At 30.1% G+C, this 126,846-nt stretch overlaps 5 protein-coding genes and 1 long non-coding RNA gene across 12 annotated transcripts; 3 read left to right on the top strand and 3 right to left on the bottom strand.

Annotated features, from left to right (window-relative positions):
• Positions 1–3,204: 3,204 nt before the first annotated feature.
• LOC135123260 (uncharacterized) lies at positions 3,205–5,670 on the top strand. Its single transcript, XM_064047756.1, has 7 exons — positions 3,205–3,550; positions 3,601–3,749; positions 3,796–3,964; positions 4,021–4,359; positions 4,409–4,642; positions 4,694–4,950; positions 4,999–5,670. Exons 1-7 carry the CDS (start codon positions 3,271–3,273, stop codon positions 5,413–5,415), a joined length of 1,845 nt encoding a protein of 614 aa, XP_063903826.1. The 5' UTR covers positions 3,205–3,270; the 3' UTR covers positions 5,416–5,670.
• Positions 5,671–9,865: 4,195 nt separating this feature from the next.
• Positions 9,866–12,679, top strand: LOC135123245 (uncharacterized). Of its 2 annotated transcripts, XR_010279578.1 has the most exons (8): positions 9,866–10,212; positions 10,263–10,402; positions 10,448–10,616; positions 10,673–11,011; positions 11,061–11,291; positions 11,343–11,599; positions 11,648–12,368; positions 12,417–12,679. XR_010279578.1 is itself a non-coding variant. In XM_064047739.1 (7 exons), exons 1-7 carry the CDS (start codon positions 9,930–9,932, stop codon positions 12,047–12,049), a joined length of 1,821 nt encoding a protein of 606 aa, XP_063903809.1. In that variant the 5' UTR covers positions 9,866–9,929; the 3' UTR covers positions 12,050–12,679. The 2 variants fall into 2 exon arrangements, 1 of the variants encoding a protein (XP_063903809.1); XM_064047739.1 differs by having other exon boundaries at positions 11,648–12,679.
• A 4,571-nt stretch (positions 12,680–17,250) lies between these two features.
• LOC135123244 (receptor-type tyrosine-protein phosphatase alpha-like) lies at positions 17,251–75,905 on the top strand. Of its 3 annotated transcripts, none has more exons than XM_064047737.1 (16): positions 17,251–17,545; positions 17,596–17,744; positions 55,864–56,026; positions 56,083–56,421; positions 56,471–56,704; positions 56,756–57,012; positions 57,061–57,513; positions 57,566–57,752; positions 61,959–62,035; positions 62,092–62,223; positions 62,274–62,871; positions 62,927–63,060; positions 63,109–63,237; positions 63,288–63,439; positions 75,641–75,776; positions 75,828–75,905. In XM_064047737.1, the coding sequence occupies exons 1-16, from the start codon at positions 17,266–17,268 to the stop codon at positions 75,882–75,884; spliced, it is 3,477 nt and encodes a 1,158-aa protein (XP_063903807.1). In that variant the 5' UTR covers positions 17,251–17,265; the 3' UTR covers positions 75,885–75,905. The 3 variants fall into 3 exon arrangements, with proteins under 3 accessions (XP_063903807.1, XP_063903808.1, XP_063903805.1); XM_064047738.1 differs by lacking the exons at positions 17,251–17,545; positions 17,596–17,744 and adding exons at positions 55,079–55,627; positions 55,678–55,817 and having other exon boundaries at positions 57,566–57,653; XM_064047735.1 differs by lacking the exons at positions 17,251–17,545; positions 17,596–17,744 and adding exons at positions 55,079–55,627; positions 55,678–55,817.
• Positions 75,893–86,884, bottom strand: LOC135123246 (2-hydroxyacyl-CoA lyase 1). Its single transcript, XM_064047740.1, has 4 exons — positions 86,724–86,884; positions 86,166–86,465; positions 76,238–77,373; positions 75,893–76,189 (listed from the first exon to the last, which is right to left on the bottom strand). The coding sequence occupies exons 1-4, from the start codon at positions 86,772–86,774 to the stop codon at positions 75,970–75,972; spliced, it is 1,707 nt and encodes a 568-aa protein (XP_063903810.1). The 5' UTR covers positions 86,775–86,884; the 3' UTR covers positions 75,893–75,969.
• A 12,382-nt stretch (positions 86,885–99,266) lies between these two features.
• Positions 99,267–120,232, bottom strand: LOC135122941 (sialin-like). Of its 2 annotated transcripts, XM_064047447.1 has the most exons (7): positions 110,493–110,582; positions 110,255–110,436; positions 109,968–110,210; positions 109,609–109,917; positions 99,747–100,026; positions 99,456–99,697; positions 99,267–99,407 (listed from the first exon to the last, which is right to left on the bottom strand). In XM_064047447.1, the coding sequence occupies exons 1-7, from the start codon at positions 110,494–110,496 to the stop codon at positions 99,282–99,284; spliced, it is 1,386 nt and encodes a 461-aa protein (XP_063903517.1). In that variant the 5' UTR covers positions 110,497–110,582; the 3' UTR covers positions 99,267–99,281. The 2 variants fall into 2 exon arrangements, with proteins under 2 accessions (XP_063903517.1, XP_063903518.1); XM_064047448.1 differs by lacking the exons at positions 109,609–109,917; positions 109,968–110,210; positions 110,255–110,436; positions 110,493–110,582 and adding exons at positions 119,374–119,682; positions 119,733–119,975; positions 120,020–120,232.
• Positions 103,317–105,450, bottom strand: LOC135123243 (uncharacterized). Of its 3 annotated transcripts, none has more exons than XR_010279577.1 (4): positions 104,819–105,450; positions 104,560–104,761; positions 103,763–104,503; positions 103,317–103,675 (listed from the first exon to the last, which is right to left on the bottom strand). It is a non-coding gene; the product is annotated as an uncharacterized LOC135123243 (long non-coding RNA). The 3 variants fall into 3 exon arrangements; XR_010279576.1 differs by having other exon boundaries at positions 103,763–104,761; positions 104,819–105,102; positions 105,154–105,450; XR_010279575.1 differs by having other exon boundaries at positions 103,763–104,761.
• Positions 120,233–126,846: the final 6,614 nt, after the last annotated feature.

Here is a 126,846-nt window from a genome sequence, read left to right as displayed (position 1 = left end):
GTTGTCACATCAAGAGGCGGAGCATAATTGCAAAATCCATATTTCACTGCAAAAATTTACCATTTTTAAACATGTTGTAAATTTCTTGTTGTGAAAAAACTGTTTATATTAAGAAACAAAAACAAATATATGCCCCGCCCACCCACCCTATCTCAATTGTGATGATTTTTTTTATTCCTCGTGAGCCAGGAGGCGGGGCTTAATTTCAAAACTTCTCTGCTTTTGTTCTGAATTAAAAATAATCCAGAACTGATTGCTGGTTAGAATTATATAATACCCCTCTATCCCATGAAAAAGTTTAGAAAGGGGGATGGATGAGGGCGAAACTAAAAAAATTCGATTTGGGGAGATTTTGAAAAATATCTAAGCTTCTGGTTGGGGATATTGCACCGACTTAAGTTACTTAGCTGTTAAGTTGACATAATTTTTTAGGTTAAATTTATTAACATAACCTCAAAATGTCAACATTTCTGAAGTCGGTTACGTTGTTTACTTATTGACTCTTGACTTATTTTTACAATCTCGAAGTTGTCGGACCTTGAATATCTTATTATCATAAAAATTACGCCAAAATAGGTTATTTTTGGAAGTTAACTCAAAACGTTCTTTAGGTAATTTCACGACTACCAAGTATATGGGCCGACACAATCATAAGTAGTAGTAAGCGAAGAAAGATAAGCGTCCTCGTGGTATAGTGGTCAGGATAGCTGCCCGGCAAGCGGGGGGCGTCTGGTTCGATTCCCACCGAGACAACAACATTTTTCTTCGCTTACCTACATACATAGTATAAGGAAGTTTAAGCACCTCACTATTCATTGGTGCTTGTTCAAATAGGGTGCTTATATTTATTAATGAAAATTAAAAAATTAAAATCGTTTCAATACGTGTTGTAGCAAAAAGATTGCAGCTCACAATGCAAGAGTTTAAAAATGGCACAACTTCACAATTTGGTGTTTTCATACAGAACCACCCGTTGGAAAAGCCGCCACAAAATCCGCCCTCCACTTACACCCCAGCGACGACATTACTACAAGTAGGCTCGGTCCGCCCCTGCTTTCGCCGCAAGGTTCGGTCGCTCTCGTACGATTTTTTCTCGACGGCGTTTGGGCGAGTCCGGACCATCGTCCGCGATTCCGGCCCCCGCCCCGCCCCCGGATTCGATAGTTCACGAGCTAGACTAAGAGTTAGGTTGAATAAGTTTGCGTGTCGATGAAAATGTAAATTTCTGTGTTTCATGCGTCCATTCCATGTTTTCGTTCGGTATTGATCACAGAGTTGCGTTCTGTAAATAATTGTTGTTGTGGGAAGTCACCTTACCTGATTGTTTGTTCCCCTTTGTGCACGCCGTTCAGTTCCGACGCTTTTTCGCGGAGGCGCCGCCCCCGAACTTGGAGGTTACGTGCGGCGCCGCCTCCGGCCCGTGATCGACTTTTTGTATTTTGTACAGTGCAGGGGCGTCCCTGATATTAGTTTCTTACTGTTATTCTAGGTGAATCGGTCGGGAGCGTGCAATGTGTAAAAACTCACTCAGAAGAGGTCGCTGCGACGACTCCACGAAACCGGTTTGGAGTTTTTAGGTTAGGTACGACCGAAAAGAGAACTAACAATTTAGCATGAAATGCGTCTAAAAACAACCGGTTTGTGGGTTTGAGCGGTCGATCCGAGAGGTGAATTCACTTGAAATTTGCCATTTAGGAAATAAGTCTTAGAGAAATCGAAACGTATTTACTTTTAACCGTTGTTGTTACAATGTAACAATTGTAGATTTCATGAGGTGCGGGCGCTCGAGTGGGCTCACCTGCCCAACTCGTGACGTCCCGTTCGGGTATAACGTAATATTACCTACATATAAGTAAGGGATATCCGATAGATATAACGTAATTTACAAATTTTTCTTACATGAAACTACTAGGGAGAATGTTACGTTGGGCCGTGCGTTATTTAGTTGTTACATGAGGCATTGTTCGTTTTTGGTTCTTTGCTTGTATTTGTTAAGAGATGGATGTTAATTTGTATTTTTGGAAACTATTTTTGTAATGGTCCATCGCGGAATACCGAGTTCTCGCGAGGCGACGGACGACAGTCCGACGACGAACGAGAATTAAATAAGTGATATTTATGATAAATTACAAAATTAGTTCGATAAGACTCGAAATATGATATTAATGAAATTTGTTTTTGTATGGAAATTCATTAGGGGTGATGTGAGTGATACTATGTCAAGTGAAGTTGAGGGGTTATCGTTGGATAAATAAATGTAGGAAATATTGGAGTGTTTTTTCACCTTTCCAACGCGTATTGGAAGAATTGGCACCAAAAAGCCCATTTTAAATAAAATTGTAAATAGTCTAGAGAAGGTTAGATGCTTTTAAAGCTGAGTGAATTTTGTTCTTGAGACAAATTTGTATAATAAGAATCCAATTTTTTAAATTCCGAATGTTTTTAATTCTCTGTAGACAAAAACACTAAAATTTTGTGTAGGACACTCTGTATTTAAAAATTTTTTTTGAGTGTATATTATGTTTAAAAAATCTTGTTGAAATGATATTCGAGAAGCAGAATGTGAATAAAATCTGAGGAAACTTAGTTCAATATAATCTTAAGATACTTAAAAAACAAACTAGCAAATATTGAATTTGGCTACTTTTTTCCCCATTCACCAAGCCAACGATAAGATTAGGCTACATAAATAATAATTATGAAAGATTTACGAATCTAGTGGTTATTTTAGCTGTAAAATGCGCAAATTCTGTCTAAATATATTTTATTTGGGGATGTCATTAGAAGATATATAGAGATCCTACATTATTTTTTCCATGACCAAGAGCTAAAAGACATGAACCCGAACTACAGATTTAAAAATTTAAGGAAGTTTGGAAGTGTACCTCATAATAAAAAAGATTGTTGGAGTCCTTGGGAATATCTTTTTTTTTTTGAGAAATTAAAAGAACCTTGAAAGCCCCTGCTGTTTTTTTTTTAAGAATTCGGGAGAACGAAAAATTTAATACTTTAAATCGCTCTGAAATTTAGCACGTGTTTTGAAATGATCATGAGCGTGATCGATCTACAATCATTATCCATTTATCCCCACGAAAATTTTGATACCGTCATGTAGGGATTTTTGCTTACACATTATCAATGTTTTGCTACAAAACATGCCGAGATTGATACATGATTAAATAAACAATCCTCTAATATTTATTCGCTAAGATTATTCTCGATAATAACATTTTTTCCGAGAACGGACGATGAAAAGTAAAAACTTGCTCCATGACGATGTATTTGAATCTTCACATTTCTATATTCTGGATTTTGGTAACGCGAGCGTCCACCGATGTAGTTACCCTAATCAAAAATCAAAATATTATGTGTGTTTTAACAGAAGAAAGTGTTTATTCAGCTTTGTACATATCACCAAACTCATCAGATAATCCACTCTTGGATAGCAAAAGAACTCTCACTGAATTAACCCAATGGGTTAGAAACGACTGGAACGTAAGTACCACCCAAGAACTACCATTTTATCCTGTCGTAGACGTACGCTGGGAAGGTAAGAATTCAGTTTTCTATCCAACACGATCTAATTCTAACGCTCAACAGAATTTCCGAACATAGAAAATGCCCAAATTAACGTCACCCAAATCAGTGTTACATCTTTTTCGTTGTGTTTCGACAAAAGAATTTTTCTAAAAGCAGGAGACGATTCTTATGGCAGAGAATTTCCAACTATATCGAATAAACACGAAAATGTGAGTATAATCCGGACTATAAACCCAAATGACGAAATTAAATCAGGTTGAACAAAATGTCTGTCAATGGTCACATTACACAGTGCGCCAAAAGCAAATTTTGGAAATCAAATTTTCCGAAACCGCTTTCCATGAAATGGAAGTATGGAAGCTAGGATTTAATCCAAAATACTTAGTTTTTCCAAAAAGTGGAGTGAGGATAAAAAAACACCAATGTAAAAACGTAATCAAAATTAGTACTGCTCTTACTTACTTATATTGGAATTTGTAGACGATTTCCAGTACTCCCGTCTAACTACTCTTAACAATGTGAGCAGTTTTCTGGATATTAGCAATCTATCAAATTCCACCGATCTTTGTATTTCTTTGTTTGTGTCTGTGGATGAAAACTGCTATCTATATGTAGTACTAGAATCAGGTACCACCCCCCAATCGGTAAGAGTGGACGGCTTTAATTTAGAAAATGAACCAAAATCTTGGAAGCGAATTGAAATTCGCACTAGTAGTTACAACGGTACTGGAAAGCTCAATTTCAATCGTTCTAGAAGTGACAATAAAAGGGAAGGTTTCTGGGCAATCGATAAAGTGCACATCTGTAGACCTTCCACGGGTAACAAAACAATTCTGGAGCTTCTATACATAGTTAATTTATATTTTAGATGTATACAATTTGACGGTAAATAGTGAAAATTCTTCGTACTTGTGCAAAACACTAGCTCCTTCCAGTAGTAGTACTTTCTGCGAACAACCTGGACTTTTAGGTCACAAATGTATAGCCAAATGTGACCAAGTTTTAGGACAGTCGTACCCGTTTTGTGAAGGATATAAGATTTGTTTGGACAATGGAACTTGTGAGTGTTCATGGGGGTTTAAAGGAACGACATGTAACCAAAGTTGGTTTAATTTTAAGAAGAGTTCAAAATTACTCCTGAGTTTATTTTTAGGTTGTACTGACAAGTACTGGGGCCGTGACTGTGCGTCAACTATAAATTCTGAGAGTTGTGAGAGTTACAACAACACAGTGGGTTGTTTTAAATGTACAAAGAAATTTACTGGAAGACAATGCGCCGAAAAACTACCAGTTGTACTAAAACCTCCTACGTTAGTTTCCGCCAAGACAAATTTTGCTGAAATTTCGTTTGACTTGACGTATGGTGAAGACGAAAAAGAACCAGACTTTTACCAAATTCAATACAAAGAAGTAATGGTCTTTTTCTTAACGATTTTTTATTAATCGCTCTGATTTCAGAGTAACGGTACCCCCGGTACTTTCGAAAATTTTTCTGATCTAGAACCCTTCCAAAAACCCCTCTTAAACAGAAGAGTGATAATCCCAACGAGTTCTTTCGGTTACAAAATTCGGGTGTTGTTGTTCGTAGGAAACGAACACTATGAAGAAGGAGTACCTGAGTTAGTAATGACCCCCACATCAAGAAAAATTTGGTACATAGGTATCATTGTTATATCAAGCATACTTAAGAATTACTGGCTATTTGGACTCCTCACTGCTCTTGGTGTATTTTTCTTATACGTTGTGTTGGTACCCGTATTTCTCTACTTTTGTGGAAAAAAGAATAAAGCGAGTAGTCCAAAAGTCGAAGTAATACCTTTATTATCTTTATACGGAAACGACGCCTGGACATACCAGAATAGTACTGTGTTATAGTTGTTACCAGATGAGGAGGAAAATTTAAACAAAAATAAGGGCTAGCATTACATTCCATGTACATATTAATTGTGACTAGATTTAATTGTATTCCTACGATTGACGTATTAATAAATTCTTAGCCTACCATCGAAGGAGAAACCGTACCATGAAACCAAATTTATTTATTCAATGTAAACGTGTTTTAAATTTATACATTTAATACAAAGGTCATAATGTAATTCCAATCCTAATAAAATTCTTTATCCTGGTCTGCAAACCGTTGCTCTACGGTCTCGATCACGTCTTCATTTGACTAGTATCTCTTTACTTTCAAGTGTTTTTTCAGTTTGGGAAAGAGTCACCTTTTAAGATTTTTCCACGACGTTTTTCGATCATATTTTCTCGCAATTTGCTCAGAAAGGTTTAATAAAAACATAAACACAGTCCTTTAAAAAGAAACTGGGCATGCCCTCATGTCCCATAGTAAAAGAATCTTTAGAACTTTTTGTAGTGCTCTAAGGACATTATTGGTCATCAAGGCTGGGCAACGCGCCTCTTTGGCCTGGATTTCCACCAAAACGGGAGGTCGAAACTAACCCATCTCATTTGTTAAGGCTGCATACTGCAGGATGAGCTTCCCTGGGGGCTATATCCTTCTGCTAGCCCTGGCGTCGAAATTCGACGTTCTCTTTTGGGACTCCGTGGTGGGTCGGGACGCAGAAGGATGATCATTTAAAACTTATAAAAGATTCAAGTCGGAATATACTTATAACTTTGTAATAGAAGTTACTAATAATTTGCGCCAAAAAATATTTAGAAATTTAGGTGGTAAAATATCCGTGGGGTGGAGCTTATGCTCTTGTACCGATCATTTGCAGATTACACGTTGCTACAAATGTTCCAGATTTGGTAATAAGGCAAGTAACTGTACTGAGAACAAATTAGTTTGCGCCAAGTGTACTGGAGATCATAACTCTAAGGAGTATCAGTTACATCATCAAAAATGTATCAATTGTCTTGAGTACCACGAACGAAACAAATCTTCCAATATAGACGTAAATCATGTTTGCGCAGATGAAGCTAAATGTTTTGTGTACCGAAATAAAGTTAAATATTTACAAAATAAGATTGACTATGGTTCATAAAGTTCAAAAAAAATTTAAAATGGCACATTTAAATGTTCGGTCACTTACAGCTAGTTTTGTCGATTTTTGTGACTTGATTAACGCAGATAACTTGGATTGATTGGGATTAGCGAAACATGGCTTTCAAATAAGATTGCTTCTGCTGACATAAGTCTGAATGGTTACAACTTATTTCGTATGGACAGAGCGAAGTGGACGTGGAGTAGGTTTTTATGTAAGAAATAATATAAATTGTGATACTGTTAAATTTGACGTTGATCATAATGATTGTATGGAACATATGTGGCTTAAATGTAAGGTTAATAATACAAGTATTTTTATAGGAGTGATTTACAGACCGGAAGGTAATTCAATGAATACTATTAACTTAGTAGAAGATATTTTGTCCCAAGCAATACCAGAGTACGATATAGTTGCAATCGTAGGTGATCTTAACATTGACCTATTAAATATTACTAATGTGCTAACTGACTCTATGTCTAATTTTGACATGTTACAAATTATCAATGAAGCTACTAGAGTCACTGCTACATCAGCGACTTTGGTTGACCATATTTTTTTGAACAAACCGGATTTAGTCTTGAACAAAGGTACGAAAAATGCAGACGCCATATCAGACCACAGACTGGTATTGGCTGAATTAAAAATTTGTTCGCCGATACGAAAACCAAAATATATTACATTACGAAATTTAAAGCAAATAAATAATGATCGCTTTCAGTTAGACTTGTCAAGTATACCTTAGGATAAAGTCTTCTACTTTCCTACTATAGATGAAAAGTTGGAATTTTTGACAACAAACATTTTACTATTATTCGACATCCATGCTCCTTTGCGTACCATAAGAATCACCAAACCTAAAGCTCCGTGGTTGACTGATGTGTTAAAGCTAATTTTTCGTGAAAGAAACCTAGCTTATAGTAACTATAAAAAACATGAAACCCCTGAGAATTGGAACAAATATAAAAATTTAGGAAACTTTGCGCTCGCATCTCTCAGAAGAGAGAAAAAGGCTTAATTGGTTAATATGTGCGGTCAAAACAACAGTCGACAATTTTGGAAATATTTAAATGCCTTACGCATTACTAGGACCAGGTATCTTGAAATTCCATCTCACTTAAATAATCATGATACAATTAACAATTTTTTTGCATCTGTTTTTCAGAATGTGTCTCCTAATCCTAACATGACTGAATTTTATTCTTCTCAAAAATTCAAAGACAATTTAGTTTTCACTTTCCAGTTTTCAACAATTGAAGAAGTTGCTTTAATTATTCGTTCTCTAAAATCTAATGCCTTAGGGTTGGATCAAATTTCGTTAGAAATGATACAGTTGTGCAGCTCTGTGATACTTCCTCACATTACTCATTTAATTAATTGCTGCATCGAAGCTGATTACTTTCCTACTGCTTGGAAAACGGCTTTAATTAGATCTCTGCCAAAAGTATCATCACCTGAATCTCCCAGCGACTTACGTCCAATTAGTTTGTTGCCTACTTTTTCTAAAATTTTCGAACACGTTCTTGTGCAACAGTTACGCAAATATAGTGAAGAAAATGAAATTATACCAAATCATCAGTTCGGTTTCAGACAGAATCACAGTACCACCACTGCTTTGCTACATTTAACTGATACTTTAATCCGTAATCTAGACCAGAAGTTGTCGTCAATTCTTGTGACACTGGACTATTCCAAAGCTTTCGATAAAATAACTCACGAACTACTACTTGCAAAGCTTTCATGTTATGGTTTGTGTAATTCGTCTGTAAGTTTAATTAAGTCATATCTATGTGATCGTGGACAAAAAGTGGTGATAGGTAGTAAGTTTTCGGACGTTGTGGCAGTAACCTCAGGTGTACCTCAAGGAAATGTCCTGGGGCCACTTCTGTTCACTATCTTTATTGCTGATATAGCCAATGTTGTCAGGAATTGTGGTATGTTTTCTTATGCTGATGACATCTCTTTAATTTATAAATTTAAATCGGAGGAAACCAATACGATTGCATTGTTAATTTCAGATTTAGTAGCTGTATATGAATCGGTCAAGGATCGAAACCAATTAAAAAATAATATAAATATCACCATAAATAATGAGACTATTCCATGGAAGGAAAGTGTAAAAATACTGGGCATTCATCTCGATGAATGTATGAGATTTAAATTACATGTAAGCCATATTCTACGTCATACGTTTAGTCGCTTAAAAGTGTTATATTCGTCTAGGTTCATACTCAATTTTAAAACTAGGAAAAATTTATGTGAATCTCTTGTACTTAGCATTCTTTCTTATGGAATTACGGTATTTTACACTTGCCTTGATCAGATGCATAAAAATGGAATACAAAAATTGCAAAATGCTTGTTGTCGTTATGTGTTTAAACTTAGAAAATACGACCACATATCTTCTAGATTTAAAGAACTTATTAATAGGTTAAATGTTGGAAACACTGCCTCCTACCACCTGCTTAGCTTAACATATCGTTGTCGGATTAGTCGTAGACCTATTGATTTGGTTAAATTATTCAAACCTTTGTCCACTAGAAGCAACCCAAGGCGTAAGTTATTTTTGTTACCTAAACATTCTACATCCATGTTTTGCAGGAGTTATTCTTACAATGCCATCACCTTGTATAATAGCATTGACCAAGCAGCAAACTGCTATAATTTGGCTTTGTTTAAAAAATGTATGTATTGTTGGGTGGTTAAGTGGTGGAATAGCTTGTGGCTAAACTTCGCCACCTTGGATAAATAAATAAAGACGTTATTATTATTATTATTATTATTATTACATGGGATATATCACAATACTCAAATTCTATCTAAGTATGGGGACATCATTTGAAAATAGACAGAAACCCATTTGAGTACCATTTAGTAGAAAGAAGTAGTCTAGAACACGGATTCATAAACAGACAGACGGTACACTTGGGGTCATTAACGTCGAGGAAGAGATTTTCCCATACGTGCACCGGCGGCAATAGTACTTCCCTCTCGAGGCGTACATACACCACTGTTTCTACGACCAAGAGCTAAAAGCCATTATTTTTAACAAAAAATTAATTGTAATGAACCAATGTTAGAATTTACACGATTGTTGTAGTACTTGAGAATATTTTTTTGAGAAATTAAAAGAACCTTGGGAGCCTCAACTGTTTCTTTGAAAGAATTCCAGAAAAAGAATAGCACGTGATCGATCTACAACAATTTTGATGACGTCATGTTGGGATTTTTGCTTACATATGTTAAATAAATGTTTTGCTATAAACATGCCGAAATTGATTCATGATTAAATAAATAATCTTCTAGGAGTAATATTTATTCACAAAGATTATTCTCGATTATAACATTTTTTCCGATAACGTACGATGAAAAGTAAAAACTTGCACCATGAGGATGTATTTGAATCTTCACATTTCTGTATTCTGGATTTTGGTAACGCGAGCGTCCACCGATGTAGTTACCCTAATCAAAAATCAAAGTATTACATGTGTTTTAACAGAAGAAAGTGTTTATTCAGCTTTGTACATATCATCAAACTCATCAGTAGATAATCCACTCATAGATAGTAAAAGAAGCCTCAGTAAATTAACCCAATGGGTTATAAATGACTGGAACGTAAGTACCACTCAAGAACTACCATTTTATCCTGTCGTAGATGTACGTTGGGAAGGTAAGAATTCAGTCTTCTATCCAATCCGATCTAATTCTAACGCTCAACAGAATTTCCGAACATAAAAGATGCCCAAATTAACATCTCTCAAACCAACGTTACTTCTTTGTCCTTGTGTTTCCACCAAAGAACTATTCTGAACGCAGATGGCGGAGAATTCATTTCAATTGTACGGGATAAACACGAAAATGTGAGTATATCCCGCTTATAAACCCAAATGACGAAATTAAAACAGGTGGAACAAAATGTCTGTCAATGGTCACATTACACAGTGCGCCAAAAGCAAATTTTGGAAATTAAATTTTCGGAAACCGCTTTCCATGAAATTGAAATATGGAAGCTAGGATTTGTTCCAAAATACATAATTTTTCCAAAAAGTGGAGTGAGGATAAAAACACACCTATGTAAGATCGTAATCAAAATTAGTACTTCTTTTGCTTACTTATATTGGAATTTGTAGACGGTTTCCGGTACTCCCGTCTGACTACTCTTAACGATGGGATCAGTTTTCTGGATATTAGCAATCTATCAAATTCCACCGATCTTTGCATTTCTTTGTTTGTGTCTGTGGATGAAAATTGCTATCTAGATGTAGTACTAGAATCAGGTACCATCCCCAAAACTGTAAGAGTGGACGGCTTTAATTTAGAAAATAAACCAAAATCTTGGAAGCGAATTGAAATTCACACTAGTAGTTACAACGGTACTGGAAAGCTCAATTTCTATCGTTCCAGAAGTGGCAATAAAAGAGAAGGTTTCTGGGCAATCGATAAAGTACACATCTGTAGACTTTCCACGGGTAACGAAACAATTCTGGGGCTTCTATAGATAGTTAATTTATCTTTTAGATGTATACAGTGTGACGATAAAGCGTGAAAATTCTTCATACTGCTGTAAAACACTAGCCACTAGTAGTAGTACTTTTTGCGAACAACCTGGACTTTTAGGTCACAAATGTACAGCCAAGTGTGACCAAGTTTTAGGACAGTCGTACCCCTTTTGTGAAGGTTATAAGATTTGTTTGGACAATGGAACTTGTGAGTGTTCATGGGGGTTTAAAGGAACGACATGTAACCAAAGTTGGTTTAATTTTGAGACGAGTTCAAAATTACTCCTGAGTTTATTTTTAGGTTGTACTGGCGACTACTGGGGGCGTGACTGTGCGTCAACGATAAATTATATGAATTGTGAGAGTTACAACAACACGGTGGGTTGTTTTAAATGTATGAAGAACTTTACTGGAAGACAGTGCACAGAAAAACTACCAGTTGTGCTAAAAACTCCTACGTTAGTTTCCGCCAAGACAAATTTTGCTGAAATTTCGTTTGACTTGACGTATGGTGAAGACGAAAAAGAACCAGACTTTTACCAAATTCAGTATAAAGAAGTAATGATCTTTTTCGTAATGAATTTCTGTTAATCACTCTATTTTCAGAGTAATGGTACCACTTTCAAAAATTTTTCTGATCTAATACCCTTCCAAAAACCCCTCTTAAGCAGAGGAGTGACAATCCCAACGAGTTCTTTCGGTTACAAAATACGGGTGTTGTTGTTCGTAGGAAACGAACACTATGAAGATGGAGTACCTGAGTTAGTAACGACCTCTGCAGTACGCAAAAATTGGTACCTAGGTGTCATTCTTGCATCAAACATACTTAAGAAATACTGGATATCTGTATTCTTCACTGTCCTTGGTATACCGTTGCTATACGTTCATTTGTTGCTCGTATTTCGCTATTTCTTTGTAAAAAATGAACCAAGCCAACAGTCCAAAAGTCGATTTAATGTCTTTACTGTCTTTAAACGATTACGACGCCATACTAATTTACACAACTAGTTCGGGATAGCCTTCCTTCGGTCGTGCCGCAAACAAGCGTTCATGCGGGAAGCAGGCTCACGAACGTGTTGTGTACAATATTTTTTGCAACGAATAAACCTTTAAACTGAAGAAATTAACTGTGAGTTATTTATAAACAATGGCGCCGTCAACACATCACAATGTTGACACTACGCGAGTATTTTAAGGTTACCATGGCAACGGGAAGTTAAAATGCACGTGTGCGGGAAGTTCGAACTCCCGCACCCTGGTGAATGCACGAAAGCCATCAAAAAAGATCATGAGTGCAAAAAAAATATACCAGTTTAGGAACTAAAAAGTAACGTAAACAATCTCCTACAGGCTATATCATAGTAATGTGTTTTAGTTGTTACTAGGTAAAACATTTCGAACTTGTGAGGTGGCTCTTTGGGAGGAAAGTTTAAACAAAAATAAAGACCAGCGTTACATTCCATGTACCCTGAATTTGACATGTGACCCGAATTTGAATTTACACTTACGAGGACGTATTGATAAATTCTTAGCCTACCATTGAAGAAGAAGCCTTACCATGAAACTAAATTTTATTTATTCAATGTGATCGCCTCTTAAATTGATACACTTAATACCACGGTCATAAAGTAATTCCAAACCTCTTAATAAAATTCTTTATCTTGGCCTGCGAACCATTGCTCCATGGTGTCGATCACTTCCTCATTTGACGAATGTCTCTATCTTTTCGAGTGTTTCTTCAGTTTGGGAAAGAGATAATAATCAGAAGGTGGTTCCACTCTTTCGATTGTTCTTTTGTCTCTGGATCACAGTGATGGATCCACTGTTATAATTCGATTCAAAAAGTTGGATAAATCCTCTTCAAAATGGTTCAAATCATCCATCATCTGCCACTTTTGATCCGCATTCAGGCATTTAGGGATCCACGTTCATAAGAAATCTTAAATGTCTCTGTCGAGCCCAATTCGACGATCTTCCGAAATCAGGTCATGTACGACATCAATGTTCTTGGAGTTGTCACACAAACTTGTCACAGCACAAAGATATCGAAGCAATACCCTAACTGTTGTTCAAGAGTTATAAGATGATGAACTCCAAGACGGATTTTTTCAACATGACGGTGCCACGGCACATACAATAGTAGACAATTGGAATTTTTTTAGTGAATTCTTTGATGATAGAGTGATAAGTTTACATTCAGTTCCTGAGTGCCCCCTAAGGTCACCAGATTTAACCCCTCTGGATTACTTGTTCGGTCATTTAAAAATCAGTATTTTTAGAATTCCCATTAAAAAACTGAAAAACTGAATTAGCGAAGAATGTGCTCGCATTACTCCTGCTACACTACAAAATGTGTTTGATAACATAAAAAGACGTGTCAATTTATGTATCTTTTTAAGTAAATTTATTCACAAATGTGCAGAAGTTATTTTCTTTCACTAGTTTTTCATTTTCTAGTCTTCATCAAGCAAGAGCTAACCTTCTTTTGTAAATTTATTTAGATCAGTATGCAACCAACATTACACATGTGTTTATTTAATTGCATAATCTTAAAAGTATTAGAAACCGAGAACACACGGTTTAAACTGAATATAACTTGACTCCTACCGATGTCAATACAAAAACATTTTATGCAGATGTGATTGTGAAAATAAATATTGGAGATGACGTCATACTCCTACGTTATCTGGTGACATAACATAATGACAGCGAAAACTAGACCATCAAAAGAAATTGGTCAAGGATTATTTCGACAGATCTTCCTTCACCCCTGTATCCAGGCCCAAAAATCCCGCTTCTTTGAATAATTATAAATTTTTTTCTTATTTTTGTTTTCTCTATTAGTTAAAAAATTAAAATATTTTAAGGATCTAAGTATTGAAAAATTAAAAAATATAAAAACTAAAAATTCAAAAAACCTAAAAACGGAAAAATTAAAAAATCAAACCTTTTCAAAATGAAAAATTGAGCAATTGAAACATCAAAAAATCGAAAAACTAAAATATCGAAGGATTCAAATGTTGAAATATTGAGAAACCGAAAACTTGAAAAATCGAGAAATCTGAAAATCGAAGTCGAAAAATTTTGATATTAAAAAAATTTGAAAACCTTGAAATCAAAATGTCGTTAACTCGAAAAATTGGACCATCGAAAATCCTCAAATTTAGGAAATGAGAAAAACTGGAAAATCAAAAAAACGAGAAATTGGAAAATTGAAAAACCCCCAAATTGAATCTTCGAAAAATTGGAAAATCTAAAAATCGAAAAGCCGAAAAGTCGAAAAGTTGAAAAACTGAAATATCGAGAAATCGAAACATAAAAAACTGAGAAATGGAGAAATCGAAAAATTTCCAAAATCGAAAAACCAAAAAATTGTGAAATGGAAGATCCAGAAATCAATACAATATCAAAAAATTGAAAAACGCAAAATTTAAAAAATCGAACCATTAAAATATCGAAAAATTGAAAAATCCAGAAATTGGAAAATTGCCAATAATTTAAAGTAAATGTTGAAACATTGGGAAATCGAGAGCTTGGAAAATCCAGAAATCGAAAAATCGGCAAGTTCGAAAAATTTTAAAAATCAAAAAACCGCTTTTTCAAGACATCAAAAATTCGAAAGATCGGAAAACTGAAATATTACACAATTAAAAAATCGGAAAATCGAAACATCAAAAAAGCGTCAAAATCGAAACATCCTCAAATTTAGGAAACGAGAAAAACTGAAAAATAAAAAAAAAACAAGAAATTGGACAATTGAAAAAATCCCCAAATTGAATTCTCGACAAGTTGGAAAATCTAAAAACCGAAATTCGAAAAGTTGAAAAACCGAGAAATCAAAAAATGAAATATCGAGAAATCGAAATAAGAAAACCGAGAAATGGAGAAATTGAAAAATTTCCAAAATCGAAAAACTGAAAAATTGAAAAATTTAAAAACCAAAAAATTGTAAAATCGAAGATCCAGAAATCGAAACAACATCAAAAAGTGGAAAAATCCAAAACCATTAAAATATCGAAAACTTGAAAAAATCCAGATATTGAAAAATTGCTAAAAATTTAAATGTTGAAAAATTAGGAAATCGAAAAATCGGCAAGTTCGAGAAATTTTAAAAATCAAAAAACCGATATTTCAAGTCATCGAAAATTCGAAAAATCGGAAAACTGAAATCTTAAACAACTAAAAAATCGAGAAATCGAAACATCAAAAATTCGGAAAACTGAAAAATCGCAAAACAAAGTCTAAGAAATCAAAAACCAAAAACGAGAAATCGAGAAATTAAAAAATTCCCAATAAATTCGAAAAACTGGGACGTTGAAAAACGTAAATAGAAAAGCCGAAAAATCGAAAAACCGATATTGAAAAATTAAAACATCGAGAAATAGAAAAATCAAGAAATTGAAAAAGCCAAATTCGAAAAATTAGTAATTGAGAAATTGAAAAATTTAACATTCAACAAAATCGAGAAATCGAAAAAGTGTAAAATCTAAAATCGACAAGTCGGAAAATCAAAAAATTGCATCAAAAGTTGAAAAATCTAAAATTTACGAATTGTAAAAATTGACAATTACAAAGAACAGAGAGCTGAAAAATCGATAAATAGAAGAATTTAAAATTTAGAAAATTGAGTAGTTCATATATCGAAACATATAAATTTAAAAAAATCGAAATATTGAAAAATTCCAAAACTGATAAATCGTTAAAGCGAAAAATCGAAAATTTGAAAAAGCCCAAAACTGAAGCATTGAAAAATCAAGAAATCGAGCAAAATCGATTAATCGAGAAATTGAGACGTCGAAAAATCGAAAATTTGAAAAATTCCAAAACTGAGAGATTGAAAAATCGAGAAACAGCAAAATCAATTAATGGGAAACTTAATAACGCCAAAAACTGAAAAACTGAAAAATCGAAAAATTGAGGAATAAAAAAATTGAAAAATCGCAAAACTGCAATATCGGAAAATTGAAAATCGAGAAACTGAAAAATTTAAAAATCGAGAAATTGAAAAATTAAAAAAATAAAAAATCAATAAATTATAAAATTAGTTCGATAAGACTCGAAATATGATATTAATGAAATTTGTTTTTGTATGGAAATTCATTAGGGGTGATGTGAGTGATACTATGTCAAGTGAAGTTGAGGGGTTATCGTTGGATAAATAAATGTAGGAAATATTGGAGTGTTTTTTCACCTTTCCGACGCTCATTGGAAGAATTGGCACCAAAAAGTTCCATTTTAAATAAAATTGCAAATAGTCTGGAGAAGATTAGATGCTTTTAAAGCTAAGTGAATTTTGTTCTTGAGACAAATTTTTATAATAAGAATTCAATTTTTTAAATTCCGAATGTTTTTAATTCTCTGTAGACAAAAACACTAAAATTTTGTGTAGGACACTCCGTACGTAAATTTTTTTTTGAGTGTATATTCTGTTTAAAAAATCTTGTTGAAATGATATTCGAGAAGCAGAATGTGAATAAAATATGAGGAAACTTTGTTCAATATAATCTTAACACACTTAAAAAAACAAACTAGCAAATATTGAAATTGACTACTTCATTCCCCATTCACGACACCGACGATAAGATAAGGCTACATAAATAATAATTATGAAGATTAGCTGTAAAATGCACTATAAATATAATACGTATATGTTTATTACTTAGGGACGTCATTTGAAAATATACAGACATCCATAGAAAAACAAACAGACGGAAGCGGGACACTTGGGGTTATTAACGTCGTGAAACATGAAAGTAGCCTTGGGTTACCGTCAAGAAGTAAAAATCACACGGTTTATTGTACATCCAAGAAAAGATTTTGTCACAGGTGCACGACAATAGCACTTCCCTCCCGAGCTGTATATACCTATACTGTTTTTTCCACGACCAAGAGCTAAAAGACATTATTTTAGTAAAAAATTAATTGTAATGAACCCGAGAGAAAGAAAAATTCAATACTTTAAATCGTTCTGAAATTTAGCGCGTGTTTTCAAATGATCGTGAGCCTGATCGATCTACAATTATTATCCATTTATCCTCACGAAAATTTTGATGACGTAATGTAGGGATTTTTGCTTACACATATTAAATGAATGTTATGCTACAAAAACATGCCGAAATTGATCCATGATTAAATAAATAATCCTGTAATATTTATTGACAAAGATAATTTTCGATAATAACATTTTTTCCGAAAACCTACGATGAAAAGTAAAAATTCACACCATGAGGATGTATTTGAATCTTCACATTTCTATATTCTGGATTTTGGTAACTCTAGCGTCCACCGATGTAGTTACCCTAACCAAAAATCAAAGATTTACGTGTCTTTTAACAGAAGAAAGTGTTTATTCAGCTGTGTACATATCTTCAAACTCATCAGATAATCCACTCATAGATAGCAAAAGAACCCTCACTGAAGTAACCCAATGGGTTACAAACGACTGGAACGTAAGTACCACTCAAGAATTCCCATTTTATCCTGTCGTAGATGTACGTTGGGAAGGTAAGAATTCAGTTTTCTACCCAACCCGATCTAATTCTGACGCTCAACAGAATTTCCGAACTTAAAAAATGCCCAAATTAACGTCACCCAAACCAACGTTACTTCTTTCTCGTTGTGTTTCATCAAAAGATTTTTTCTGAACGCCGCAGACGATTCTTATGGCAGAGAATTTCCAACTATATCGAATAAACACGAAACTGTGAGTATAATCCAGACTATAAACCCAAATGACGAAATTCAAACAGGTCTGTCAATGGTCACATTATACAGTGCACCAAAAGCAAATTTTGGAAATCAAATTTTCGGAAACCGCTTTCCATGAAATGGAAGTATGGAAGCTAGGATTTGTTCCAAAATATATCATTTTTCCAAAAAGTGGAGTGAGGATAAAAACACACCAATGTAAGACCGTAATCACAATTAGTACTTTTTTTATGTACTTATATTGGAATTTGTAGACGATTTCCGGTACTCTCGTCTGACTACTCTTAACAATGCAACCAGTGTTCTGGATATTAGTAATCTATCAAATTCCACCGATCTTTGTATTTCTTTGTTTGTGTCTGTGGATGAAAACTGCTATCTAGATGTAGTACTAGAATCAGGCACCACCCTCCAAACTGTAAGAATGGACGGCTTTAATTTAGAAAATACACCAAAATCTTGGAAACGAATTGAAATTCGCACTGATAGTTACAACGGTACTGGAAAGCTGAATTTCTATCGTTCTAGAAATGACAATAAAAGGGAAGGATTCTGGGCAATCGATAAAGTCCACATCTGTAGACTTTCCAAGGGTAACAAAACAATTCTGGAGCTTCTATAGATAGGTAATTTATCTTTTAGATGTATACAGTTTGACGATAAAGAGTGAAAATTCTTCATACTGGTGTAAAACACTACCCACTTCCAATAGTAGTACTTTTTGCGAACAACCTGGACTTTTGGGTCACAAATGTACAACCAAATGTGATCAAGTTTTAGGACAGTCGTACCCCTTTTGTGAAGGTTATAAGATTTGTTTGGACAATGGAACCTGTGAGTGTTCATGGGGGTTTAAAGGAACGACATGTAACCAAAGTTGGTTTAATTTTGAGAAGAGTTCAAAATTACTCCTGAGTTTATTTTTAGGTTGTACTGGCGATTACTGGGGCCGTGACTGTGCGTCAACTATAAATTCTGGGAATTGTGAGAGTTACAACAACACAGTGGGTTGTTTTAAATGTACAAAGAAATTTACTGGAAGACAATGCGCAGAAAAACTACCAGTTGTACTAAAACCTCCTACGTTAGTTTCCGCCAAGACAAATTTTGCTGAAATTTCGTTTGACTTGACGTATGGTGAAGACGAAAAAGAACCAGACTTTTACCAAATTCAGTACAAAGAATTTTTGTTAATCACTCTGATTTCAGATTAACGGTACCACTTTCAAAAATTTTTCTGATCTAGTACCCTTCCAAAAACCCTTCTTAAACAGAAGAGTGACAATCCCAACGATTTCTTTCGGTTACAAAATTCGGGTGTTGTTGTTCGTAGGAAACGAACACTATGAAGATAGAGTACCTGAGTTAGTAACCACCTCTGCAGTAAGCAAAAATTGGTACCTAGGTGTCATTATTGCATCAAACATACTTAAGAAATACTGGATATCTGTATTCCTCACTGTCCTTGGTATACCGTTGCTATACGTTCATTTGGTGCTCGTATTTCGCTATTTCTTTGTAAAAAAAGAACGAAGCCAACAGTCCAACAGTCGATTTAATATCTTTACCGTCTTTAAACGATTACGACGCCAAAAATATACCAGTTTAGGAACTAAAAAGTAACGTAAACAATCTCCTACAGGCTATATCATAGTAGTGTGTTTTAGTTGTTCCTAGGTGAAAAATTTCGAACTTGTGAGGTGGCTCTTTGGGAGGAAAGTTTAAACAAAAATAAAGACCAGCGTTACATTCCATGTACCCTGAATTTGACATGTGACCCGAATTTGAATTTACACTTACGAGGACCTATTGATAAATTCTTAGCCTACCATTGAAGAAGAAGCCATACCATGAAACTAAATTTTATTTATTCAGTGTGATCGCCTCTTAAATTGATATACTTAATACCACAGTCATTAAGTAATTCCAAACCTTTTAATAAAATTCTTTATCCTGGTCTGCAAACCATTGCTCCATGGTGTCGATCACTTCCTCATTTGACGAATGTCTCTTTCTTTTCGAGTGTTTCTTCAGTTTGGGAAAGAGATAATAATCAGAAGGTGGTTCCACTCTTTCGATTGCTCTTTTGTCTCTGGATCACAGTGATGGATCCACTGTTATAATTCGATTCAAAAAGTTGGATAAATCCTTTTCAAAATGGTTCAAATCATCCATCATCTGCCGCTTTTGATCCGCATTCAGGCATTTAGGGATCCACTATGGGAAATACGTTCATAAGAAATCTTAAATGTCTCTGTCGAGCCCAATTCGACGATCTTCCGAAATCAGGTCATGCACGACATCAATGTTCTTGGAGTTGTCACACAAACTTGTCACAGCACAAAGATATCGAAACAATACCCTAACTGTTGTTCAAGAGTTAGAGGATGATGAAGTCCAAAATGTATTTTTTTCAATATGACGGTGCCACGGCACATACAATAGTAGACAATTTGTGCCCCCCAAGGTCACCAGATTTAACCCTTTTGGATTACTTCTTGTTTGGTCAGTTAAAAATCAGTATTTTTAGAACTCCCATTAAAAAACTGAAAAACACAATTACCAAAGAGTGTGCTCGCATTACTCCTGCTACACTACAAAATGTGTTTCATATCATAAAAAGACGGGTCAATTTATGTATACAGGAGAATGTTTTTTTAATTTTGTTTTCTATTTTTAAGTAAACTTATTCACAAATGTGCAGAAGTTATTTTCTTTCACTAAATAATTTTTCATTTTCTAGTCTTCATCAAGCAAGAGCTAACCTTCTTTTGTAAATTTATTTATATCGGTATGCAACCAACATTACAAATGTGTTTATTTAATTGCATAATCTAAAAAGTATTCGAAACAACACACGGTTCAAATTGAATATAACTTGACTCCTACCGATGTCAATACAAAAACATTTTATACAGATGTAATTGTGAAAATAAATATTGGAGATGACGTCATACTCCTACGTGATCTGGTAACATAACATAATGACAGCGAAAACTAGATCATCAAAAGAAATTGGTCAAGGATTATTTCGACAGAACTTCGCTCACCCCTGTATGCAGGTCCAAAAATTCCGCTTCTTTGAAAAATTATAAATTTTTTTCTTATTTTTGTTTTCTCTATTAGTTAAAAAATTAAAAGATTTTAAGGATCTAAATATTGAAAAATTAAAAAATCTAAAAACTAAAAATTAAAAAAACCTAAAAACCGAAAAATTAAAAATCAAACCTTTCCAAAATGAAAAATCGAACAATTGAAATATCAAAAAATCGAAAAACTAAAATATCGAAGAATTCAAATGTTGAAATATTGAGAAACCGAAAACTTCAAAAATCGAGAAATCTGAAAATCGAAGTCGAAAAATTTTAATATTAAAAAAATTTGAAAACCTTGAAATCGAAACATCAAAAAGTCGTAAAATCGAAACATGAAAAAATCGGAAAATCGGAAAATTGGAACATCGAAAATCCTCAAATTTAGGAAATGAGCAAATCTGAAAAATGAAAAAAACGAGAAATTGGAAAATTGAAAAATCCCCAAATTGAATTTTCGAAAAATTGGAAAATCTAAAAATCGAAAAGCCGAAAATTCGAAAAATTGAAATATCGAGAAATCGAAACATAAAAAACTGAAAAATGGAGAAATGGAAAAATTTCCAAAAACCAAAAATTGAAAAATTGGAGAATTTAAAAACCAAAAAATTGTAAAATCGAAGATCCTGAAATCGAAACAACATCAGAAAATTGAAAAATGCAAAATTTAAAAATCGAACCATTAAAATATCGAAACATTGAAAAATCCAGAAATTGGAAAATTGTCAACGATTTAAAATAAATGTTGAAAAATTGGGGAAATCGAGAGCTTGCAAAATCCAGAAATCGAAAAATCGGCAAGTTCGAAAAATTTTAAAAATCAAAAAACCGTTTTTTCAAAGAAAATTCGAAAAATCGAAAAACTGAAATACTAAACAATTAAAATATCGGGACTACTAGTAAGGCCCCCTCAGAACACAATACATTTTTAATGCTTATAGCCTGGATTTCAAAGAAACTATTGAAAAGTTAAAATTTTTAAAGAATTTGCCCGGTTTTTCAAACTCACCCTTTTTTAAAAAAGTCAAAATTTAAAGAAATATATCCTGTTTTATCAAACGTGAATACGGTTTTGTACAAACAAATTCCCTTTTTAAAAACACTTAAAATTAAGAATTTTGCCCTGTTTTTAATGTATATTTTAAAATTAACATTTTTCAAAGATTTTACCCTGTTTTGAATTTTATACTAGTAGGCCCCCTCAGAACACAACACATTTTTAATGCTTTTAGCCTGGTTTTCAAGGTAACTTTATTATTGGTATTGGAGTGTTGAGTGTACTGGCGGACGGACGTGCAGTGAACTGTGTTCCTGGTTGATTACCAATAAATTATATTATTGTTGCAAACAAAACTTCTCGCACTTGAGTTATGGTATGGTTGCAGTACTTATAATCTAGTTTTGTTTGCATCTGGCATTTTTTTACCAGTTGCCTAATCTAGCCGCTCGGTATTTCTTCTATACCGTAGCGGCTACTTATCTGTTGATAAGTTTTTGCAACTTTGCAAAATGCCGGCGTGCAGGATATGTGATATTAACATTAAGGGCTTCGAGAAGGCTCAAAAGTGCTTTGCCTGTGGTAATAAAGATCATGCAAAATGTTTGAAAATTGAAGAGAGTGACCTTAAAATCTTGTGCAAATACGGAAATTTTCGCTATCTGTGTAATGAATGTCTTATTTTGGAGGGAACCTCCAAAATTGATGTCTTAAAGGAATCTGTTGTAAAGTGTCTAAATCATATCGAAAATAAAATTGAACATAATAATCAAATTCTAAATCAAGTTAAGGAAACTCTACCTTCTGAAAGTTCAACAAAAAATGATTCTTATTCAAACGTTGTTAGCAAATCTAAATCTACTGTTATTTTGCAACCAAAAGATACTAAACAGTCGATTTCTACTACAAAAAAAGATTTATTGAGTCAAGTTGATCCGGTTAAATTGAACCTTGATGTGGCCTGTGTTAAACCTGGTCGTAATGGAAGCATCATCATAAGTTGTAATGATACTGCCGACTCTAATAAAATTAAGAATTTAGTTGGTGAAAAATTAACGGACTACAACGTGAAAAATTTGCCAAGTTTAAAGCCGCGGATTAGGATTTCCGGAATAGACAAAGACATTCCAGATGAAGAAGTGGTAGACTACATTGTGGGTGAGAATAGGTCTTTATTTAGTACTGAATATATCTGCGTATTAAAAAAATATCTTCCTTTGCGGAATAATAATAAGCGCATGCAAGCAATCGTCGAAGTAGATCTAGGTTCCTACAGTAATATAACCAATGCTGGGAAATTACTTGTCGGGTATGACTACTGTAAAGTTTGGGACGCGATTGAAGTTCGTCGATGCTTCAAATGCTCAGGTTTTAATCACATGTCAGGTCAATGTACAGCAAAATCTCCTATTTGTCCAAGGTGTGCGGGGCTCATGTGCTAAAAGACTGTCAGTCTGAATCTCTAAAATGTACTCACTGTAGTTCTCACAAAGACAAAAATCCGGATATTTCCGACAACCATGCGGCCTGGGATATTGACAAGTGCTCAGTGTACCAAAATCAACTTCAAAAGCTTAAGGCTTTAATACTGGATACTAAGTAGCAATCACAGAATTCGCAGATGATTAATAGTTCTGCCACCAAACTATCTCTTATGAATAATTCTTTACCCAGTTGCTCAGCCAGTTCGTCATTTTTGTGTTGTTATTATCAGAATGTTAAAGGTTTATGCACCAAAACAAGGGAATTATACTTATCCTTAATGTCTGAAACGCATTTAAAACTAATTGCACTATCTGAAACTTGGTTGCATAATGATATAAAGGATGAGGAATTAATAGATGTAGCTAAATTCAACGTTTATCGCAAAGACCGCAACTTCAAAGCGTGTAAATGTGTAAGGGGTGGGGGAGTACTTTTAGCGGTGGATCGTACTATATCTTCCAGTATCTGTGATAATCCTATGTGCAACAACATCTGCGATATTCTGCCTACTATTGATCTATTGTTAATAAAAATCAACTTTAATTCCCGTACTATCTATGTTCTAGTAATATACATACCACCTCAATGTGATAATAATGATTATGTGATATTTTTTGATTTTCTGTTGTCTATGTCTTTTTTGTATGAGTCTCAACTAATTATATTTGGTGACTTTAATTGTCCAGAGTTTATTCGAGATACATCAAGCATAACGTTACCTACTATACCTCATCAGTGTATAATAAATTTTATTTCTTTTTACGATCTGAAACAATGCAATAATATTTTAAATAGTAACAATCGGCTTCTTGATCTTGTTCTTATTAGTAAAGATAATCACTGTATTGTTTCTCATGCACATGATCCACTTCTACCTGAGGACCGCCACCATCCTGCTCTTGCAGTTGAAATCAAAATGCCAAGGTATTACCGTAAGAAATTTCCAATTTCGGTGAACTCTGATTATAATTTTAGTAAATGTAATTTTAATATTCTCTATGAGAAACTTTTGTTAGTGGACTGGTCGGTTCTTAATATTTTTAACACTGTTGAGGAAGCCGTTTCTAAGTTCTATCAAATCTTAGACGAGATTTTCCAAATGCATGTTCCAAGGAAAGTAACTTATGTAGGTAATTATCCCAATTGGTTCAATGGCTCTATTATAAAAATAGTGAAGCAAAAGAAATCTGCTTGGAAAAAGTATAGTAAAACTAAATCTCCGGATGACTATCTGACATTTAAAACTTTGAGAACCCAGTTGAAATCTAAAATAAAAGATGCCTATAAATTGTATTTGCAACGAATGAATTACTGTGTTAAGTTAGACCCTAAGAGGTTTTGGGCATTTATAAACTCCAAAAAAAAATCAGACCTTTTTCCACAGAATATGACGTACAAAGATTTAAACCTCTCCAGTCCCAAGGATATTGTTGACGCATTTGCTAATCACTTTGCCCAATCTTTTACTGACAAAAATCCACCTGTTAATCTTAAGTGTACGAGTCTAAATAAAAATATTCTTAGCGTAAAACACATCAGTGAAGAGAATGTATATAACGCCATTAAGAACTTAAAACCCAAAATGACTAACGGACCTGATCAAATACCAGCTTTTGTAGTGAAAGATTGTGCAAATGTGTTCACGATACCATTAACTATTATATTCAACCTTATTTTAAAGACATGTACTTTTCCTAATAAATGGAAGTACTCTAGAATTTGCCCTGTTTACAAAAAAGGAGAAAAATCAAATGTTGAAAATTATAGGCCCATATCTATTATTTCTAATTTTGCCAAGCTGTTTGAAACAGTATTACATATGTAATATTTTGTCCCATCATATATCACAAATGATTTCCTCAACTCAGCATGGTTTTACCAAAGGACGCTCCACTATGACAAATCTTCTTTCCATAACACAATTTTTAAGTAATTCATTAGACAACCAATGCCAAGTGGACGTTATTTATACTGATTTATCAAAGGCATTTGATAAAATTGACCATCGCCTCCTAATGCAAAAGTTGGAATGTTTTGGGTTTTCGGACTCATTAATTTCATTGTTAAATTCTTATTTAGACAGTCGATATTTATTTGTTAAAATCAATGGATTTAAATCAGAACTGTTCAAACAAGAGACAGGTGTTCCACAAGGCTCAGTATTGGGTCCCTTGCTTTTCAATATGTATATTAATGACATTGTTGATGCCATAGATGTGCATTCCCTTCTCTTTGCGGATGATTTGAAGATTTATACTGTAGTCAATTCATTTCATGATTCTCTTCGGCTTCAAAAATGTCTTGACAGAGTTTACAGATGGTGTTTGAATAACAATTTAATGATTAATAAAACTAAATGCTATGCCATGTCATTCACCAAAAAGAAAAACCCATTATTTACAGATACAGCATTGATAACACCGTTCTTACTAGGCCTGAAGTTATACGCGATCTTGGGGTAGTCTTCGACTCAAAACTTTCATTCAGTCAACATATTCAGGCAATAACTGAGTCTGCTTTCAAATCCTTAGGCTTTGTCATGCGGAATGGTCGGGAGTTTGGTGATATTGAAACACTGAAATTACTCTATTTCACTTACTGTAGATCTTGTCTTGAATACGCCTCTGTCATATGGAGTCCTGTATATAATATCCACATTTCTTCCCTTGAAAGAATACAAAGACGTTTTCTTAAGACGGTGTTCTACATAGTCGATGGCGTTTATCCCCTGAGAGGTTATCCTCAGGATCTACTTCTGGGTAGATTCAAAATTCCATCTTTGCTAAATAGACGTAGAGAGCACTCGGTAATAACTTTATTTAAAATTGTCAAAGGACTGCAAGAGTGTCCTGATATACTTTGCAATTTATCACTTAAGATCAACAGAGGGAACATGCGTAGCAAAAATTCTTTCTATTTGCCCACTGTACGCACTATCAGTAGAGCAAATTCTCCACTTGTTCAAGTGGTTGTTAATTATATGGACATCGAGAATCAAGTCGATCTATTTAACTGCACTTTAGGTCAGATTAAAAGATACTACCAAAAAGAGCCAAGTTGAAGTTATGCTTAAAATATTTGTACAACGCTTCTGTGTCCTGTAATTGGGTTCCCCACCCGTGGACACTATGCATTAATAATAATAATAATAATAATAATAATAATAATAACTTTTGAAATGTTAAAATTTTTTAAAAGTTTTTCCAAACGTACCCTTTCAAAAAAGTCAACATTTTAAGGAAAATACACCGTTTTTCTAAACAAGAATACGGTTTCGTACAAACAAAAATGTCCCTTTTAAAAACATTTAAAATTAGGAATTTTACCTTGTTTTCAAAGATTTTACCCTGTTTTGAATTTTGTACTAGTAGGCCCCCTCAGAACACAACACATTTTTAATTATTTTAGTCTGGTTTTCAAGGTACCTTTAAAAAAGTTAAAATTTTTAAACAATTTGCTCGGTTTTTCGAACTCACCCTTTTTTAAAAAAGTCAAAATTTTAAGAAATATATCCTGTTTTATCAAACGTGAATATGGTTTTGGTCAAGAACAGTTACCATTTAAAAACATTTAATTCGTCGTTTTACCCTGTTTTTTTCTGTTGGCCCATTTCAGCACATATGAATACGTCACCTTAGAACTGGTTTGCCGCATATCCAGATCGCGTCCGAGGGATTTTCGCCTCTACTGCTTGGTGCAGATTTGCCGCATGTCGCACTTGGGCGAAGCGAAACATAGTTTAGATTCAGTGCTGATTTGCCGCATGTCCAAGCAGAAATCGATACAGTACCGTTATCCGTTTTTACGTACTTCCTTGCTGTTTTGCTTTTCAGCGTTAGGTTTGGGGTTGGGAAAGAAATCGTATTCAACTTCACGCGCAGAACAATAAGAATAATGTGAAATAAATAAAAAAGAGACTTAACAATTTTGATGAATCTGAAATTAAAAAAACGCAACTGTAATTTGTGCAACTCTTTTTCTGTTGTTATAGATGTTACAAATATTTTCAAATTATTAGATTCGAAATTTTACAAATTTAAATTTCAAATAGATTTGTTGTTCGATAAACAAATAATTTAATTTTTTACTAAACAGTAACATTTTATTAACGATATTTCTACATCAATAATCACAAATAATATGTAGATACATTTTTAATTTTTTAAATTAAAATGTTGTAAAAGTAATATGAAAATTAAAATTTCGAAGCGAAATCTGTTTAGGTGGATTTTGCTTCGAAATTTATTACTGGAACGTTTACAAAAATCAGCTTTTGACATAAAATGCTTGCAAATTTGAAACAGAATTGGAATGTTTCTTGACAATCATGCCTAATACATTTTTGACTTGTATCTTTTAAAAAGAATTATTTCCGAATTTATAGCTATTTACAATTTACGACTTACTTCAAGAACAAATTCCGTATTAGAATTTTACCTATAATAACTAAATAGATGTATGTTGTTAACTTATATAAGGTACCTTACATCGAAACGAGTAATTTGTTTTTTAATATGACATTGCCTTTCTTTATCATTCTATTTGTCTAACAATTATTGTTGTGCAATTATACGCGTGTAAATAAAAATAACTTTACAATAACTTATTTATGGGTAAATTTTTTTACCAATTAATTTAACTGGATGGTTATATGTAATGGTAATAATAGCCGCATAAAATTCACTCACTGTTTAGGTATACCAGATATCAAAAGCTATTAAATCCAAATGTTATTGTTTATTTTTTTTTATGTCTCGAGCGTAAGCTAAGGAACTATTGTAATCAAGTTCATCGGGCGACTGGCTACTTTTATGGCTTCTCAACGTTTCATGACTCCTATAATACGAAAACATAGGTCTCTCGTTTCCAGTTGATAAAACGCTGACCAACATTTGTAATCATCCTCCCCATCATATAACGTCATCTCCAACTTTTACAGCAATAAATGTTATATGATTTTTAAAAATAATATACTTTTTCATTTGTTGTTTATTGAGTTTTTACCCTAAGCACCCAGATTGAATTAAATTACCATAACCCTAATTTCTTGAGATTTTGGAACCAGGATATACGACATAAAGAAAGTTAAAAGAATTTGAAGTAATGTAATGATACTCTTTTTACATCAACATACTATTATTTATCAATTAATTGAGCATCGTCCAAAATACTGTTCATAAATTATAAGTGCAGGAAGTTTATGCAAAAACATGCAAATACATTTTTTGCGTATAATAATATGTATTGCTTTATTATTAAGTATCTACTCATTTATAAGAATTATTAAAATTAGTAAAAAAAAGTATTCACGTCTCTGTCTAGTTTAATACCTTACCTTATTAAAATAATAAGTTTAATCAATTATGTAGTTAGCAAACAATGACGTTTAATTTATACTTAGTAGGGTTCACGGCATGTTTAATTCGGAGTTATAATTTGAGAATATAATTTACCCGTTTATTTATTTTTGTAGTTTAGTAGTACTTCAGCAAATTTAGAAAACTGTATGTTATTTAAAAATACGTGACAAATCACGAGGCCAGGCAATCTAGAGATCTGACTGCTGGTTTGCGCGGGAAATACTGCATACTTTTTAGATAAAAGGAGTCTATGATAAGCGCACGTAGGAGATGATAGACAGAGAGCTAATATTTAGAGCTAATGTATTGGAAAGAAATAGGACAAGTTTACGTGCGCACACCACAGCCTCCCTTTCTTCTCTAAACAGTTTGGGATCATACCATAGTATCATAAATAATAATTGACAAAGAGTTCGCAAAGGAATCCAACGGAAAGATTTATACAATTGTTTACAACTACCAGTACAAATAATTCTTTCATTTTCAACTGAAAAGCGTATAACTATATTAAGTACTAGATATTATGGAGTTAGGGGTAATCAAATAGATTTGGGTTGCAGTCAACATAATTGTCACTGATACATAAGACATGGTAACGAATGATTTATTTCCAAATCCAAATATACTGCATTTACAGTTTTAAACAGTATCACTGCTAATTTTCTCTGGTTGCCCGACAATAGCTACTTGTAGTCAATATCCACGTAATCTAATAAAATACTGGAATCCAATTGTTTGAGACAACAACCTATTTTTACCCGAGTGTTCTTTATCAGTTTGAATATTTTATATAAAAAAAATTACATATTAAGCTGCAATTTTAGTAGGACTGCAGCGAGTCAACGAGCCGCCTTTACTCCGCCAATGCAAAGAAAATATCATTTTATTATCCTTTGTAAAAATAGTTCCTTTCTGTAAAACACATTTAAATTTGGTCCTCCGTATTTCGTTCACAATTCACCATTTAACAATGGAAATTAACAATGCAATATTTGGATTCTACAGTTTTTAGGAAAAATGAATGACTGCAATGAGTTTTATCAAATGTAGATTTTATATAAAAATAAAGAAAAATAAGTCTCTTTATTTTAAAAATATTTAGAAAAAATCGAATCAAAACATCAATAACTTAACATTCATTGTTCGTTATACTTAGTTAACTACTTCACCACGAGATTTCTAATATCGTTTCAATTTTTCATTTATTTCACATTATGAGTCCTTGCCGTATTTGTTCTGCGCGTGAAGTTGATTAAGAAATCTTAATCTTAATTATCTCTGAAAAATGTATCTATTATTATCTGTAATTATTGATGTAGAAATATCATTTCCACAAATACGAATATAGGTATGCAGCATTATGAATTTTGTTGACTAAAATTTTAGAGAAAATAAGTTCAATCATTTCCGAGAAATCATTAAATAAAAATGTTACTGTTAAGTAAAAAATTAAATTATTTGTTTAACGAGCAACAAATCTATTTGAAATTTAAATTTGTAAAATTTCGAATCTAATAATTTGAAACTCAATCTTTCTTAAAAAAAAAATCGAAAATATTTGTAACATCTATAACAACAGAAAAAGAGTTGCACAAATTACAGTTGTTTTTTTTAAATTTCAGATTCATCAAAATTGTGAAGTCTCTTTTTTATTTATTTCACATTATTCTTATTGTTCTGCGCGTGAAGTTGAATACGATTTCTTTCCCAACCCCAAACCTAACGCTGAAAAGCAAAACAGCAAGGAAGTACGTAAAAACGGATAACGGTACTGTATCGATTTCTGCTTGGACATGCGGCAAATCAGCACTGAATCTAAACTATGTTTCGCTTCGCCCAAGTGCGACATGCGGCAAATCTGCACCAAGCAGTAGAGGCGAAAATCCCTCGGACGCGATTTGGATATGCGGCAAACCAGTTCTAAGGTGACGAATACTCTTTAATTTTGAACATTTATGCTTCAATCAGAGACAATAGAATAGAGACAGTTAGAAAAAAGAACGATCAACAACGGATTTTACTAAATTTTTTATTTATCGAAACTGAAACACTTTATTTGAATGTTAAATCATAGACAATTTTCCCGAGTCCGTGGACGTGACGTGGTACTTGCTCTGCTACAAAAGAACAAAACACAATGAATAAACCTATTATATCAAGGGTTTGCAGCGAAAACCTGATAACTGCAAAACCACAATTTTTGCAGTCAACAACTTTAAAAATTCACAAAAATGGCAAGTATTTAATTCTTCTTATCTGCGATTGTCATTGAGATTTCTACACCTTTTTGTACGAGAATCCAATAATCGCATATTTCTTTAGAAAGAGAAAAAATGAAAAAGCTTTCATTTAAAAGTAGTAGGGATTTCGTTTCGTGTGCTAGCAGAGTGTAGACGTGCATTTTGTCGCTCCGTACATTCGAATCATTTAGGTGAGTTTATTCCATATTGATTTCAGCCTCTCGTAAATCTGAATAATTATATATACTGACGAATAGATTGGTTTGTTAATTTTTGTCGAAGGAAACATATTCCATGTTTCCTTCCGACTTTTACATCTTGATTGAATTCGTTATCATTCGTTTTTCTTACCGTCGACTTTTTTGGCAGAATTTGCTTATCTTCTACTTGACCCCAAACTGGCCGCAGTGTGATTTCAGCACTTGCGAGTGTCGAAAATGGCTATAAAATGCAGTAAATGCAATAGCACCGTAACTAGAAGTCAGAACTATTTGTCCTGTAATGTTTGTAAATCGAATTTTCACAATGAATGTGTTAACATTGATGATGATGCTTACAATCAGCTTCAAATGGAAAGAAAATTAACATCCTAGTTGTGTGCTTTTTGTTCACTTTCTGCCTCTGCCTCTGCTGCTTCTCATACTCAATCCATTCCTTTAGCTTCTGAACTTAATTTGTCTCCTCATTCTTTGAAAATGATCGAATCAATCATTGGAAACCAATTAAAACCCTTAACTGATACTATTTCGATGTTAGAAAAATCAGTTAATAATTTATCTCTTGAAAATTCAAAATTGCGTAATGAAATAATCATTTTAAAAAAATGCTTACCCGCCTCTAAACCTTGTGATCAGATAATGTCAGCTGATGCTGATGAAATGCACGCTAAAACATCTTATGCCCAAACTTTAATAAAAAACTCTCAGAAAACTATTATAGTTAAGCCAAAAGGTGAAAATCAGAAAAATCAGTCAATTGCTAAAACTAAATCAGACGTTTTAAAAAATGTTGATCCTCTTACGGATATCAATATTGGGAAAGTGAAAAATCTAAAAGATGGTGGTGTGCTCCTGCAGTGTGACAGTTCTAGTAACTTTAAACAAAGCGCCATGAATAACCTGTCAGACCAGTATGATATTCGTGAAGTCAAGACTATTGGCCCAAGAATTAGAATTACAGGTATTCCTGACTACATAAAAAAAGAAGACATTGTTTTATATATGAGAAAACAAAATGAATCAATTTTTGACGAAAAATCAATTTGTACTTTGTTAAAATATGGCCCGGTTAAAAAAAATAATACCATTTTTCAAGCTGTTTTTGAAGTGGATTTGTTGACATATAAAAGGGCACTAACATTGGGACACTGCCTTATTGGTCTCAATGGTTGTACTATATACGATGCTATTGACGTTTCCAGATGTTTTAATTGTAACAGCTATGGTCATTCACACAAATTTTGTAAAAATTCTTCTTCTTGTCCTCGGTGTGGTGATCGTCATAATTTGAAGGAATGCCAGGCAGATGTTGAAGCTTTTAAATGTGTCAATTGTTACAACTTCAATCTCAAAAATAATAATCATGACGTTAATATTAATCACGCAGCTTGGGATCATGACAAATGTCATTCGTACAAGATGGTTATTCAAAAAGTCAAACAAGATTTGTTTGGACTTTCCATATAGCAATCAAATGTTTGTCCTCTTTTCCTCCCTGATAGTCCAACAATACCCCGCTACTCGTGTGACATGAACACCAATAATTCAATGCGTGATTCCCCTACTCCAGTTGTTTATTACCAAAATGTTAGGGGTTTAAACACCAAACTCCCGGAAATATATAATGCATTGGCTAGCTGCCATTATGACATAATTGCTTTTTCTGAAACTTTTTTAAACGACTCTGTCCATAATTCAGAAATTTCTAATAATAATTACACAATCTATAGGAGTGACAGAAAATATTCAGATGTTCATTGTCAACGTGGTGGTGGTGTCCTTCTTGCGGTTAAATCAAATTTTGCCTCGTATAAATATGATTTAAATAACTTAAATTTTAGTGATTTACTTGTAGTAGATATTCTTGTGGTCAAGATTTTTATAGGTCACAGTATTGTTTATTTTATTGTAGTATATATCCCTCCGGCCAACAGAGTTAGTGCAGCTGATATGGATTTGTTCTTTGAACTTTTATCCTCTCTATATACTTTATTACATGATAGAATCATTATTGTTGGTGACTTCAATATACCCTCTTACTCTAGTTTTCTAGCAAACCCCTTGATACGCGATGCTAAAACAGAATCACTTTTAAATTTTCTCGACCTGACTGACTGTAATCAGCATAACTTTGTACGTAATAACAATGGAAGAATTTTGGATTTGGTTATTTCAAATAAACAAACCACTGTCAATGCAGCAGTTGATATTTTATTAACTGAAGACTCCCATCACCCGAGCTTAGTAATTAATTTAAATAATTTAATTAGAACGAAAATGTTTTATGACAAGCCCTTGCATAATCCCGAATTAAAATCTTTTAACTTTTGTAAAGCTGATTTTTCACTTTTGTACAATTTGCTTTGTAATACTGACTGGTCTTTCATGTCTAAACATACTGATGTAAATACCATGTGCTTGCAGTTCTATTCAAAATTATATGAGATATTTGACATTTCTGTTCCTAAGACTAAACGCTTTAAAAAACGTCAATATCCTCCATGGTTTGATGCTAAAATAATTTCTAAACTAAAACTAAAATGGAAATTATGGACACATTACAAACGACATTCTGATTTGCAATCTTATGATAATTTTAAAATCCTAAGAACTGAGGTCAAAGCAGATATTCAACATGCCTATGCCAATTATATTAAAAAAATTGAAAACAACATTCAATCTGATCCTAGCAGCTTTTGGCGCTTTATTAAGAAAAAAGACAATAGTATACCTAAACTGATGACCTATAACAATGAACTACTAAGTCGACCGGAAGACATCGTCAACTCTTTTGCTGACTTTTTTCAAAAATCTTTTATTCTTTCTAATCCATCTGTAACTATGTCTTCTTCAAATTATCCTCTTTTGTTAATCAAATCGTTTAATGAATCTGAAGTATTTAATGCCCTACGGAAGATGAAAAACAAAACAACAGCTGGTCCTGACGGCATACCCTCTTTCATGTTAAGTGACTGTGCAACTGTATTTGCTTCTCCCCTATGTGCTATATTCAATCTAGCAATTAAACAGTGTGAGTACCCGTCCATTTGGAAACAGTCGAATATATGTCCAGTTTTCAAAAATGGAAACAAAAATGTAATCGAAAATTATCGACCCATAACCTTGCTCTGCAATTTTTCCAAGGTATTCGAAATGTTGCTTTATGATGTTATTATCGGGCATGTTAGGCCTTATATATCTGATTTACAGCATGGTTTTCTCAATGGCAGATCTGTAGAAACAAATCTTTGTACGTTTACTCAGTTTGTTTCCGAGTCTTTTGATGCTAAATGTTCGGTGGATTGTATATACACTGATTTCTCTAAAGCATTTGACAGATTAGACCACTCTAAATTGATTGCCAAGTTGGATAGTTTTGGTATGTCAGATTTCCTAATTAAACTTTTTAGTTCTTATTTAATTGGCAGGACGCAGGTTGTTACCATTGGCGGTTTTCAGTCAACTGAGGTACATGTTACTTCTGGTGTACCGCAAGGGTCCATTCTTGGACCTCTGTTCTTTATTTTGTTTATTAATGACATTAGTATCGGCTTTAGCTCTGAGTGTCTTCTATATGCTGACGACCTAAAAATCTTTAGAAAAATAACAACATTTTCTGACCACCTTCTCCTTCAAGCAGATCTTTATAAATTAGAACAAGCATGCAATGTAAAAGGGTTGTCGCTGAATCTTCCTAAATGTAGTGTAATGACATATCAATAGTATATATGAGTATAAAATTGGCGGCTTCATTTTGAAACGTGTTTCCACTGTGAGAGATTTAGGCATTATATTTGATCAAAAATTATCCTTCATTGATCATTATGATGAGATATTTTCCTCATCAATTAGGGCGTTAGGATTTATCATTCGTAATTGCAAAAGCTTTCAACTTAATAGTACTCTCCTTAGTTTATATACTTCGTTTGTTAGATCAAAACTACAGTATGGCTGTGTTATTTGGTCCCCAGGGTATGATGTTCATTGTCTCAAATTAGAAAAGTTACAAAGGAAATTTTTAAAATTCCTCCATTTCAAATCATTTGGCTATTACCCTTGTAGAGGTTTTTCTCAAAATGAGCTTTTGGTACTCTTTTCCATTCAAAGCTTGGAAAAGAGGAGAGAAACTTTGTCTCTCTGTTTTCTTTTTAAATTGGTGAATGGTGTTGTAAATTCAAATGCTTTAGTTGAAAAATTGTGCTTTCTAGTTCCCCGGTCAAACATTAGAAACCCTTTATGTTTTTATACTGAAATTTCTAGAACTAATGTACATGTGTTCTCGCCCATTACAACTATGTGCAGAATTTATAATAATTATCGGAATAAATTTGATATTTTCAATTGTAGTTTACGCCAGATCAAAAATGCACATCTATAACAGTCTACTAATTTTTAACTATTTAATTATGCATTTCCAACAATCTAATTTAGCCCTAATATACCACCCTAATAATTGGTTTATCTGTAGGGGTGGTCAACCATAATAATAATAATAATAATAATAATAATAATAATAATATAACTTGACTCCTACCGATGTCAATACAAAAACATTTTATACAGATGTAATTGTGAAAATAAATATTGGAGATGACGTCATACTCCTACGTGATCTGGTGACATAACATAATGACAGCGAAAACTAGATCATCAAAAGAAATTGGTCAAGGATTATTTCGACAGAACTTCGCTCACCGCTGTATGAAGGTCCAAAAATTCCGCTTCTTTGAAAAATTATAAATTTTTTTCTTATTTTTGTTTTCTCTATTAGTAAAAAAATTAAAAGATTTTAAGGATCTAAATATTGAAAAATTAAAAAATCTAAAAACTAAAAATTAAAAAAACCTAAAAACCGAAAAATTAAAAATCAAACCTTTCCAAAATGAAAAATCGAACAATTGAAATATCAAAAAATCGAAAAACTAAAATATCGAAGAATTCAAATGTTGAAATATTGAGAAACCGAAAACTTCAAAAATCGAGAAATCTGAAAATCGAAGTCGAAAAATTTTAATATTAAAAAAATTTGAAAACCTTGAAATCGAAACATCAAAAAGTCGTAAAATCGAAACACGAAAAAATCGGAAAATCGAAAAATTGGAACATCGAAAATCCTCAAATTTAGGAAATGAGCAAATCTGAAAAATGAAAAAAACGAGAAATTGGAAAATTGAAAAATCCCCAAATTGAATTTTCGAAAAATTGGAAAATCTAAAAATCGAAAAGCCGAAAATTCGAAAAATTGAAATATCGAGAAATCGAAACATAAAAAACTGAAAAATGGAGAAATGGAAAAATTTCCAAAAACCAAAAATTGAAAAATTGGAGAATTTAAAAACCAAAAAATTGTAAAATCGAAGATCCTGAAATCGAAACAACATCAAAAAATTGAAAAATGCAAAATTTAAAAATCGAACCATTAAAATATCGAAACATTGAAAAATCCAGAAATTGGAAAATTGTCAACGATTTAAAATAAATGTTGAAAAATTGGGGAAATCGAGAGCTTGCAAAATCCAGAAATCGAAAAATCGGCAAGTTCGAAAAATTTTAAAAATCAAAAAACCGCTTTTTCAAAGAAAATTCGAAAAATCGAAAAACTGAAATACTAAACAATTAAAATATCGGGACTACTAGTAAGGCCCCCTCAGAACACAATACATTTTTAATGCTTTTAGCCTGGATTTCAAAGAAACTATTGAAAAGTTAAAATTTTTAAAGAATTTGCCCGGTTTTTCAAACTCACCCTTTTTTAAAAAAGTCAAAATTTAAAGAAATATATCCTGTTTTATCAAACGTAAATACGGTTTTGTACAAACAAATTCCCTTTTTAAAAACACTTAAAATTAAGAATTTTGCCCTGTTTTTAATGTATATTTTAAAATTAACATTTTTCAAAGATTTTACCCTGTTTTGAATTTTATACTAGTAGGCCCCCTCAGAACACAACACACTTTTAATGCTTTTAGCCTGGTTTTCAAGGTAACTTTTGAAAAGTTAAAATTTTTTAAAAGTTTTTCCAAACGTATCCTTTCAAAAAAGTCAACATTTCAATGAAAATACACCGTTTTTCTAAACAAGAATACGGTTTCGTACAAACAAAAATGTCCCTTTTAAAAACATTTAAAATTAGGAATTTTACCTTGTTTTCAAAGATTTTACCCTGTTTTCAATTTTGTACTAGTAGGCCCCTCAGAACACAACACATTTTTAATGATTTCAGCCTGGTTTTCAAGATAACTTTTGAAAAGTTAAAATTTTTAAAGAAATTGTCCGATTTTTCAGTCACCCTTTTTTAAAAAAAGTCAAAATTTTAAGAAATATATCCTGTTTTATCAAACGTGAATACGGTTTCGGCCATAAAAAGTTACCATTTAAAAACACTTAAAATTCGCTGTTTTACTGTTTTTTTCTGTTGGGGTACTTCAGAACAAAAATGAACATGATTTTGGCCAAACAAATTCCCCTTTTAAAAAACACTCAAAATTAGGACTTTTTTCCTGTTAGGCCCCTTGAGAACACAGCTACTTTTTAAGGAAAACACCCCGATTTTCAGGGGTTAACAGAAAAGCAGAAAAATCGTGAAGACTCCCGTTTTTAAGATATATTTTAAAATTAACATTTTTTAAAGAATTTGACCGGTTTTTCCAAACGTACCCTTTTTTAAAAAAGTCAAAATTTTAAGAAATATATCCTGTTTTATGAAACGTGAATACGGTTTCGTACAAACAAAAATGTCCCTTTTAAAAACATTTAAAATTAGGAATTTTACCTTGTTTTCAAAGATTTTACCCTGTTTTGAATTTTGTACTAGTAGGCCCCCTCAGAACACAACACATTTTTAATGATTTTAGTCTGGTTTTCAAGGTACCTTTAAAAAAGTTAAAATTTTTAAAGAATTTGCTCGGTTCTTCGAACTCACCCTTTTTAAAAAAGTCAAAATTTTAAGAAATATATCCTGTTTTATCAAACGTGAATATGGTTTTGGTCAAGAAAAGTTACCATTTAAAAACATTTAATTCGTCGTTTTACCCTGTTTTTTCTGTTGGCCCATTTCAGCACATATGAATACTCTTTAATTTTGAACATTTATGCTTCAATCAGAGACAATAGAATAGAGACAGTTAGAAAAAAGAACGATCAACAACGGATTTTACTAAATTTTTTATTTATCGAAACTGAAACACTTTATTTGAATGTTAAATCATAGCAGTGGCGGCTCCTCAGAGGAGGCAGGGGAGGCTGAGCCTCCTCTGTTTTTTTGAGCTGAGCTTCCTCTAATTTTTTTCGATGAAAGAATTTATATTTTTGTAGACATTTGTTATTTTTCAGAATATTTTGCTGGATTTCATTTACTTTCATCATATATCAGGTTAAAATGTCGCAAAAATTTATATTTACGCCCTCACAATCATAATTCACATTCACACCACTCCGCGTTTGGTTTCAGCGGCAGAGGCTTGTTAGCCGCTAGCCTCCGCCGAGAATGCATCTTGCTATTGAGACCGTAGACCTTGACGCATCGTCAGTCTGTATTGCATTGGCTAAAACGTTCATGGGACTGCCGCTCCAAGCCGCTAGCCTCCGGCCAGTTCATCTCTTTTCAGATCAAGTCGTACAGATAACTTTATCTCTTTCTTATTAGTTGGCGCAATCGGGTGTAAGTAGGAAAAACTTTGAGGTGGTTTCGCGAGCTCCCTGTTCAGTGATGGTGATGTTTAGGCTTTACGTAGGTAAGGGTACAAAAGGGGAGACCAACACCATCACTCCCATTAATTGTATTGAGAGTTACAATTAGAAATAAAACAGAGCATTTCATGAAAATAATTATAATAAAACTAAATAGTTTACGGCTTCGGTTTTAAGAAACAAATTATACTGTTGGAATTGTGTATTATTTATAAGTGATAAATCTTCCGTTTGGGGTAAAACAGGCTAAAATAATTTACAAAATTTGTCACGAGCTATAGAAAGGCATGAAAAATCATAGGACCACATATTTTCTTCGATTAAATTAGAAATGCTTGTAAACAAAACAATGCCAATCATTTAGATTCGGCTCATAAAAGGGAGAACTATTACGAGAAAGTTGGTGAAAATTGGGCAATTTTGAAAAGACTAATCGATGCAAAAGTTTATTTATCTATCAACGCACGAGTGTTCTTTTCGTGGGCATGACAAAAAAAATATTCAGATAATGAAAGATATAAAAAGTAGTGCTTTTCAAATTTGAGCCTCCTCTGAAGAAAACTTCACGAGCCGCCACTGAATCATAGACAATTTTCTCGAGTCCGTGGACGTGACGTGGTACTTGCTCTGCTACAAAAGAACAAAACACAATGAATAAACCTATTATATCAAGGGTTTGCAGCGAAAACCTGATAACTGCAAAACCACAATTTTTGCAGTCAACAACTTTAAAAATTCACAAAAATGGCAAGTATTTAATTCTTCTTATCTGCGATTGTCATTGAGATTTCTACACCTTTTTGTACGAGAATCCAATAATCGCATATTTCTTTAGAAAGAGAAAAAATGAAAAAGCTTTCATTTAAAAGTAGTAGGGATTTCGTTTCGTGTGCTAGCAGAGTGTAGACGTGCATTTTGTCGCTCCGTACATTCGAATCATTTAGGTGAGTTTATTCCATATTGATTTGAGCCTCTCGTAAATCTGAATAATTATATATACTGACGAATAGATTGGTTTGTTAATTTTTGTCGAAGGAAACATATTCCATGTTTCCTTCCGACTTTTACATTTTGATTGAATTCGTTATCATTCGTTTTTCTTACCGTCGACTTTTTTGGCAGAATTTGCTTATCTTCTACTTGACCCCAAACTGGCCGCAGTGTGATTTCAGCACTTGCGAGTGTCGAAAATGGCTATAAAATGCAGTAAATGCAATAGCACCGTAACTAGAAGTCAGAACTATTTGTCCTGTAATGTCTGTAAATCGAATTTTCACAATGAATGTGTTAACATTGATGATGATGCTTACAATCAGCTTCAAATGGAAAGAAAATTAACATCCTGGTTGTGTGCTTTTTGTTCACTTTCTGCCTCTGCCTCTGCTGCTTCTCATACTCAATCCATTCCTTTAGCTTCTGAACTTAATTTGTCTCCTCATTCTTTGAAAATGATCGAATCAATCATTGGAAACCAATTAAAACCATTAACTGATACTATTTCGATGTTAGAAAAATCAGTTAATAATTTATCTCTTGAAAATTCAAAATTGCGTAATGAAATAATCATTTTAAAAAAATGCCTTACCCGCCTCTAAACCTTGTGATCAGATAATGTCAGCTGATGCTGATGAAATGCACGCTAAAACATCTTATGCCCAAACTTTAATAAAAAACTCTCAGAAAACTATTATAGTTAAGCCAAAAGGTGAAAATCAGAAAAATCAGTCAATTGCTAAAACTAAATCAGACGTTTTAAAAAATGTTGATCCTCTTACGGACATCGATATTGAGAAAGTGAAAAATCTAAAAGATGGTGGTGTGCTCCTGCAGTGTGACAGTTCTAGTAACTTTAAACAAAGCGCCGTGAATAACCTGTCAGACCAGTATGATATTCGTGAAGTCAAGACTATTAGCCCAAGAATTAGAATTACAGGTATTCTTGACTACATAAAAAAAGAAGACATTGTCTTATATATGAGAAAACAAAATGAATCAATTTTTGACGAAAAATCAATTTGTACTTTGTTAAAATATGGCCCGGTTAAAAAAAATAATACCATTTTTCAAGCTGTTTTTGAAGTGGATTTGTTGACATATAAAAGGGCACTAACATTGGGACACTGCCTTATTGGTCTCAATGGTTGTACTATATACGATGCTATTGATGTTTCCAGATGTTTTAATTGTAACAGCTATGGTCATTCACACAAATTTTGTAAAAATTCTTCTTCTTGTCCTCGGTGTGGTGATCGTCATAATTTGAAGGAATGCCAGGCAGATGTTGAAGCTTTTAAATGTGTCAATTGTTACAACTTCAATCTCAAAAATAATAATCATGACGTTAATATTAATCGCGCAGCTTGGGATCATGACAAATGTCATTCGTACAAGATGGTCATTCAAAAAGTCAAACAAGATTTGTTTGAACTTTCCATATAGCAATCAAATGTTTATCCTCTTTTCCTCCCTGATAGTCCAACAATACCCCGCTACTCGTGTGACATGAACACCAATAATTCAATGCGTGATTCCCCTACTCCAGTTGTTTATTACCAAAATGTTAGGGGTTTAAACACCAAACTCCCGGAAATATATAATGCATTGGCTAGCTGCCATTATGACATAATTGCTTTTTCTGAAACTTTTTTAAACGACTCTGTCCATAATTCAGAAATTTCTAATAATAATTACACAATCTATAGGAGTGACAGGAAATGTTCAGATGTTCATTGTCAACGTGGTGGTGGTGTCCTTCTTGCGGTTAAATCAAATTTTGCCTCGTATAAATATGGTTTAAATAACTTAAATTTTAGTGATTTACTTGTAGTAGATATTCTTGTAGTCAAGATTTTTATAGGTCACAGTATTGTTTATTTTATTGTAGTATATATCCCTCCGGCCAACAGAGTTAGTGCAGCTGATATGGATTTGTTCTTTGAACTTTTATCCTCTCTATATACTTTATTACATGATAGAATCATTATTGTTGGTGACTTCAATATACCCTCTTACTCTAGTTTTCTAGCAAACCCCTTGATACGCGATGCTAAAACAGAATCACTTTTAAATTTTCTCGACCTGACTGACTGTAATCAGCATAACTTTGTACGTAATAACAATGGAAGAATTTTGGATTTGGTTATTTCAAATAAACAAACCACTGTCAATGCAGCAGTTGATATTTTATTAACTGAAGACTCCCATCATCCGAGCTTAGTAATTAATTTAAATAATTTAATTAGAACGAAAATGTTCTATGACAAGCCCTTGCATAATCCCGGATTAAAATCTTTTAACTTTTGTAAAGCTAATTTTTCACTTTTGTACAATTTGCTTTGCAATACTGACTGGTCTTTCATGTCTAAACATACTGATGTAAATACCATGTGCTTGCAGTTCTATTCAAAATTATATGAGATCTTTGACATTTCTGTTCCTAAGAGTAAACGCTTTAAAAAACGTCAATATCCTCCATGGTTTGATTCTAAAATAATTTCTAAACTAAAACTAAAATGGAAATTATGGACACGTTACAAACGACATTCTGATTTGCAATCTTATGATAATTTTAAAATCCTAAGAACTGACGTCAAAGCAGATATTCAACATGCCTATACCAATTATATTCAAAAAATTGAAAACAACATTCAATCTGATCCTAGCAGCTTTTGACGCTTTATTCATAGTAAGAAAAAAGACAATAGTATACCTAAACTGATGACCTATAACCTATAACAATGAACTACTAAGTCGATCGGAAGACATCGTCAACTCTTTTGCTGACTTTTTTCAAAAATCTTTTATTCTTTCTAATCCATCTGTAACTATGTCTTCTTCAAATTATCCTCTTTTGTTAATCAAATCGTTTAATGAATCTGAAGTATTTAATGCCCTACGGAAGATGAAAAACAAAACAACAGCTGGTCCTGACGGCATACCCTCTTTCATGTTAAGTGAATGTGCAACTGTATTTGCTTCTCCCCTATGTGCTATATTCAATCTAGCAATTAAACAGTGTGAGTACCCGTCCATTTGGAAACAGTCGAATATATGTCCAGTTTTCAAAAATGGAAACAATAATGTAATCGAAAATTATCGACCCATAACCTTGCTCTGCAATTTTTCCAAGGTATTCGAAATGTTGCTTTATGATGTTATTATCGGGCATGTTATGCCTTATATATCTGATTTACAGCATGGTTTTCTCAATGGCAGATCTGTAGAAACAAATCTTTGTACGTTTACTCAGTTTGTTTCCGAGTCTTTTGATGCTAAATGTTCGGTGGATTGTATATACACTGATTTCTCTAAAGCATTTGACAGATTAGACCACTCTAAATTGATTGCCAAGTTGGATAGTTTTGGTATGTCAGATTTCCTAATTAAACTTTTTAGTTCTTATTTAATTGGCAGGACGCAGGTTGTTACCATTGGCGGTTTTCAGTCAACTGAGGTACATGTTACTTCTGGTGTACCGCAAGGGTCCATTCTTGGACCTCTGTTCTTTATTTTGTTTATTAATGACATTAGTATCGGCTTTACCTCTGAGTGTCTTCTATATGCTGACGACCTAAAAATCTTTAGAAAAATAACAACATTTTCTGACCACCTTCTCCTTCAAGCTGATCTTTATAAATTAGAACAAGCATGCAATGTAAAAGGGTTGTCGCTGAATCTTCCTAAATGTAGTGTAATGACATATTCTCTAAAGCATATCAATAGTATATATGACTATAAAATTGGCGGCTTCATTTTGAAACGTGTTTCCACTGTGAGAGATTTAGGCATTATATTTGATCACAAATTATCCTTCATTGATCATTATGATGAGATATTTTCCTCATCAATTAGGGCGTTAGGATTTATCATTCGTAATTGCAAAAGCTTTCAACTTAATAGTACTCTCCTTAGTTTATATACTTCGTTTGTTAGATCAAAACTAGAGTATGGCTGTGTTATTTGGTCCCCAGGGTATGATGTTCATTGTCTCAAATTAGAAAAGTTACAAAGGAAATTTTTAAAATTCCTCCATTTCAAATCATTTGGCTATTACCCTTCTAGAGGTTTTCCTCAAAATGAGCTTTTGGTACTCTTTTCCATTCAAAGCTTGGAAAAGAGGAAAGAAACTTTGTCTCTCTCTTTTCTTTTTAAATTGGTGAATGGTGTTGTAAATTCAAATGCTTTAGTTGAAAAATTGTGCTTTCTAGTTCCCCGGTCAAACATTAGAAACCCTTTATGTTTTTATACTGAAATTTCTAGAACATGTGCATGTGTTCTCGCCCATTACAAATATGTGCAGAATTTATAATAATTATCGGAATAAATTTGATATTTTCAATTGTAGTTTACGCCAGATCAAAAATGCACATCTATAACAGTCTACTAATTTTTAACTATTTAATTATGCATTTCCAACAATCTAATGTAGCCCTAATATACCACCCTAATAATTGGTTTATCTGTAGGGGTGGTCAACCATAATAATAATAATAATAATAATAATAATATAACTTGACTCCTACCGATGTCAATACAAAAACATTTTATACAGATGTAATTGTGAAAATAAATATTGGAGATGACGTCATACTCCTACGTGATCTGGTGACATAACATAATGACAGCGAAAACTAGATCATCAAAAGAAATTGGTCGAGGATTATTTCGACAGAACTTCGCTCACCCCTGTATGCAGGCCCAAAAATCCCGCTTCTTTGAAAAATTATAAATTTTTTTCTTATTTTTGTTTTCTCTATTAGTTAAAAAATTAAAACATTTTTAGGATCTAAGTAATGAAAAATTAAAAAATCTAAAAACTAAAAATTAAAAAAACCTAAAAACCGAAAAATTAAAAATCAAACCTTTCCAAAATGAAAAATCGAACAATTGAAATATCAAAAAATCGAAAAACTAAAATATCGAAGAATTCAAATGTTGAAATATTGAGAAACTGAAAACTTCAAAAATCGAGAAATCTGAAAATCGAAGTCGAAAAATTTTAATATTAAAAAAATTTGAAAACCTTGAAATCGAAACATCAAAAAGTCGTAAAATCGAAACATGAAAAAAATCGGAAAATCGGAAAATTGGAACATCGAAAATCCTCAAATTTAGGAAATGAGCAAATCTGAAAAATGAAAAAAACGAGAAACTGGAATATTGAAAAATCCCCAAATTGAATTTTCGAAAAATTGGAAAATCTAAAAATCGAAAAGCCGAAAATTCGAAAAATTGAAATATCGAGAAATCGAAACATAAAAAACTGAAAAATGGAGAAATGGAAAAATTTCCAAAAACCAAAAATTGAAAAATTGGAGAATTTAAAAACCAAAAAAATGTAAAATCGAAGATCCTGAAATCGAAACAACATCAAAAAATTGAAAAATGCAAAATTTAAAAATCGAACCATTAAAATATCGAAACATTGAAAAATCCAGAAATTGGAAAATTGTCAATGATTTAAAATAAATGTTGAAAAATTGGGGAAATCGAGAGCTTGCAAAATCCAGAAATCGAAAAATCGGCAAGTTCGAAAAATTTTAAAAATCAAAAAACCGCCTTTTCAAAGAAAATTCGAAAAATCGAAAAACTGAAATACTAAAACAATTAAAATATCGGGACTACTAGTAAGGCCCCCTCAGAACACAATACATTTTTAATGCTTATAGCCTGGATTTCAAAGAAACTATTGAAAACTTAAAATTTTTAAAGAATTTGCCCGGTTTTTCAAACTCACCCTTTTTTAAAAAAGTCAAAATTTAAAGAAATATATCCTGTTTTATCAAACGTGAATACGGTTTTGTACAAACAAATTCCCTTTTTAAAAACACTTAAAATTAAGAATTTTGCCCTGTTTTTAATGTATATTTTAAAATTAACATTTTTCAAAGATTTTACCCTGTTTTGAATTTTATACTAGTAGGCCCCCTCAGAACACAACACATTTTTAATGCTTTTAGCCTGGTTTTCAAGGTAACTTTTGAAAAGTTAAAATTTTTTAAAAGTTTTTCCAAAAGGTACCCTTTCAAAAAAGTCAACATTTCAAGGAAAATACACCGTTTTTCTAAACAAGAATACGGTTTCGTACAAACAAAAATGTCCCTTTTAAAAACATTTAAAATTAGGAATTTTACCTTGTTTTCAAAGATTTTACCCTGTTTTGAATTTTGTACTAGTAGGCCCCCTCAGAACACAACACATTTTTAATGATTTCAGCCTGGTTTTCAAGATAACTTCTGAAAAGTTAAAATTTTTAAAGAAATTGTCCGGTTTTTCAGTCACCCTTTTTTAAAAAAAGTCAAAATTTTAAGAAATATATCCTGTTTTATCAAACGTGAATACGGTTTCGGCCAGGAAAAGTTACCATTTAAAAACACTTAAAATTCGCTGTTTTACTGTTTTTTTCTGTTGGGGTACTTCAGAACAAAAATGAGCATGATTTTGGCCAAACAAATTCCCCTTTTAAAAAACACTCAAAATTAGGACTTTTTTCCTGTTAGGCCCCTTGAGAACACAGCTACTTTTTAAGGAAAACACCCCGATTTTCAAGGGTTAACAGAAAAGCAGAAAAATCGTGAAGACTCCCGTTTTTAAGATATATTTTAAAATTAACATTTTTTAAAGAATTTGACCGGTTTTTCCAAACGTACCCTTTTTTAAAAAAGTCAAAATTTTAAGAAATATATCCTGTTTTATGAAACGTGAATACGGTTTCGTACAAACAAAAATGTCCCTTTTAAAAACATTTAAAATTAGGAATTTTACCTTGTTTTCAAAGATTTTACCCTGTTTTGAATTTTGTACTAGTAGGCCCCCTCAGAACACAACACATTTTTAATGATTTTAGTCTGGTTTTCAAGGTACCTTTAAAAAAGTTAAAATTTTTAAAGAATTTGCTCGGTTTTTCGAACTCACCCTTTTTTAAAAAAGTCAAAATTTTAAGAAATATATCCTGTTTTATCAAACGTGAATATGGTTTTGGTCAAGAAAAGTTACCATTTAAAAACATTGAATTCGTCGTTTTACCCTGTTTTTTTCTGTTGGCCCATTTCAGCACATATGAATACTCTTTAATTTTGAACATTTATGATTCAATCAGAGACAATAGAATAGAGACAGTTAGAAAAAAGAACGATCAACAACGGATTTTACTAAATTTTTTATTTATCGAAACTGAAACACTTTATTTGAATGTTAAATCATAGACAATTTTCCCGAGTCCGTGGACGTGACGTGGTACTTGCTCTGCTACAAAAGAACAAAACACAATGAATAAACCTATTATATCAAGGGTTTGCAGCGAAAACCTGATAACTGCAAAACCACAATTTTTGCAGTCAACAACTTTAAAAATTCACAAAAATGGCAAGTATTTAATTCTTCTTATCTGCGATTGTCATTGAGATTTCTACACCTTTTTGTACGAGAATCCAATAATCGCATATTTCTTTAGAAAGAGAAAAAATGAAAAAGCTTTCATTTAAAAGTAGATTTTTAAAAGTTCGACACACTTATCGGGTTTTCGCATCAAACCGTCGAATATTATGCATCCTCAGATTGAGAAATCTCTGGAGATGTCTGATAAATCGTCTTTTTTCGGGGACATCAGTAAATTCCAAATTTAAAGATTCTCTCCCTTCATAAATTGTTAGTGTTGCTACTGCACTTGGTGGTTCAAGATTTTCTTGACCTTCTTCAGCTTCACCATCATCATAAGTCACGATATCGCGTTGATCCCCAGGAATCCCAGAATTACCATTGCTCAGAAAAAGTAAGCTCTTACCATTTGTAAGCCGAAATGACATGTTGTACGGATTCATCAATAGAGTGACATTTGTTTGTCGGTCAAGTTCAACTTCTGGGCGCAATAGTGTTCTTTGTAATACCATGACTTCAAAAGTTGGTAGGTCTAGGTCGGCACCAGCGGCACCAGCGGCACCAGCTTGGTTCGCACCACGAACGTCGTTATAATGTTTTTTAAGGAGAGAAATATTAAGTTGCATCACTCTGCATTCTACATACTTTAATTTTTTTTTTTTGTCTAATTAATATCCAAACGGTATTGTGTCAAAGTTTTCTAGGATAACTCTCTTGTCATAAACAAAACCAAATTCCTTTGTTTCTAGTTTATTTAAAAGTTCTTTAGTTTTAGTATCTCTGGTAATTCGATTATATTGTGTACTGATTTTTTTGTCTTTGTATTCTAAAATATCGTTTATACTATCGGAATTAATCTTTTCGGAGGTTTCGTAGTTTAATGTAAATCCTTTAATTTTGCAAACAACTTTACCTGTGTTAGTTTTATAACAATAACTTTTTGGACCTGTTGATACCCAATCAGCAATCCATACGTTCTTACCTAATTCATCGGTCCAATCTCCCAATAGACAACCTGTTTTAACAGTGTTTTTACCATTATCTATATATACAATGCTATCTGTATCATAATATATTACACTTTCTCCTAATATGTCTAACATTTCGTACAATCTTAGTCTAGCATTTGCGGTTGTAAATGCCGCTATGAATATATTGGTATTGAAATCATTTTCTACATAGCAACCTTTATACTTGTAATCAATTTGTAACATATTTTCGTTTAATTCATTGATATGTATATTATCAAGTCTGTCGTCTAATAAAATCTCCTAAAATCTCTTAATATCTGTAACATACTCTGTTGCCCCCATATTTTGTCTTTGACCAAATTTACCCCATAAGGAATTTAAACAGATTTCTGCAACAGCTCTCTTTCCAGGATTATTTTCTATTTTACCCAATTCAATACCTAGATTTTCTTTTACGGTTTTTCTATATTCTTCTTCTGATTCAAAATCATTTCTCCATTCACTTGTCTCTAACTTTATTTTCATAAATGCTTTTACATATCCTTTAAACAAATAACTCGATTTTTGTTCAAAATGCCAAACTTCATTAATAGTTATTATTTTGTATCCTTTTTCAATTGCTTTTTTTACTTCGTTTGTACACCAGGTTCCTCTGACAATTCTTTGAGATTCCGTATGAGTACATTTATCTTTTTGATTATTTAATTTTGCACACAATTGACATAATGGAAATGTTAGTTTTTCATCGCCAGATTTCCTTTTATTTTTAACAGGTAAAACAGGGTGATACAAACCTCTTGGTGGTAAAATTGCACATTTTATTAAACCATACCATTTTGAATTATATGTAGGAGGTTTGAATATTTTAGTAGGATGTCCAACTGGATAATCATCATAACATTGTACTGTTGGATATAAACTACAAATATCTATATATTTCATTTTCTTTCCATTAACTTTTAGTTTTGTAGCATTAGTTGTTCCTCCGAAGAACGCATTTCTAGGATTAAGTTCTTCAATTTCTTTATATTTGCTTTTAATTTGTTTCATTTCTTCTTTATATTCTTTAGATTTAATCCAATTGCATTCCCACATTTCTATTAAATTATAGCCAGCTTTTTTTATTTGCTCGCTTCTTTCTATTGTTTGTTCATAAAGATCTTCCATAGTTGTTTTATTCTTATTATTAATAAAATCTGAACTATAACATTCTGTACAACCATGCCAAAAACAACCGTGATATTGATAGACTGTATTAGTTTTTTCATCAAAGCCATCAACTTTTGATCCACATATTCTCACTTCACCATCGTTTAATGCATGTTTTATATTTGAATTATGAAAACTATTCAACCAAGAAATTGATTGTTGAGAATATTGATCTTTTTTTAGATTATCAACAACCGCAATTGTATCTTTCTTAATATATTTCGATCTATATATAGCCATACAAACACCTGCAATTGTAATGTATCTAAAAGGATCTATGTTAGCTATTTCTAGAAATTGTTTTCTTAATTCAAGACATCCTCTTCTTAATATATCCACATCAGAATTACAATAATCATAAAGTTCATTTTTAAAATCAAATAAATAATTTTCTTTTCTTTTTTGTTTATGCCATTCTAAAAACTCTTGCCTATCTTTTATTTTCATAGAATTAATACCATAGTATTTTGTATTTGGTATTTTTCCAATATAGTTCTGATTTTCTGTTGTATTGAAAAAATGTGGAAAATAACCTTTTTTAAGTTCGTTTAGGCCGAATGTTTTGGGGAAGAAAAAGATATTAGCAATCTATCAAATTCTACCGATCTTTGCATTTCTTTGTTTGTGTCTGTGGATGAAAACTGCTATCTAGATGTAGTACTAGAATCAGGCACCACCCCCAAAAGTGTAAGAGTGGACGGCTTTAATTTAGAAAATAAACCAAAATCTTGGAAGCGAATTGAAATTTACACTAGTAGTTACAACGGTACTGGAAAGCTCAATTTCTATCGTTCCAGAAGTGGCAATAAAAGAGAAGGTTTCTGGGAAATCGATAAAGTACACATGTGTAGACTTTCCACGGGTAACAAAACAATTCTGGAGCTTCTATACATAGTTAGTTTATTTTTTAGATGTATACAATTTGACAGTAAAGAGTGAAAATTCTTCGTACTCGTGCAAAACACTAGCTCCTTCCAGTAGTAGTACTTTCTGCGAACAACCTGGACTTTTAGGTCACAAATGTACAGCCATTGCACCCTATTAGTTGCGCCACATGTAGGCAACCAACTACACACATAGTTGAATTCGCACGAATTCCAATGACAATGATCCACGGAGCAAAAAGTGCCACGTTTAGGGGTATATATGCAATGGGACACAGGGCGCGAAGCGCCCTGCCTTCACTAAATACCCGACGTTACATGTACGCGTGTTGTTGACTATAAAAAGTTAGGTTATGTTGGAAACGGCTTCCCATTGAAAAGTGGGAAATTTAACAATTTTTTTGTGGCAAAAGTAAGGATTTCTACAACATTTGAAGGTGAGGAACGTGTTCAGGGGGTGCTGTAGAAGAGTTGTGTGCAAACAGTTTGTGCGAAATCGTGAAGTGCCCTTTGTAAAATTTTACCTTTTTATATTATTATAAGACTTCTTGATTGCGCATGATGATTGGTTAATTTAGGTAACAGTTATAATTCGAATCTTCGGCTCTGACCGACTGAATTGTGACAAATGACATATGACAGTTGTCTGTGATTGACATTGGCAGCACAAAACACTAATAACAGTGAGAACATCAACATCAACACATAAGACGGCTAGGCTTAAATTTCATTGGTTGATTCAGCGGCAGCAAAAAATTTTTGCAGCCTAAGCAGAAATTTTTTTTCCTGTCAAGGCAGTGAAGTAGGACTTTGTATTTATCAATTGAGGTATGCAATGACCCGTATTTCTGACGTTTGAAGAAAAAAACATTTTATACAGATGTGATTGTGAAAATAAATATTGGAGATGACGTCATACTCCTACGTGATCTGGTGACATAATATAATAACACCAAAAACTAGATCATCAAAACAAATTGGTCGAGGATTATTTCGACAGAACTTCCCTCACCCCTGTATGCAGGCCCAAAAATCCCGCTTCTTTGAAAAATTATAAATTTTTTTCTTATTTTTATTTTCTCATTAGTTAAAAATTAAAACATTTTAAAGATCTAAATATTGAAAAATTAAAAAATCTAAAAACTAAAAATTCAAAAATTCTAAAAACCGAAAAATTAAAAAATCAAACCTTTTCAAAATGAAAAACCGAGCAATTGACACATCAAAAAATCGAAAAATCAAAATATCGAAGAATTCAAATGTTGAAATATTGAGAAACCGAAAATTTGAAAAATCGAGAAATCTGAAAATCGAAAAGCCGAAACATTTTAATATCAAAAAAATTTGAAAACCTTGAAATCGAAACATCAAAAAGTCGTAAAATCGAAACATCAAAAAGTAATAAAATTGAAAAACTGAAAAATTGAAAAATTTAAAAACCAAAAAATTGTAAAACCCAAAATTTAAAAATCGAACCATTAAAATATCGAAAAATTGGAAAAAATAAAAGTTGAAAATTTGTCAACAATTTAAATGTTGAAAAATTGGGAAATCGAGAACTTGTGAAATCCAGAAATCGAAAAATCGCGAAGTCAAAAAATTTTAAAAATAGGAAAACCGAGGAATCGAAAATTCGAAAAAAATCGAAAAATTTTAATAAAGAAATTTAAAAACTTTGAAATCGAAACATCGTAAAATTGGAAAATTGGATCATCAAAAATCTTCAAATTTAGGAATCGAGAAAAATGGAAAATCAAAAAACGAGAAATTGGAATATTGAAAAATCCCCAAATTGAATTCTCAAATAATTGGAAAATCTAAAAATCGAAAAGCCGAAAAGTCGAAAAATTGAAAAACTGAGAAATCAGAAAACTGAAATATCGAGAAATCGAAACATAAAAAACCGAGAAACGGAGAAATCGAATAATTGAAAATCGAAAAACTGAAAAATTGAAAAATTTAAAACCCAAAAAATTGTAAAATCGAAGATCCAGAAATCGAAACATCAAAAAATTGAAAAATGCAAATTTTAAAAATCGAACCATTAAAATATCAAAAAATTGAAAAATCCAGAAATTGGAAAATTGTCAACAATTTAAAATAAACGTTGAAAAATTGGGAAATAGAGAGCTTGAAAAATCCAGAAATCGAAAAATCGGCAAGTTTGAAAAATTTTAAAAACCAAAAAACCGCTTTTTCAAGACATCGAAAATTCGAAAAATCGGAAAACTGAAATATTAAACAATTAAAAAATCGGGAAATCGAAACATCAAAAAATCGAAAAATCGAAACATGAAAAAATCGTAAAATGGAAAATTGGAACATCGAAAATCCTAAAATTTAGGAAATGAGAAAAACTAAAAATCAAAAAAACGAGAAATTGGAAAATTGAAAAACCACCAAATTGAATTTTCGAAAATTGGAAAATCTAAAAATCGAAAGCCGAAAAGCCAAAAAATTGAAAAACTGACAAATCAAAAAACCGAAATATCGAGAAATCGAAACATAAAAAAACGAGAAATGGAGAAATCCCGAACCATTAAAATATCGAAAAACTGAAAAATTCAGAAGTTGAAAAATTGTCAACAATTTAAATGTTGAAAAATTGCAAATCGAGAGCTTGGAAAATCAAGAAATCGAAAAATCGGCAAGTTCGAGAAATTTTAAAAATCAAAAAACCGATATTTCAAGACATGGAAAATTCGAAAAATCGGAAAATATAAAATCTAAGAAATCGACAAATGGAAAAACTGAAATCTTGAAAAATCAAAAACAAAAACGAAAAATCTAGAAAATAAAAAATTCCCAACAAATCCGAAAAATCGGGAAATTGGGGAAACATTTACATGTTTAAATAGGAAAGCTGAAAAATCGAAAAACCGAGACTGAAAAATTAAAACACCGAGAAATGGAAAAATATAGAAATTGAAAAAGCCAAAAATCGAAAAATTAGTTAATGAAGAATTAATAATTGAAAGTTGAAAAATTTTAAATTTAAAAAAATCAAAAAATTGGAAAATTGAAAAATCGAAATCCCAATATATTGAGAAACCGAAAATTTGAAAAATTGAAACATCAAAAAATTGAAAAATCTAAAATTTGGGAAAATTGAAAGGGACAGAAAAATCGAGGAACTGGAAAAATCAAAAATTTTAACAATCGAATAATAATTGAAAAATAAAAAAATTGAAAAATAGGCAAATTGAAAAATTGAAATATTGAAAAATTCTAAATCTGAAATATCGAAACATTGGTTAACTGAATAATCGAGAAATCAGGAAATCGAAAAATGGTAAACTTACGAAAGCCAAAAATTGAAAATTCGAAAAATTAAAAAATGTAAAATAATTTTAAAAACCGAAATATTGAAAGATTAATGAATTGAAAAATTGAAAAATCGAACATCAAAAAATCGAGACATCGAAAAATTGAAAACTTGAAAAATAGACAAATTGAAGGATTGAAAAATTGAAAAATCGAACATCGAAGAGTTAAGAAATCAAGAGATGGAAAAATAAAAAAATCCATGAATGGGAAAGTAAAAAATTGTAGAAATCGAAAAATCGATTAACTCCGAAGTCAACAATTCGAAAAATCGAAAATTTAGGAACACCAAAAATTGAAAAACTAAAAAATCGAAAAAACTTAAATATAAGTAAAATGATTAATCAAGAAATCAAAATCAAAAAATATAAAACTTAAAAAACTGAAAAATTGGAAAACCTAAAGATTGAAGAATTGAAAAACTGAAAAACCAGAAAATCGATGAATAAAAAAATCGAGAAATAGTTTAATCCTGAAATCAAGAAATGGGAAAATCAAAAATTTAGGAACGCCAAATTGAAAAATTAAAAAATGGAAAAATTTAAAATTGATAAATCTAAAATTTCAAAATTGAAACATTGAAAAGTTCCAAGACTGATGTCAGGAAGTTGAAAAATCGAAAACTTAGGAAATCCAAAAATTAAAAAAAAATAATATCAAAAAATGAAAAATTTTAAAAATCAAAAAACCAATATTTCAAGTCATCGAAAATTCGAAAAATCGAAAAACTGAAATATTAATCAATTAAAAAATCGGGAAATCGAAACATCAAAAAATCGGTAAACTAAAAAATCGCAAAATATAAAATCTAAGAAATCAAAAACCAAAAACGAGAAATCAAGAAATTAAAAATCCCCAAAAAATCCGAAAAATTGGGACGTTGAAAAATGTAAATAGAAAAGCCGAAAAATCGAAAAACCGATACTGAAAAATTGAAACATCGAGAAATCGAAAAATCTAGAAATTGAAAAAGCCAAAAACCGAAAAATTAGTAATCGAGAAATCGAAAAAGTGTAAAATCTAAAATTTACGAATTAGAAAAATTGACATTTACAAAGAACAGAGAGCTGAAAAATCGATAAATAAAAGAATTTAAACTTTAGAAAATTGAGTAGTTCATATATCGAAACATATAAATTTAGAAAAATCGAAATATTGAAAAATTTCAAAACTGAAATATCGAAGAACCGATAAATCGTTATAGCGAAAAATCGAAAATTTGAAAAAGCCCAAAACTGAGGCATTGAAAAATCAAGAAATCGACAAATCAAAAAATCGATTAATCGAGAAACTAAAAACTTGAAAAATCGAGAAATTGAAAAAAAATAAAGAATCAATAAACTGATAAATGCCAAAATTGAAATATCGAAAGAATGAGAAATTGAAAAAAAATTGACACTATTGTAGGGACTTTTGCTTACACACGTTAAGTAAATATTTTATCGAAATTGATAAGATTACGTTGGATAAAATTCTAGAATGTTCGAAAACAGTGTACTAAATTCAGGGTGAAGACAAAATAAATGTAAGAATAATTAACCTCCCTAATCAAATTTAACTAACACGAATTTCATCGCTCTATCGTGTTAAACAACAAAGTTCGTATTTATCTGTTGCTATTTCCTAGAGTACCACACTAGTAAGTGAAGTACATGATTAAATAAATAATCCTCGAATGTATTTACTCACAAAGATTAATCTCGATAATACAATTTTTTCCGATAACGTAAAACGAAAAATACAAACTTACACTATAAAGATGTACTTGAATCTTCACATTTCTATATTCTGGATTTTGGTTACGCGAGCGTCCGCCGATGTAGTTACCCTAACTAAAAATCAAAGTATTACGTGTGTTTTAACAGAAGAAAGTGTTTATTCAGCTTTGTACATATCACCAAACTCATCAGATAATCCACTCATAGATAGCAAAAGAACGCTCACTGAATTAACCCGATGGGTTATAAACGACTGGAACGTAAGTACCACTCAAGAACTACCATTTTATCCAGTCGTAGATGTACGTTGGGAAGGTAAGAATTCAGTCTTCTATCGAACTAGATCTAATTCTAACGCTCAACAGAATTTCCGAACGTAAAAAATGCCCAAATTAACATCGCTCCAGCCAACGTTATTTCTTTCTCCTTGTGTTTCGTCAAAAGAATTACTCTGAACGCAGATGGCGGAGAATTCATTTCAATTGTACGGGATAAACACGAAAATGTGAGTATAATCTGGACTATAAACCCAAATGACGAAATTAAAACAGGTGGAACAAAATGTCTGTCAATGGTCACATTACACAGTGCGCCAAAACAAAATTTTGGAAATCAAATTTTCGGAAACCGCTGTCCATGAAATGGAAGTATGGAAGCTAGGATTTAATCCAAAATACATAATTTTAAGTGGAGTGAGAATAAAAACACACCAATGTAAGACCGTAATCAAAATTAGTATTTTTTTTAACTACGTATATTGGAATTTGTAGACGATTTCCGATACTCCCATCTGACTACTCTTAACAATGCGATCAGTTTTCTGAATATTAGCAATCTATCAAATTCTACCGATCTTTGCATTTCTTTGTTTGTGTCTGTGGATGAAAACTGCTATCTAGATGTAGTACTAGAATCAGGTACCACCCACAAAACTGTAAGAGTGGACGGCTTTAATTTAGAAAATAAACCAAAATCTTGGAAGCGAATTGAAATTCACACTAGTAGTTACAACGGTACTGGAAAGCTCAATTTCTATCGTTCTAGAAGTGACGATAAAAGAGAAGGGTTCTGGGCAATCGATAAAGTACACATCTGTAGACTTTCCACGGGTAACAAAACAATTCTGAAGCTTCTATAGATAGTTAATTTGTCTTTTAGATGTATACAGTTTGACGGTAAAAAGTGAAAATTCTTCGTACACGTGTAAAACACTAGCTACTTCCAATAGTAGTACTTTCTGCGAACTACCTGGACTTTTAGGTCACAAATGTACAGCCAAATGTGACCAAATTTTAGGACAGTCGTACCCGTTTTGTGAAGGTTATAAGATTTGTTTGGACAATGGAACTTGTGAGTGTTCATGGGGGTTTAAAGGAACGACGTGTAACCAAAGTTGGTTTAATTTTGAGAAGAGTTCAAAATTACTCCTGAGTTTATTTTTAGGTTGTACTGGCGACAATTGGGGCCGTGACTGTGCGTCAACTATAAATTATGGGAATTGTGTGAGTCACAACAACAAAGTTGGTTGTTTTAAATGTATGAAGAAATTTACTGGAAGACAGTGCACAGAAAAACTACCAGTTGTGCTAAAACCTCCTACGTTAGTTTCCGCCAAGACAAATTTTGCTGAAATTTCGTTTAACTTGACGTATGGTGAAGACGAAAAAGAACCAGACTTTTACCAAATTCAGTACAAAGAAGTAATGATCTTTTTCGTAACGAATTTTTGTTAATCACTCTGATTTCAGAGTAACGGTACCACTTTCGAAAATTTTTCTGATCTAGTACCCTTCCAAAAATCCCTCTCAAACGGAACAGTGACCATTCCAACGAGTTCTTTCGGTTACAAAATTCGGGTGTTGTTGTTCGTAGGAAACGAACACTATGAAGAAGGAGTACCTGAGTTGGTAACAACCCCCACATCAAGAAAAAATTGGTACATAGCTATCATTGTTATATCAAGCATACTTAAGAATCACTGGCTATTTGGAATCCTCACTGGTGTATTTTTCTTATACGTTGTATTGGTACCCGTATTTCTCTACTTCTGTGGAAAAAAGAATAAAGCCAACGGTCCACAAGTCGAAGTAATAACTTTACTATCTTTAGACGACAGCGACACCAAAAACATACCAATTAAGGAAATAGAAACTTACGTAAAAGCTTCTGTGGAAAAAAAATTGCTAAGCGAGCAATTTAAGGTTGTTTTTGGTAACAAGCTCCCATTAGTTATACCATAGTTCTGTGTTTTAGTTGTTAGCGGATGAAAAATTTGGAACTTGTGAGGTGGCTCTGTGGGAGGAAAATTTAAAGAAAAACAAAGACCAGCGTTACATTCCATGTACAATCGCACGCAAATGTTTTGAGCCTATGGGCGGATCGTTTTTGCCTGCCCTCACCGAAGAAGGCGGTCCAAATCCTTCAAGGGCAGAATTTGTAGGTAGGCTCAAACTACAACGAAATTTACATTTGGTAAGAAATATTTATGGCTCACACCAGTTCTCTCGAATTTGTCGGAGAAGATTTAGCAGGTAGTTGTTCCCATAAAATAATGGTCACTTTCGTTCGTGAGTAACGATGGTCCGGACATGAATTATTTTGCTATATAACATCTTTCGACCAATTGTTCCGTATAAAAAATTTCATCACTTTTTCAAATAAAATACTCTTAAAAAAAAACGATATTGTCGTTGAGTGACATGTAACTGGTATAATAATAAAAACGTGCCATTTTTGTTAACTGATATTTTTTTCATAAATGTCGCAAATTTATTAAATTTGTCTAATTATCCCCACAAATAATGTGATGACGTCACTTCAAATTTATGCATAGGAAATGGGTTTTAAATTGTATACAGTAACATAGTCCTACACATGTAGTTTGTGACTCCGTGTTGAGTTTTTATTATATTTTGGAAGAAAAATCAAAATTATGAAACAATATTTTGCAATTTAATTTTGAATTTGCAAAATCGAATAATTTGAAATCTTGCAGATGTTTTAAAGTCATGATAAACATGATTTAATTAAAATATATTTGCTTATCCCCTCTAAAAAATTTATGACGTCACCTCAATCTTACATGTATAAAATATGATGAGTTTTTATACTTGTGATTTATCACTGCATTAATATTTTTTAGATTTGGTTATACAGGGTGTCTCAAAACAGTTAATGACTGAGTCAATTTATTTTATTGAAGAAATCAAGAATAGCAAAACTGAATACTTTGAAATATTGTAGATGTTTCGAAGTTTTTGTAAGCATGGTAACTTTTTCGAAAATTTGATTAATCAAATATGCGCAAAATCAAAAATCGGAAAAACTGAAATTCACTAATGCAAAAAACAGAAAATCGAAAAATACAAATCGTAAAAATCGAAAATCTAAAAATGGCTAATCAAAAAATCGAAAATTCAATGAATCAAATACCTAGGTCGATCGAAAAGTGGAAATTCACAAACCTCAAAAATCGAAAAATCGAAAATTGAAAAACGGGAAAACCAAAAAATCGAAAAGTCAAAAATTTGTAATATTGAAAATTAAAAAAATCAAAAACAAAAATAAAAAAAATCGGAAATTAAAATAATCAAAATATATAAAGTAGAAAAAAATTGCAAAGCCTAAAAACTGAAACGAACAGAAAATCTAAAAAGCAAAAAATTGGAAAAACAAAAATTCGAAAAATCTAAAATCGAAAAAGTGGAAAATCGAAAATCTGAATAAAGAAACTTGGAAATTCTGAAAATTGGAAAATCGAAAACCAAAAAATCGGGAAGTAACAAAATTGAAGTCTAACAGTTGAGAACAGAAAAACTGAAAAACCGAAAATTCTAAAAATCGACAATGGACAAATTGAAAATCGCAAAATTTAAATTGAACAATTGAACATAGAAAAATCGATGAATTGAAAAATCGAAAATTCGACTACTCAAATTTTCTAAAAATCGAAAAATCAAAACTGAAAAATCCAAAATTCTAATAATCGAAAGTTTGAAAACTGAAAATCGAAAATTCTGAAAAGCGGAAAATAGAATATCGAAAAATTTAAAAGAAAGAAAATCGAAGTCTAAAAACCGAAGAATGGAAAAATTAAAAATCAAAAATCTGAAAATTGAAACTCGAAAATTTGGAAAATCGAAAAGTAAAAAAATTGAAGTCTAAAAGCTAAAAAATGGAAAACTGAACAATCGAAAATTCGAAAATCAAATATCGAAAAATCGAAAAGCCGAAAAATCGAAAATTTGATAAATCAGATATGCGAAAAACAGAAAATCTGAAAATACAAAACTGGAAAATCAAAAATTTAAAAATGGAAAAACCGAAAATCGAAAATTCAATGAATCTAATACGTAGGTCTATCGAAAATTTGCAAGATTGAAAAACCGAGAATTGAAAAATCAAAAAACCGAAAAATGGAAAAATCAAAAATCGAAAAATAGGAAAACCGAAAATTCGAAAATTCATAATATTGAAAACTCTAAAGTCGACAATACAAAAATCAAAAAATTGGAAAGTAAAATAATCGAAAAATCGAAAAGTAAACAAATTGCAAAGCCTAAAAACTGACGAACAGAAAAATCGAAAAATCGTAAAATCAAAAAGTGGAAAATCGAAAACTGGAAATTGAAAAATCGAAGATCGGAAAATCGAAAAATCGAAAATCGGAATATCGAAAATCGAAAAATTAAAAAACCGAAAAATCGAAAAATTAAAAAATCGGAAATCGAAAAATGAAAAAAAAACGAAAATTCAAAAATCGAATAATCCGAAACTAAAATAATAGAAAAGTGGAAAAGTAAAAATTGCAAAGTCTCAAAACTGACGAACAGAAAAATCGAAAAATCAAAAAAAATCGAAAAATATCTAAAAATGGAAAATCTAAAAATCGAAAATCGGAAAATGGAAAATCCGAAAAATCGAAAATCGAAAACTCGAAAAATCGAAAATTCGATGAAACAAATTCTCGAAAAAACGAAAAGTAAAAAAATTGCAAGGCCTAAAAATTGAAAAATCAAAGAATCGGAAAAATGAAAATCGAAAAAACGACGATCGAAAAAAAATAAAAAAAATCGAATAGTGGAAAATCGGAAAGTAACAAAATTGAAATCTAAAAGCTGAAGAAGGGAAAATTCTAAAAAGCAACAATCGAAAAAGGCAAAATTAAAAATTGGAAATTTGAAAAATGGAAAATCGAAAACTCGAATATCGAGATTTTGAAAAATCGTAAAAGTGATAATCGAAAAATCTAAATGCTCAAAAATCGAAAATTCGATTAATCAATATTCTAAAAATCGAAAAAACGGACAGAAATCCAGAAAAAATTAAAAAACCGAAAAATTGAAAAATCCCATATCGAAAAATGGAAAAACCGAAAATTTAAAAATCAAACTATCGGAAAGTAAAATAATCGAAAAATGGAAAAATAAAGCAAATTGCAGAACCATAAAAACTAAAACAAACAGAAAATTCGAAAAACCACAAAAGCGGAAAAATCGTAAAATCAGAAAATGGAAAATCGAATAATCGAAAGTTGAAAAATCGAAGGTCGAGAAATAAAACAACCGAAAAATCGAAAAATTTAATGATTAATGGAAAATTGAAAAATCGAGAATAGAAGAATTAAAAACGTAAAATCGAGAATTCAAAAATCAAAAAATTCGGAAAGTAAAATATGATCGAAAACTGCAAAAAAATTGCAAAATCTAAAAACTGACGAACAGAAAAATCCAGAAATCTAAAAATGGAAAGACGAAAAATCGAAAATTGAAAGAATGGCAAATCAAAAAATCGAAACATCGAAAAATCAAAAAAACGAAAAATTAAAAAATCGAAAAACGAAAAGACTAAAAACTCGAAATTTCAAAATACCGCAAATTTGAAAAATCAGAAAATTGGAAAGTAATAAAATCGAAAAGTTGATAGAAAAATTGAAACTGAAAAATCTAATTCGATGAAATGGTTGGTCGAAAAAACGAAAAATCGAAAATCGAAGTGATATTTTTTGAGACAGGCTGTATAAGTAAATCTAAAAAATATTACTGCAATGGTAAATCACAGGTATAGACTCATCATATCAAATTTTACGATGACGTCATGCATTTTTTGGCGAAGATAAGCAAATACATTTTGATCGTGGCTTTGAAAGTATTCTTCGACTTTCGTTCCATTTCAAAATTTACTCTTTGTATATTTCAGTGGCACATCACAGATATTGCAAAAAAAATTGGGCTCAGATTCCAACTAATTGACAAGATTTCAAAGTATTCAGTTTTGCAATTCTTGTTTTCTTCAATAAAATAAATTGACTCAGTCATTATTTTTTTTGAGTCACCCTGTATGTATAAACAAATCCAAAAAATATAAATGGAATGGTAAATCACAAGTATAGACTCATCATATTCTGAACATTTTAGACAGGGTATTTATAAAATTAAAACTAATTCACAGGAAGAATTTGGTCAACACGTAAATTTCGTTGTAGTTTGAGCCTACCTACAAATTCTGCCCTTGGACGATTTGGACCGCCTCCTTCGGTGACGATCGGCAAAAATGATCCGCCCATAGGCTCAAAACATTTGCGTGCGATTGTACACAAATTAACTGCAACCCGAATTTGATCCCATACTTACATTTTTTTTTCTAGATGATTCCACAAGAGTGATTTTGGGAGACTTGGAAGACGTTGGTACCGACGATTACATAAACGCCAGCTACATAGACGTAAGAACTCATTTACCATTGTCAAAGACGTTAACCTAAATTACACAAACTTACAGGGTTTCAGACACTGCAAAGCTTACATCGTCTACCAGGGAACCAAGGACACCGAGACCGACTTCTGGCGGATGATTTGGCTAGAAGAAGTAGAAACAATGGTGCTAGCTGTAGACTTTAACGACGACTACATTGTTAGTATACACCCAGCAACAATATAAACACCCACTTGCCAAATTTTTAGAGAGAAGATTGTTGGTCTTCGAGTTTGAATTCCGTCAACACCTTCGGCGCCATCACTGTCAGAAACGTAGCAGAAGGAACTCACTCCAATTACCACGAACGAGTTTTCGAGGTCACTTATATGAAGAACCAAAGACAGGTGCGGCAGCTACATCTTAGTTGCTCTTGGCCGCTGTACCCAGACGAGCTTTTGCCCATTTTGAAACACCTGCACCAAACTTCCAGAACGAGTCTCTCCCCGATTGTGGTTTATTCTGGGTCGGAAACCAACAGAAGCGGGACTTTGATTCTGTGCGATTTGGCTCTCCATATGGGTGAAGCTGAAGGTAGCGTCAACTTTCATGTTCTTCTGGGTAACATGAGGCAACAGAGGCCACATATGGTCAACAATCTGGACTATTATGTCTTAGCTCATTTAACAGTACTGGAGTTTCTTCTAGACGAAGTAAATCCGTTTAGGACGAAACTTACAGACAATTTAGACGCTAAAGTGGTTGAAGAGCAGTGTAAATACTTGGAGAAGATGTTCTGGGCCGACTCGGTGGTTCAGAATTTGGCTCCACAACCGAAAATGAGGAATCCGCTTCGTCTGACTTTTGGTAAAATCTTGAAATTTTTTCTAACTCAACAAGTCTTCAACTTCTCGATTTATAGTTGACGGTTACCAGAAACCTAATCGATTCTTACTTTGTCAGCAACCCTCAAAAAGACTGTTGTTGGAGTTTTGGGAAACTATCATTAGTGAAAATATTAGTCACGTGTTATTTATAAATGCGAACAAAGACAAAGTGAGTTGTTTGGTGTAACATAGAAGGGTGTTAAGTTGTTGGTTTTAGTTATGGCCGTGCAAGTTTACCGAATCTGGTGTAACCATCAGTGTTATTCTGCAGACGTATGTAGAAGTTACGCCATCGTATACTCTTGCCAGGTTGTTACTTTCCAAGTACAGTAAGGACTCGAACAATGTAAAAATCTAACCGTTTTTAATTAGTATTCTAGACGATTTTAATTGTAGGGGAGAAACGGTCAAGAAGTATTATTTTTTGAATTGGTAGACTGGAACTTGAAAGAACAGATACCACAGTCCATAGACAACGCACTTATTACAGTACACTATATTAACAAAGTTATGGAAGAAAATGAGACACCTATTTTAATTACTACCATGTAAGTACACTAGTTGTAACCGGCGAACATAATATGAGCTGTAGTTTATTACGAAAAAAAAGGGTTTAAAGAATTATTTCTAAATTTTCGATTTTTCAAGTTTTCGATTTCTCGATTTGTTGAGTTTTGGAATTTTTCAATTTTTTGATTTCTCCATTTCTAGATTTTTCGATTTCTATTTTTCAGTTTTTCCAATTATTCTTCAATTTTTCGGTTTTACAAGTTTTTGAATTTTCCACTTTTCAATTTTTCAACTTGACGATTTTCCAATATTTTGATTGGGATTTTCGGTTTTCTAATTTCTACGATTTAAATTTTGGAATTTGTGATTTCTCAATTTTTCAATTCTTCGATTTTTCATTTTCAGTTTTTGGCATTTCTAGATTTTTGATTTTTCGATTTCGCGATCAATCGATTTTTCAACTTATCGATTTCCAGATTTTTCGACTTTTAGACTTTTCAGTTTTTCCAATTAATCATGAATTTTTCAATTTTACAGGTTTTTGATTTTTCAATTTTTTAAATGTTCGATTTTTCCTTTTTCGAGATTTTAGTTTTGGGATTTTTCATTATTTCTATTTTTCAATTCTTGAATTTTTCGTTTCAATTTCTCGAATTCTCGATTTTTCAATTTTCCCATGTTTTATTTTTCAGTTGTACGATATTTTGTTTCTATAACGATAAAATATCGGTACCAATAAAATGTGCTCGACTTTTTCTTTCCCATCTGAAATTTATATTTTCGTCCTTGTCATTTATCGCTTCGTTATCGCTTCGTATCGTATCGGTAGAAACAAAATCCCACCCCAGGTCAGGTTCGGTCAGGCCAGATTTGTTTGGAAATGATTTTTTCCAAAAATTAATCAATACATTTAACTGATTCATTTTTTTTAATTTTGATAAATTGAAAAATTCACATAATTGAAATATTGAAAAATTGAAGAACTGGTAAATCAAAACTGGTGATTAAAAAAATTTTAAAATCGGGAAATCGACACATCAAATGGAAAAATTGAAAAATCGAAAAATGTAAAATTTAAGAAATCAAAAAATTGAAAAACCGAAAAACTGAAAAACCAAAACTTCGGAAATTAGAACATGGATGACGGATGAAAATCGGCAAGTCGAAAAATCGAGTAAATGTAAATAGCTCAAAATCGGAATATTAAAAAAAAATCTAAAAATAACGAATTAAGGAACTCCAAATTGAAAAATTGAAAACTTCCAAAACCGATATCGAAACATTGGTAAATGATAAACCCAAAAATCAAAAACTTAAAATATCGAAAAACTGAAGAATTGGATAACTGAAAAATCGAGAAATGAGGGTCGAAAAATCGAGTAATCCAGAAATCGATTAATCGAGAAATCAAAAAATCGAAAAATCAAAAATTTAGGAACAATTTGAACTCGAAAAATGTAAAATTTTAAAGATCGAAATAGTAAAAGATTCCAAAACTAAAATATTGAAACAAACTAAAAATTCGAAATGTCGAAAAATTAAAAAATTGAAAAATTGAAAAATCGAACATAAAAAAGTCGAAACATCAATAATATAGAACCAAAAAATCTATGAATTGAAAAGTCAAAAAATCGAGAAATCGAAAAATTGATGAACAGGAAAATCAATAAATCGAAAAATCGGAAGCTTAGGACCACTAAAGATTAAAAAATCGAAAAATCGAACATTTTTAATCGAAATATTTAAAATTAAAAAATCGAAATATTCGATTCCAAAATTCCAAAAAATTTAAATGAACTCATAAATTGCAAATTCCAAAATTTACATTTAAAAAATCAATAACCTGAGAAATCAAAAAACTTGAAATTTCTAAAGTCGAAAAACGAGAAATCCAATAATTGGTATCCTCCAACTGATTTTTACAAAAACTGAAAAACCAAAACTTCGAAAAATTGGAACATCGATGATGGATGAAAATCGGTTAATCAAAATTAATAATTGAAAATTTTAAAATTTTTAATCTAAAAAAAATATAAAAAATCGGGAAATTGAACAATCGAAAAATTGAAACATCGAAATCTCGACCAATCGAGAAACCGAAAATTTGAAAAATGAAAATTTTAAAGTTTTTAATTTAAAAAAATAAAAAAATCGGGAAATTGAACAATCAAAAAATTGAAAAATCTATAATTTAAAAACTTGAAAAATTGAAAGATACATACAAAAATCAAGGAACTGAAAAATTGAAACACGTAAAAATCAAAAATTTTAAAAATCGATTAATAAATTGAAAAATTAAAAAATTGAACAATCGGAAAATTGAGAATTCGAACATAGAAAAGTCAAGAAATCGATAAAATAGGAAAATCAAATAATCTATGAATCGAAAAGTAAAAAATTCGAAAAATCGATTAATCTTGAAGTCAACAAATTGAAAAATCAAGAACTGGAAGCGCTAAAAATTGATAAATTAATAAACGGAAAAATTTAAAATCGAAAAATCTAAAATTTAAAAAATCAAAATATATACATATTGAAAAACTCCAGAAATGAAATATCCTAAAATTGGTAATTCAATAAATCGGAAATTTGAAAAATCCCAAATGTGAAACAAGAAAAATGAGAAATCGAAGTCGAAAAGTCTAACACTTAAAATATCGGAAAATTGAAAGACGAAAATCTGAGAAATCTGAAAATTGAAAAAGTGGAAAATCGAAAAATTGAAGGAATAAATAACTAGAAACTCGAGAAATCAGGAAGTCGAAAGATCCTGTAATTTAAAAATCGATTATCCAAGAAATCAAAAAAACTGAAAAATCGACAAATCTGGAAATCGAACATAGGAAAGTTGAGACAACGAAAAATGGGAATCAAACAATCGATGACTCGAAAAGTCAAAAGATCGAGAAATAGAAAAATCGATGAATTGAAATCAATAAACTGAAAAATCAAAAAAATGAGAAATCAAGAAATCGAAGACGAAAGATATAAAACTTAAAAAATCCAAACACTGAAAAAATTATTAACCTGAGAAATCAAAAAACTGAAAAATTGGAAAATCGAAAGATTGAAGAATGGAAAACTGAAAAAACGAGAAATCGAGAAATGCGAAAACCAAAAAATCGATGTATCAAAAAGTCGAAAAATCGAGAAATTGATTAATCTTGAAATCAAGAAATCGAAAAATCAAAAACGCCAAACTGAAAAATTAAAAAATGGCAAAATTTAAAATTTCAAAAATCGAAACATTACAGTTAATTGATTCATTTTTTTAACAAATTATTTAAAAAAAAATCCACGTATGAATCTATTTTTCGGAAAATCGAAATACTGAAAAATCGCAAATTTAAAAAAGCGAAAACATCAAAAAGTCGAAAAATTGAAACTTTAAAAAATCCAAGAATTAAAATATTGAAAAATTTTAAATCGATAAATTTAAAAATTCACAAAATTGGAATGTTGAACATTGAGAAATCGAAAATTCGGAAGTCGAAAAACTAAAAAATCGAAAAACCAAAATTTCGAGAAATCGGAATATTCGGAAAATTGAAAAATTGTGATGATAAAAAATTTAAAAATCGGGAAATCGAAACTTCAAAAATTCATCAACTCGAAGAATTGAAAAAAAGAAAAATGTAAAATTTAAGAAATCGAAAAATTGAAAAACCGAAAAATCAAAAAAAGGAGAAATCGAGTATTGATAGATCTTCAAATTCAATTCTCCAAAAACTAAAAAATTAAAAACTTCGAAAAATTGGAACATCGATCATGGATGAAAATCAAAAAATCCAGAAGTTGGTAAATAGCTCAAAATCGAAAAATTAATAATTGAAAAATCGAAAAATTTAAAATTTAAAAAATAAATAAATCGAAAAATAGGGGAATTAAAACAATTTAAAAAAGATTGAAATATCGAGAAATTGAAGAACTGAAAAATTAAAGGCCGGAAAATCTAAAACCGAGAAGCCCAAAAATCGAAAGACCTAAAATCTAAAAATTGGAAAAATTGACAAATACAGAGAAAAATCGAGAAATGGAAAAAAAAGAATTTTAAAAATCGAATCATTGAAACATCAAAGAACTGAGAAATAGACAAATTGAAAAACAGAAAAATTGAAAAAATGAAAAATAAAAAAAACAGAAATCGAGTAATTGATAGATCCTTAAACTGAATTCTCCAAAAACTTAAAAACCAAAACTTAGAAAATTGGAAAATCGATGATGGGTGAAAATCGATAAGTCAGAAAAATCAGGAAATTGATAAATAGCTCAAAATGGAAAAATTAATGATTGAAAATCGTAAAATTGAAAAATCGGGAAACTGGGCAATCGAAACATCGAAATCTCGATAAATCTCTGGAAAAAAAATGAATCGAAAAGTCGAAAATTCGAGAAATCGGAAATTGAGTAATCTTAAAATCAAGAAATTGAAAAATCAAAAACTTAGGAACCCCAAAAATTGAAAATTGAAAAATCTAAAAATTTAAAACAGAAAAGTCTCAAATTTTAAAAATCGAAATGGTGAAAGATTGTAAAACTAAAACATTGGAAAAATTGAGAAATCGTAAAGCCGAAAAATTGTAAATTAAAAAATTGAATCATTGAAACATCAAAAAACTGAGAAATCGAAAAACCGAAAAATTGAAAAACTGAAAAATCGAGAAATCAACACAACGAGAAATGTCAAAATATCGAGAAACAGAAAAATCGATGAATTGGATCAATAAATTGAAAAATCGAAAACTAAGAAACACCAAAAATTGAAAAATTTTAAATCGAAATATCTAAAATTAAAAATTGAAATATTCAAAAATTTCAAATCTGAAATATCAAACTACTGAGAAATCAATAAATCGAAAAATCCCAAATCTTAAACATAAAAAAATGAGAAATCGAGAAGACGAAAAATATGAAACTTAAAAACCCGAAAATTGAAAAATCATTAAGCTGAGAAATCAAAAAACTGAAAATTGGAAAATCGAAAGATTGAAGAATTGAAAAACTGAAAATTCGAGAAATCGATTAATCTTGAAATCAAGAATGGAAAAATCAAAAACTTAGGAGCGCCAAATCGAGAAATTAAGAAATGGAAAAATTTTAAATCAAATAATCAAAAATTTTAAAAATCGAAACCCTGAAAAGTTCCAAAACTGATACATCGAAAACTTGGTAAATCGATAAATTGAAAAGTCTTAAAACTGAAACCAAAAACTTAAGAAATCGAGAAATCTAAGTCGAAAAATAGAAAACTTAAAATATGGAAAAATTGAAAAAAAAATTGAAAAGTCAAAAAATCGAGTAATCGAAAACTTAGGAAAACCAAAAATTGAAAAATATAAAATTCGAAAAATTTAAAATCGGTGAATGTAAAATTTTAAAAACTGAAATATTGAAACATTGAAAAAAATTGAGAAATCGAAAAATTGAAAAATCAAAAAATTGAAAAACTGGTAAATCAAAACTGGTAATTAAAAAATTTTAAAAACTGAAAAACCGAAAAACTGAAAAATAAAAAAAAACACGAGAAATCGAACTGAATTTTCAAAAACTGAAAAACCAAAACTTCGAAAAATTGGAACATGGATGACGGATGAAAATCGGTAAGTCGAAAAATCGAGTAAATGTAAATAGCTCAAAATCGAAAAATTAAAATAAATCGAAAAATAACGGATTAAGGAACTCCAAATTGAAAAATTGAAAAATTTCAAAACTGATGTCGAAACATTGGTAAATGATAAACCCAAAAATCGAAAACTTAATATATCAAAAAACTGAAGAATTGGATAACTGAAAAATCGAGAAATCAAAAAATTGAAAAATCGAAAACTTATGAAAAATTTGAAATCGAAAAATGTAAAATTTTAAAAATCGAAATAGTAAAAGATTCCAAAACTAAAATATTGAAACAAACTAAAAATTCGAAAAGTATAAAAATTAAAAAATTGAAAAATCGAACATAAAAAAGTCGAAATATCAATAAATGAGAACCAAAAAATCTATGAATTGAATAGTAAAAAAATCGAGAAATCGAAAAATTGATGAACAGGAAAATCAATAAATCAAAAAATCGGAAGCTTAGGACCACCAAAAATTAAAAAATCGAAAAATCGAAAATTTTTAATCGAAATATTTAAAATTAAAAAATCGAAATATTCGATTCCAAAATTCCAAAAAATTTAAATGAACTCATTAATTGCAAATCCCAAAATTTAAATTTAAAAAATCAATAACCTGAGAAATCAAAAAACTTAAAATTTCTAAACTCGAAAAAACGAGAAATCCAGTAGATCCTCCAACTGATTTTTACAAAAACTGAAAAACCAAAACTTCGAAAAATTGGAACATCGATGATGGATGAAAATCGGTTAATCGAAATTAATAATTGAAAATTAAGAAATTTTAAATTAAAAAAAAATTGGAAAATTGAAAAATCGGGAAATTGAACAATCGAGAAATTGAAACATCGAAATCTCGATCAATCAAGAAACCGAAAATTTGAAAAATTGAAAGATCAAAAAATTGAAAAATCTAAAATTTAAAAACTGGAAAAATTGAAAGATACATAGAAAAATCAAGGAACTGAAAAATCGAAAAATCGCAACAAAAATTGAAAAACGGAAAAATCAAAAATTTTAAAAATCGAGGAGTAATTGAAAAATTGAAAAATTGAACAATTGGAAAATTGAGAAATCGAACATAGAAAAGTCAAAAATTTAAAAAATACCAAATGTGATCAAAAAAAAAATGAGAAATCGAAGTCGAAAGATCTAACACTTACAATATGAGAAAATTGAAAGACGAAAATCTGAGAAATCTGAAAATTGAAAAAGTGGAAAATCGAAAAATTGAAGGAATAAATAACTAAAAAATCGAGAAATCAGGAAGTCGAAAGATCCTGTAATTTAAAAATCGATTATCCAAGAAATCAAAAAAACTGAAAAATCGACAAATCTGGAAATCGAACATTGGAAAGTTGAGACAACGAAAAATGGGAATCAAACAATCGATGACTCGAAAAGTCAAAAGATCTAGAAATAGAAAAATCGATGAATTGAAATCAATAAACTGAAAAATCAAAAAAATGAGAAATCAAGAAATCGAAGACGAAAGATATAAAACTTAAAAAACCCAAACACTGAAAAAATTATTAACCTGAGAAATCAAAAAACTGAAAAATTGGAAAATCGAAAGATTGAAGAATGGAAAACTGAAAAAACGAGAAATCGAGAAATGCGAAAACCAAAAAATCGATGTATCAAAAAGTCGAAAAATCGAGAAATTGATTAATCTTGAAATCAAGAAATCGAAAAATCAAAAACGCCAAATTGAAAAATTAAAAAATGGCAAAATTTAAAATTTGAAAAATCTAAATATTACGAACAACTTATTTAAAAAAAATCAACGTATGAATCTATTTTTCGGAAAATCGACAAACTGAAAAATCGCAAATTTAAAAAAGCGAAAACATCAAAAAGTCGCAAAATTGAAACTTTAAAAAATCCAAAAATTAATATATCGAAGAATTTTAAAATCCATAAATTTAAAAATCCACAAAATTGGAATGTTAAAACATTGAGAAATCGAAAATTCGGAAAGTCAAAAAACTAAAAAATCAAAAACCAAGATTTCCAGAAATCGAAATATTCGAAAAATTGAAAAACTGAGATGTTACAAAATTTAAAAATCGAGAAATAGAAACATTAAAAGTTTTTCAAATCGAAAAATGTAAAATTTAAGAAATCGAAAAATTGAAAAACCGAAAAATTGAAATATCAAAAAAACGAGAAATCGAGTAATTGATAGATCTTCAAATTGAATTTTCCAAAAACTAAAAAACTAAAAACTTCGAAAAATTGGAACATCGGTCATGGATGAAAATCAAAAAATCCAGAAGTTGGTAAATAGCTCAAAATCAAAAAATTAATAATTGAAAAATCGAAAAATTTTAAATTTTAAAAATAAATAAATCGAAAAATCGGGGAATTAAAACAATTTAAAAAAGATTGAAATATCGAGAAATTGAAGAATTGAAAAATTAAAGGCCGGAAAATCTAAAACCGAGAAGCCCAAAAATCGAAAGATCTAAAATTTAAAAATTGAAAAAATACAGAAAAAAATCCAGGAATTAAAAAATCAATAATTTTAAAAATCGAATATGTAATTGAAACATCAAACAACTGAAAAATCGAAAAGCTGAAAACTGGAAAATAAACAAATTGAAGAATTGAAAAATTGAAAAACTGAAAAATAAAAAAACGAGAAATCGTGTAATTGATAGATCCTCAAACTGAATTTTCCAAAAACTGAAAAACCAAAACTTGGAAAATTTGATGATGAATGAAAATCGATACGTCAAAAAAATCAGGAAATTGGTAAATAGCTCAAAATGGAAAAATTAATGATTGAAAATTGAAATATTTAAAATTAAAAAAAATCTATCAATCGTAAAATTGAAAAATCTGGAAACTGGGCAATATAAACATCGAAATCTCGATAAATCGAGAGATCCAAAAATTGAAGAATTAAAAAATTAAAAACCGAAAAATTTAAAAATCCAAGTCAAAAATTTTAGAAATCAAAAAATTGAAAAATTGGAAAATAGACAAACTAAAGAAATGAAAAATCCGGAAATTGAACATCGAAAAGTCAAGAACTTGAGAAATAGGAATATTAAAAAATCTATGAATGGAAAAGTCGAAAATTCGAGAAATCGAAAATCGAGTAATCTTAAAATCAATAAATCGAAAAATCAAAAACTTAGGAACCCCAAAAATTGAAAAATTGGAAAATCTAAAAATTCAAAAGAGAAAAGTCTCAAATTTTAAAAATCGAAATAGTGATAGATTCTAAAACTAAAACATTGGAAAAATTGATAAATCGTAAAGTTGAAAAATTGTAAATTAAAAACTTGGATCATTAAAACATCAAAAAACTGAGAAATCGAAAAACTGAAAAATTGAAAAACTGAAAAATTTACAAAGCGATAAATCAACAAATTGAAGAATCGAAAAGTCAAAAGATCGAGAAATTGAAAAATCGAAAACTAAGAAACACCAAAAATTGAAAAATTGAAAAATTTTAAATCGAGCTATATGAAATTAAAAAATTGAAATATTGAAAAATTCCAAATCTGAAATATCTATCAAACTACTGAGAAATCAATAAATCGAAAAATCTCAAATCTTTAATATTTCTCAATATTTTTCAATTTTATCCCTCAGACATTTGTATCACTTAAACATAAATAAATGAGAAATCGAGAAATCGAAGACGAAAAATAGAAACTTTAAAAATTCAAAAATTGAAAAATCAATGAATCGAAATGTCGAAAAATCGAGAAATCGATTAGTCTTGAAATCACGAAAACGAAAAATCAAAAACTTAGGAACGGCAAATTGAAAAATTAAGAAATGGAAAAAATCGAAAATTTAAAAAATCGAAACACTGAAAAGTTCCAAAACTGATAATCGAAAACTCGATAAATTGAAAAATCTTAAAACTGAAACAAAGGAACTTGAGAAATCGAGAAATCTAAGTCGAAAAATAGAAAACTTAAAATATCGAAAAATTGGAAATCGAGTACCTAATCGAAAACTTAGGAAAACCAAAAATTGAAAAATGTAAAATTCGAAAAACTTAAAATCGAAAAATATAGAATTTTAAAACTGAAATATTGAAACATTCCTAAATTGAAACATTGAAAAAATTGAAAAATCGAACATCATAAAGTTGAGACATCCAGAAATGGGAATAAAAAAATCCATGAATCAAAAAGTCAAAAAGTCGATTTATCGAAAACTTTGGAAAGCCAAAAATTGAAAAATCGAAAAATGTAAAATTTTAAAAACCGAAATATTGAAAGATTCCTAAACTGAAACATCGAAAAAAATTGAGAACTAGAAAAGTCGAAAAATCCAATAATTTAAAAAGTCGAATAATTAAAACATCAAAAAAATGGGAAATCGAAAAATTGAAAAATCAAACTTCAAAAAGTCAAGAGATCGAGAAATGGGAATCAAAAAATCCATGAATCAAAAAGTCAAAAAAATCGAGAAATCGATTAGATATTGGGGAAATCAATAAATGGGAAAATTTAGGAAAGCCAAAAATTGAAAAATTGAAAAATTGAAAAATCGCAAAATTGTAAATCGAAAAATGTAAAATTTTAAAAACCGAAATATTGAAAGATTCCTAACCTGAAACATAGAAAAAAATTGAGAAATCGAAAAGTCGAAAAATCGGAAATTTAAACAATCGAATAATAATTGAAACATCAAAAAAATGGGAAATAGAATAATTGAAAAATTAAATAAATTAAAAATTGAAAAATCTCAAATCTTTAATATTTCTCAATATTTTTCAATTTTATCCCTCAGACATTTGTATCACTTAAACATAAATAAATGAGAAATCGAGAAATCGAAGACGAAAAATATGAAACTATAAAAATCCAAAAATTGAAAAATCAATGAATCGAAATGTCGAAAAATCGAGAAATCGATTAGTCTTGAAATCACGAAAACGAAAAATCAAAAACTTAGGAACGGCAAATTGAAAAATTAAGAAATGGAAAAAATCGAAAATTTAAAAAATCGAAACACTGAAAAGTTCCAAAACTGATAATCGAAAACTCGATAAATTGAAAAATCTTAAAACTGAAACAAAGGAACTTGAGAAATCGAGAAATCTAAGTCGAAAAATAGAAAACTTAAAATATCGAAAAATTGGAAATCGAGTAATCAAAAACTTAGGAAAACCAAAAATTGAAAAATGTAAAATTCGAAAAACTTAAAATCGAAAAATATAGAATTTTAAAACTGAAATATTGAAACATTCCTAAATTGAAACATTGAAAAAATTGAAAAATCGAACATCAAAAAGTTGAGACATCGAGAAATGGGAATCAAAAAATCCATGAATCAAAAAGTCGATTTATCGAAAACTTTGGAAAGCCAAAAATTGAAAAATCGAAAAATGTAAAATTTTAAAAACCGAAATATTGAAAGATTCCTAAACTGAAACATCGAAAAAAATTGAGAACTAGAAAAGTCGAAAAATCCAATAATTTAAAAAGTCGAATAATTAAAACATCAAAAAAATGGGAAATCGAAAAATTGAAAAATTGAAAAATCAAACTTCAAAAAGTCAAGAGATCGAGAAATGGGAATCAAAAAATCCATGAATCAAAAAGTCAAAAAAATCGAGAAATCGATTAGATATTGGGGAAATCAATAAATGGGAAAATTTAGGAAAGCCAAAAATTGAAAAATTGAAAAATTGAAAAATCGCAAAATTGTAAATCGAAAAATGTAAAATTTTAAAAACCGAAATATTGAAAGATTCCTAACCTGAAACATAGAAAAAAATTGAGAAATCGAAAAGTCGAAAAATCGGAAATTTAAACAATCGAATAATAATTGAAACATCAAAAAAATGGGAAATAGAATAATTGAAAAATTAAACAAATTAAAAATTGAAAAATCAAACATCAAAAAATCGAGAAATCGGTTAATTGGGAAACCAATAAATCGAAATATCTAAAATTAAAAAATCGGAATACCAAAAAATTCCAAAACTGCAATATCAAAAAACTGATAAATCGATAAACAGAAAAATCCTAAAACGTAAAGATAAAAAAAATGGGAAATCGAAAATATAAACCTTAAAAAACCAAAAAATCAATAACCCGAGAAATCGAGAAATCCAGAAAACGAGATTTTCTGGAAATCGTGAAGTCGAAAAATCGATTAATCTCAAAATTAAAAAATCGAAAAATTAGAAATGCTAAAATTTGAATAAAAACTGAAACATTGAGAAATTGAAAAACTGAAAATCGAAAAATTGAAAAATCGAGAGACTCAAAGAGCAAAAAATTGAAGAATTAGAAAGTGAAAGTCCCAAAACTGAAAATTCGAAAAATTGTTATAAAATTATGTTTTTTTCCAAACATCTTGATACGGATTCATAAACCACAAGTTGAAAACTATGTTACTTTTTAACATTTGTATAACATTAATTCTCGAAAAATGTAAGATGACATCATCAATTCCAATGAATTATAATGTTTCCGATGACCGTAAAACGTTTGCTAAATTTCAAAGCACTCTATTTTGCAATATCAAAACTAATTTGCAAAATATTGTTACAGAAGTTTGATTTTTTTACAAGGGTAAAATCTGAACACGGATTCATAAACCACAATTCAAGATTGTGAATATATAATATTTGTGTTTTTACAGGGTCGGAATGAACGCCAGTAGCCTCTTCACTGTATTATGTAACGTTCTCGATAAACACAAAAAAGAACGTGAAGTAGATGTTTACAGATTCTTAAGAACCGCAAACAGACACAATTCTACCTTCTTTATTCGAACGGTGAGTATCTAAACCTGTAACAGTAACAAAACCTACTCTAATTTCTTCCAGAGACAACTAAAATTTCTTTATGACACAATCCTAGAATACATAACCACAATTAAATAAAAATGGCATTTTTTTTTGTAACTAGATATTTTATTTTTCACACCTTAACAACCAAAACAACCAACATATTTTTATAAAAAAAAAATTACAACTTGGACTCTGTGAGCCAACTAAAAGTCTGTGGCTTCCTATCCGCTGAAGGACTTATAATCACATTAATAATGCTAGGACCATCGTTCACCTTCAACGCTTCTTTAACGGCCTGCTGCAACTGGGAAATACTGGTAACAAAATAACCCTTCTTCCCAAACAAACCCATCATGTTCTCATACCGAGTACTAAACGTAAGAGTCGTGGGCGGAGTCCTAAAAAACCAAACCCACCATCAAACTATACCACACCCATCAACTTACACTTTCGTGACTTCGCCGCTCTCTTGCACGTCCTTGTAGACGTCCTCGGGCATGCCTCCATAAATCCCGGAATTGTTGACCACAATCAAGACCACTGGTAGTTTATATCGTACCATGGTCTCCAGCTCCATTCCCGAAAAACCGAACGCCGAATCCCCTTCCACACAAATAACCTTCTTTTCTGGTTCATTGTGTCTACAGTACAACGCTGCCGCTATTGCAAACCCTAACCCAACACCCATCGTACCAAAAGTACCAGCATCCAGTCGGTGTCTTGGTAGCGCATTCATCAAAATCGACCTCCCAATGTCCATGGTATTCGCACCCTCGCTCACTATAATGGGGTTCGGGGGCAAAACTTCCATCAGATGGTGGAAAACCGCATAGTAGTTCAACGGTTCCGACGTATCCAGCGCCATCTCCTCGACCTTCTTTTTGTTATCTTGGATTTTCTTTGAAAGATCCGCCCACCAGTCGGACTGCTTGTTGAAGACGAAGCCCCTCCTCTTGACGGCGTCCACCAATTGCGCAACAGCTGGTTTGAGGTCCGCCTGGATGGCCACTGCGGATTGGACGCTGTTGTGGAGCTCCTCCGCCGACACGTCAATCTGGATGACTTTGACGTCGGGGCTGTACCTAGGGGGGCGGCCGAAATGCAGGATCCAGTTGAGTCTGGCGCCGAGGAGGACGACGACGTCGGCTCTTTGTAGCGCCAGGGACCGGGCGGGCTGGATGGACAAGGGGGAGTTGTCGTCGACCACGCCCTTGCCCATGGGCGTGGCTAGGACGGGCAAGTTCGCCGATTGGACTAAATCGCGGACTTCGCGTTCGGCGTGCGCGTAGGCGGCGCCTTTGCCCACGATGACCAGGGGGCGGCGGGCTTGGCTTAGGAGCGTCACGGCCTCCTCGATTTTGCGGGGTTCGGGGTAGACGATGGGGAGCTCGGGGGAGGTGTACTGTGGGGGGATTTTGTCGACGGGGATCTGGGCCTGGAGCATGTTGCCGGGGAAGTCGAGGTAGGCGGCGCCGGGGCGGCCGTAGCGGGTGAGGCGGACGGCCTTTTCGACGTGCTGGGGGATGAGGGAGACGCTGGGGGGGCGGGCGGCGTACTTGCAGTAGGGGCGGGCGAGTTCCACCTAAGAAAATTTTTTATTATTTTCAATTTGAAATTGAAATTTTGAAAAATTTTAAAATTGAAAAATCAAAAACCAGAAAAATGAAATTTTGAAAAAGCGAAACCTCGTGAACTCGAAAAATTGAAAAATTAAAAATTGAAAAATTCAAACATTAAAAAATTACAAATCAAAAAGCTGAATAACGGAACAACTAAAAAAAAACTGAAAAATTGGAAAATTTTAAATTGAAAAGTCGAAAAATTGATGGCACAACCCAAAATCACAAACTGAAAAGTTCAAAAGTGTAAAATTAAAATTTAAAAACTGGAAAATCGGCAACTAAATAATTGAAAAATTTTAAAAACGACTTGTAAAATCGAAACATTTTCAAAAATATTTAAAATTTAAAAATCGAAGAAACGAAAAATTAAAAATCTACAAAATGCAAATCCAAAAAGTAAAAAACGAAACTCTAAAAAATTCTTAAGTTGAAAAAGGCAGAAATTAAAAAAGTTTTAAACTGAAAACTTGAAAAATGGAAGAAACCAAAAACTCAAAAAACTGCACTGAAAAATTGAAGAAAGAAAAACTGAGACATCGAAAAGTTCAGAAGCTGAAAAATCGAAAATCTGAAAAATTTAAAATCAAGAATTGAAAACTTAAAATCCAAAATTCGAATGATTGATACATCGAAAAATTGAAGATTTGAAAAATATAAAATCGAGGAACTGAACACTAAAAATCTAAAATTTGCATGATTAGTAAATCGAAAAATGTAAAAATTACAAAATTGAAATATTTAAAAATTGAAAACACAAAAAACTGAAAAATCAAAAATTGAAAAATTATAAAAATTTCATAATTTAAATTGGAAAAATTTTAAAACCGAAAAAGAAAAAAATTGATAAAAGGAAAATTATGAAAGGCGAAAAATTATAGAGTCGAATAATCTCGAAAAATTGAAAAATTCAAATATGAAAACCCAAGAAAATGCAAATCCAAGAAGTAATAAACGAAAAATTGAAAAATTCAAAAGGTTAGAAATTGAAAAATTTTAAACTGATTACTCGGAAAATTGCAAATCGAAAAATGAAAAATTAAAACCAATATTAAAAACCAAAATTCAAAAAATTGAAAATCGAAATATTGAAGAAAGAAAAAACTGAGAAATCGAAATATGTACATACTCGAAAAATTCAGAAGTTGAAAATTTGAAAAATTTAAAATCGAGAAATTGAAAACCAAAACTGTAAAATTTGGATGATTAATAAATCAAAAATGTAAAAACTACGAAATTGAAAAGTTTAAAATTTGAGAAATCGAGAAAGTGTGAAAAACCGAACAACTAGAAAATCGAAACACGAGTTCATAGTTTAAAGTGAAAAAATTTTAAAACCAAAAAATCAAAAAAGTGAGGAATTGAAAATTGGAAAATGCGAAAAATTGTAAAGTTGAATAATTATAATCTCGAAAAATCAAAAATTGAGAAATTGAAAAATTGAAAATCAAGATTTTGAAAAATCATCAAATCGAAAAATTGGAAAATTGAAAAGTTGAATTAAAAAATTAGAATTGCAAAGTCGAGAAATTACAAATCGAAAACTTGAAAAAACAACTTTGAAAACTTTAAAATTGAGAAATTCGAAATCTAAAAAATTGAACAATTTAAAGCTGAAAACTCATCAAACTGCTAAACGAAAAATTGAATAAAAAACTGGAAAGTCTAAAAAAACTGGAAAGTTTATAAAATTTCAAAAATGGAAAACTGAAAATTTGGAAAATTTAAAAACAAGAAATTAACAAAACAGAAATCAAAAATCGGATGATTGAGAAATCAAAAAATTCTAAAATTTTAAAACTGAAAACTCAAAAATTGAAAATTTGAAAAATTTAAAAACCTAGAAACAATCGAAACACTAAACAAGTTCACAATTTTGGAAAAAAATTAATACTGACAACCCAAAATAATTGAAAAATCGTTAAATCGAAAATTTGAAGAATTCAACAGTTGAATAACTGAAAAATTTTAAATTGAAAACTCGAAAAATTACGAACCGAATTGGAAATCTGACAAACTGCAAAATTGCAAAAATTTAAAACCAAGAATTTGAAAAAACGTTAATCGAAAAATTGAAGAAAGAAAACATTGAAAAATAGAAAAAAAATTGAAAACTTTAAATTTTGAAAAATCTAAATATTGAAAATCTGAAAAATTTAACAACAAGAAATCAAAATTCGAAAGTTTGGGGAAACGAAAAATTGCAAAACTATAAAATCAAAACACTAAAAAAATATATGACAATTTTAATTGGAAAAATCTCACAACTGAAAATTTGAAAAATTATTAAATTTAAAAATTGAGAAATTGAATAATCGGACTTTCGAAAAATTAAAAATGGAAAATTGAAATAATTGAACAATCATAAAACTGAAAATTAATAGTTTCTTACATAAATAATAAAATAATGATATTCTGCAAAATCGAAAAATTCAAAGCTCACAAACTGAAAAATTTTAAATTGAAAATTTGAGAAATTATAAATCGAAAAATTGAGAAATGAAAAATCAAGTATTGAAGAAAGGAAAACTGAACAATCGAAAAATAGAAAAGTTCAAAAATTGGAAACACGAAAAATTTAAAAAAATTAAAATTGAAGAAAACTCGAAAAATTACGATTGTGGAACCTCGTGATTTATTAATACGACTTCAAAACAATGCAACTTTTTTTGTAAAAATTGTATTATAGACAATATTTTTAGAAAAAATTGTGACACATCGAAAAATTGAAACAATAAAAAAAACAGTAAAAATGAAGAAAATAAAAAGCCGAAACAAAAAATTGAAAACCGAAAATTTGAAGAAACGAAAAACTAACGAATCGAAAAAAGCAAAATCTGAAAATTGAAAAATCTAAAAACAGAAAAATTTTATATCGAAAAAAATGAAAATTGGAGAAAGAAACAAAATGAGAAACCTAAACGAAAAATTGCAAATCGAAAAATTGAAGAAAGGAAATTTTGAAAAATCGAAAAATTGAAAAAATTGCAGTTGAAAAAACGAACAAATATAAAATCGGAACACTGAAAAATCGAAAAAGAGTAAAAATGAAGAAGAAAGCCGAAACGAAAAATTGCTAATTGAAAAATTGAAAAAATGAAAATCTGAAAAATCGAAAAATTCAAGAAACGAAAAATTGAAAAAATTGAAAGTGAAAAAACGAACAATTATAAGATCGGAACATTGAAAAATCGAAAAACAGTAAAAAAGAAAATAAAAAGCCCGAACGAAAAATTACAAATACAAAATTTGAAGAAACGAAAAACTAAAGAATCGAAAAATTGCAAAAATTAAAATTGAAAAACCCACAAATTGAAACATCCAAAGATTGAACAAATTCGCAATGAAAATAAGAAAAATTAAAATCAGAACATTGAAAAGCCGAAAATTTGAAAAAGAATAAGAAAATGGAAAACTAAACGAAAAATTGCAAATCGATAAACTGAATAAATGAAATTTTGAAAAATAGAAAAATTGAAAAAATTGAAAGTGAAAAAACGAACAATTATAGAATTGAAACATTGAAAAATCGAAAAAGAGTAAAAATGAAGAAAATAAAAATCCGATACGAAAAATTGAAAATAGAAAATTTAAAAATTTCACGTTGAAAAAAAAGAGAAATTAAGATGAGAACATTGTAAAACCGAAAAATTGAAAAAAAAATTATGAAAATGAATAACCTAAACAAAAAGTTGAAAACTGAAAAATTGAAGAAATGAAAATTCGAAAAATTGAAGAAACGAAAAATTGAATAAAGCGAAATTGAAAAACAAACAATTATAAATATCAAAAATTGAAAATTTGGAAAACTGAAAAATCGAAAAACTGTAAAATCGCAAAACTAAAATTGAAACTCTGAAAAATCTCACAACTGAGAATTTGAAAAATTATTAAATTTAAAAATTGAGAAATTGAATAATCGGACTTTCGAAAAATTAAAAATGGAAAATTGAAATAATTGAACAATCTAAAACTGAAAATTAATAGTTTCTTACATAAATAGTAAAATAATGATATCCTGCAAAATCGAAAAATTCAAAGCTCACAAACTGAAAAATTTTAAATTGAAAATTTGAGAAATTATAAATCGAAAAATTGAGAAATGAAAAATCAAGTATTGAAGAAAGGAAAACTGAACAATCGAAAAATAGAAAAGTTCAAAAATTGTAAACACGAAAAATTTAAAAAAATTAAAATTGAAGAAGACTCGAAAAATTGCGATTGTGGAACCTCGTGATTTATTAATACGACTTTAAAACAATGCAACTTTTTTTGTAAAAATTGTATTATTGACAATATTTTTAGAAAAAATTGTGTGACACATCGAAAAATTGAAACAATAAAAAAAACAGTAAAAATGAAGAAAATAAAAAGCCGAAACAAAAAATTGAAAACCGAAAATTTGAAGAAACGAAAAACTAACGAATCGAAAAAAGCAAAATCTGAAAATTGAAAAATCTAAAAACAGAAAAATTTTATATCGAAAAAAATGAAAATTGGAGAAAGAAACAAAATGAGAAACCTAAACGAAAAATTGCAAATCGAAAAATTGAAGAAAGGAAATTTTGAAAAATCGAAAAATTGAAAAAATTGCAGTTGAAAAAACGAACAAATATAAAATCGGATCACTGAAAAATCGAAAAAGAGTAAAAATGAAGAAATTAGAAAGCCGAAACGAAAAATTGCCAATTGAAAAATTGGAAAAATGAAAATCTGAAAAATCGAAAAATTCAAGAAACGAAAAATTGAAAAAATTGAAAGTGAAAAAACGAACAATTATAAGATCGGAACATTGAAAAATCGAAAAACAGTAAAAAAGAAAATAAAAAGCCCGAACGAAAAATTACAAATACAAAATTTGAAGAAACGAAAAACTAAAGAATCGAAAAATTGCAAAAATTAAAATTGAAAAACCCAAAAATTGAAACATCCAAAGATTGAACAAATTCGCAATGAAAATAAGAAAAATTAAAATCAGAACATTGAAAAGCCGAAAATTTGAAAAAGAATAAGAAAATGGAAAACTAAACGAAAAATTGCAAAACGATAAATTGAATAAATGAAATTTTGAAAAATCGAAAAATTGAAAAAATTGAAAGTGAAAAAACGAACAATTATAGAATTGAAACATTGAAAAATCGAAAAAGAGTAAAAATGAAGAAAATAAAAATCCGACACGAAAAATTGAAAATAGAAAATTTAAAAATTTCACGTTGAAAAAAAAGAGAAATTAAGATGAGAACATTGTAAAACCGAAAAATTGAAAAAAAAATTATGAAAATGAATAACCTAAACAAAAAGTTGAAAACTGTAAAATTGAAGAAATGAAAATTCGAAAAATTGAAGAAACGAAAAATTGAATAAAGCGAAATTGAAAAACAAACAATTATAAATATCAAAAATTGAAAATTTGGAAAACTGAAAAATCGAAAAACTGTAAAATCGCAAAACTAAAATTGAAACACTGAAAAATCTCACAACTGAGAATTTGAAAAATTATTAAATTTAAAAATTGAGAAATTGAATAATCGGACTTTCGAAAAATTAAAAATGGAAAATTGAAATAATTGAACAATCTAAAACTGAAAATTAATAGTTTCTTACATAAATAGTAAAATAATGATATCCTGCAAAATCGAAAAATTCAAAGCTCACAAACTGAAAAATTTTAAATTGAAAATTTGAGAAATTATAAATCGAAAAATTGAGAAATGAAAAATCAAGTATTGAAGAAAGGAAAACTGAACAATCGAAAAATAGAAAAGTTCAAAAATTGTAAACACGAAAAATTTAAAAAAATTAAAATTGAAGAAGACTCGAAAAATTGCGATTGTGGAACCTCGTGATTTATTAATACGACTTTAAAACAATGCAACGTTTTTTGTAAAAATTGTATTATAGACAATATTTTTAGAAAAAATTGTGTGACACATCGAAATATTGAAACAATAAAAAAAACAGTAAAAATGAAGAAAATAAAAAGCCGAAACAAAAAATTGAAAACCGAAAATTTGAAGAAACGAAAAACTAACGAATCGAAAAAAGCAAAATCTGAAAATTGAAAAATCTAAAAACAGAAAAATTTTATATCGAAAAAAATGAAAATTGGAGAAAGAAACAAAATGAGAAACCTAAACGAAAAATTGCAAATCGAAAAATTGAAGAAAGGAAATTTTGAAAAATCGAAAAATTGAAAAAATTGCAGTTGAAAAAACGAACAAATATAAAATCGGAACACTGAAAAATCGAAAAAGAGTAAAAATGAAGAAATTAGAAAGCCGAAATGAAAAATTGCTAATTGAAAAAGTGAAAAAATGAAAATCTGAAAAATCGAAAAATTCAAGAAACGAAAAATTGAAAAAATTGAAAGTGAAAAAACGAACAATTATAAGATCGGAACACTGAAAAATCGAAAAACAGTAAAAAAGAAAATAAAAAGCCGGAACGAAAAATTACAAATACAAAATTTGAAGAAACGAAAAACTAAAGAATCGAAAAATTGCAAAAATTAAAATTGAAAAACCCAAAAATTGAAACATCCAAAGATTGAACAAATTCACAATGAAAATAAGAAAAATTAAAATCAGAATATTGAAAAGTCGAAAATTTGAAAAAAAATAAGAAAATGGTAAACTAAACGAGAAATTGCAAATCGATAAATTGAATAAATGAAATTTTGAAAAATCGAAAAATTTAAAAAATTGAAAGTGAAAAAACGAACAATTATAGAATTGAAACATTGAAAAATCGAAAAAGAGTAAAAATGAAGAAAATAAAAATCCGACACGAAAAATTGAAAATAGAAAATTTAAAAATTTTACGTTGAAAAAAAAGAGAAATTAAGATGAGAACATTGTAAAACCGAAAAATTGAAAAAAAAATTATGAAAATGAATAACCTAAACAAAAAGTTGAAAACTGAAAAATTGAAGAAATGAAAATTCGAAAAATTGAAGAAACGAAAAATTGAATAAAGCGAAATTGAAAAACAAACAATTATAAATATCAAAAATTGAAAATTTGGAAAAGTGAAAAATCGAAAAACTGTAAAATCGCAAAACTAAAATTGAAATACTGAAAAATCTCACAATTGAAAATTTGAAAAATTATTAAATTTAAAAATTGAGAAATTGAATAATCGGACTTTGGAAAAATTAAAAATGGAAAATTGAAATAATTGAACAATCATAAAACTGAAAATTAATAGTTTCTCACATAAATAATAAAATAATGATATCCTGCAAAATCGAAAAATTCAAAGCTCACAAACTGAAAAATTTTAAATTGAAAATTTGAGAAATGAAAAATCAAGTATTGAAGAAAGGAAAACTGAACAATCGAAAAATAGAATAGTTCAAAAATTGGAAACACGAAAAATTTAAAAAAATTAAAATTGAAGAAGACTCGAAAAATTGCCATTGTGGAAAATCGTGATTTATTAATACGACTTTAAAACAATGCAACTTTTTTTGTAAAAATTGTATTATAGACAATATTTTTAGAAAAAATTGTGTGACACATCGAAAAATTGAAACAATAAAAAAACCAGTAAAAATGAAGAAAATAAAAAGCCGAAACAAAAAATTGAAAACCGAAAATTTGAAGAAACGAAAAACTAACGAATCGAAAAAAGCAAAATCTGAAAATTGAAAAATCTAAAAACAGAAAAATTTTATATCGAAAAAAATGAAAATTGGAGAAAGAAACAAAATGAGAAACCTAAACGAAAAATTGCAAATCGAAAAATTGAAGAAAGGACATTTTGAAAAATCGAAAAATTGAAAAAATTGCAGTTGAAAAAACGAACAAATATAAAATCGGAACACTGAAAAATCGAAAAAGAGTAAAAATGAAGAAATTAGAAAGCCGAAACGAAAAATTGCTAATACAAAAATTGAAAAAATGAAAATCTGAAAAATCGAAAAATTCAAGAAACGAAAAATTGAAAAAATTGAAAGTGAAAAAACGAACAATTATAAGATCGGAACATTGAAAAATCGAAAAACAGTAAAAAAGAAAATAAAAAGCCCGAACGAAAAATTACAAATACAAAATTTGAAGAAACGAAAAACTAAAGAATCGAAAAATTGCAAAAATTAAAATTGAAAAACCCAAAAATTGAAACATCCAAAGATTGAACAAATTCGCAATGAAAAGCCGAAAATTTGAAAAAAAATAAGAAAATGGAAAACTAAACGAAAAATTGCAAATCGATAAATTGAATAAATGAAATTTTGAAAAATCGAAAAATTGAAAAAATTGAAAGTGAAAAAACGAACAATTATAGAATTGAAACATTGAAAAATCGAAAAAGAGTGAAAATGAAAAATCAAGTATTGAAGAAAGGAAAACTGAACAATCGAAAAATAGAAAAGTTCAAAAATTGGAAACACGACAAATTTAAAAAAATTAAAATTGAAAAAGGCTCGAAAAATTGCCATTGTGGAACCTCGTGATTTATTAATACGACTTTAAAACAATGCAACTTTTTTTGTAAAAATTGTATTATAGACAATATTTTTAGAAAAAATTGTGTGACACATCGAAAGCGTCGGATAGATCTAGGAAAGTCATAATTCTCGATTCTTCAACTTACATTAAATAACTAATTTTTTTCCAATGAGTTGTGTAGTTGTCATAACAATTTTTCGAAAATCTTTGACAAAAGAGGTAGAAGTGCCATAAGGCCAAGATAAGTCGGATTATTATATTTTGTACATCGAAGCTACTCGTGTGTTACTTATGGATGCGTGTACCTGGTTGCACTCTTGGAAACCTCCGATTCCCTCGTGGTCCTGTGGACACGAGCCTCCGATTACCAATACGGGCCAACAGTTGACTTGTGCGTTGGCCATGCCGGCGAAAACGTGGAGGAGTCCGGGTCCGGAGACGACGAGAACGCCTCCGGGGACTCCAGTTAGGTAGCCGATGGCCTGGGCGGCGTAGCAAGCTGCTTGCTCATTACGCATCCCTATGTAGTGGATGCCGGCGGTCTGGAGGGCCATGCTGAGTTCGATCACTGGGAAGCCGCATATGCCGAACACGTATTCGACTCCCTGTAAATTTTGTGTTAAAATAGAAAAAAAGAACATTTAGTTGTAGAGTTTTAGATTGTCGCTATACACAGCAAACCGTAGTCCCTTGCAGTGTATCGCTATACGAAACTTAATAATACTTGTAGCGACATCTAGTGGTGCGCTCTTTAAACGATAACAGTTAACTACCGGATAAATCAAACAATGACAGTGACAGGTTACTATGATCAATGCGCTGTTAAATTTTGACATTTTGGTTACATGTTTTACACAAATTACCTGTTCTTTGAGGGCCTGGGCAAGAACTGTGTTTCCGTCGATTTCTTCCATCTTCGTAGTGTTACTCTGGAGTTTCTCACGATGCTACAACTTGAACCACTTGTTTGACTGTGATAACACACAGCACAAAAATTGACGTTTATCGTACTGTTGTGATGAAAACATCGTAGTAGGGGAAGGTGGTGTAAAATAGCACATTTTAGTAGTAGTAAAAGTTTTATCGGTAGTCGTTATGTTTCAAGTTTTTAGGTTATGAAATGGATGTTTACGAAATGTTATGTACGTGTTGTGTGATTGTGGTTTAAGGTAAATGCGGTTTTTGCGGAATTTGCAATGTGCGGTTTGTGCTCGTGTCCTCTAGGTCTGATTAAGTGATTACACTTTTGAACTTTGATTTTATATAATGCTACATCATGGACGCATAAACAAATTGTTTACCTTTGCTTTTATGGAGTGATTATTGTATAATTATTTTTTATATATAGTTAAATTAAATTGCTGTTACATTTTAAATACGGATTTTACCATTGTAACTCGATTAAGGATGCTAACGGCTTACAAGGAGGCAACAGATTGGAAATGTCAACTACCTATGTCCTCTAATTAATTATTTTAACTAGGTATAAATTTGAACATTTAAGTAGTTTTTGAGATAATCTGTCTAATAAAATTGCCAACAGAGGACATAATTTTCTCACCTTTCTTCATTCTGTTAATAATTATTACTTTTATATAAAATTTTCAGATTTTCGGTTCGTTGCTTGTTATTGAATGAACTGAATCTTGCAAACGTTTTAAGGTTATCATACAATTGGCAAACTGTTACTCAAAATTTATTCCTTTAGCTCCTCCCAAAAAATTGGTGACGTCATCTCAAAATTTTGATGAATAAATCCTTTCTGAAATATGCAAAATATTATGACTCTATACATCTGGTTTTAAAGCTTATCATAAAAAGTTAAAATTTGCGAAATCAAATCTTATAATTTTTTGAAAAATGTGTATTTATTACCTTCGACCAATTTTTTAAAAGCACAATTTTTCGTTTTTCCTTTTTCTTCGATCTCACAATTTTTTTATATCACAACTTTCCGTTTTTTCATTTTCTTTCATTTTTCCATTTTCGCATTTTTCATTGTTTCGATTTTGCAATTTTTTGTGTTTTCAATTTTATTTTTTCAATTTTGCAATTTTTTGATATTACAATTTTTCATTTTCTGATTTATCAATTTCTCAGTTTTTAATTTTTCGATTTTATTCAGTTTATTGTTTGTTCAGTTTTTCAAGATTTTGATTTTTCATTTTGTGTTAATTTTTATTTTCTCGATTTTATATCACATTTTTTTTATTCGAGAAGATAAAAAATCGGAAAAAATTGAAAAATCAAGAAACTTAAAAACCGAAAATTATCGTCAAAATTGTAAAGTTGAAAAATTGTAACATTGAAAGAAAGAAAAATTGAAAAATTAAAAATCGTAAAATTGAAAAAGTGAAAAATTTTAAAAACAAATTATTATTACATATTTAAAACGAAATGCAAATAAAAAATTGAAGAAACGAAAAACTGAAAAAACTAAAATTAAAAAGATCTAAAATCGAAAAATTGGAAACCCAAAAAGTGGAAATCGAAAAATTGAAAAATCCAAAAATTGAAAAATTTCGCATGGCAAAAAGAAAAATTAAGATCAGAACGCTGAAAAATCGAAAAATTGAAAAGAAATTAAAACATGAGAAACCTACGCGAAAAATCGGAGACTAATCGAACTACTGAAGAAACGAAAAATTGAAAAATTTCACATTGAAAAATTGAAGAAATGAAAATTTGAAATATCGAAAAATTAAAACTGAAATAAACGAACAATTGGCAAATCGGAACATTGAAAAATCGAAAAACAGTACAAATCAAGAAAATAGAAAGCCGAAACGAAAAATTGCAAATCAAAAATTTGAAGAACCGAAAAAATAAAGAATCGAAAAACTCCAAAATCTAAAAATTGAAAATTGCAGATTAAAAAAAAAAAGAAAAATTAAGATCAGAACATCACAACACTATGAAAAACTGAAAATTTGAAAAAAAGAAAATGGAAAACCTAAACGAAAAATTGCAAATCGATAAATTGAAAAAATAAAAATTTTAAAAATCGAAAAATTGAAACAAAAAATTGAACAAACTGAAGTTGATTAAATGAAGAATTATAAAATCAGAACATTGTGAAAAATCGAAAAACAGTAAAAATGAAGAAAATAAAAAGCCGAAACAAAAAATTGAAAACCGAAAATTTGAAGAAACGAAAAACTAACGAATCGAAAAAAGCAAAATCTGAAAATTGAAAAATCTAAAAACAGAAAAATTTTATATCGAAAAAAATGAAAATTGGAGAAAGAAACAAAATGAGAAACCTAAACGAAAAATTGCAAATCGAAAAATTGAAGGAAGGAAATTTTGAAAAATCGAAAAATTGAAAAAATTGCAGTTGAAAAAACGAACAATTATAAAATCGGAACATTGAAAAATCGAAAATTTGAAAAAAAATAAGAAAATGGAAAACTAACCGAAAAATTGCAAATCGATCAATTGAATAAATGAAATTTTGAAAATTCGAAAAATTGAAGAAACGAAAAATTGAAAAAATTGAAAGTGAAAAAACGAACAATGATAAAATCGGAACATTGTGAAAAATCGAAAAACAGTAAAATTGATGGAAATAAAAAGCCGAAACCAAAAGCTGAAAATCGAAAATTTGAAGAACGAAAAACTAACGAATCGAAAAAAGCAAAATCTGAAATTTGAAAAATCTAAAAATAGAAAAAATTTATATTGAAAAATAGAAAAATTGAGATGTTACATTGAAACTCAGAAAAATAAAAAAATACAAAATAAAAAACCTAAACGACAAATTGAAGAAACGAAATTTTGAAAAATTGAAAAAATTGGAATTGGAAAAACGAACAATTATAAAATCGAAATATTGAAAAATCGAGAAAGAGTAAAAATGAAGAAAATAAAATGCCGAAACGAAAAACTGAAAATCGAAAATTTAAAAATTTCACGTTGAAAAAAAAATTAACATCAGAACATTGTAAAACCGAAAAATTGAAAAAAAATTATGAAAATGAAAAACCTAAACAAAAAATTGAAAACTGAAAAATTGAAGAAATAAAAATTCGAAAAATTGAAGAAACGAAAAATTGAATAAAGCGAAATTGAAAAAACAATAAATTATACAATTGGAACATTGAAAAATCGAAGAACAGTAAAATGAATAAAACAGAAAGCCGGAACGAAAAATTGTTCAATGAAAATTTGAAGAAATAAAATCTGAAAAATCGAAAAAATGAAGAAACGAAAAATTGAAAAAAATGAACAATTATAAAATGGTAACTTTGAAAAATCGAAAAACCACAAAAATGAAGAAAATAAAAAGCCGAAAATAAAACTTGCAGATCGAAAATTTGAAGAAACGAAAAACTAAAGAATCGAAAAATTGCAAAAACCCAAAACTTGAAAAATCCAAAAATTGAACAAATTCACAATGAGAAAACAAAATTAAGATCAGCACATTGAAAATAATTAAGAACATCTTCTTAATTCTTTTCAATGTTCTTCATCAAAAACCTATACGAAAAATTGCTAACCGAAAAACTGAACAAATGAAAATTTGAAAAATCGAAAAATTGAAGAAATTGATCGAAAGTTATTTCAACAGAACTTCCCTCGCTCCTGAAGTAGAATGAAACATAAAAAATAAACAAACACCCAATCCGATTTAGGAATTTAACTCGTTACTATGGAAATTTGCAATTTAACACCTTAACAAATTTTTACAAGATTAATAGAGGCAAAATCAGTTTTATCTTAGCCCTCTATTTTCTCAGAGGATTGTCATTTGCCAAAATAAATCTTATCTTGCAAATACAAATCCCGCCCACCCGCCCCATATTTTCTCAGAGAGTACGTTCTTTGCCAAAATAAGTCTTATCTTAGCAAGTACTAGTCCCGTTCACGTGCCAAAATACTAGTATTTGCTAAGATAAGATTGATTTTGGCCGATGACATAATCCTCTGAGAAAATAGGGAGTGGGTGGGCGGGGCTAGTACTTGTTAAGGTAAAACTGATTTTGGCAAATCCCATACTCTATAAGAAAACAGAGGGCGGGTGGGCGGGGCTAGTTTTTGCTAAGATAAGACTAATTTTGGCAAATGACATATCCTCTGAGAAAATAGGGGGCCAATCTAAAAAATATGAATGCAATGATGAATCATAAGTAAAAACTCATCATATTTTGCATATTTTGGGTAGAATTTATTCGGCAAAATTAAATTTTACTAATAAAAATTAAGAAAACAAAAAGCCAAAACCAAAAATTGCAAATCGAAAAATTGAAGAAACAAAAAGTTAAAAATTCGAAAAATTGAAAAAAATAAAGACAGTAAAAACCGAAACGAAAAATTGTAAATCGAAATATTGAAAAATTGTAAATTTAAAACATGAGAAACTCAATGGAAAAATTGCAATTTCTAAAAATTGAAAAATTCTAAATTTCGGAAATTGAAAAATTGATGAAACTTCAAACTCAAATATTGCAAATCTAAAAACTGAAGAAATGAAAAATCGAAACACTGGAAAACTAGAAATCGAGAACTTAAAAATAGAAAAATTATCGTCAAAATTGTAAAGTCGAAAAATTATAACATTGATGGATCGAAAAATTGGAAATCGAGTAAATGAAAAAGATTTAAAATCTCATAATTGAAATATGGAAAAGTTCAAAAACCGTAAAATTGAAAAAGTGAAAAATTTTAAAAACTGATTATTATTACATAATTTAAAACGAAATGCAAATCAAAAATTCAAGAAAGGAAAAATTGAAAAAACTAAAAATTAAGAAATCTAAATACTGGAAAATCGAAAAATTGGAAACCGAAAAAGTGGAAATCGAAACATTGAAAACTCCAAAAGTTGAAAAATTTCACATGGCAAAAAAGAAAAATTAAGATCAGAGCATTGAAAAACCGAAACATTGCAAATCGAAAAATCGAAGATATAAAAATTTGAAACATCGAAATACTGAAGAAGCAAAAATCGAAAAATTTCACATTGAAAATGAGAAAAATTACAAAATCGAAACGTTGAAAAATCGAAAAACAGTACAAATGAAGAAAATAGAAAGCCAGAACGAAAAATGGCAAATCGAAAATTTGAAGAACCGAAAAACTAAAGAATCGACATCAGAACACTATGAAAAACTGAAAATTTGAAAAAAAGGGAAATGGAAAACCTAAACGAAAAATTGCAAATCGATAAATCGAAAAAATAAAAATTTTAAAAATCGAAAAATTGAAACAATAAATTAAACAAATTGAAGTTGATAAAATGAAGAATTATAAAATCAGAACATTGTGAAAAATCGAAAAACAGTAAAAATGATGAAACGAAAAACTAACGAATCGAAAAAAGCGAAATTTGAAAATTGAAAAATCTAAAAACAGAAAAATTTTATATCGAAAAAAATGAAAATTGGAGAAAGAAACAAAATGAGAAACCTAAACGAAAAATTGCAAATCGAAAAATTGAAGAAAGGAAATTTCGAAAAAATTGAAATTGAAAAAACGAACAATTATAAGATCGGAACATTGAAAAATCGAAAAATAGTAAAAATGAAAATAAAAAGCCGAAACGAAAAATTACAAATACAAAATTTGAAGAAACGAAAAACTAAAGAATCGAAAAATTGCAAAAATTAAAATTGAAACATCCAAAGATTGAACAAATTCACAATGAAAAAAAGAAAAATTAAAATCAGAACATTGAAAAACCGAAAATTTGAAAAAAAATAAGAAAATGGAAAACTAAACGAAAAATTGCAAATCGATAAATTGAATAAATGAAATTTTGAAAATTGAAAAAATTGAAGAAACGAAAAATTGAAAAAATTGAAAGTGAAAAAACGAACAATTATAAAATCGGAACATTGTGAAAAATCGAAAAACAGTAAAAATGATGGAAATAAAAAGTCGAAACCAAAAACTAAAAATCGAAAATTTGAAGAACGAAAAACTAACGAATGGCAAAAAGCAAAATCTGAAATTTGAAAAGTCTAAAAATAGAAAAATTTTATATTGAAAAATAGAAAAATTGAGATGTTACATTGAAACACAGAAAAATAAAAAAATACAAAATGAAAAACCTTAACGAAATTTTGAAAAATTGAAAGAATTGAAATTGGAAAAACGAACAACTATAAAATCGAAATATTGAAAATCGAAAATTTAAAAATTTCACTTTGAAAAAAAAAATTAAGATCAGAACATTGTAAAACCGAAAAATTGAAAAAAAAATATGAAAATGAAAAACCTAAACAAAAAATTGAAAACTGAAAAATTGAAGTAATGAAAATTCGAAAAACTGAAGAAACGAAAAATTGAATAAAGCGAAATTGAAAAAAATGGTCTAAAGAGTTTAGACAGTACTTCCCTCGCTGTCGGAAAACTTGACGACTGCATGTCTATTATGTTTTTTTTTCGCAGTAGATTTCATTATTTTTTTGAGTCACCCGGTATGTGCAAATTCAAAAAATATGAATGGAATGATAAATTACAAGTACAGACTCATCAGATTTTGTATATTCTAGATAGGATTTATTCGGCAAACTTTTGAGCTGACGTCATCAGTTTTTTGTAGAAGATAACCACATATATTTTGACTAAAAATTTATTATGCTCTTTATAACCTTAAAACATTTGCAAGATTTCAAAACATTCGGTTCTGGAGTTCCTGATTAAATCAATAAAATACATTTACCCATTCATTAATTTTTTTGGGTCACCTGTATATGCAAATGCAAAAACTATGAATGGAATGATAAATCACAAGAAAAGACTCATCATATTTTGTACATTTTAGATAGGATTTATTTAGCAAAATTTTGTGGTGACGTCATACATTTTTTAGGGGGGATGAGCAAATACATTTTGATCAAAAACTTACCATGCTTATGATAATTTTAAAACATCTTCAAGATTTCAAAGCATTCAGTTTTGTAGTTCCTGAGTAAATCAATAAAATAAATTTACGCATTCATTATTTTTTTTGAGTCACCCTGTATATGCAAGATTAAAATCCCATAATTGAAATATGGAAAAGTTCTAAAATCGTAAAATTGAAAAAGTGAAAAATTTTAAAAACTAATTATTATTACACATTTAAAACGAAATGCAAATCAAAAATTGAAGAAACGAAAAACTGAAAAAACTAAAATTAAAAATATCTAAAATCGAAAAATTGGAAACCCAAAAGGTGGAAATCGAAAAATTGGAAAATCCAAAAATTGAAAAATTTCGCATGGCAAAAAGAAAAATTAAGATCAGAACGCTGAAAAACCGAAAAATTGAAAAGAAATTAAAACATGAGAAACCTAAACGAAAAATTGCAAATCGAAAAATCGAAAATATAAAAATTTGAAAAATCGAGCTACTGAAGAAACGAAAAATTGAAAAATTTCACATTGAAAAGGAGAAAAGACCACAACATTGAAAACGGAAAAATTGAAAAAAATTAATAAAATGAAAAATTGCAAATTGAAAAATTGAAGAAATGAAAATTTGAAATATCGAAAAATTACAGAAACGAAAAATTAAAATTGAACTAAACGAACAATTGGCAAATCAAGAAAATAGAAAGCCGAAACGAAAAATTGTAAATCAAAAATTTGAAAAACCGAAAAACTAAGGAATCTAAAAACTGCAAAATATAAAAATCGAAAATTGCAGATTAAAAAAAAAAAGAAAAATTAAGATCAGAACATCAGTACTATGAAAAACTGAAAATTTGAAAAAAAAAGAAAATGGAAAACCTAAACGGAAAATTGCAGATCGCTAAATTGAAGAAATAAAAATTTGAAAATCGAAAAATTGAAACAAAAAATTTAAAAAATTGAAGTTGATGAAACGAAGAATTGTAAAATAATAATATCAATAATAATAATAATAATAATGCATTTATTTCCAACGGGTTAGACAACCACCCAATTACAGGAAAATAATATAACAGAAAGATTAATTAAATATTAAGAGAAAAAAAAAAGAATTAAGGTGACGTGCTCGGAACATTGTGAAAAATCGAAAAACAATAAAAAAGCCAAAACGAAAAATTGAAAATCGAAAATTTGAAGAAACGAAAAACTAACGAATCGAAAAAAGCAAAATCTGAAATTTGAAAACCAAAAAATAGAAAAATTTTATATTGAAAAAGAAAAAACTTGAGATGTCACATTGAAACACAGAAAAATAAAAAAAAAAAAAACGAAAAACCTAAACAAAAAATTGCAAATCGAAAAACTGAAGAAAAAATTGAAATTAGAAAAACGAACAATTATAAAATCGGAACGTTGAAAAATCGAAAAACAGTAAAAATGAAGCAAATAAAAAGCCGAAACGAAAAACTGAAAATCGAAAATTTAAAAATTTCACGTTGAAAAAAAAAAGAAAAACTAAGATCAGAACATTGTAAAACCGAAAAATTGAAAAAAATAATGAAAATGAGGAACCTAAACAAAAAATTGAAAAATTGAAGAAATGAAAATTTGAAAAATCGAAAAATTGAAGAATCAAAAAATTGAATAAACCAAATTGAAAAAACGGACAATTATTAAATCGGAACATTGAAAAATCGAACAGTTAAAATTGGAAAACCCAAAAATTGAAAAATGCAAAAACTGGACAAATTCATAATGAAAAAAGAAAAATTAAGATCAGAACATCGAAAACCCGAAAAATTCAAAAAAATTAAGAAAATGAAAAACCTAAACCAAAAATTGCAAATCGAAAAACTGAAGAAATGAATATTTGAAAAATCGAAAATTGAAGAAACGAAAAATTTAAATTGAAAAAATTGGTTAAAAGTTGCTTCAACAGAACTTCCCTCGTTCCTGAAGTAGAATGAAACAAAAAATAAACAAAACACCCAATCAGATTTTGGAATTTAACTCGTTACTATGGAAATTTGCAATTTAACACCTTTTTAAATTTAACAAGTTTCTACAAGATTAATAGAGACGAAATTAGTCTTACCTTAGCAAGTACTAGCCCCGCCCACCCACCCCCGATTTTCTCAGAGGATTATGTTATTTGCCAAAATAAGTCTTATCTTAACAAGTACTAGCACCGTTTACCCGCCCTCTATTTTTTTCAAAGTATGTCAAAATGATAGTATTTGGCAAGATAAGACTGATTTTGGCAAATAACATATCCTCTGAAAAAATAGGGGGCGGGTGGGCGGGGCTAGTAATTGTTGACGTAAGACTTATTTTGGCAAATGACATATCTTCCAAGAAAATACAGGGCGGGTGGGCGGGGCTAGTCCTTGCTGAGATAATACTAATTTTGACAAATGACATATCCTCTGAGAAAATAGCGGGCAAATTTAAAAAATATGAATGCAATGATAAATCATAAGTAAAAACTCATCATATTTTGCTCATTTTGGGTATAATTTATTCTACAAAATTAAATTTTACTAATAAAAATGACGAAAACAAAAAAACCAAAACGAAAAATTGCAAATCGAAAATTTAAAGAAACGAAAGACTAAAAAATTGAAAAACTGAAAAATCTAAAAATTGAAGAAACAATAAAAATGCAAAATTATAATATCGAAAAATTGAAAAGACGAATAACTGAAAAAACAAAGACGATAAGAAACCGAAACGAAAAATTGTAAATCGAAATATTGAAAAATTATAAAATTAAAACATGAGAAACTCAATAAAAAAATTGCAAATTCTATAAATTGAAAAATTCGAAAGTTCGGAAATTGAAAAACTCATAAATTTAAACTTGAAAACTCAAATACATATTGTAAATCGAAAAACTGAAGAAACAAAAAATGAAAAATTCACGAATTAAGAAATTTAAGTCTAAAATTTCTATGGGTTATCAAAACAAAAATCGCAAAAAATCTTCTTATTCTAGTTCTTATAATTAAGGTACATTATAAATCTGAGGTAATTTAAATGATTATCGATGGGGTAAAAATGTAAATTAAAAAAAATTCTATAGATTAACATACAGTGAATTTGGAATTCAAATTTTTCTACTACATTTTGCATTTTTTTAAGTGTTTTTCATTATCTTGTAGTTTGAAGTGACATTTTTAATAATTTTGTGTGTAGGGGAAAAGTGCCTAAAATGATCCCCTCAGGTTAAATGATCCCCATCAATTGTAAGAAAATTTGTGGCCCCATCTACCAAACATAACTGTTATTTGATTAAGCGCTCTGTAATTAGTAGCTTCTGAAAGTTTGATGGCGTTCTGTGTATTCTGCACAGTTTTGTGCCAAAATATGTAAAATAAGCACCTCTGATCTAAGGTAAGATATATTTTAAAAATCCATTACTTCCATTTGAAAGGTCTTATAGCGGTGGTAGTTGTTTTGACAGAGTTAGATACATTTCAGTCGTAGATTAGTTATGATCTTTTTACCGCATGTAAAAACTGAAGGTTAGTTTACAATTTTTGAATGCGGATATGCTACCTAAGGCGAAATGATCACTTTTTCTTGAGGCAAAATGATCCCGGATCATTGGGCGGGGCTAGTACCTGCTAAGATAAGACTGATTTTTGCAAATCATATACCCTCTAAGAAAAGAGAGGGTGGGTGGGCGGGGCTAGTACCTGCTAAGATAAGACTGATTTTTGCAGATAACATATCCTCTAACGCCGCCCACCTACTCTTTATTTTCTTTGAGGGAATACCATTTGCCAATATCAGTTTTATCTTAGCAAGTACTAACCCCACCCACCCGCCCGTTATTTTCTTAGAATGTATGTTATTTGCCAATATCAGCCTTATCTTGCCAAGCACTAGCTCGGCCCATCCGCCCTTTATCTTGTTAGAGGGCTAGTACCTAATAAGATAAGACTGATTTTCGCAAATGACATATCCTCCACGAAAAAAGAGGGTGGGTGGGCGGGGCTACTACCTGCTAGGATAAGACTGATTTTTGCATATGACATATCCTCTAACCCCGCCCACCCACCCTTTAGTTTCTTCGAGGGAATACCATTTGCCAATACCAGTTTTATCTTAGCAGTTACTAGCCGCACCCACCTACTACCTGCTAAAATAAAACTGATTTTCGCAAATGAAATACCCTCTAAGAGAGGAGAGGGAGGGTGGGTGGAGCTAGTACCTCTTAAGACGGGGAAATTTAAATAATTTAAAAGAATTTTACGGATTTTCGTGTTTTATTTTTGGGAAATTCTGAGTCTTAAGAGGTACTAATCCCAGTCACCCGCCGTCACTTTTCTTAAAGGGTATCTCATTTGCCAAAATCAGTTTTATATTAGCAAGTATTAGCCCCACCCACCCACCCCCTCTTTTCTTAGAGGATATATCATTTGCCAAATTCAGTTTTATCTTAGCAATTAGTAGACCCCCCCACCCGCCCTCTCTTTTCTTAAAGGCTATATCATTTGCCAAATTCAGTCTTATCTTAGCACTTACTAACCCCACCCACCCACCCTCTTTTTTCTTAGAGTGTATGTCATTTGCCAAATTCAGTTTTATCTTAGCAGTTACTAGCCTCACCCACCCACCCTTTCTTTGCTTAGAGGGTATATGATTTGCCAAATTCAGTCTTATCCTAGCAGTTACTAGCCCCACCCACCCACCCTCTCTTTTCTTAGAGGGTATATCATTTGCCAAATTCAGTTTTATCTTAGCAGGTAGTAGGCCCGCCCACCCGCCCTCTCTTTTCTTGGAGGGTATCCCATTTGGCAAAATTAGTCTTATCTTAGCACGTACTGATGACTAAAGTATTGTCTCAAACTCTTTCAAACTTTTTTTGTTTATTTTTTTTTAAGAATTTATTTTTTTGTTAATTTTTGAAATAAAATATTTATCAGTTGTCATGATTTGATTTTTCTTGTTGATGCTGTCCCCTTATGCTCAAAATTCAAAGGGATCATTATGCCCATGCCGAGGGATCATTTTACCTATGGGGATGCCTAAAATGATCCTTTTGTAAGGTCCTGGAAAAACGTTAATAACTTTTTTTATAATTATCGAATCACCAATTGGCTTATACTGTTACCTAGATAAATCAATGTTCTTACAAATAATGCTACAGTTTTACATGAATTATAATAATTTGTATTTTTTAAAGAATTTCTCCCTTAGGGGGATCATTTTAGGCACCTTTCCCCTACTATCGCACGCAAAAGTACCCAGCGTACGGGTAGATTTGAGATCGGAGGTTTTTTTTTTTTATTAACTGATCAACCTGACCTAGTTGACAATTTGAAAATGACACAAGACAAAATCTTCGAATAATGCGGACTTTATATTCCCAATCTACTGATAAGTTATTTAAGTGATAAAGGGTCTACTAAATTTAAATTTTGACAAATATTTGTGCATATACATTAGCCCTATGTGTCTTCCAAAAAAACAAAACCGTTAAGGTTATGAAACCGTTTTTATTTTATGTAAGACTTCACAGTAGCGAAACTTCTCATTTTTATATTGTTCTTTTCCCTCGAAGCGACCCCAAAATATTCAGTCTGGAATTTCGTTCCACGGTTGAGTCTCACCAGACCCAAACAAAACGAAAGCTAACCCACAAATAACATACACCCCACCCGCAATGGCAAACGCTATCGTAGAAGCGATATATTCTCTATCCTGCAAAATAAACATCTAAACCCCGTCGTCCCTACCAAATCACCATACATAATAATCCAAGAACGCCGACGTCACTTTGGGCACTATAGCCCCGGCGAACGTCGCAAACGTCTGCATTATCCCAAAAACGGTCCCAGCAAAATTCGGCGCCAAGTCCTGCGGATTGATCAAGTTGCTCACCGCCACAGATCCGTTCGATCCCTGCATGATCATCACCAGAATTACGATTCCTGCGGCACTGCAACCCGCCGCCGGTATCAGGAAACAGCACACCGCCGGGATAAAGTGAGCTACGGTTTTGCAATATTAACCAAATTCGGTATGCTTGGGAGCGTCTACAAAAGATGATGAAAAATTTCCGGATGTTGGTCACGGACATGATTTTCTTTTTTCGCATCCAGTCGCCGACTATTCCGAAGATGAAGCAGCAGATGCCTCTGGCCAGGTAAGGCAATCCGGCCAAGGACGAAGCCGTGTCCAGCTCTAAGCCTATGGTGTTGGAGAGGAACGAGGGCAAGTAGGTGACGGTTTGGTACAGGCCCCACAGGCTGCCGAACTGGCAGAAGGTTAGGGTGAGGAAGGGCTTCGAGGAGAAGATTTTAAGGAAAGGCGGAAATTTCTGCAAACAAGTCGTTTAAGGTTATAATACCTAATATATATGTATAATTATTAAAGAGCGGATTCTAGAATGAAGGCGTTTTCATTTTGGTTGTAGGCAAATGTATGAAAGTTGTATATAAATGTGTATCTGAGAAAATTCTTTTATTTGAGTCCTACTTGTTTTTGCCTAGTTGACTATTTTTGATCAAGAGTGCCTTTGTTGCATTTTGCTTCCCGAGCGTAAGCCAAGGAAGTATTGTAATCGAGTCCGTCGGCCGACTCTCTACTTTTGCATTTTCTCGACATATCATGACCCCTAGAGGATGAAGAAATAGGTCTTCCGTTTCCGTCTGTTTGTCCGTCTGTCCGGCTGTCTTCCGTCCCGTCTCTGTATTAGACAGATAATCTCCGAAAGTACTGAGCCGATTGTTGTCAAATTTTGTATTTATATTAGAAATAGCATGTAGATGGTAAAACGCTAACCAAAATTTATCTAATCATCCCCACCACTTGGAGTGCCTCAGGACTCCAGTCTGGGACCTTTGTTATTCTTATCTTTATCAACGACCTAGCGAGTATTATTTCATGTGAAAAGCTTTTTTTTATGACTGATGAGCATTGATTCGATTGATGATTGTACAAGTTTGCAGAAAAATGTTACAAATGTGTTAAATTGGTGCATAAGAAATGAATTATTTCTTCATACAGAATACAGATAAATGCTGTGTTGTAACCTATTCCAGTATACAGGCAAATATAATTTTTCCATATAGGGTCGCATTAAAGACTTTGTTATAATTTTTGATTCGAAGTTCTCTATCATTGAGCATATTAATGATATAGTACCTAAAGCTTTTAGAATTGGTTTTCTGCATAGAAACTGTAGGGACATCACTCAAACACAAACTCTTTGCGCTTTGTATGGAATCTGTATGTATGACGTTGAGTAAAATTTATTTTTCCCAAAACTTGCCTAAATTTCGCCATTTTTGGGCCTAAATCCTAAAATTTTTGGCTAAAATCCGTCCTTTAATAATAATAGTAATAATGAACTTGGCAACATCAAGTTATTGAATTTTACTCAAAAGCTAGCATCTCGTTGTTCTAACTTGGTACCAGCTAGCACAATCAAGTCGCCTGAGAACTTGTTTGATCCACAGACGACAGCGCATTCAAGCTAATATCGACTCTAAGCGATTTATCTACATATAAGCCAACTTTCGTTAGAGCTGATCTGAACGAAGAACCAACCCGTTTCGACCTCTGGTCGGACATTACAACGAATAAGTGAACAATGTTCTTGAACATTTTAACGATTTGATACATAATGTTCCCGAATGACAAAATTTACATTTCAAATTGTACTATCAAATGGTAAAACGCTCGCCAAAATTTGTCACCAAGAATGAAATGACTTAATCTCCAAATTTTACAATAGTAGATGTAATTTAAATTTTATATCCTACGATTACGGTGTTGACTTTTTACCTTAGACGGATTGGAAAAAAAATAAACAACCTTTTCCAATTTCCAAACTTTATTCGTTCATGGTCCAGAAATTGATGATGTCATCTAACAATTTTATTGAAAAAATTTTCCAATATTTCTCGATTTTTTATTTTTCGATTTCTCAATTTTCCGATGTTTCAATGATACGATTTTGTCAATTTTTGTCCTCTTTCTTCAATTTTACGAATTTTAAATATTTCGATTTTCAGATTTTACGTTTCTAAATTTTCAGTTTTCTGAAATGATTTCTGAATCAATCTTTTTTTTTATTTTCCCATTTCTCGACTTCCCAAAGTTTCGATTTTTTTCAATCTTTCAATTTTTCGATTTTTCAGGTTTTTTGATTTTTCAATTTTTCCAATTTTTAAGCTTACGTTTTTTCGACTTTGCTTTCTTGGTTTTTCGATTTCTTACTTTTCCAATTTGTTAATTTCTCAACTTTTTGGATATTTCTTTGAGTTTTGGTATTTTTCAATATTTCGACTTTTCGACTTTTCATTTTTGTACTCTTGGATTTTTTTACTTTTGGATTTTTAATTTTTCGTTAAATTTTAAATTTTTAAATTTTTCGACTGTTTCACACTCCGATTTCTCAATTTTTTAACTCTTCGCTGTATCAATTTTTCAATTTTTAAAATTCTAAGTTGTTCGATTTCTCGAGTTTGCAGTTCTTTCATGTTTGAATTTGTCAATTTTCCGAGTTTTTAAATTTTCGAATTTTCCAATTTTTCTTTTTTAAAATTTTTCGATTTTTTAATTTTTTTATTTCTTCTCGGCTTTCCACTCCTGGATTTCTCGATTCTATGATTTCTCGATTTCTCAATGTCCTAGTTTTTGAATTTTTCCATGTTTCGATTTTTCGATTCTTCAATTTCGCGGTATTTTAAGTGTTTAATGTTTTAGATTTTAAATTTTTCGATTTTCCAATTTTTTGATTTTTCAGTTCTTCAGTATTTCTATTTTTTAATTTTTCAAATTTTGACATTGTAAATTTTTGTTAGGAAACATAGATGGAGTGCGTGTTCGGCGGTAGCATCACCAACTCCATCAATCTCTCGAGATAAGGCCGTTTCAATTTTGTAAAAAGTTGTTCCCGCAAAGGAGGCCGCGGTGAACATACGACTGCGCCATCTCCATAGCTCTACGTGAACTATCATTTTCAAATGTAAATTTGACTTTTTCAAATTCATTTGATATTTCCACGATGGGACGAAAATGTTTTGTTTGCGGAAATGCAGAAAAACCATTTTTTAGCATTCCAAATGATGTTAATGTGCGAAACAAATGGATGGAGTCGTTAAAATTAGTTTGTGGTTTGTAAAATGGAAAAAATGTAACAACTCGTTAAAACATTATTGTAGATTCGAGTAAAATAAGTGATTACACAGTGTTATGTTCCAACCATTTTGGAAGAGACTGTTTCGATGCCAAAGCAAAACGAATGCGCCTTTGCAAAAACGCAGTTCCCACTTTTAACGTAGATAAAAACAAATTTCCGTTGGCAACATACACTTTACTATAGCCTTATATATTTCAGATTACTGATTCTACTAACATCCTACCAAGTCTAAAGCCGACTGTAGTTTTAGAACAACAAAATTCTAATCAAATTTCACAAATGCAGTCTGATGAAAACAAAGAGTTTCAGGATCTCAAATATCAATGTAAGGTATTAAAGTTACAGCTTAAGAGAATGCAGGCAAAATATTCGCAATGTCTATCAAAAGTAAATCATTTGGAAGAACAGGTCACTACATTAAAAACATTAAACATTGAGAAAATTATTGAGAATGCAACCAATGCAGATGAAAAATCTTTATTTATTTTAGACATTCTAAAAAATTATAATAAAAAAATACCAAGATGGTCAGAAATTACCGTCCGTATGTGTACAGTATGGAGATTCTGCAGCCCTAAAGGCTATAAATTTTGTCATAACAATTTGATTAAACTACCCTCCAAAGCCACCATTTCAAGGTACATAGGTGATTACCAGGGGCAAAATGAACTAATTAAGAAACGTTTATGTACTGAGATAGCACAACTATCTCAACCAATAGAAAGAGTCTGCTCTTTAATTCTAGATGACATGACAATCACTGAAAAACTACATTATAGCCGATCAGAAGATAGAATTTATGGTCTTGACACATCAAAACCTGAAAAAACAATTGGTGAAAAACCTAAAGTGGCAAACAAAATGCTTTGTTTTGTGATACACGGATTGTCCACAAGGTATACCATACCTACAGGTTACTTCTTCCATTCTACGTTGACGGCAGATGAGTTATATTCACTGACTAAGAATGTGTTACAATTTGTAACAGATTGTGGATTTATTGTTCTGAGACTTGTTACAGATAACGCATCAATAAATGTTGCCCTGTTCAAAAAATTTGGTGATGACTCTCTAAAAAATTGCATTAATCATCCTATTTTAGAACAACTTCCATTATTCTTGAGTTTTGATTTCTGTCATGCCATAAAAAATGCCAGAAATTTGTTTTTAGATCATAATTTATTTTCTTCAGAAGGCATGATTTCGTCAGGTTATCTCAAACAACTTTATGAATTACAGAAGGATATGCCTGTAAAACCTGTAAAATACCTAACGAAAAAACATTTATTCCCATCAAATTTCGAAAAGATGAACGTACTAAGAGCAATTCAAGTATTTCATCCTACAGTTACTTCATCACTAAGATTTTTAAAAGATTCAGGTGACAGTAATTTCTCAGGAGTCTCCAGCACTGTAAACTTTATGGAAATGATGTATAATTTTTTTCAAGTGCATAATGTATCAAACAAACAACATTATATTCATTCTTTAGACAGCAGCGTTGCTCCGTTTATAAATGTTGATGATGAACGTCTCCATTGGTTAAATATCACGTTTCCAAATTATATTGAAGACATCCAGAACTGTTCAGCGCGGATTGGTTTAAAGGGACTTAGTAAAGAGACTGCCCATGCACTTCAGTTCACCTCTAAAAGTACTTACTTATGCATCAAGTTTTTGCTTACCCAAGCAGGATTTTATTACGTATTGACACGTTCATTTAGTTCTGATGCCATAGAAGCTACATTTTCCCATATCAGATTGAGAGGTGGTTCGCAGGATCAAACAGATGCCAGGGCAGCGGAATATGCACTACGGCAAATTCTCCGTTGCGGAATTGTAAAAGTTTCTGCATCGTCAAATCCAGCAGAAAAAAGTGGTTATGTTAGTAGATCTACTATTTCAACTTTGGAAAAAAGAAATGAAGAAAACAGTGACGAAATTGACGAGGAGATACTCTTACCCATCATTATAAGAGATGAAATCTACCACTTGAGTGAATATTTCATACCTGCAAATAATATTATGTCTGCATCTGTTGCATTTTTGTCCGGATATATTATCAAGAAGGTAGAACAAAAATTTGCTTGTGATGAATGTAGCAGACAATTTTTATCCACAACAACACCAGGACCGCTTTTAAAATTAATTACTTATCAAAATCGAGGCGGACTAATAAGTCCTAACGAGCGTTTTGTTGGCGTTATTTATAAATTAACATCAACAATTCAAAATTTAGTACCTTGCCTGAAAGGGGAAAATATTTGCAAAAAATTAATTGACTGGATACATCCTCACCTTCTTAAAAACACTATATTCTCCTGCACTGAACACAGAGATGCAGTTTGCAGATTTATTATAACTACAGCTGCAAAACCTGTACTCGATAATATTTGTTTAAGAACAACGGATTCGTTAAAGAGATTAGGTTTGAAAAATAAACCTTCGAGCCGAAAAGTGTTAAAATTATAACCAGCAATTTTGGTTTAATTATTATTGTTATTTATGTGTAGAAACAAAATAAAAATTATGCTTTGTTTTTCTAAAATATTTCTTCACAACTCTAATAAACTAACGCTGTCAACCTCTGTTGTCAACACGCTGTCAGTTTAGCAGTTTACTTTAAGTATATAGTAATGTAACCGTTTGGTGGCGACACTATATGTCCATCAAACGGGAACATTTTTATCAATGGAAAATGAAAAATTGAAACGGCCTTATCTCGAGAGATTGATGGAGTTGGCGATGGCGGTAGTCTGCGCGACTGCGCCAGCGATGACGTAGCCATGACGAAGACGAACGTCACACCAATGGCTGGTCGGTGGTCCGCGCGCGTGTCTAAGTTCACTGTAATGTATATTTACTTGTGTTTGTATAATAAATGTGTTAACTGTTGTTCGTGTTTTCGTTCCACGTGCCTAATATAACTAACAAAAAATTGGAAAAATTGCAAATGGTAACATTAAAAATTCAAAAATGAAAAGTAAAACAGTATAAAATGAAAACCTTAAACAACCTAAAAATTGGAAATCAAGAAAAATTGAAGAAACGAACTATTCAAAAATCGAAAGACTAAAAATTCAAATACTTAAAAATCGAAAAAGTGCAAAATCGTTTTTTTTTGTTTCTTCAGATTTTCGATTTGAGTTTCTCGAGTTTCTAATTGGTAATTTTCGGCTTTTTATTTTCTTTATTTTTTCAATGTTTCGATTTTACAACTTTTGTTTTTTCTGTTTTAATTTTTTCGGGTTCTCGTTTCGCCAATTTTTCGATTTGCAATTTTTCAATTTTTTATTTCGCTGTTTCTTAAATTTTACGATACACAACTTTTCGAGGTTTCATTTTTAAATTTTTTACAATTTTTCGCTTCGCAATTTCACGCATTTTCAATTTTTCAATTCTTCAATTTGTCTATTTTCCAATTTTTCGATTTCTCGGTTCTTTGATGTTCCAATGATTCGATTTGTGATTTGGATTTTTCAATTTTTAACTTTTCTGTTTTTCATTTCTTCATATTTTCGTTTTGCAAGTTTTCGTTTCGGTTTTTGATTTTCTTTATTTTTTTCAATTTTTCAAATTTTGGTTTGATTTGATTCTAGTTTTCATTTCAGATACTCCTAACTAATAACAACTACAATTTTAAAATTTTTCACTTTTTCACTTTTACGATTTTACAATTTTTCCATGTTCCAATTACTGGATTTTAAAACATTTTCATTTATTCGATTTTTCGGTTTCTTGATATTTAATTTTCAATTTTGATGAATCGAAAAAAATTTAAAATTGTTCGATTCATTTTTTTTGCAATTTATAAATTTCTGGATTTTTGTTTTTCAGTGCTTCAATTTTTCGTTTCTCCAGTTCTTCGATTTTCAATTTTTCGGTTTTCCTCTCTTCTGATTGTGCAATTTTTCAATTTTACAGTTTTTCTTCGAATTAAAAAATGGAAAAATTGCAAAATTGTGAAATAATAAATCAAAAATTAAAAATAAAACAGTACAAAATAAAAACCTTGAAAAATCTAAAAATTGGAAATCAAGAAAATGTATAGTCAAATCGAAATATTGAAAATTAAAAAAATCGGAAAATCGAATAAATGGAAATCCAAAAATTCCAAATTGAAAAACTAAAAAATTGGAATTAAAAACTCAAAGATTAAAAATTTGAATAAACCAAAAATTATAAAATCGAACATTGAAACAATAAAACAAATGAAAAAACGCAAAATTGTGACAAAATCGGAAAAATGCTAAAAAATCGGGGAAATGAAAAATAAAAATCAAAAACTTGAAAAACTGAGGAAACGAAAAATTGAAAAATCGAAAAATTAAAAATTGGGAATTTTCTTGAAAATATGAGAATACGTATGTCTTTGTTTAATAATGATTAAATATGAACATTTTTTCGATTGTGGCTTAACTAATAATTTTAATCCTCTGTTTTGAGACGACAATTTTATTCAAATCAAACTAATTTCTACGTGACATTCTTCCGATGTATAAACATATACACTTCAAGTTGTTGCTATTACTGAGAGGCCAATTTTACTTATCGAGCGTAAACTAATGAAGTATAGTAATCGACTTCATCGGGCGTCTTGGCACTTTTATACTTTCTCGACGAATTTTTTAGTTTTTCAATTTGGAATTTTTGGATTTCCACTTTTCCGATTTTCCGACTTTCTTAATTTTCAATATTTCTGTTTGAATATACATGTTTCGTTTTTTTGATTTTGCCCTTTTTTGATTCTTCAATTTTTCAAGTGTTTGGTTTACAATTTATAAATTTTTCTTTTTTTATTCGAAAAATTGAGAAATCGAAAAACTAAAAAAAACTGAAAGAACGAAAAGTTGCAAAATCGAAAAAGTGGAAAATCGAAAAATGGAAAATCGAAGACCTGAAGAGATGAAAAATTCAATCATTAAAAAACTAAAATTCGATAAACTTAAAAATAAAAACATTGGAAAACTTAAAAATTGTAAAATAGAATAATTTTAATTATAGAATCGTAAAATTGTGAAGTTCAAAAAGTGTAACATTGAAAAATCGGAAAATTGAAAGTTAAATCTCGAGAAACTGAAAAACTGAATAAATGAGAAGTTTTAAAATCCAATAATTGAAAAAAGGAAATAATCTAAAATCGTAAAAATGAAAAAATGAATAATTTTAAAAATTATAATTATTGCATATTTAAAATGAAAATAAAAAAAATTTCACATCAAAAATTGAAGAAACCAAAAATTTAAAATCGAGAAACTGAAAAATCGAAAATTTTCACATTGAAAGAAGAAAAACCGAAAAACTGAAGCAATAAACAAAGTAAAAACAGAAACGAGAAATTACAAATCTTTCGAAATTGATATGAAAAATTAAAAAGTCGAAAAATTGAAAACTCATGAATTTGAAATTGAAAAATTGAAAAAATTGGTCCGAGGTTACTTCGACGGAACTTCCCTCGCTCTTGAACTAGAGTCTCACAAATTTCGTTTCTTGGGTTTTGAATATGATTATTATTATTCTTATTTGATCATAATTAAATAAAGTCTTACTTTACTTAAAATCAGTCTTATCTTAGCAAATAACATACCCTTTAAGAAAATAAAGGGTGGGTGGGTGGGACAAATATTTGCGAAGATAAGACTGATTTTGCCAATTGATATACCCTCTACCAGTCATTTTCTTAGAAAATGAGGTTCTCAATTGGACAATAAAAAATTGGTGACAAATCCAGCTCTTTAAAACCGGTCAGACAATGTAAAATATATTTTAAAGGGCATAACTAATGGGATAAAATGTCTTTCAGCACTAGGTAATAGCAATCTGAAGCTCAAGTGTTTATTAATTTTTCTACATCTAAAGAATGTCACGTAGAAATTTGTTTAGATTTGAATGAGTTACCTCAAAACACAGAACTAAAATTGTTAATTAAACCACAATCAAACAAAATGTAATGAAAATAAAAAACCGAACGAAAAACTGCAAATCGAAAATTTGAAGAAATGAGAAATTAAAAAAAAATTTGGAGGATAAGAAATTGTAAAACTCGACAAATTTTAATTCGAAAAAATGCAAAATCTAAAAACTGAAAAAACAAAAAAATGAAACATTGAAAAATCACAAATGGAAAAATTGAAAAAACGAGAAACTAAATAAATTAAAACAGAAAAATACAAAAAATTAAAGAATTGAAATTTTGAAAAATCGAATAATTGAAAAAATAAGGAAAATATAAAACCGAAATAAAAAACTGTAAATCGAAAAATTGAAAAACTGAAAAAATTAAACTTAAAAAGTCTAAAAACTGTGAAGTTTTGAACTTTAAGAAAATAGAGGGTGGGTGGGCGGGGCTAGTACTTGCCAAGATAAGATTGAATAATATTAAGAGTAGTCACAGGAATCAAGATGGGGTCTTAATAAAAAAATCGAGAATATGAAAAACAAAACTGAAAGATCGAAAAATGAAAAATTGTAAAAACGAAAAATTGATAAACTGAAAATGAAAGAAAATGAAAAAACGAAAAATTCTAATATCAAAAAATGATCGAAGGTAAATAAATCCAGTGTTTTCAAAAAATTATAAAATTTGATTTTGCGAATTTTATTTTTAACTCCAACTGGTTTTCCAGAAACGCCAACTGAACTGTCCCAATTTTTATAAATTTCAAAAAATTCTGATTTCACTCCGAATATTGAACAACAATTTGTCAGCTTTTGAGTAAAATTCACCAAGTTCCCGGGCCCTAAAAGCAATACCTTTTTCTTCCTGTTCAGATGCCCTTCTTGTGACTCCAGAATAAAATCCCTCTCCTCCTGCGACGTGCACCTGGACTTCTCCGGTTCGTCGCTAACAATAAACCCGAAAAACAAGCAGTAAGTCACCATGATCATCGCCAGGACGTAGAATCCCCACGGCCACCCCGTCGCGTGCGTCACCGCCCCGACGACGGCGAAAGTCACCACCATCCCGAAAGTATTCCCTAGGGAAGCCGCCACGAACTTGCCCTTCTCCTGCGGAGGCGCCCAGCTGGCCATCAACGTATTAATCGCAGGATATGCCACCCCCTGGAAAACTCGGATCAGTGGAAGTCGTCTTCGAAGAGCAGGCGAATTACCCCACACATCCCGACCACCACCCTGGCGCACGTCACCGCCACGTAACCCAAGTCGGCGAATAAGGGGACGAGAGCCGTGCTGATGGCGGCAAGCAAGCTGCTCCACAGGAGGACGTGCCACGGCCCGATCCGCTCGGAGAGGACGCCGCCTAGGATAATGGTCATCAGGTAGCCCCAGAAGTAGCCCCCCAGGATGTCGGATTTTTGGCTCTCGGTCCAGTCGTAGACTCGGTGGGTTGTTTGCTAACGGCAGAGTTGGTAGAGGGTCGAGTTGGGGGCTTACTTACTGTTCGATTGATTTCTTTGGTGGTGGTTCCGCCCTTGACGCGTTTGCACGCGGGGATGGGTACTATGGTGGGTTGACCGACCATCTGGACGATGGAGACGGAAATGCTGCTCAGCATCATGTAGTTGGTGAAGCCGGAAAAGAAGATCATTACGGCGATCCAGACGCGGTAGGGAAAGAGTCCTGTGCACAGAAAGAGTGGAAATAGGGGCGGTGGGAGAGGTTCTTAGGATGTATACTCATCTTCCTAGGGTTGTGTCAACTAGACGTCAACAGGTTTCAATATTTGACGGCAGTTTTTCCGACACGACTACGTCTAGAATGTTTTTAGACTAAAGTGAGCCATGAAATTTTTTGTTCACGTTGGATAAACTGATTTCGAGAAATTGAAAAATCCCCAAATTGAATTCTCAAAATTTTAAAAATAAAAAATATTAAAAAAATTGAAACATGGGAAAATTGGAAAATCAAAAATCTTGAAACCAAGAAATTGAAAGATGGAAAAATCAAAAATTTTAAAATAAAAATGAAAAATCTAAAAAAGAGAAGTCGAAAAATCAAAAGAATGACACATCAAAGAATTGAAAAATCAAAAATTTTAAAATTAGAAAAATCGACAAATTAGAGTCGAAGAACTGAAAAATCTAGAAATCGAAAAATCTAAAATTTGAAAAGTCGAAAAATTTAAAATACAAAAGTCCAAAATTTAAAAAATTCGAAATATTGAAAACTTCCAAATATGAAATAAGATAGAGAAACCGAAAACTCGAAAAATGAAGAGTGACACATCATCGAATTGAAAAATCTAAAATTTGAAAATTAGAAAAGTTGACAAAAAAATTCAAGAACTGAAAAATCTAGGAATCAAAAAATCTAATTTTAAAAAGTCGAAAAATTTATATTGAAAAGTCTAAAACTAAAAAAATCCGAAATATTGAAAAATTCCAAAACTGAAATCAGAGATAAACTGAAAGATCCCAAAACTAAAACATTGAAAAATTGGAACATCGAAAAAGGTACAAAATTTTTAATTTTAATTAAAAAAGTGAAAAATCGGAAAAATGACAATCGAGAAATTGAAAAATCCCCAAACTGAGTTCTCAAAATTTGAAAAATAAAAAATTTAAAAAATCAAAACAGAAAAATTGGAAAATCAAAAAAACTTGAGAAATCAAGAAACTGAAACACAGAGAGAAATCGAAACATAAAAAATACAAAAATGTATAATCAAAAATTTTAAAATCAAAAAAATGAAAAATCTAAAAGCGAGAAGTCGAAAAATCAAAATGACACATCAAAGAATTGAAAAATCAAAAATTTTAATATTAGAAAAATCGACAAATTAGAGTCGAAGAACTGAAAAATCTAGAAATCGAAAAATCTAAAATTTGAAAAGTAGAAAAATTTACAATACAAATGTCCAAAATTTAAAAAATTCGAAATATTGAAAACTTCCAAATATAAAATAAGATGAACTGAAAAATCCGAAAACTGAAACATTGAAAAATTGAGAAACCGAAAAGTCGTAAAATGAAAAAGTTAGAAACTCGAAAAATTAAAATTCAAATTTAAGAAATCGAAAAGCCGAAAAATGAAAAGAGTGACATCATTGAATTGAAAAATCTAAAATTTGAAAATTAGAAAAGTTTACAAAAAAATTCAGGAACTGAAAAATCTAGGAATCGAAAAATATAAATTTTAAAACGTCGAAAAATTTCTACTGAAGTCTAAAATTAAAAAAATCCGAAATATGGAAAAATTCCAAAACTGAAATCAGAGATAAACTGAAAGATCCCAAAACTAAAACATTGAAAAATTGAGAAACCGAAAAGTCGAAAAATGAAAAAGTTAAAAACTCGAAAAATTAAAATTCAAATTTAAGAAATCGAAAAGTCGAAAAATGAAAAGAGTGACATCATTGAATTGAAAAATCTAAAATTTGAAAATTAGAAAAGTTTACAAAAAAATTCAAGAACTGAAAAATCTAGGAAAAAATATAAATTTTAAAACGTTGAAAAATTTCTATTGAAGTCTAAAATTAAAAAAATCCGAAATATTGAAAAATTCCAAAACTGAAATCAGAGATAAACTGAAAGATCCCAAAACTAAAACATTGAAAAATTGAGAAATCGAAAAATTACAAAATCAAACCTCAGAAATCGAAAAATAAAAAAACAGAATTGGAACATCGAAAAAGGTAAAAATTTTTTAATTTTAATTAAAAAAGTGAAAAATCGGAAAAATGACAATCGAGAAATTGAAAGATCCCCAAACTGAGTTCTCAAAATTTGAAAAATAAAAAATTGAAAAAATCAAAAGAGAAAAATTGGAAAATCGAAAAGCTGAAAAGTCGAAAAATCGAAAAACCTTGAAATCAAAAAATTGAAACAGAAATCGAAACATGAAAAAATACAAAAATGTAAAATCAAAAATTTTAAATTAAAAAAAATTGAAAATCCCAAACTGTGAAGTCAAAATTCAAAAGGATGATACGTCAAAGGATTGAAGAATCTAAAATTTAAAAATTGGAAATAATGAAAAATCCTAAAACTGAAATATTGGAAACTTGATAAATTGAAAAATCAAAAAACTGAAACATCGAAATACCGAGAAATCGAATATAATCGACAAACTGAAAAATCGAAAAATGTAAAATTTAAGAAATCAAAAAATTGCTAGATCACAAAAACGAGAAATCGAAAAATTGGAAAATCGAAAAGTTGAAAGATCGAAAAACCGAGAAATCGGAAAATTAAAATTTGACTAGTAAGTATCTAAATTTAAATATCAAAAATTGAAAAATCCAAAAAGCCAAGAAGTCGAAAAATCCAAAGATCGACACATAAAAAAATTGAAAAATTTAAAATAAAAAATTAGAACAACTGTTTTCAGTTCTTCGGTATTTTTATTTTTCAATTTTTCAAATTTTGACATTGCTAAATTTTCAGTTTTCCGATTTCTCAATTAATCTATTTTTGATTTTTCCATTTCTCGACTTCTCGAAGTTTGGATTTTTGAGTTCTTCAATTCTTCGATTTTTCAACTTTGCTTTCTTGGGTTTCCGATTTCCCTATTTTCCAATTTTTTTATTTCTCAATTTTTGGATGGTTTTTTCAGTTTTGGGATTTTCCAGTATTTTGATTGTTTGACTTCTGGATTTTTCGATTTTTCGATTTTTTATTTTTCGGATTTTCAGTTTTTCGTTTCGTTTATATATTTAGATTTCTCAATTTTTCAACTGTTCGATATTTTAATTTTTCAATTTCTAAAATTCTAGATTTTTCAATTTTTCGAGTATTCAGTTTTTCTATATTTTAATTTTTCAATTTTCCGAATTTTTAATTTTTCGATTTTTCAATTTTTTGAGATCTTGATTTATCGAGATTCAGATGTTTCGATGTTTTGATCGATCAATCTCTCGATTTATCAATTTTTCCATTTTTAACTTTTCTATTTTTCGATTTTGGCCTATTTCGGTTTCTCAATCTTTTGATTTTTCGATTTCTGATGTCTCAGTTTTTGAATTTTCGATGTTTCTATTTTCCGATTTTTTACTTTTCAGCTTTTCGATATTTGAATTATCCGATTTTTTAATTTTCCAATTTCTCGATTTTTTGGTTGTTCAGTTTTTCGATTTTTAAATTTTAGATTTTCGAATTTTTATTTTTTTGATTTTTTGATGTTTCCATTTCTCCATTTTTCAATTTTACGACACATATTTTAACTTTTCAATATTTGAAATTTTAGATTTTTACTTTATCGATTTTTCAGTTCTTCAATATTTTAAAATTTTTCAAATTTTGACGTTTCTGAATTTTCAGTTTTCCGATTTCTCAATTTCAGCTCTTCAGTTCTTCAATTTTTGATTTTTCAGGTTTTTTCATTTTTCAATTTTTCGCTTTTTTAAGCTTACATTTTTTCGACTTTGCTTTCTTGGCTTTTCGATTTCTTACTTTTCCAATTTTTTCATTTCTCAACTTTTTGGATATTTCTTTGAGTTTTGGGATTTTTCAATATTTCGATTTTTCGATTTTTGGACTCCTGGATTTATTTACTTCTGGATTTTTAATTTTTTCAATTTTTCGACTGTTTCATAATTCGATTTCTCAATTTTTCAACTTTTCGCTGTTTCAATTTTTTAATTTTTAAAGTTCTAGGTTGTTCGATTTCTCGAGTTTGTAGTTCTTCTATGTTTGAATTTTCCAATTTTTCTTTTTTAAAATTTTTCAATTTTTTAATTTTTTGATTTTTTCTCGCCTTTCCACTCCTGGATTTCTCGATCCTCTGATTTTTCGATTTCTCGATGTCCTAGTTTTTGAATTTTTCCATGTTTCGATATTTGGATTTCCCGATTTTTCAATTTCGCGATATTTTAATTGTTTAATGTTTTAGATTTAAAATTTTTCGATTTTTTAATTTTTCAGTTCTTCAGTATTTCTATTTTTCAATTTTTCGAATTTTGACATTGTAAATTAAAAAAATTTAAGTTTTTCGATTTCTCAATTAATCTATTTTTTCGGATTTTCAGTTTTTCATTTCGTTTTTATATTCAGATTTTTCAATTTTTCAACTTTGCGATATTTTAATTTTTCAATTTCTAAAATTCTAGATTTTTCAATTTCTCGAGTTTTCAGTTTTTCTATATTTTAATTTTTCAATTTTCTGTTCGATTTTTCAATTTTTTGAGATCTCGATTTATCGAAATTAGGATGTTTCGATGTTTTGATTGATCAATCTCTCGATTTATCAATTTTTCCACTTTTAACTTTTCTATTTTTCGATTTTGGCCTATTTCGGTTTCTCAATTTTTCGATATTTCGATTCCGATTTCTCGATCTTTTGAGTTTTCGATTTCTGAATGTCTCAGTTTTTGAATTTTTCGATGTTTCGATTTTCCGATTTTTTACTTTCCCGCTTTTCGATTTTTGAATTATCCGTTTATTGAATTTTCAATTTTTTTAATTTTCGAGTTTCGATTTCACGATTTGTTGACTTTTCAGTTTTTCGATTTTTTAAATTTTAGATTTTCGAATTTTCATTTTTTTGATTTTTTGATGTTTCCATTTCTCCATTTTTCAATTTTACGATATATATTTTAATTTTTCAATGTTTTAAATTTTAGATTTTTAGCTTTGTCGATTTTTCAGTTCTTCAATATTTTAAAATTTATCAAATGTTGACGTTTCTGAATTTTCAGTTTTCCGATTTCTCAATTTCAGCTCTTCAGTTCTTCGATTTTTCGATTTTTCAGGTTTTTTGATTTTTCAATTTTTCGCTTTTTTAAGCTTACATTTTTTCGACTTTGCTGTCTTGACTTTTCGATTTCTTACTTTTCCAATTTATTAATTTCTCAATTTTTGGATATTTCTTTGAGTTTTGGGATTTTTCAATATTTCGATTTTTCGACTTTTCGATTTTTGGACTTCTGGATTTTTTTAATTTTGGATTTTTAATTTTTCGTTAAACTTTAGGTTTTTCAATTTTTCGACTGTTTCATAATTCGATTTCTCAATTTTTCAACTTTTCGCTGCTTCAATTTTTCAATTTTTAAAATTCTAGGTTGTTCGATTTCTCGAGTTTGTAGTTCTTCTATGTTTGAATTTTCCAATTTTTCTTTTTTAAAATTTTTCAATTTTTTTATTTTTTTATTTCTTCTCGCCTTTTCACTCCTGGATTTCTCGATCCTCTGATTTTTCGATTTCTCGATGTCCTAGTTTTTGAATTTTTCCATGTCTCGATTTTTGGATTTCTCGATTTTTCAATTTCGCGATATTTTAATTGTTTAATGTTTTAGATTTAAAATGTTTCGATTTCCCTATTTTTTTATTTTTCAGTTCTTCAGTATTTCTATTTTTCAATTTTTCAAATTTGACATTGTAAGTTAAAAAAATTTAAGTTTCCTGATTTCTCAATTAATATATTTTTTCGGATTTTCAGTTTTTCATTTCGTTTTTATATTCAGATTTTTCAATTTTTCAGCTTCGCGTTATTTCAATTTTTCAATTTCTAAAATTCTAGATTTTTCAATTTCTCGAGTTTTCAGTTTTTCTATATTTTAATTTTTCAATTTCCCGTTCGATTTTTCAATTTTTTGAGATCTCGATTTATCGAGATTAGGATGTTTCGATGTTTTGATTGACCAATCTCTCGATTTATCAATATTTCCACTTTTAACTTTTCCATTTTTCGATTTTGGCCTATTTCGGTTTCTCAGTTTTTCGATTTTTCGACTCCGATTTCTCGATCTTTTGAGTTTTCGATTTCTGAATGTCTCAGTTTTTGACTTTTTCGATGTTTAGATTTTCCGATTTTTTACTTTTCAGCTTTTCGATTTTTGAATTAGCCGGTTATTCAATTTTCTAATTTTTTTAATTTTCGAGTTTCGATTTCTCGATTTGTTGATTTTTCAGTTTTTCGATTTTTAAATTTTAGATTTTCGGATTTTAATTTTTTTGATTTTTTGATGTTTCCATTTCTCCATTTTTCAATTTTACGATACATATTTTAACTTTTCAATGTTTTAAATTTTAGATTTTTAGCTTTGTCGATTTTTCAGTACTTCAATATTTTAAAATTTTTCAAATTTTGACGTTTCTGAATTTTCAGTTTTCCGATTTCTCAATTTCAGCTGTTCAGTTCTTCAATTTTTCGATTTTTCAGGTTTTTTGATTTTTCAATTTTTCGCTTTTTTAAGCTTACATTTTTTCGACTTTGCTTTCTTGGCCTTTCGATTTCTTACTTTTCCAATTTTTTAATTTCTCAACTTTTTGGATATTTCTTTGAGTTTTGGGATTTTTCAATTTTTCGATTTTTCGACTTTTCGATTTTTGGACTCCTGGATTTTTAATTTTTCGTTAAACTTTAGAAATTTCAATTTTTCAACTTTTCGCTGTTTCAATTTTTCAATTTTTAAAATTTTAGGTTGTTCGATTGTCGAGTTTGTAGTTCTTCTATGTTTGAATTTTCCAATTTTTCTTTTTTAAAATTTTTAAATTTTTAAATTTTTTGATTTCTTCTCGGCTTTCCACTCCTGGATTTCTCGATTATCTGATTTTTCGATTTCTCGATGTCGTAGATTTTGAATTTTTCCATGTTTCGATTTTTGGATTTCTCGATTCTTCAGTTTCGCCATATTTTAATTGCTTAATGTTTTAGTTTTTAAATTTTTCGATTTTCGGATTTTTTGAGTTTTTAGTTCTTCTATTTTTAAATTTTTCAAATTTTGACTTTGCTAAATTTTCAGTTTTCCGACTTCTCAATTAATCTATTTTTGATTTTTCCATTTCTCGACTTCTCGAAGTTTGGATTTTTGAGTTCTTCAATTCTTCGATTTTTCAACTTTGCTTTTTTGGATTTTCGATTTCCAAATTTTTCAATTTTTTTATTTCTGAATTTTTGGATATTTCTTTCAGTTTTGAGATTTTCCCGTATTTTAATTCTTTAGATTTCTTTAGATTTTTCGTCTTCTGGATTTTTCGATTTTTCGATTTTTTATTTTTCGGATTCTCAGTTTTGCGTTTGGTTTTTATATTTAGATTTCTCAATTTTTCAACTTTTCGCTATTTTAACTTTTCAATTTCTAAAATTCTAGAATTTTCAATTTCTCGAGTTTTCAGTTGTTCTATATCTTAATTTTTCAATTTTCCGAATTTTTAAATTTTCGATTTTTCAATTTTTTAAGATTTCGATTTATCGAGATTCGTATATTTCGATGTTTTGATTGATCGATCTCTCGATTTATCAATTTTTCCATTTTTCGATTTTGGCCTGTTTCGGTTCTCAATTTTTCGATTTTACGATTTCTCGACTTTTGATTTTTCGACGTTTCGATTTTTCGATTTTTGAATTATCCGATTTTTCAATTTTCCAATTTTTTAAATTTTCGAGTTTCGGTTTCTCGATTTGTTGATTTTTCAGTTTTCCGATTTTTAAATTTTAGATTTTCTAATTTTTATTTTTTTGATTTTTTGATGTTTCCATTTCTCCATTTTTCAATTTTACGATACATATTTTAACTTTTCAATGTTTAAACTTTTAGATTTTTAGCTTTGTCGATTTCTCAGTTCAATATTTTCAAATTTTTCAAATTTTGACGTTTCTGAATTTTCAGTTTTCCGATTACTCAATCTCAGCTCTTCAGTTCTTCAGGTTTTAGATTTTTCAATTTTTTTGTTTTTTAAGTTTGCAATTTTTCGACTTTGCTTTTTTAACTTTTCGATTTCCCAATTTTTCAAGTTTTTAATTTCCCAATTTTTAGATATTTCGTTCAATTGTGTGAATTTTCAGTTTTTCGATTCTGCAATTATTCTTCTATTTTTCAATTTTTCTATATTTCAGTTTTGGCATTTTCAATTTTTCGACTGTTTTATTCTTCTATTTCTCAATTTTTTTAACTTTTCCATACTTTAACTTTTCAAATTTTAAAACTTTAGGTTTTTCGATTTCCCAAGTTTTCACGTCTTCTATATTTCAATTTTTCGCTGTTTTGATTTTTCAGTTATCTAACTAATAACTAAATTCTATGAAATCAAAATTAGAAAAATTGCAAATCAACAATTGAAGAAACAAAAAATTTAAAAATTGGGAAACTGAAAATTATAAATATAATCGAAAAATTGAAAAATTCAATAATGCACAATTCCGACATTGAAAAAAAAAAATTGCAAAATCAGAAACATTGAAAAACCGAAAGATTGAAAAAACAGAGAAAATGAAAAACTGCAAATCTTTCGATATAGAAGACATGAAAAATTAAAAAATCGAAAACTCGTGAAACAGCGAAACGAAAAATTGCAAAAATAAAAAATTACAAAATCGACAAATTGTAAAAAAAATGAAAATAAAAAACCCGAGCGAAAAACTGCAAATCGAAAATTTAAAGAAATGAAAAATTAACGAATCGAAAAACTAAAAGATTTAGTTGGAAACCCGAGAAATTTTAATTCGAAAAATTGCAAAATCTAACAATTGAAGAAACAAAAAACTGAAGAAATTAAAACAGAAAAAAATCAAAAATTGAAAAACTTCAAAGTTCAAACTTAAAAACTCGAAAAAATTGCAAATCGAAAAACTGCTTTACTAGCTTCATGTTGCCATATTGACTGACCCCAATCACAATACCTTTTTCTTCCTGTTAAGATGCCCTTCTTGCGACTCCAGAATAAAATCCCTCTCCTCCTGCGACGTGCACCTGGACTTCTCCGGTTCGTCGCTAACAATAAACCCGAAAAACAAGCAGTAAGTCACCATGATCATCGCCAGGACGTAGAACCCCCACGGCCACCCCGTCGCATGCGTCACCGCCCCGACGACGGCGAAAGTCACCACCATCCCGAAAGTATTCCCCAGGGAAGCCGCCACGAACTTGCCCTTCTCCTGCGGAGGCGCCCAGCTGGCCATCAACGTATTAATCGCGGGATATGCCACCCCCTGGAAAACTCGGATCAGTGGAAGTCGTCTTCGAAGAGCAGGCGAATTACCCCACACATCCCGACCACCACCCTGGCGCACGTCACCGCCACGTAACCCAAGTCGGCGAATAAGGGGACGAGAGCCGTGCTGATGGCGGCAAGCAAGCTGCTCCACAGGAGGACGTGCCACGGCCCGATCCGCTCGGAGAGGACGCCGCCTAGGATAATGGTCATCAGGTAGCCCCAGAAGTAGCCCCCCAGGATGTCGGATTTTTGGCTCTCGGTCCAGTCGTAGACTCGGTGGGTTGTTTGCTAACGGCAGAGTTGGTAGAGGGTCGAGTTGGGGGCTTACTTACTGTTCGATTGATTTCTTTGGTGGTGGTTCCGCCCTTGACGCGTTCGCACGCGGGGATGGGTACTATGGTGGGTTGACCGACCATCTGGACGATGGAGACGGAAATGCTGCTCAGCATCATGTAGTTGGTGAAGCCGGAAAAGAAGATCATTACGGCGATCCAGACGCGGTAGGGAAAGAGTCCTGTGCACAGAAAGGGTGGAAATGAGGGCGGTGGGAGAGGTTCTTGGGAAGTATACTCATCTTTGTAGGGTTCTGTGTCAGCTAGACGTCAACAGGTTTCAATATTTGACGGCAGTTTTTCCGACACGACTACGTCTAGAATGTTTTTAGACTAAAGTGAGCCATGAAATTTTTTGTTCACGTTGGATGAACTGATTTCGAGAAATTGAAAAATTCCCAAATTGAACTCTCAAAATTTAAAAAATAAAAAAAAAATAAAAGATTGAAACATGGGAAAATTGGAAAATCGAAAATCTTGAAACCAAGAAATTGAAAGATGGAAAAATTTTAAAATAAAAAAAATCGACAAATTAGAGTCGAAGAACTGAAAAATCTAGAAATCGAAAAATCTAAAATTTGAAAAGTCGAAAAATTTAAAATACAAAAGTCAAAAATTTTAAAAATTCGAAATATTGAAAACTTCCACATATGAAATAAGTTAAACTGAAAAATCCGAAAACTGAAACAATGAAAAATTGAGAAACCAAAATCTCGAAAAATTAAAGTATCAAATTTAAGAAATCGAAAAGTCGAAAAATGAATTGAAAAATCTAGGAATCGAAAAATATAAATTTTAAAAAGTCGAAAAATTTCTATTGAAAAGTCTAAAATGAAAGAAATCCGAAATATTGAAAAATTCCAAAACTGAAATCAGAGATAAATACAAAATCAAACATCAGAAATCGAAAAATAGAAAAATTGGAACATCGAAAAATGTAAAATTTTTATAATTTTAATTAAAAAAGTGAAAAATCAGAAAAATGACAATCGAGAAATTGAAAAATCCCCAAACTGAGTTCTCAAAATTTGAAAAATAAAAAATTTAAAAAATCAAACCTCAGAAATCGAAAAACCTTGAAATCAAAAATTGAAACAGAGAAATCGAAACATGAAAAAATACAAAAATGTCAAAGGATTGAAGAATCTAAAATTTAAAAATTGGAAATATTGAAAAATCCTAAAACTGAAATACCGGAAAATTGAAAAATCGAAAAACAAAAAAACTGAAACATCGAAATATCGAGAAATCGAATATGATCGACAAACTGAAAAATCGAAAAATGTAGAATTTAAGAAATCCAAAAATTGGTAGATCACAAAAACGAGAAATCGAAAAATTGGAAAATCCAAAAAGCCAAGAAGTCGAAAAAACCAAAGATCGACACATAAAAAAATTGAAAAATTTAAAATAAAAAATTAGAACAACTGACAAATAAAAAGAACTGAAAAATTAAAAAATCCCAAATCTAAAACATTGTAAAGCCGAAATTATTTCTTTATTTTATCATTTAATTATTTAAAAAAATCGATGAATTCAAAAGTCGAAAAATTGAGAAATTAAATAAATAAATAAATAATAAAACATTGATTAATCGTGAGATCGAAAACTTAAGGACGTCAAAAAATAAAAAATAGAAAAACTTTAAATTAGAAAAATTGAAGAATAAAAAAAATTAAAAATCGGAACATTGAAAAGGCTTAAAACTAAAACATTCAAAAATTGAGAAATCGAAAAATGGAAAGTTTAAAAACTCGAAAAACTGGAAATCAAACCTGAGAAATCGAGAAAATGAAAAACTGGATTATCGAAAAACTAAAAAATTGATAAACTGAGAAATCGAGAGTCGAGAAATAGAAAAAAATAAAACTAGGAACGCCAAAATTTGAAAAATTGAAAAATCAAAAAACTGAAATATCCAAAAGCCGAAAAATTGAAAATTAGAAAAATTGAAGAAATGAAAAATCAAGAAATCTATAAATCGAAAAATTTAAAATAGAAAAGTATAAAATTTAAAAAATTCGAAATATTGAAAAATTCCAAAACTGAAATAAGATAAACTGAAAAATCCGAAAACTGAAACATTGAAAAATTGAGAAACGGAAAACTCGAAAAATGAAAAGAGTGACACCTCATCGAATTGAAAAATCTAAAATTTGAAAATAAGAAAAGTTGACAAAAAAATTCAAGAACTGAAAAATCTAGGAATCGGAAAATATAAATTTTAAAAAGTCGAAAAATTTCTATTGAATGTCTAGAATTAAAGAAATTCGAAATATTGAAAAATTCCAAAACTGAAATCAGAGATAAACTGAAAGATCCCAAAACTAAAACATTGAAAAATTGAGAAATCGAAAAATTAAAACATCAAATCTCAGAAATCGAAAAATAGAAAAACAGAAAAATTGGAACATCGAAAAAGGTAAAAATTTTTTAATTTTAATTAAAAAAGTGAAAAATCGGAAAAATGACAATCGAGAAATTGAAAAATCCCCAAACTGAGTTCTCAAAATTTGAAAAATAAAAAATTTAAAAAATCAAAACAGAAAAATTGGAAAATCAAAAAAACTTGAAATCAAGAAACTGAAACACAGAGAGAAATCGAACCATGAAAAAATACAAAAATGTAAAATCAAAAATTTTAATATAAAAAAAATGAAAAATCTAAAAGCGAGAAGTCGAAAAATCAAAAGAATGACACATCAAAGAATTGAAAAATCAAAAATTTTAAAATTAGAAAAATCGACAAATTAGAGTCGAAGAACTGAAAAATCTAGGAATCGAAAAATCTAAAATTTGAAAAGTCGAAAAATTTAAAATACGAAAGTCCAAAATTTAAAAAATTCGAAATATTGAAAACTTCCAAATATGAAATAAGATAGAGAAACCGAAAACTCGAAAAATGTAAAGAGTGACACATCATCGAATTGAAAAATCTAAAATTTGAAAATTAGAAAAGTTGACAAAAAAATTTAAGAACTGAAAAATCTAGGAATCGAAAAATCTAATTTTAAAAAGTCGAAAAATTTCTATTGAAAAGTCTAAAACTAAAAAAATCCGAAATATTGAAAAATTCCAAAACTGAAATCAGAGATAAACTGAAAGATCCCAAAACTAAAACATTGAAAAATTGAGAAATCGAAAAATTAAAAAATCAAACCTCAGAAATCGAAAAATAAAAAAACAGAAAAATTGGAACATCGAAAAAGGTAAACTTTTTTTAATTTTAATTAAAAAAGTGAAAAAAAGTGAAAAACCGGAAAAATGATAATCGAGAAATTGAAAAATCCCCAAACTGAGTTCTCAAAATTTGAAAAATAAAATTTAAAAAATCAAAACAGAAAAATTGGAAAATCGAAAAGCTGAAAAGTCGAAAAATCGAAAAACCTTGAAATCAAGAAACTGAAACACAGAGAAATCGAAACATGAAAAAATACAAAAATATAAAATCAAAAATTTTAAAATAAAAAAAATTAAAAATCCGAAACTGTGAAGTCAAAAGTCAAAAGGATGATACGTCAAAGGATTGAAGAATCTAAAAATTAAAAATTGAAAAATCCTAAAACTGAAATATTAGAAAATTGATAAATCGAAAAATCAAAAAACTGAAACATCGAAATATCGAAAAATCGAATATAATTGATAAACTGAAAAATCGAAAGATGTAAAATTTAAGAAACCAAAAAACTGGTATATCACAAAAACGAGAAATCGAAAAGTTGAAAGATCGAAAAACCAAGAAATCAGAAAATTGAAATTTTACTAGTAAGTACCAAACAAAATTTAAATATCAAAAATTGAAAAATCCAAAAAATCAAGAAGTCGAAAAATCCAAAGATCGACCACATCAAATCATTGAAAAATTTAAAATAAAAAATGAGAACAATTGACAAATAAAAAGAACTGAAAAATTAAAAAGTCCCAAATCTAAAACATTGAAAAGCCGAAATTATTTCTTTATTTTATTATTTAATTATTTAAAAATAGTCGATGAATTGAAAAGTCGAAAAATTGAGAAATTAAATAAATAATAAAAAATTGATTAATCGTGAAATCGAAAACTTAAGGACGCCAAAAAATAAAAAATAGAAAAACTTTAAATTAGAAAAATTGAAGAATAAAAAAAATGAAAAATTGGAACATTGAGAAATCGAAAAACTGAAAATCGAGAAATTGAAGAACTGAAAAACTGAGAAATTGAAGAATTAGAAAACTAAAAAGACCCCAAAACTGAAAAAATTAATTTAAAAACTTGAAAAACTGAAAATCAGACCTGAGAAATCGAGAAAATGAAAAATTGGATCACCGAAAAATTAAAAAATTGAAAAACTAAAAACCGAAAGATCGGGCAATCGAAACATCAAAAAATGGAAAAACCTAAAATTTAAAAATACGAGAAATTAAAATATCTAAAACTTGAAAAAAAAACGTAAGTTGAAAAATTCCCAAAATTGAAATGTCGAAAAATTGAGAAATCTAAACGTGAAAAATCAAGAAATCTGTAAATCGAAAAATTTATAGTTTAAAAAGTCGAAAAATTTAATATCGAAAACTCTAAAATTAAAAAAATCGAAAAATTGAAAAATCCCAAAACTGAAATGTCGATAAACCGAAAAATCTCAAAACTAAAACAATTGAGAAATCGAAAAGTTGAAAAATGAAAAATTTAAAAACTCGAAAAATTATAAAATTAAACCACAGGAATTGAAAAATAGAAAAATTGAAAAATTGTAACATCGAAAAACGTAAAATTTAAGAAATCGAAAAACTGAAAAACCGAAAAAGTGAAAAATCAGAAAAACAAGAAATCCAGAAATTAAAAACTCCCCAAACTGAATTCTGAAAATTTGAAAAATAAAAAAATTAAATAATCGAAATATCGAAAAATTGGATAATTAAAAAGCCCAGAAATCGAAAAATCGAAAACATTTAATCAAGAAGTTGAAATGTCGAGAGACAAATCGAAACATGAAAAAATCGAGAAATCAAAAAATTGAAAAACCGAAAGAAAAGTTAAAAAATTTTAAATAAAAAAAATTAAAAATCTATAAACCGAGAAGTCGAAAAATCAAAAGAGTGACACATCAAAGAATTGGAAAATTTAAAAATTAGAAAAATGAACAAATAAAAAATCAAAGAACTAAAAAATCTAGAAATCGAAACATCTAAATTCTAAAAAGTCGAAAAATATAAAATCGAAAAGTCTAAAATTTAGAAAATCGAAATATTGTAAAATCTCAAAACTGAGATATCGATAAACTGAAAAATCTCAAAACTAAAGCATTTAAAAATTGAAAAATCGAGAAGTCGAAAAATGGAAAATTTGAAAACTCGAAAATTTAAAAAATCAAACCTCAGAAACAGAAAAATTGAAAAACTGAGAAATCGAGAAATCGAACCTCAAAAAGTTTAAAATCGATGAATTTTAAAGTCGATTAATGGAAAAATAGAAAAAACTAGGGAACGCCAAAGTTTGAAAAATTGAAAAAACGAAAATTTTAAAAATCGGAAAACTGAAGAATCGCAAAAATAAAAAGCTGAAAAACGTAAAAATTAAAGTTTGAAAAGTTCTCAAAATTGAAATGTTGTAAAATTGAGAAATCGAAAAATCGAAATGCCGAAACATTTTAAAAATTGAAATATCTAAATATTTAAAAATCGGAAAATCGAAGCATAAATAAATTGTAAATTCGGGAAGTTGAAAAACTGAAAAATCAAAAAAATGAAAAATCGAGAAATCGAAAAATTCTCAAATGCGGTACTCGAAAAGTTGAAAAATTGAAAATCGAAAAAATGAAAAATTAAAACATTGAAAAATCGATACATCGAAAAGTCTAAAAATGGAAAATTTAAAACTCAAAAAATTTTAAAAATCAAGGTTTTCAGAAATTGAAAAATTGGAACATCGAAAAATTGAAAAATTGAAAAACTGAAAAATCGGGAAATTGAGAAATGGGAAAATCAAAAAATCGATTAATTGAAAAGTCGAAAAATCAATTAATCGAAAAATCGAAAACCTAGGGACACCAAAAATTGAAAAATCTAAAATTTAGAATCACAAAAATTGAAGAATAAAAATAAATAATCGAAAAATCGCAAAACTGAAATATCGGAAAATTGAGAAATCAAAAAATTGAAAATCCAGAAATTGAAAAATTGAGTAACCGAAAAATTGAAAACTCGAAAATTAAAAAATCTCAAAACTGAAATATGAAAAACTTGAAAATGCTCAAAACTAAAACATTCAAAATTTGAGAAATCGAAAAATTGAAGAATCAAAAACTAAAAAATCCCAAAACTTAAATATGGAAAAATCCAAAAAGCCCAAAACTGAAACATTCAAAAACTGAGAAATCCAAACATCGCGAATTTAAAAACTCGAAAAATTGAATAACTGAAGAATCGAGAAGTCGAGAAATCGATTAACCGAGAAATAGAAAAATGAAAAACGTAAGAATGCCAAAATTTGAAAAATTGGTACACAAAAATTTTAAAAATTGGAAAATTGAAAAATTGGAAAAATTAAAAACCGAAAAATCAAAACTTTTAAAAATCGAAAACCTGATCTTTCTCTGGAAAATAGAAAACTTGAAAAATCGAGAACTTGAAAAACCCTCAAAATTAATACTCAAAAAATTGAAAAACCGAAAAATTGAATAACTGAAAAGTCGAAAAGTCGAATTATAGAAAACCGACAAACTGAAAAATTGAAAATCGAACAATTGAAAAATTCAAAAATTATAAACCGAAGAACTGAAACTTGAAAAATTTTAAAAATGAAAAAATGGGAAAACCAGAAACCCAGAAGTCGAGAAATCAACAGATCG

Source organism: Zophobas morio, unplaced genomic scaffold (assembly GCF_036711695.1).
Source record: "Zophobas morio isolate AGI-343-1 ecotype UQ-CSIRO unplaced genomic scaffold, CSIRO_AGI_Zmor_V1 ptg000006l, whole genome shotgun sequence".
Taxonomy (NCBI): Eukaryota; Metazoa; Arthropoda; class Insecta; order Coleoptera; family Tenebrionidae; genus Zophobas; species Zophobas morio.
Note: the sequence above shows the minus strand (reverse complement) of the source record. Positions and strands in the feature narration are given on the sequence as shown.

Coding starts and splice junctions, on each gene's coding strand:
- LOC135123244 (XM_064047735.1), top strand. CDS start 55,270: ATGTATTTACTCACAAAGATTAATCTCGATAATACAATTTTTTCCGAT. Junction 56,422..56,470: donor CATCTGTAGACTTTCCACGG/GTAACAAAACAA, acceptor TTTGTCTTTTAG/ATGTATACAGTTTGACGGTA. Junction 75,777..75,827: donor CTACCTTCTTTATTCGAACG/GTGAGTATCTAA, acceptor AATTTCTTCCAG/AGACAACTAAAATTTCTTTA.
- LOC135123260 (XM_064047756.1), top strand. CDS start 3,271: ATGACGATGTATTTGAATCTTCACATTTCTATATTCTGGATTTTGGTA. Junction 3,551..3,600: donor CGTAGACGTACGCTGGGAAG/GTAAGAATTCAG, acceptor AACGCTCAACAG/AATTTCCGAACATAGAAAAT. Junction 3,965..4,020: donor GAGGATAAAAAAACACCAAT/GTAAAAACGTAA, acceptor TGGAATTTGTAG/ACGATTTCCAGTACTCCCGT.
- LOC135122941 (XM_064047447.1), bottom strand. Junction 100,027..109,608: donor ATCTGAACAGGAAGAAAAAG/GTATTGCTTTTA, acceptor ACTTGTTTGCAG/AAATTTCCGCCTTTCCTTAA. Junction 99,698..99,746: donor GAAATTTTTCATCATCTTTT/GTAGACGCTCCC, acceptor GCAAAACCGTAG/CTCACTTTATCCCGGCGGTG.
- LOC135123246 (XM_064047740.1), bottom strand. CDS start 86,774: ATGGAAGAAATCGACGGAAACACAGTTCTTGCCCAGGCCCTCAAAGAA. Junction 86,466..86,723: donor CCCAGGCCCTCAAAGAACAG/GTAATTTGTGTA, acceptor CAAAATTTACAG/GGAGTCGAATACGTGTTCGG. Junction 76,190..76,237: donor AGCGGCGAAGTCACGAAAGT/GTAAGTTGATGG, acceptor TTGGTTTTTTAG/GACTCCGCCCACGACTCTTA.
- LOC135123245 (XM_064047739.1), top strand. CDS start 9,930: ATGAGGATGTATTTGAATCTTCACATTTCTGTATTCTGGATTTTGGTA. Junction 10,213..10,262: donor CGTAGATGTACGTTGGGAAG/GTAAGAATTCAG, acceptor AACGCTCAACAG/AATTTCCGAACATAAAAGAT. Junction 11,600..11,647: donor ACCAAATTCAGTATAAAGAA/GTAATGATCTTT, acceptor CTCTATTTTCAG/AGTAATGGTACCACTTTCAA.